We start from the raw sequence: 142899 nt of genomic DNA, 5'->3' as shown, positions 1-142899 counted from the left end.
GTGTTCTCCGATCTTGTTCTCCCTCCTCCTTGCCTCTCCCATTCTCTCCTGCCCTCACTCTGTTGTCCTCCCTCCCTTGTCTCTGCCTCTTTCTTCTCTCCTCTTCTCATCTATCCTGTTTATCCCACCCAAGTCCCTTCTCCCTGCTCCCTAAAGCCTCCTTTCCCCTTCTACCCTTCTTCCTCTTCCCCTCCATCTTTTTCTTGAATCTTCTTATTCTCTTCTCATTTGCCTCCACTAGCGAGCTGGACTGCAGAGCTCCCCACGCCCCCACACTTCCAGGAGGATAAGTTAACTCAGCAAGTCTTAATTAATGATCCAGGCTGGCAAGGCCCGCCACTACCCCAGTGTTTGCTCTGTGGATTTGGGATGGGAGGAATTGGAAAGAAGGAAGCATTTCATTTGGGAAAGGGCAGACTGGGAATCACTGTTGACTTTGTACCCTGGCTATCTGCAGTCACACTGGGCTCTGGAGCAAGAGCCCAGGGGGGTCATCCTTAATTCCGTCATTGTGTAATTCATTCACTCCTCATCTACTATCTGTCCTACAGGCAACTGAAAGGCAGAGCCTGGAGGCCCAGCTCTGGAATTGTAATTCTCAGCCCCAAGCCATGGACAAACCCTAAACTCTTCCAAGGGTACTGCTTTCTTCCCATGGTAACAATAACATGGCCAGCCTCACTGGGCACCTTCACCTTTAACTAGAATGATGTGCTTAAGCAAAGACAGACGTCAAAAGAGGCCATTGCTGGTTTCCAATTAACTAAAAAGAATCCTGGAAAGAAACTGAAAAGATCAGGAACAATGTACACCATATAGGAGAACCCTTGAGACTAAGGGTGTGGTTCAGTGGTCAGCATCTTCAAGGTTCCAGGTTCTCTCCTGAGCACCTCAAATGAAGAAGAAGAAAAAAAAAAAAAAGATTAGTCTGAGCAATCTCAGAACATGGAGGTTGAGGAAGGATTGTGCATTGATAACCAGCCTGAGTTCCAGGCCTGCCTGGGCTACAAAATAATACCCTGTCTCAAGTTGAGAGAGATGGTTCCTCCTCTTCTACATGACTTCAGTTTCTTTCCCAGCATCCATGTGTGTCTGTAATTACAGATCCAGGGGGATCTGATGCCCTTTTCTGACCCCTGTAGACATCTGCATATGTATGTGCATATGCACACGCACACACACACAAATAAAAATAAGATAAAAAACAAAAGGAAGAGAGGGAGGGGAAATTAGAATCTTTGACAAGTAAAACAAAAAGAAATTAATGAATCTGTCAATCAGTGTTGGGTTAATAATGGTGGGTGGACAGCAGGGGAGCTGTAGACAAGTGGGAGCAGATGCTACTATGAAGGAAAAGTAAAAACAGGAGGTGCAAAGCCATCATGGCCTGAATTTGATCCCTAGGACCCACATGAAGAAAGGGGAGAACCAACTTTCTCAAATGTCCTCCAGCCCCACGTGCATACTGTGGCCTACATATGCACATGCCTGTGCCACGTAGATACATAAATACAGAGAGGGAGAGTGGATAAAACAAATTCCTAACTGACGAAGCCCACAGTGGTCCTTGGTAAAGGTAAGGGAAGATGGTCATTGGAAAAGATGGACGTTGTCTAGAGCAGGCACCAGTGTCAAAACATGAATAAAGTTTTGGCCCAAAAGGGCCAGAGGAAAACACAAGGTTCTTCCTTCTTTCCTGGAATAGGAAAGGTCTTTTTAACCAAAGCTTAAAAGCCAGAACACACACAGAAATACACACACACACATACATTCAAATAAATAAAAGCTATAGTAACTCACACTTGCTGTCCTAGTACTTGGGAAGTAGATGCAAGAGAATCAGGAGTTCAGGGTGGTCCTCAGATACATAACCAATTGAAGTCCAGCCTGGGCTGTGTGTGGTTATCTCAATGCAAACTACATACATACCAGTCTGGTCTACAGGGTCAGGGTGAATTCCAGGACATAGAGAAACCCTGTCTAAACAACAACAAAGCAAGACAGTAATAACAAAAACCATACACACACACACACACACACACACACACACACACACACACGGCACAGGGGGATCCTAAGAAAAGTAGTACCACCCCTTACAAAATAAAGAAAGACAGCCATGAAACTACCACACAAATCAGAAAGAATGTGCAACTAGTCAGTTCCAGTAGCGCTCTCTCTCTCTCTCTCTCTCTCTCTCTCTCTCTCTCTCTCTCTGTGTGTGTGTGTGTGTGTGTGTTTGTATTCCTTCCATATGAGCATGTATGAGTAGAGCAGAGAACCTCAGATGCTTTCCACCTTGTGTTTTTAGCAAGGCTCTCTAGCTGGCCTGGAGCTCAACAACTAGGCTAGTCTGGCTGCCATTCAGCCCCAAGGGTCCCACTGTCTCCATTCCCTGCATCCCCAGCTCTGGGATGACAAACACTTGGCTTCATATTTATATTTTTTTTGTTATTATTTATTTATTTATTTTTGAGACAGTGTTTCTCTGTACTTTGGAGCCTGTCTTGGAACTCACTCTGTAGACCAGGCTGGCCTCGAACTCACAAAGATCCACCTGCCTCTGCCTCCCGAGTGCTGGGACTAAAGACATGTGCCACTGCGCCATCTGGGCTTACTTTTTAAATGTGAATTCAGGGGTTCAAATCAGGGCCTCCTGCTACCACAACAAGCACTTTACCAGTTAAGCAATTTCCCCTTCCGTCCTCTTTTGTGTTTATTTGAGAGGGTCTCATGTAGCACAAACTGGCTTCTATTCACGATATAGCAGAGGATAACTCTGAATTCCTGTTTCTCAAGCCTCCACTTCCCAAATGCAGAGATTATAGGTGTGGGCCCCCAGGCCAGGTTTATTTGACCCATAAAGACATGAAAAGATTCCAGAAGAGGAAATCTAATCCCCTGAAGCTGGAATTACAGGAACTTGTGAGCTGCCTGACCTGGATGCTGGGAACTGAACTTGGTCCTTTTGAAAGTAGCCAGTGCTCTTAACCGCTGAGCCAGCTCTCCAGCCTCTGCTTTTGTTTGTTTTGTTGGTTGGTAGGTTGGTTAGTAGCTCTGGCCGTCCTGGATTTCACTCTATAGACCAGGCTGGCCTGGAACTCAGAGCTTCATCTGCCTCTGCTTTCCAAGTACTGAGTACTGGGACTAAAGGTCTGTGTTGCTATGTCCAGCCAGTGTTATTTTCAAACCATGTGAATATATTATTTATTCATATGAAATTGTTACCAAAGAGCATGATGGAGCATGGTAGTGCATGGTCTTTAATCCCAACCTGGAGGAGAGTTGTAGACCAGCCAGGGCTGCATAGTGAGTTCCAGGCTAGCCAGCCTTACCTAGTAAAACCCTGCCTCAAAAACAAAAGGAAGAAAGTATTAATTATTACCAAAAAAATTACTTGACCTTGCATCTCCCAGATCTACATTCCAGGCACCATGCTGACAATCACCTGAGTGGGGAAATCAGAATTAATTCCCTTGGGACCATCAACTGTTCTTTCTGCTCCTTGCTGAGGGCGCCCTCTACTGGACTGAACATGTAAAAGGGTTGGTTTGCCATGGAACCTTGATTCTGTCATCTGCTAAACTGTGCTGTAATTGACATCATTTGGGCTCCGTAGAATATCACAATACAGAAAGTAATCTGACTGGGTGTGGTGGCCTGTACCTGTAATCACAGAAGCCCAGAGGAAGAGGCAGGAGAAATGGCACAAGTTCAGATCAGCTGAATCTATAGAGTAAGTTTCAGGACAGCCAGGGCTACAGAGTAAGAAGATCTCGTGACAAAATAAAAAAATGAGCCATTGATGTGGCTCAGTGAGTAAAGGTGCTTGCTACCAAATCTGACTACTACCTGAGTTAAAATCTGGGATACACATGCAGGAGAGAATGGACTCCTGAATAGACTCCCAACACACACATACACACACACCTAAAAGCCATTTTAGGGACTGGAAAGATGACTCCACAGTTAAGAGCACTTGCTGTTTTTCTGTAGGACTGAGGTTCAATTACCAGCACCCACATCCTGGCTAACAATAGTCTATAACTCCAGGTCCATGGTATCTGACACCCTCTTCTCATCTCTGTGGGCACCAGGCACACATGTGGTGTACATGAAGACAAAACACTCATATAAAATAAAAAAAGTAAAAAAAATAAGCAACCACATAAAACAATTTATAGGATCAGGCTGTGAGCCAGGTGTGGTGATGTATGTCTTTAATCCCAGTACTCAGGAGATGGAGGCAGGGAAAACCAGTAATAATAAAATGAATAAATAAATAAATAATAATAAGAGTTGACTGTATGCAGTAGACAGATTTCTCCCAGTTCTCATGAGGTGTATGGTGTAAAGGTGACAAGTGCTTATCTCAGTGTGGATACTTAGAAAACTCAACTCTAATTGGGTGAACAACAAACAGAAGGGAAGTCAAAACCTAATGGCTAGAGTCCAGATGAAGGTGGGTTTCAGGCATGGCTTCATCAAGGCTTTGGCTTAAGCATTCTGTGTCTCTCTGTTTGGCCTCCTTAGTGCTCACTCTGCTCCTCAGACAAATGCTGTCTTTCTGCCTAGCACACTTTCCCCCCAAGTCAGCACAGCTCATTCTCACTGAGACCTCAAATGTCACCTCAAATGCCACCTGCCTCCATGGCTTTCACTGGCACTCTAGTGTTAAAAAGGTCCTTCTGTAGCACTCTGCCAGTCACAGTCACACAAGCTTCTGTTTCAAAGCACTCATTGATCACTCTCTGAAATCACCTTCCTTCCATCTTATATTTTGTCTGTCCACCCCTAGAAGAATATGAGGTCCACGTGCAGGGATTTATCCATCTAGATCACCATAAATGCCCATCTCTAAGACAGACATATACATCCTGTACCACTGACACACTCACACCTCCAATTTCAAAGGGCTTGCCAGGACCTGTTGCAGAGCCAAGAGATAGACAGTGGCTACAGCCTGGAGACAGCTCTCTGTGACCTCCTTCATAGCCTCCTTCCAGGCCCATGCCCACCCAGATAAGTAATATATACAATAATATATGAAATGCAATTGAAGTTCCATTTAAGCCAGACCACCACAGTATTCTACAGCATTAATAGTAATGACATCCTATCTGTTAATTATCTAGCACTAACAAGTATAATGTCCTGCCAAGTGGTAGTGGCACTCTGGAGGCAGAGGTAGGCAGATCTCTGTGAGTTCAAGACCAGCCTGGTCTACAAAGCTAGTTCCAGGATAGTCAGAGCTATACAATGAAACCCTGTCTTGAAAACAAAATAATAACAAAAAAAAGTATAGTGTCCCATGATCCTGCACAGAGTGCCAGCCATCATGTTACGTTCTATGAGATTGTTTTCCATCAGCTGATTGGCTTTTCACATAACTTTTCTTAGAGAATGTCATACACGTATACAATGTATTTTGATCATATCCACCCTTTTACATCTTAGATTTTGGGGACAGATCTCATGTAGCCCAAGCTAGCCTCAACTCCTGGTCCTGCTGCCTCCACTCCGAGGTGCTAGGATTACAAGTGTGTTTCACCATGCCTGACTGGGTACAGCAGTTTCTCAGTTAATTCTCAACTCAGCTGAAAGGGACTCTATCCTGTGTCAGCCCAGATGAGGGTTTAAGTCATCCTTTGTTACAGCCTCTCATTATATAGCCCAGGCTGGCCTTGACACTTAAATCCTCCTATTTTAGTTTCCCGAGTACTGGGATTACAGCTGTGCAAGCACTGGGCCCACCCACACCCAGGGTTGAACACAATGAAGGTACCATTCAATTATAGGCCGTCTGACTTCAGAGGTTTTGTTATCTTCATCAGGAAGCAGCGTTTGGAAATCATGAGACTGAGTCAGGCTCCAGGGGTATCCAGGCTTTGAGAGGACTCTGCTGAGTTTTTAAGAATATATTTTTTAACCAGGCGGTGGTATCAGACAGCTTTAATCCCAGCACTTGGAAAGCAGAGGCAAGCGGATCTCTGTGAGTTCAAGGCCGGTCTGGTCAAGAGAGAGTTACAGAACAGCCTGAGCTACACACAGAGAAATCCTGTTTTTAAAAACCAAAAACCAATAAATGAATACCTTATTTATTCAGATAGAAAGGAAACTCCAGCATCCGAGAAGCGGAGATGGAGGATTAGGAATTCAAGGTCATCCTTAGCTACACAGCCAGTTTGAGCCCAGCCTGAACTACATAAGGCCCTGTATCAAAAACAAAAACAAAAACCGAGGACTGGACAGATGGCTCAATAGTTGAAAGCACTTGTTGCTCTTTCAAAGGATCCATGTTCAGTTCCCAGGGCCCACATATGCCACACAACCATCTGTAGCTCCAGTTCTAAGGGATCTGACACCCTCTGGCCTTCACGGATATCTGTACACACATAATACTTATGAATTCATATGTTTGAGCACATGTGCACGCACGCGTGTACGCGCACGCGCACGCGCACACACACACACACTTTTTTTTTTTAAAAAATATCTTTAAAAATAGCAACATCCATAATATTCAAATGCTGTATTTTTATTCTTGCAGAACCCTGACAAACTCTTTGAGGTCAGGGCAGTAGTTTCCACATTTTCCTTGGGGCTAAAAATTGAAGGGAAAAAGTTCTTCCTCAGCTGAACTGCCAGGTGGAATAGCACACGCCCGACTCTTGCTTCCTCAGCAAGTGGCTGCACCTTGAAACAGGTGCCTCCCTGGGAAGGGATATTTATAGACAGGGTTATTTATGGAATGAGCTGATCTCACCAATTGTCAACGCTTTAAAAAGAGGTTCTCAAGGATGTTGGAAAGATTAAGCTGCCAAAGTGGAGGCTGAAGGTGCAGTCTCGGGCTCCTGGTTGCTGGTTCCTCAGACAATGTGACCTGGGTTTCTATTGCTTGAGAGCCCAGAGGTTGCACAGAGGTCGAGGTCTCTTTTGATAATGTCTGAGCAGGCACTACCCCCAAGACTGCATGCTACAGTGTGCAGATACAGAGGTCAGAGGACAACTTGTGTCAGTTCTCCTCTTCCACCTTGTCGGTCCCAGGAATCAAACTCAGGTCCTCCGGCTGGCAGCAAGTACCTTCACTGACTGAACCATCTGGCAGGTCCTACAGTAAGCCCCTACTCCCATGCACACATAGATAAATAAATGTAATTTTTTGAGAGCGAAGCATATGTCAATTTAAGGACATCATCAACTGTGAACAAGACAGGTGGGGTTTTTTGTTTTGTTTGTTGGTTTGTTTTGCTTGTGAAGTGAGGTTGGTTTCGGTCACCATAACAGGTGCCCACACATCTTCACTTTGAAGATGCAGTATTTCACATTGCAGGCAGGGACCATATCCCTTTCTCACTCCAATTTTTGTGCAGCTGCTGGAAGTCTTCCCAGCATTTGCTTTGACTCCTGTCTTCAGGGTACCCTTCACTGCCTTTGCATAGATCTACTAGAATCTGAATCCGTTTGTCTCCAGTATATCACTGTATTATCTAGAGAGGGGCGTGTTGGGCCAATCCCTAGGAAACTGTAATATTGAAGGTTCACTTGTCCGAAAGATGGTCAGGCTTGAGCAGTAAACTTCTTTCTTTCTTCCTGTCTTCCTTTCTTCCTTTCCTTTCTTACTTTTTAAAAAGGCATTTCCTTTTTTTGGTTGTTTTTGTTTGTTTGTTTTTTGTTTTTCGAAACAGGGTTTCTCTGTGTAACAGCCTTGGCTGTCCTGGAACTCGTTCTGTAGTTCAGGCTGACATCGAACTCACAGAGATCCACCTGCATCTGCCTACCATCTATTTTCTTAAATAATGGGGGTTATTGGGATAACGGGGGCTGATTTAGAGCACTGGCTACTCTTCCAGAGGTCCTGAGTTCAATTGCCTGCGTTTATGTGGTGACTCACAACCATCTATATCTGTAGTCCCCATGGGAATCCAATGCCTTCTTCTGGTATGCAATACATATATAGGCAAACACCCATATACATAAAGTACATAAATAAATAAATGTTTGAAAATACTAGGAAAGCCAAGTGGTGGTGACATACACCTTTAATCCCAGCACTTGGGAGGCAGAGGCAGGCAGATCACTGTGAGTTCCAGGCCAGTCTGGCCTACAGAGTGAGTTCCACGACAGGCTCCAAAGCTACACAGAGAAATTCTGTCATGGGGGAAAAAAAAATCTAGGAACTTTGAAAACAACATGAACATTTGGCTGTACCAAGAACAAAATGTGAGTAAAATAATATTAGAAAATGTGCTTCATTTTAGAGGGACATGGTTTTAAACATCAAGTTTTAGAGGGCTGGAGAGACAGCCCAGCGTTTCAGAGCCCTGGATGCTCTTCCAGAGGACCTGGTTCAATTCCCAGGACCCACATGGCAGCTCACAACCACCTGTCACTTCAGTTCTAGGAGATCCAACACCCTCACACAGACATACATGCTGGCGAAACATCAATGCATATGAAATTCAAAACAAAACAAAAATAAACATCAAATTTTACTCTCTGTTAAATAAGACAAGTAAAGCTGTTCCACAGAAGTGGGATTTGTCTTCTGCCTAATTGTGTTTTGCTCTGACTATCATAACTTTTTAATTTAAAAATAACTAAGGGCTGGAGTGGTAGCTTAATGATTAAGAGCGTATACTGCTCTTCCAGAGAACCTGAGTTCAGTTCCCACCCCAAAGCTGAACAGTTCGTAACAGCTTGACACTAACTCCAGCTCGCAGGGATCCAGTGCCTTCTCCTGGCTTCTAGGGCCACACACAATTAAAATTAAAACAAATCTTACTAATACAACAACAAAAAGTAAAAAGTTTTAAGATAAACTAGAGGAAAGTTTATCTTAAACTTTCAATTCATATGTAAAATAATAAGCTAAAAAGTCAGTGCTGGCAAACAGCTGCTAATCTGAAGGTGAGTCTTTCTATAAACAAACACAGAGCCTGACAGCACATGTATTGGACAGGTAGCCAAAAAAAAAAAGCCCATGTCACAGGTTTCTCTTACTAAGTACAAGGAAATTAAAAAAAAAAAAAAAAACAAGCTGTGGTCAAATCCTCCTGTGTATACATCAGCATCATCGAAAAGCCAAGGACAGGTTTGTCCAGGGGCTGTGTTCCATGTGCACATAGCCAATTTATGTGCGCTGATCTCTTTCTCTCCCTTCCTAAGTGCCAGTCTACACCAAAATTCCCTAAGGGGGTGACCCTATAGGAAGTCACAGACTGAGAGCCTTGGGGGCAAGACCCTTCTCTTGGCCCCGTCCCCCATTCAGAATAGGTAAACCAAGGTGGAGGTACAGATCTACCAGCTTCTGGAATAGGATTCTCACCCACCCAAAACCGGGGAAGAACTTCTGCCATACTATTCCAGCTCATGTTGACTGTGGATGCTGCTCAGCAACAGGCCCACTGCCACGCTGCACTTGTGTGAGCTTTCCCCAGGCTGGTATCAGTGCATGCAGCAGGTGGTAAAGTACCATTCAGTCACAGTGAAATATCCCACTTTCTCCAATAATCATAATAACTTTGTCTCTTTTTTCTTTACAGACAAGGTTTTCCTGTGTAGCTCTGACCATGAACTTGCTCTGTAGACCAGGCTGGCCATAAACTCAGACATCTACCTGTCTCTCCCTTCTGAGTGCTGGGATTAGGGGGTGCACCACCATGCCCAAATACTGTAAATTTTAAGCCAGAAATGGGGACTAAAACCTGTAACTCCAGAATTTAAGAGCCAGAGGCAGGAGGATACTTATGAGTTTAAGGTCAGCATGAGCTACAGAATGAGAATTTTTTTTTCTAAATCAATCTCTTTCTCTCAGACCCGTGGCGCCGGCAAGATGGGCAAGTGTCGTGGTCTCCCTACTGCCAGGAAGCTCCGCAGCTACCGATGGGACCAGAAGTGGCAAGATAAACAATACAAGAAAGCCCGCTCGTGCACAGCCCTGAGGGCCAATCCTTTTGGAGGTGCCTCTCATACAAAAGGAATTGTGCTGGAAAAAGTAGGGGTTGAAGCCAAACAGCTAAATTCTGCTGTCCAGAAGTGTGTCAGGGTGCAGCTCGTCAAGATCGGCAAGAAGATCACAGCTTCCGTGCCCAATGATGGCTGCTTGAACTTTACTGAGGAAAACGATGAAGTTCTGGTTGCTGGGATTGGTCGTAAAGGCCATGCTGTAGGTGATACTCCTGAAGTCCGCTTTAAGGTTGCTAAAGTAGCCAATGTGTCCCTTTTGGCCCTGTACAAAGGCAAGAAGGAGAGACCACGATCCTAAATTTTGACAGTGGAAACACAGTAATACATTTTCATATTCTGAAAAAAAAAAATTAAAAAACTAAGCTGGATGGAGGTGGTACATGCCTTTAATCCCAGTACTAGGGAGGCATAGTCAGGTGGATTTCTGTGAGTTGCAGGACAGCCTGGTCTACAAAGCCAGTTGCAGGACAGCCAGATATGTTACACAGAGAAAACCCTGACTTAAAAAATCAAAAGTGGGGGGGAAAAACTAGATAAATAAAAATTAAATCTCCAGTGCAATGTTTAGATGTGAGTATATCACTTTTAGTCCTATTATAAAGAGCACTTACATTTGGGAGATTTTGTGGAGGTGATACTCCTCACCTGCCAGATAAGCACTAGACCATTGAGCGACATCTCCAGCTCTTTGGTTTTCATTTTGAAGCAAATCCCATTAAGTGGCATTGAATTTGCAATCCTCCTGCCTCAGCCTCCTCACCCCCTACCCCCAGTAGCTAAAATGACAGGTCTGCTGCAGCAGCCTCAGCATCAGTGTGTGCTTTCATCGATCCAGCTGACAGAGCGGACTCCACAGGCAGAATCATCCAGAGAGTCACAGCTTCCCTCCACCTGGTTCCCTGTGCTTTCCCTCAGTCATTTGCCTCTTCTGGCCTCTGAGTTCCATCTGTCTTCCCAGAGATGCGTGCTGGCTTTTCCCCTTCTGCTTCAACATTTATGTATCATTTAATTAGGTAATGAGTGACAGTCATAAGCACAGCTGCCACCACAGGCCTGGTGGCCAACACTGACTCTGCTTCTACATATTATACAGCTGATGTCAGGAGGAGGGGGAGGAAGGTTTGGTACCTCCATGGCAGCTGCTAGACTCTCACAGGAGGGGACACATCCGTGGGGATCGGCGATGAGAAATGAGTGAGGAGCATCCTGACAAGTAAGTATTTTGGGGGTCGAGAGATGGCTCAGTGGTTAAGGGTGTGTAAGTCCCACAGATGCAAGGAGAAGGATCGACGACCCTAATCATGGCCACATTAGTTAACACAGCATTTTTTTTTATTCATGTACAAGGTTGTCTCTCCCTAAAGGTGGGGTCTGGCAAAGAGGGACTTCCACTGTAGTGCAGCCTCAGTCTTTCCAAGGAAAGGGGTCCCCATAGGAGAGGAGCAACAGGAATGGAGGCCTCAGATCCCCAGGACACAGCCTTTGTTCCCTGCCAGTGTCCAGCCATGGATGCAGGGTGTTTTAAAGGGCTGAGGCCACCTAGGCTGTGGGGCAGGAGGCCATTTGTTCTAACCAAATGTTCCAGATGTGTGGCTGGAACCCAGGATCTGCTAGGGCTTCGACAGCATCTACTAGCAGGGACTGCAAATTATGGGAAGTGATCCTGCCTGGAAACTTCACAGTGGAGACATTTGTTTGCTTGTTTGTTTGTTTGTTTAGAGACGGAGTCTCACCATCGTTCAGTAATAGCTCCAGATCATGAGGAATTGAGTCAGGTTTTACTGGGCAATAGCCACCTAGTCATAAAGAATCGCTTAGCCCCAGCCTGACCATTCCTGTGCCACCTGTAGAAACAATAAACAACCCACCATGTTCCCCGTGCATTCAACCTTCATCCCGGGGAAAGATTGAAGGCCCTCACTGTTCTCAAAAAGCAGACTTGACCTATTGAGCACTAGTTTGCTTCTTTGGTTTTTCGAGACAGAGTTTCTCTGTGTAGCCCTGGCTGTCCTGGAACTAAGCTCTTGTAGATCAGGCTGGCCTTGGACTCAGAGAGATCCCTCTATCTCTTCCTCCTGAGTACTGGAATTAAAGGTGTGTGCTACTACCGCCTGTCCGATAGCCCCCTCTTTTACTGGTCATTTCAAGACAGCCCAGCTTTGAACTTGCTATGTAACCCAGGCAGGTCTCATAACTTCCATCCTCCTGCCCTCGACTGGTTAAATAGCTAGATAACAGGCCCTTACCACCACACCTGGCTTCCAAAAACCTTTAAGGCTGATAAGAAATGTATGGGGGTGGGGAGTGACAAAGAGTGGGGAGACATGGGCTTTGCCTCCACAAAATGCATGGTTAACTTATGAAACTCAAACGCACGCTGTGCCTGAGCCCCAGCTCAGTGCTGTCCTTTTGCAGTCACCCTATTGCTTCCTGCAGGCATTCCACATGCCAGTCAACCTGTGCTCCACCTGGACTGACAAGGCCATTCCCGCCTCCCTTTGAGGTCCGCTCTCCCCTGTGGTCCCCCTCTTGGTCCCCCATTCACCCTTGCATGCATAGCTCAAACACCTCTCCCGGTGTTCACACACAGTGTGAGCAAATATGCTTTCCTCCCAGGGGCCCTGGGAGAGTTTATCATTCAATGTTACCTTTTCTTATTTACTATGAGGGGTATGTGCTGCAGCACAAATATGGAGGTCAGAAGACAACTTGCTGGAGTTGGTTCTCTCCTTCTACCTTTCCGTGGGTTCGGGGAATCAAACTCATGTTGGCAAAATCGCACAGCAAGTACCTTTTCCCAGTGAGTTGCATTCATAGGTCGAGTGTACCATTAAAATTAAAAAAAAAAAAAGTTCTGCTGGGCAATGGTGGTGAGCACCTTTAATGCCAGCACTCGGGAGGCAGAAGCTATAAAGTTCCAGTACAGTCAGGACTGTTAGAAAGAAAAACCCTGTCTCAAAAAAAAAAAAAGTTCATTCCATTCCCATAGAGTGAAAGAGAAAAACACCTTACATGCAGAAATCAGTGATCAGTGGGTATTCTTATGTGTGGATGTGTAAATGTAAATGCACCTATGTATGTGTGCACATGCTTGTGCATGTATGTGTGACAGAAACCGTGATCCTGTACCTAGCATACAGCTACAGTACCCCAGCCATCATGCTAAATCATCTCTATGCAATAACTCACTTCCAGTCCTTCCCCAAACCTAGAGTACAGTAACCCTCATTTCAGAGAGGCCACAAAAGTATCTGTGTAGGACAAAGGCTGTAGCTCAGTTGGTAGAATACTTGCCTAACATACATGAAGCTCAGAGTTTCATAACCACTACCAAAAAAAAAAAAAAAAAGAAAGAAAGAAAGAAAAGAAAGAAAGAAAGAAAGGAAGAAAGAAAGAAAATAGATGTAGTGAATGCCCAGAACTAAGGTGGTGGAAACAGGAGGATCAGAAGTTCCAGGCTGTCAGCCAAGCCTTGGTAGCACGCGCCTTTAGTCCTAACACTCAGGAGGCAGAGGCAGGAGAATCTCTGGGAGTTCGAGGCCAGCCAAGTCTACAGAGCTAGTTCCAGGACAAGTTCTAAAACAATACACACACACACACACAAAAAAAAAAAAAAAAAAAAAAAAAAAAAAAGTAGTTCAAGGCTGTCTTCATCTAAATAGCAAGGTAGGGTCAGCCTGAGCCTCATTTTTTTTTTTTTTTCAGTATATCAGTTGCTAAGTAGTGGAAGCAAGAGTTAAGTAAAGCTAGCCAGTCTTTATACCATGGGTCACTAAGGCCTGTTGTACTGAATAAGTGATTGAATGAATACAACCAACAAAACCAGATGATGAGTCATTCTAGGCCTTGTGGGAAAGAGGATCTAGGACTGGCATTTCAAGGGTTAGGCTGCAGATGTTGAGCATAATGACTGGGGACCGGCACCTCCTTGTGCAAGAGGCATACTCCCCAGGACCCTGTGTTCCTGCCTCCCTTGGTTTGCAGAGGCAGGGCCAGTCTCTGTCCTCCCTTATCTCACCCTATGTCAACTGTGCTCAGCATCTGTCTCCCCCTACTTCAGATACAAGGCTGGCTTCGCTCATTCAGATACAAGGCTGGCTTCGCTCAGCCCATTTTGGCAAATACTGATTTCCCAGTTGACACACGCACAGCCCATTCTTTCCTGAATAAAAGAGAAGATCACCATAGACTCCATAACACCTGAAGAGTGTCAGACCAGCCAGAGTCTACACCCAGCGGGCAAGCTAGGCACCAGTGACTGGCCGCCCCTGCAGAGTAGCAACACAGATGACAAGGTGCTGGCCGCATAATTGCTTCTTCTAAAGAGAGACAAGAGACAAAGCCTCAACTCTGCAGTCAGGAACCAAGGGATCTTAGCATCCAGTACTGTGCAGGTCAGGAAGTTTGGGGGTGGGGGTGGGGGAACAGAGATGAAGTGAATCCCATTGCTACCTCAGAGCAGGGAGAAAGTGTGAGGCAATCAACTAGCAATGTCTGCTACGGAGTCAGAATAGAAAGTGGAGACCTGTGTGTTACATACTTACTGTCCTGAGTGGCAGAAGGATGGGAAATTACTAGCAATAATAGCAGCTCAGCTAAGCAGAGTAGCAAATGTTCTAATCTCAGCACTTGAGAAGCTGAGGCAGAGGGACTGAGAGGCTGGCTTGGGCCTGCAGTGAGCCTTTGTCTCAAAATAATAATAGCAGGTAACATTGTCATGTCAACTGTGCTGGCATGTTCATTTCCTCTATTTCTGTCCTCAAATTAACCCACAGAGATGGCGTCATTGTACTTCCTCTAAAAGGTCTGCCCCATGGGCTTACCTTTGTGTCATTTGATGATGTACCCTGGGCTCCTAAATTACTTCCTGGCCATGCAGGCATTCAGTTGTATGTTTGCTGAAGAACAGGTGAATTTCCATTTTGCAGACAAGGAAACCAAGGGCTTGAGCAGTAAGTAGCTTGCTCTGGGTAGGCAGCTGCTAAGTGCTACTTTTGGGCATCATACACTATAGAACTTTCTGAAAGATGGACATGTTCTGTTATCTGTCCTACATGATAGCTACTAACCACATGTGGCTACTGAAGACTTAAAATGTGGCTAGTGGGTGAAAATCTGAATTTATACTTTTATATAAATCTTGACTAATTGAAGATGACACTTGGGAAGCAGAGGCAGGTGGATCTCTGTTAGTTCGGGGCCAGCCTTGTCTACATATTGCATTCCAGGACAGCCAAAGAAACCTGTCTCAAAACACACACACACACACACACACACACCCCTGCGATTGGTCTGGAGCAGACTACAAAAGCAAGGAAAGGCTTTGTCCTGTTTTGTGCCACAGATTCATGCTGCATCTCTGAAGTGACAGTGTGGAGCATCTGTCAAGAGTATCCACTAAGATCTTCCTTTTGGGAAGGTACACAAGAAAGGGCAAGTAGTATTCACCTCCATGTCATTTATAACAGGGATGTTAGCTGCATATCCACCATGGAGGATGCCCAGTGCAAAATCTGCACTGCAGAACCAGACACTTCCATTAGGATCAGGCTACAGGAGAGACTCTACTGACATGAGAAGAACTCATGTTAGCAAAAAAGAGGAAAAGCCACCAAAAAGCCCAAGTCACGTGATCTTATTTGCATAGATGCACAGGGAATACACAATGGGAAAGACTTTGGAAAGTGTTGTTTTTGGTTTTTTGTTTTGGTTTGGTTTTTTGTTTGTTTGTTTGTTTGTTTGTTTTCAGACAGGGACTCTTTGTAGCCCTGGCTGTCCTAGAACTCACCGTGTAGAGCAGGCTGGCCTCAAACTTATAGCAATGACCCTACCTCTCCCTCCCAAAAAGCTAGGATTTAAAGGGGGCACCTTCACACCTGGTGGGCCATGTGTGCTTAAATGCTTAAAGCCATTGTTCTTGGTGGCTGATGCTTTCTCCTTTCTTGCTCTTGTCTGTTTTCCGAGCTCTCTGTGGGGAGGATGTGTCACTATGAGGCACTGTGCTAGCAGGGGTCAGGCTAGGCTGCCTGCTCTGGAGAATGACAGACTACCAGGCATCAGAGCTCTGTTTCTGAAAGGTGGGTGACCTCAGGTAAGGGACTTTCCTTCTCCAGGCCTCACCTTCCTGTAAACAGAAAGGGAAGGAGGCCTTCCTGCCAGGGTCAAGGAGACCAAATGATTTCCTGTGCATGCAGAGTTTAGAGCAATGTCTAGGGCTTAGTAAACTGCAGGTGCTGGCATTATTATTGTGTAGAAATCATGTAATCCCAGCACTTAGGAGGCTGAGGCAGAAGGACCAGGAGTTCTAGCCAACCCTGGCCACATAACAAGGTCCTACCTCAAGTTTGTGATGATCCTCGCGCCTCTGCTTCCTGAGTGCTAGGATTACAAGTGTGATCCACCATGGTCAGCTGGCATTCACTATTTTTGTAATTGAGGCAGAATGCTTTTAAAAGGCAGAAAATGGAAATCTGTTCACTCCATGCTTCTAGGGAGATAGGATGAGGCCAGGAAAGCTTTCCTGGTCCAGGTCATCTGTGTATTTCCAGGTCTGTCCAAGGCCTAACTACGGTCCCTCACCTCATGGCTTTGCATCTTCTACTTTGGCTTTCCAAACCCAGCACCTCAGGTATGGATGTGAAGTTACAGGTTATTAAAATAGTCTTAGTTAGGTTGTCTATAACAGCAAGCTAAAGAGGCAGTAGAGTGGAGTTCAAAGTGAGCTGGATAGACCTTTAAGAAAATCTCTAACTAAATCTTTTTTTTATTAATTTATTTTTTTACATTCCAATCCCAGTTCCCCCCCCCCCCACTCTCCTCCTATTCTAGCTAAATCTTGATAGAGAATAGGTGGACTTAAATTTATACTCACACAGGTACAAAACTAATAATATTCTCATTTAAAAAACTATTTTATCATCCCCAAAAAAGCCCCTAATTTTCCTTTGTTAGCTGTCCCAACTACCCCACCCTTGGCATCCTCCACTGTACTTCCTGACTTTCCCCTTTTCCTGTTTGAACATTTTACTTATGTCTTTTGTTCTCAAGCAGTTTGCTCTTTTGAGACAAGGCCTCCCTATGTAGTCCTTGAACTCTTTTATCTTCCTGCTTTAGTCTCCAAGAATGACAGCTGTGTGTTCCACCAAATGCAGCTGGGAGTGTCGTTTTGTGACTAGCTTCTTTCACGTATTGAAACCTCTTCAAGATTCTTCCAGACTATACCTGGAGTGAAGTTTGATAATTGATAAAAGAATTAATGATGATCTCAGCTCAACAAATATTTACTGAGAGGCCATGTACCTACCTGCCAGGGGAGTCCAGAAGCCGGAGGGCTTCAAGTGGAAAAGAAACAGAAAGATAAAGGAGGAAGGAAGGGAAGAAAAGGAAGGAAAGAATTATGTAAAATATGATGAGCTGCCAGGTGTTTGTGGAGCATGCCTTTAATCCCCACACTCAGGAGGCAGAGGCAGTCAGATCTTTGTGAGTTCGAGGCCAGTCTGATCTACAGAGCTAGTTCCAAGACAGGCTCCAAAGCAACACAGAGAAACTCTGTCTGGAAAAACAAAAGACAACAACAAAAATATGATGAGCCAAGTGGGGCAATGTCGAGGGCCATGATGGTTGAGGTCTTGGGACTCAAAAAAGAAAGAGAAAACAAACAGAAAATAGTAAAAGAAAGAAAAGAACTGTAGGAGAAAGGTTTTTCTGCCCACCACTGGTCTTGTCCCGCCGCTACACCAGCCCCAAATAACACACAGAGAAACTCTGTATTTGATATAATGCTGTTGGCCAGGTACTAGTTTCTTATCGGCTAGCTCTGTCTTAATTATTATCCCATTTCTACTAATCTCCACGTGGTCTTATCTTACAGGAGAGAGAGGCCGCAGGCATTCTGCTCTCTCCGTCTTCCATCTTGACTCCTCCCTACTACTTCCTCTTTCCTCCTTGTCTCCTAGTCCCTCCTCTCTTGCTTTCCTATTGGCCAACAGTGCTTTATTCATTAACCAGTATGAGAAACATATTTACAGAATGACATCTCCCATCATCTCCTCTTTTCTGTCTAAAATAAAAAGAAGGGTTCTAACCTTAACAAAGCAAAATATATAACACAGCAGTTATCAAATAAGAATCACAGTTAACAATATTTAGTCCATTAACATTTAATCTACCATCTATCCTATCTTTGTGAGTCTAAAGTCTTATAAGTAACTTATCTGAAATCCTAACTAAGGAAAACTATAACCATAACTATTTGTCTTCAACTCCTTCAAAGATCACAGAAGGATAATATATAAACTCTAGAAATGACAGAGACAACTTGCCTTGTCAGTCACCCAAAGTTCTTCTGTAATCTTCCATCTTCAGCCCATAGGCCATAGTGTGTCTAGCACACTCCTCAGCAAAGGAGGAAACTAAACTGTCCACCTGTATTGGCAGTTTGCCAGTCACTTTTCTCTGTGTCCTGCAGAATGTCTGGCAGGCTCTTCCATGAAGCAGGAACCCTATAGTAATGCCCATCTTGTATCAGCAGTCACTTTTCTGTGGGTCCTGCATGCCCAGTTTATACCTCATAAAGTCAAATAGTCCTGAAAAGAACAGTATCTTGTCCAAATGACTAGTCTTGCCATATTGAAAGCAAACTCCATAATGCGTTTTTTTGTTTTTTTGTTTGTTTGTTTGTTTGTTTGTTTGTTTTTTTTTTTTTGATGTCCATCTTCCTTTCTGACGCAGTGGTGTTGCCAGGAGCAGTTATGACTCATTGTCAAGAAAAACCCTAAACCATTTTAAATGCCATATTCTGTAGGTCTTTGAAAAGTTTGAAGAATGCCTATCTATCTCAAATACATATCTGCATATCTAGAAAACCTAACTCACCTAGCTATAAGTTTTGACTATTATAGATAACTATCTAAAATCTGTATTAAATTATACATTATATTTTTAAATGAGCTATATAAACACAATACTTAAACAAGAGGAGAAATATACTTATCACAAACTTGACCTTAAATTTGTATCAATAAATGAAAATCCATTCTAACACAAAGATATGGTATTCATATCTATACCATAATTCCCTTTTTACCTTTAAAAAGAGATTGGTTGTGGTCATTAACCATTTATAACCAACCCCATTTAAATGAAAACAAACATTTATAAACAATATTTGGGAATTTGGGCGTCGTTTCTTTCCAAACTGCTTCCTGCTGGTAGGAGGCACTGTCATGGGGGATTCTAAGAAGATGAAAGCCTGAAAGGCTGCCTTGTTCAAGCTGTTTTGAATATTGGATCACCAGGAACTCTGTTTCAGGGGGTCTGGCTTGATCAAACCACATTACTCTGTTAGGAATCTACAGCTTTTTATTTTTTGTGGAAACAAAAATAGAAACCTTTTCTCCAGTAATAGTAATAGATTAGGATAAAAAATAAGAAGAAGCAGAAAGCAGAACCCTGAATGCAGGGAGTGTAGCTACTAGGAGAGGTCAATAGCCCAGTGGTGGCACCACACATTTAACCCCAGCACTGGGAAGGCAGAGGCAGGTGGATATCTGTGAGTTCTAGACCAACTTGATCTACAAGAACTAGTTCCAGGACAGCCTCCAAAGCCACAGAGAAACCCTTTCTTGAAATACCACAAAAAAAGAAAAAGAGAGGAGTTCAACAAAGGTCTCTTTTCAGAGTAGGCAAGGTACAGCTATCCCTGAGCTCCCTGACCCGCCCTTAGGTCTGTCCCACACCACCTCGTGTTCGGGTGCCCAAGATGTGGTAGCCAGAACGTTTCTGCGGAACATGCCTGGCCAGCCTGGGGGACAGCTGAGCAAAATCAATAGTAAGAAACCTTGGGTGCCTCTTCCAGACCCTTGCTGGCTCAGCACCTTCCCGCCCACAGGTCCCGCCCCGAATACTGCGGTCCGCCCTCCTCAGGCCCCGCCCCCAAACTACGCTCCGCCCTCCCGCCTGTTAGCTTCCAGCAGACCCGTCCCTAAGACGTCGCTCCGCCCTCCACCCTGCAGACCCCGCCTTCCTGCTCCGCCCCTCGGCCGCCATTGACTGTACGGGCTCGCACTTCCTTGCAGAGGGATGGCTGTGTTTCGGGCTGGCCCTGTATCCCTGCAGCTCATGCTGCTCTGGTAGCGGTTTGCAAGCGGGTGCGATTCGGGCCGCGGGTGCCCAAGTGCGACCCACGCCTCCCTCAGCGCTTCAGCGCCTGCCGGGCGGGATCCGGGACGGTGAGTGCTGGATCCCGGGGACCCCGGGCGGGGGCTCTGCATCTTTACCTCACCTGCTTGCTCGGAGCCCAGGACGCGTCTAGGAGCCACAGACACGGCCCCAGAGACTAAGACAAGCCCGGCACTGGCACGCTCTCTCTGGATCCCTTGGCCTAGAAAAGAACGCTCCCAGACTGTGAGGTTCCAGAGACCTGGCTGGCCGCCTTAAGTAGATAGGCAGAGAGGATATTTATGTTTTCCTCTCTGTGACCTTGGGCGAGCCCCTCAGATACCTGCCCAGCCACGGTGTGGTTTTCTCACTGTGGGAACAATGGTGCCCAGTCTCAGCCGGCCAAGGTGAAGCGAGGGAGTCAGGGGTATGCAGTTAAGTAGATGCCGTTTGATGGCTGGACTGCTCCCTTTCTCTCTGGGCCTCCAGCAACCAGGGGGCAGTCAGAGAGTTTCTGTATGGGTACAGCTTAGACACGAACTTATTAGTTTTCTCCAAAAGATCCACTTGTCTCTTCTTTCCCAGAGAGAGTCGAACAGAATTTCTTCCTCCTTGGGAACACTAGAGTCTCCTCTCTCCCCTTTTATCTCATTAACCATGACTTCTTATCACATTGTTCTGTTTAGCAAGGACTCTTTGTTCAATAGGTAACAAAATGATTCTTGTGGACTCAGCAGAACTGGGGAAAACTTCTTCTTGGAACCCCAATCCCAGTATATGTGTTATGCCCAAGTTGGTTTTGTAAGGAAAATGAGGTAAAGTAGTGAGACTGGCAAAGACAGACTCATCTTTACAGGCTATTAATTAGACCATCAAGCAGCTGCACCTTCCCAGCCTTCCCAAAGGATGGATGGAAGTTGGGTTCTCTGTGGGTGCCTTTGGGGTAAGCTTATTTCATAGGGGTTGAGGGTAGGGAAGTTGCAGGTGTTAATTCTGCGCAGTTTGTAATGGTCCCTTTGTCAGTATATCCCCTTGCCTCTCCCTGATTACCCTCTGCCCCTGCCCCCAACAAATAGGGGCGGGGAGTTGCAGTAGACTCCAAGTATGCAGAATGTTCCTGACCACAGTTGGGGAAGCAAGCTGAGCTGAACTTCTGAGTCAAATTATGTTCAACCCAACAGGTTTATTCCTAACTGTGTGTCCCCTGCCAGTGCCCTCCTAGTCTTCCAAGTCCCCCAAAGCCTGGTTCCCAGGTATTCACAAGTTGCTTGGCATTTTAATGCAGGTAGAAACATCATGTGTGACATCTGTAGATTTGATCTGAAAGGTCAGCACAGCAGGACTGCTCATGTTTGTGAATTCTTCCCCATATTACAACTCAACAGTACAGCTTTGGAGCACAGAGTGACAGAGAGACCTCTTGGGTCTTCATGCCAGCCCTGCCACATCCTCCTAACTGTGGGATGCTGTGTGGTTTATTTCTTACCTCTATGGTTACCTCTTTTTTAAAATCAAGGACAGTCTAGGGATGGTCTCATGGGGTTATACGGAAGATTAATAAAGACGCACAGAAACCCTGAGGACAGTTCCCAAAGCAGAGTTTGTGCCTATTAGTCACAACTGCCTTTCACCCTTCACTCTTGAGAATTTGAAAGTGTGACCCTGGTCAAGTCTGAGCCTTGTTTCCTATACTAAGGTGGAGGGCCCAGGTTTGGTGGTCAGACATTAACTAGCATTATGACAGTTTTAAATGTCTTCATCTGTAAAATGGGACATTAGCTGGACTAATGTATGGCAGGAGTTAAATGAAGTAGCAAGTGGAAGTCCCTTAGCTTGGGTCCATGATATAGTCTATGCCTTTAATCCCAGCACTCCAAATCAGTACAGAGAAACCCTGTCTCCAAAAACCGAAAGAAAAGAAAGAAAATTCTGCCATAACCAAAAGGTAGAGTTTAGATTAAACATCAAAAAATGGGTGTTGAACCGTTGAGATGGCCCAGTGTAAAGGTGTTTGCCACCAAGCCTGACAACCTGAGTTCAGTCCCTAGGTCCCATATGATGAAAAAAAGAATTTAACTCTCCCAGTCTTTCATGAAATAAATACATTTTAAAAAGTTAAGGGGAAAAAGTATGAGCTTGGGACACAGACTAAATGCTATGAGGTGCCAGACTTTAGACGCTAAAGGGACGTGAATTAAATGTAAGTAAAGGAAGTTGCCCCCTTGCTTCCAGCCAAAACCATAAAATGGACTCAGAGTTTGAGGAACTCTGATACCCACACAGATACCCAAGGTCCTGAAAAGAGCAACTGGCCTATTTCCTTCCTAACAGGTCCCAAATAAAACAACTTATTTTAAAAAACAGCACCTCGACTTTACACTGTGTGCCATCCTATGCACCAGGACTTGAGACACCCTTCAGAGTAATGTAGTCTGCTCTTGACATTGAGGGCTCTGTTTCCATTCCTTCAATTCCCTCTGTAAACTCAGTTCTTACACTAAGCAGTTACGCCATCCTGACTTTCCACACAGTATCTTGTTCTCTCTTACTCTCCTTCATGGTATGATTTCTTCATTTGCTGACAATGGTGTCTGCCAGCAGGGCCTGCAGCTAATAACCAACCTGGAGTTAATGCTGCATGCTCAGGAATGCTGTTCTCATTGTAGGTCTGAAATCACAATGGAGGCAGGCAAGCAGATGCGAGTGTCTCGGCCCTACAAAATCAGCGAATCTTCAAAGGTACATGAGTAATCCCTCCCCACCCATGGTATCGATTCTGACTGCTTCTGGCATCTGTTCACATGTGGGTTTGCAGAGGAGCTCCTGCATAACCCCCTCTACTCTACATATCACCATGAGGAATGGAACGAAAGAACCATGGGACTTCTACCTTCATTGGTTTACCAACTCTAATATGAGTCTCATGGAGAGCCCAGCCTCTGACCTTAAAGTAGGACTCATTCTCCTGATATTAAGACCCCAGGGACCTCTTCCCTATTTGTGTCCAACTCCCTGGGACCCCAAGAATGAACAAGTATGGACTCCCTAGATTCTGGCCACCAGCTCATACCAGGTTGGTTTCATTAGAAAGAGTTCAGGGAGACTGGCCATTGCCCAGATGGGCAGGGTGTACATCTGTAATCTCAGCACTTGAAGGCTAAGGCAAGAAGACAACCATGAGTTTAGGGCCAGCCCTGCCTATATAACAAGTACCAGTCTGGCCTGTACAAAATCCTCTCTCAGAAAACAACCTGTGTGTGTGTGTGAGAGAGAGGGGGGGGGAGGGGTGACACACACTTTTACCTCCAGCAGAGATAGGTGAATGTCTGAGTTTGAAGCCAGCCTGGTGTATAGAGTGAGTTCTAGGACAGCCAGGGATATGGAGAGACCCTGTCTTAGGAAAAAACAAAAAACAACAAAAACAAAATAAGGCTGGTGAGATGGCTCAGCAGGTAAAGGCATTTGCAACCAAACCTGACAAACTGAGTTCAAATCCCGGGATTCATGTGTGAAAGGAGGGAGCCACCTCATGCAAGTTATCCTCGGACCTTTACAATGTAAACAGTGGCATACACGTACTACCCCCCCCCCCAAGAGAAACTAAATAAATAAATTAATAACAATACCATTTTTAAAAGCAAGAAAAAAAGAAAGAAATGCAAGGGTTGGTGATGGAGCTCAGTTGGAAGAATGCTTGACTGGCCTGGAATGCATGAAATCCTGGGTTCAGTCCCCACATTGTACATACAGGGCATAGTGAGACACCTGTAATCCTAGCACTCAGGAAGTGAGGCAAACGGATCAGAAATTAAAGATCACCCTCAGCTACATCACAAGAGGGGGGAAGGGCTGGGCGTCATAGCTGTCCACAAGACAGGAAGAGGAGAAGGGGAGAAAGGGAGGAGGACAGGAAGAAAACACAAGGAAGATAGACTAAAAACACTAAAAACAAATAGCTGGCCCATTCAAGGAACACCAACTAAGAATGGCTGGCCTGAGAAGGGCAGCATTTCTACAGTTGTGTCCCAGGGTTCTCAGCCCAGAATCTAAGAATGAAAATGTGCATCAGATAGGCTGTGAGCTCCTGAAACTGAGCAGAGGACATGGGGTGGGGAGAGTTTAGTTCTCAGAGCCTTAAGTACAGTAGGCTACATTTCTCAAGTGTCTGCTGGGCTGTCCCATTGATTGCCTACATCTAAATGATAAACATGCTCATCTTGTCAGATGAGGAAGTAGGTCCATGGCTAACCTGAGACCACACAGCCAGCAGGATGCAGAACTAGAGTTCTAACTTTGGTCCATCTGATTTTAAGTGTGTGTGTGGGGCAGCACCACTTTCCTGATGGGAAGACATTTATAAACATTTATAAAGGAGGAAGACAAAAAGCACACAGTTTCTTTTGTTGTTTTTGCTTTTGCTTTTTCAAGACAGGAGTTTTCTATGTAGCCCTGACTGTTCTGAACTAACTCTGTAGAGCAGGCTGGCCTCAAACTCACAGAGATCTGCCAAGCAGACAATTTCTAGGAATTATACATAGTGGGGCTGGCTAGATGACTCAACATGTAAAGTCACTTGCTGCTCAAGTCGACAGACAACTTGATCTCCCTGCGCAGAACGTACGAGATGGAAGAAAAACTGTCCTCTCACACTCACACTGTGGTACATGTACACGTGCTAATAAATATTTTATTCTGTTTTTATTCTATTGAAGACAATGTCTTTGTGTGGAATCCTGGCTGGCCTGGAACTTTCTAGGAAGACCAGGACTGGCCTTGACCTCACAGAGGTCCTCCTGCCTCTGCCTCTAAGTGCTAAGATTATAGACAGGTGTCACCACACCCACCCAAATTTTTAAAACATTTCAGGAGGGAGGGCAAGAAGGAAGAGAACACATGCTCTCAGAAGCACCTGTGATGTTCTGGGGTTTACTTCCATGGCTCTTATTCCATCTTATAACAATCGCTGTTACCTCTGGGCTGACTGTGGTCCCTGCAGGCCATGGACAGCAGTCCTGTGCTTTCTCTCCTGATGCGCCTTCTTGTGCAGGTGTACCACTGGGCTGACCATTCCACCACAGTGCTGCAACGGCTGAATGAGCAACGGCTGCAAGGTCTCTTCTGTGATGTGGTCCTAGTGGTGGAAGAACAGCAAGTGCCTGCCCACCGCAACCTTCTGGCTGTGTGCAGCGACTACTTCAACTCCATGTTCACGCTGGGCATGCGTGAGGCCTTCCAGAAGGAGGTAGAGCTGGTGGGTGCCTCCTATGTTGGGCTCAAGGCTGTGGTGGACTTCCTCTACAGCAGTGAGCTGGAACTAGATGGCAACAACATTGACTACATCCTGGAAACAGCGCATCTGCTGCAGATCTGGACAGTGGTGGACTTCTGCTGCGAGTACCTGGAGCAGGAGGTGAGTGAGGACAACTACCTATACCTGCAGGAGCTGGCCTCCATCTATAGCCTCAAGCGGCTAGACACCTTCATTGACAGCTTTGTGCTGAGCCATTTCAGCACACTGTCCTTCACGCCTGACTTCCTGCAGACCATCTCTGTGCAGAAGCTGTGCGTCTACCTGAGCAGTGGCCAGATCCAACACCAGTGGGAGTATGACCTGCTGCAGGCAGCTCTGCAGTGGCTCACTCAGCAGCCAGAACGTGAGGTACACACCTGCCGTGTACTAGAAAATATCCGCTTCCCCCTCTTCCCTGAGGACATCCTGCTCCAGCGTGTGAAACTGGCCATGTGCTCACTGTTGCCCAGTGAGGCCAACTGCGAGGGCTTCTTAGAAGAAGCCTTGCACTACCACAACAGCCTGGTGGCACAGCCTGTCCTGCAGACGAAGCGAACGGTGCTGCGCTCTGATGAGTGCTTGCTCTTCGTGGGTGGCGAGGTCTCTGAGCGGTGTCTGGAGTTGAGTGATGACACCTGCTACCTAGACGCTAAGAATGAACAGTGGGTGAAGGAGACATCCCTGCCAGCCCGCCGGAGCCACCACTGCGTTGCTGTGCTGGGGGGCTTCATCTTCATTGCTGGTGGCAGCTTCTCAAGAGACAACGGAGGGGATGCGGCCTCCAACCTTCTTTATAGGTATGACCCCCGCCGTAAACAGTGGATCAAGGTGAGATTAAAGCAAATTAATTCATTACTCTTGAGGCCTCCCTCTTTGCCGCTCCCTAACCTCACCTCCTGTTTGGGGGCCTTGATGACCGCCCTGCTTCTGAGAGAGTTGTGACTATAAAGTGATGGGCCATATCATTGATGCCCTCCCCATACTTAGACCAGGGTAGGGATGAAGGAAGGCCAAGCAACCACCATCTGAAGGACTGGCTGTTGCCCAAAGCAGCATTGTTTGATGGAACTTTCTGCCCTGTTGGGAGCATTCTGTGTCTGTCCTGTGTCCAGCACAGTGGCCACTGGCCCTATGTGGCCATTGAGAGCTTGAAATGCAGCCAGTGCACATTTTCAATCTTATCTAATTGTAACAAACAGATATTAAGTGTCAGTGTCCATGACAGGGCTCAGTCAAGGCCCCATGCCTTAGAGCCTCTGCTGGGCTTCTCTTGTGGAGAGGTTTGGGGAGTAATGTTCAGGAAGCCACAAAATCCCATGTGACCTAGGCCAGTGTGGAGCCCGCACCTCAGCCCTTTTAGTGCACCCTAGCAGAGTGTATTAGTTACTGTCCTGTTGCCAGGAAGAGACCAAGGCAACTCTTAGAAAAGAAAGCATTTAGGGCTAGAGAAATGGCTTGGTAGGTTAAGAGCACTTGTTGCTCTTGCAGAGGACCAGAGTTCAGTTCCCAGTACTTAGAAGTTGCTCATGAACATCCTCAACTCCAGTACCAGGGGATCTGAGGTCTTCTGACCTCCATGAGCAAAAGGCATACACATGCATACATGCAGGCAAATTACCCATACATGTGATATAAAATAGATAAATTTTAAAGAAAGCATTTGATTGGAGGCTTACTTACAGTTTCAGAGGGTTAGTTCATTATCATCTTGGCCAAATGGAGATGGGCATAGTGCTAGAGCAGTAGCTGAGAGCTTTACATTTTGATCCACAGACAGCAGGTAGAGAGACTGGGCCTGGCATGGACTTTTGGGACCCCAAAGCTCACTCCTCCAAAAAAGGCCACACCTCCTAATCTTCCCCAAGCAGTTCTCCAGCTGGGAACTTTGTGAGCCTGTGGGGGCCATTCTCAAACTCCTAGCAAATGCTCAGGAGTTTCAAGCTGGCTCTTGTCCTCTCCAAGCTTCACATTCCACTCTGGATATGCTTGTGGCATTGTAAGCCTAAGAGGAAGTTAGCCTGAGCTGATTGGCATATGTATGGCTGAAATGAACTGTCCCCTTCTACGGTCACCTCTCCAGACTGCCACCCACTGAAATCCATCTTTATGTTCACACCTCCGTGTGACCGATTGCCTCAGGGTTTGCTGAATTTAACATCACCCAAGCTTGGTGGCTCACACCTGTAATCCCAGGATTTAGGAGGCTGAAGCAGGAGGATTGCCACAAGTCTGAAGACAGTTTGTGCTACATGGTGATTCCAGGTCAGCCTGGGCCATAGGTGAAGACCTTGTTGCAAAAATAAGTCCAAATGGATTCCAGATGGCCTTTCAATTCTATGGTTAAAACTCTAACATGGCCAGGTGGTAGTGGTACACTCCTTAAATCCTAGCACTTTGGAGGCAGAAGCAGACAGATCTCTGTGAATTTGAGACCAGCCTGGCCTGCAGATTGAGTTCTAGGACAGCCAAGACTACATAGAGAAACCCTGTCTTGAAAAATCAAAATAAAATGAAATAAAATAACCTAAAAATAACCTCTAACCTGAGCCAGCAAGATGGCTTAGAAGAGAATCAACTCCACAAAGTTGCCCTCTGACCTCTACACATGTCATCACATGCATGCCCCCCACATACACATATACACAATAATAACACATTTTAAATTTTTTAATTTACTTTTTACTTCAGTCCAATTTCAAAAGTCTCTGTAGTCTATAACAGTCCCAAACTTGTTTCAAAGTCCAAAGTCTCTTCTGAGTCTCATGGCACTCTCTTACCTGTAATCCCCTATAAAAATTAAAATAAAAAACTAGAGCACATATTTCCAATACATAATGGCACAGAATATATATTACTATTCCAAAATGTAGGGGGAGGAAATACTAGACTAAAGCAAGACTGAAAACCAGCTGGACAAACTCCAAAATCTTCATCTCCATGTCTGATGTCAAAGAGCTCTTCAGATCTCCAACTCCATTCAGCTTTGTTGACTGCAACACGCTTCTCTCTCTCTCAGTGCCACTCCCTGTTAGCAGCTCCCCTCAGCAGGTATCCATGACTCTAGCATCTCCAACACCTCTAAGGCAATCCAGTGTTGCTGAAGTTACTTGGCCTATCGGTCCCACCACCGCTTCAACCCCAAATAAGCACACAAGATGCTATATTAATTATATAACTGTTGGTAGATTGTTAGGGCTTCTTATTGGCTAGCTCTGTCTTTCCCAGAACTCTAATCTCCTAGTCCCGCCTTCTTCCTGCCTCTATTGGCCAGACAGTGTTTTATTCATCAACCAATAAGAGAAACATGTATACAGAAGGACATCCTCCATCAGTCCAGGCTTCAGCTTAACAACTTCACACAATGGCCTCTCTAGGCCTCCATTCAGACAGACTCCTGACACATGTCTGGCCTCAGCAGCTTTGTTCTATAACCCCTTCTATCCTTAACTCTAAAGATAGAACCATGTGACTGAAGCTGCCAATGTGTGCTGCTTGCTGGGGCTGGAACATGCCCATCTTGTTCAATTACATCTTCACCAGCTTTCTGTTTTTCATTGCCTAAGCTTGGCTATCCAGAAACTTATTCTGTAGACAAGGCTGGCCTCAAACATTCTTAGCTCCTTGAATATAGGATTTAGCTCCATTCCACTGTCTAGTGCTCTTTTTCTCTTCAAAATTTACATTTTGTAATTTACCCTGTTCAGCTTGCTCCTTTTCATTATAAATCTTCATTAGAGTTACCACTAATAACCACACAGCAGAGTCTACACTAGACTTTTAAGATTTCCTCTGCCAACTGAATCAATCTAAAGCTCTTTTTAAAACATTTTATGTGCATTAGTGTGGCGGTATCAAGATCCTTTGGAACTGGAGTTCCAGACAGTTGTGATCCACGTGGGTGCTGGGAATTGAATCCAGGTCCTTTGGAAGAACAGCTAGTGCTCTTAACAGCTGAGCCATCTCTCCAGCCCCAATTTAAAAGTCTTACTTTTGCCTTAGGCAGACTTGTCAGACAAGGGCAAAAAGCAGCCACTTTCTTCACCAGACTATCACAAGAACAATCTCTAGGCAATGTACTAAAATTCTTCTCTGAAACCTCTTAAATGAGGCCCCAACAGTTATCAAATAACACTCAGCACCACTGTCTTTGACTCTCCTACTAGTATGGCCTATTAAGCAGCAGTAAAACATGCTTTTCTAATCCACAGTCCCTGGTATCAGCTTTTTAGCTAGAATTTCTATTGCTGTGAAGAAACACCATGGCCATTGCAACTCTTATAAAGAAATTATTTCAGAGGTTCAGTCCATTATCATCATGGTGGGACATGGCAGCATGCAGGCAGACATGGTGCTGGAGTAGTAGCTAAGAATCCTACATCTTGCAGGAAAGAGACCATGACACTGAATGAAGTTGGTTGGGTTTTTTGTTTGTTTGGTTTGACTTTTTGAGACAGGATGTCTCTGTATTGCTTTGGAGACAGCTCTGTAGACCAGGCTGGCCTCAAACTCACAGATATCCACCTGTCTCTGCCTCCCAAGAACAGGGATTAAAGGCGTGCGCACCAATACCAGGCAACACTGAGCTAAGAGTAAGCAAAAAAACCTTCAAAGCCGCCCTCTACAGAGACACACTTCCTCCAACTAGTCCACACCCACTCCAACAAGGCCACACCTCCCAGCTGTGCCACCCCCTTGGGGGCCATTTTCTTTCAAACCACCACAGACACTTTCTGTTCTGATAACATGGATGGTGACCAGTGGATCAGCATTGATTTAAAAAAAAAAAATTCAGCCGGATTGTGCTTCAGTGGTAGTGTATTGCTCAGCACACTGAAATCCCTGATGAGGAAGAAGGGAAAACTAGTTTTGTTTAAAATTTTAAATTTTATGTAGATTTATTTATTTGATACTATGTATATGAGTGTTATGCTCGAATGTACATGTGAGCACCATATGCATGCCTGGTGTCTGAGGAAGTCAGAAGAGCAGAGACTGGTTTTTTTTTGGTGGGGGGATTCTAATTTTAGAAAGTCATTAATTTCTTGCATAATGCCAGTCCACAAAATTGACCATGTGGCCAAACCAGTTTCAGGAGATGTGCCCCATCACCTCTTGAGGATTTGATTGACTGATGGAAGCATCAGGGTTCTCAGAATTCCCACCAGTAGTGCCCCATTTTTCTTAAGTCCAGGCCCCTCTCCCTAGCTCATTTGGCCACTGTCTGGCCCTCCTGGGCCATTGACTCTGTGGACACAGTTGAGGAACACGGTGCGGTGCTAGGGCTTGGGAAGGGAAGCTTCAGGTGTCTTACCCCCACAGGTGGCGTCCATGAACCAGCGCCGTGTGGATTTCTACCTGGCCTCCATTGAAGACATGCTGGTGGCTGTTGGTGGCCGGAATGAGAATGGAGCCCTATCTTCTGTAGAGACCTACAGCCCCAAGACCAACTCCTGGACTTATGTGGCTGGCTTGCCAAGGTGATGAGGGCTTGAGGCCGACTGCTGGAAGGTGATATTGTCACAGGATAAAGTTTAGTCTTGCTTTCTGTTTTCATTATGCCTTGGTTTTTCTATAATGGGGTAGGCCGTGAGGGGCTGAGGGTGGTTACAGCTTAAGAGAAGCATCCTCCATTTTACAAGTGGACTGGACCTCTGTGCTTCAGAGAGTGAGTGTTGAGTTGGTATGGTAAGTCCCCTACCAGAAGGCCAGGCTGGGTGTAGGCAGGAAGTCAAAGGGGCACTGACCTCACCCCACCTGTGTTTTAGTTACTCACCACACAGCCTGGGGAGTCAGACAGCATCTCTGTGACATTCTCGTGTGGCCTTCAGCTAGCAGAAAGTGCCCCAGACCCCAGACATGCAGTTGGGTGTGGGGTCACTGACTGTGGGTTGTGTTGTGGGTCTGCCAAACCTGTACACATCTGTCTACCACTACTATGCTACACCTAAACCCAGACTCTGAACCATCCTGGCTATGGGAGAGTATCTTGGGGATGTGGTCCCCCACAGTTAGCAGGGAATGTGGGGTTGAAGTGAATCTGTGTTTTAAAGTCACAGTTGAGCCTGGCATAGGGGCTCACACCTATAATCCCCGCACCCAGGAAGCTGAGGCAGGGGATTGAATTTGAGGCCTTGCTAGGCTATATAGTGAGACTTTGTCTCAAATAAATAAATATGGATTCCAGAAACCAGGGGGCAATTCCTGGACACTGTTGGTGAGCAGGTGACACTCTGTATCACTTTGACTAGATCCTAGGTATCCATAGCAACCTGGTGAGTGGAGAGGTAGCAAGAGAGTAACAGTGAGTAGGTGGATAATGTTGTAAATGATTGCCTCTTGATGGGCTCCCTGAGAAAGCACCATATCTCCATTTATCAGGCAATATGAAGCTGGTAGTCATGCTAAGAGCAGGTGCCACCACCATCACTGTCTTGGGATGATGATGTGGGAGTGGGGTTATTGCTAAGGAGAACTTCTGTGCCTTCAGTTGGTGTGAACACAATCCATGATGTCATCATCGGCAGTGTGTGCACAACCCACATGCATGAGTTTCCTATCCAGCCTTCCCCAGTTATCGCCTCATTGGCACAGTACACCTGCACAAACCCCACCTGAGCCATCTCTTCCGCCTGCCCTGGGCTCTTCCTGTGACCTCCAGCCTCTCTAGGCCTGATTGCCATCTAAACCACAAGACAGAAGGTTTCATGTCTTTGCTCCTAGACTTTGTTTTTGCGTTTTGTGAGTTTTTTATTTTTTCCATTCACTTTGTGTGTGTGTGTGTGTGTGTGCTCGCGCGTGCACATACGTGCGTACATGCATGTACTCATGCAGGTCCCACAGCACACACAGGGTGAACAGAAGACAATTTACAGGAGTTGACCTTCTTTTTCCACCCTATTGGTCCTAGGGATCAAACTCAGGTTGTCAGGCTTGACAGCAATCACCTTTGTCCACTGAGCCTTCTTGCCCGCCCTCTCTGACATTGTTTTAGACCCTTATTTAGAGGAGTCAAACTTAGAGAAAACTGCATAGAAAGTAGAGTGCTCCCACGCACCCTCCCTGCTGCAGGGGCCACTTGTTCACCTGCATTCTGTGCCTTTGTCCATCGACAGACCAGATCTGTAAGGTGTCCATGTTTTGCCTGCTGTTTTCTCCTTCAGCCCTCATGACCTGAGAAGCTGTACCCCATTAGCAGAGAGCCCAAGTCCCCTCCTCACAAGGATAAGGCCGGGCTCTGCCCTGAGCTCTTTTGTTCTCTGGCCTCTCTGCAGGTTCACCTATGGCCACGCAGGCACCATCTACAAAGACTTCGTGTACATCTCAGGGGGCCATGACTACCAGATTGGCCCGTACCGCAAGAACCTGCTGTGCTATGACCACCGGACAGACGTGTGGGAGGAGAGGCGGCCCATGACAACGGCACGAGGCTGGCACAGCATGTGCAGCCTGGGTGACAGCATCTATTCCATTGGGGGCAGTGATGACCACATGGAGTCCATGGAGCGCTTTGACGTGCTGGGCGTGGAGGCTTACAGCCCACAGTGCAACCAGTGGACTCGTGTGGCGCCACTGCTGCAGGCCAACAGTGAGTCAGGCGTGGCTGTGTGGCAGGGCCGCATCTACATCCTGGGTGGCTACAGCTGGGAGAGCACAGCCTTCTCCAGGGCTGTGCAGGTGTATGACCATGAGGCCGACAAATGGAGCAGGGGTCCTGACCTCCCCAACGCCATTGCAGGCGTGTCAGCCTGTGTGTGTGCTCTCAATCCGAGGCTGGAAGAGAAGAAGAAGAGGAGCAAGGACAAGCGCCAGGACCGAGGTCAGTGACACCGAGGCTCTGGCAGAGTGGCCACAAGCATAGCACTTACTCCCCAGCGGCTTTTTGTACTTTTTTGATTCCTGGTATTTCTATGATATCACAGTAAAAAAAATTAAATGTTCTTTACAACTTTACATATTATCTTGTTTGAATACTTACACTTGGGCCCTCATGTCTGCACAGGCCTTCTTCCCCTGGCCACACACCCCTGAAAGTCCCCATGACTGTTCCCACCAACAGTAGCTGGCTCATAGGTTATGTGGAAATTTTTGTAGTGAAGTTACCACCCCCAAACGTAGCTGAAGCTTTTGCACAGACACCCAAGCCATGCTGAAGGGCTGAGGAGGCCTGTCCAGAGACTTGAGTTCTGTGAGTCAGCTGCATTCTGCATTCGGTTGTCTCAGGCAAGAGCATGCATCTCTGTTCTGCATTTAAAGACATGGGGACCCCAAGCTCCCTGACGGGCAGGCGAGACCCAGGAACTCTTAATTTTCTTGCTGAAGATTCCATGCTGCCGATTCTTTTCCTGAATAGTGTCGTCTTCCCTGGCTGGTAATCTTTGTGAGTTCTATATATGTCATTAAGAAAGAAAGGTGGGAAAAGTAGTACAAAAGTGTTTCAGCTCTACTCTGTAGTGTGAGCTGCCCACCTCTTGTCACTCTTGCAGTGAACTCCTCAAGTCAACCATTTGTTTCCTCAGAAATGAAAACGCAGTCCTGTAGCACTTCCAGATGTTTCTCTGGGCTGGTGCAGCCATCGGGAGCACTACACAAATGAGTGCACTGGTCCCCAAGAAGGTGGCTGAGCTCCTTCCCCAGCTCTAGTGACTGTCCTGGTCTCACTGATTTGCCAAGTGGTTTTGCCATGCTGAGAAGATTTTCTTTCTCAATTCTTTTCCCTCTGTCTTTGAAACAGGGTCACACACTGTAGCCCAAGCGATCATCAAACTCACGGTGATCTTCCTGCCTCAGCCTCCTGAATGCTGGGATCACAGGCACAGCCATCATACCCAGTTAGACTCTTTGGTGCTTTCATCTGTCCACACCTCATGTTTTACTGGACAGTGTCAGGGGAATGCCTCTCCAGACCCACAGGGGATGGTTTCTTCTCTCGGTCTTGGTGACACATCAAAGTCTGCTGCCCTGTGATGATTTCCAAGAAATGCCATTCCTGGGAGCACTCTGAAGCCCAGGCAGGCATTAGTGATCTGTACCGCTGGTTAGAAAGCTCAAGACATTGTTCACACTGTGTCAGAAGCAAAACCTCAGCTCACTTGTTTGTTTGTTTTGTTTTGTTTTGTTTTTTGAGACAGGGTTTCTTGTAGCCTAGGCTGGAATTAAACACTTGATCCTCCTGCCTTTACCTCCCAAATGCTGTAATATTAAGGATTTGCTACTGTGATTGTTAGAAATAAATTGGCCCCCAAAGGAAGTGGCATTATTAGGAGATGTGGCCTTGTTGAAGAGGATATGTTCTTGCTGGAGGAAGTGTGTCATTGTACAGGCGGGCTTTGAAGGTTCATATATCCTCTAGATATGGTCCAATGTCTCAGATCACTTCCTGTTGCCTGTGCAAGATGTAGAACTCTCAGCTACCTCTGCAGCACCATGTCTTCCTGTATGCTGCCATGTCCCACTATGATGATAATGGGCGGGCAGAACCTCTGCACTGTAAGCCATCAACTCAATTAAACATTTTCCTGTGTAAGAGTTGTCATAGTCATGGTGTCTCTTCACAGCAATGGAAACCCTAACTAAGACAGCTATCATGCCCAGATTATCAGTTCACTTTTTCTCTTCTGCACTTCTTTCCCTCCAAACCTGGGGTTCTGGTCAGTCTGCTTCTGCAGTAATCTGGGAGAGGGGAGACTGGCCTGAGGACTGAAGGCTTCAGAGTCACTGGCCTCCATTGCTGTCCTATAAGCAGTCTGCATATCTAGTCAGTTACTGTGTGCACAAGTCCCTAGGGACTCAGACAGTTGAAAGCTTCTGCAAGGTGTGCAGACAAATGACCAGGGAGCTTTGTGCTCTTCTGTGTATTAAAGGCTCTGAGAAGTCTCGAACTAACTGTTCACTTCCATCATTTCCAAACTTTGACTTTGAAACTCCACCTCATCGCCCCTCCCCAGTACTGAACTCCAGGATAGTGTATCCATCCCCCTTGCAAGAAAACTTTATTATTTGAAAACCTTTCAGAAGGCACAGAAGTGTGGCCTCCTCACAGATTTTGAACACACAGGAATTGGGCAGCCTTGGGAAAGCATCCATGAATGGCTTACAGAGCAGGACTGCTCTGACCCTGGAAAGAGGAAAGCCACTGATCTGAGCCTATGGGCAGCTCTGCCATTACTCATTGCTGGTGTTTGCCCCATGACAGGACATGGCCTCCATTCCATTTGGTACCTTGTGGGTTAGCCACAATGTCCCTCCAGCAAAATCAGTGGGGTTAGTAACTTAGGTTTGGAATCTGCTACTGTGGCCACTGAGAGCTTTCCCTTAAAAGGATGGCTGGACTGTAAGTTTCACTGTGGACTGCTTTTTCTCATAGTTTCTCATTGCCTTCTGCTGAGAAAGGGTTTTTGGCTTGGTGGGATCAGTAGAAAGACTCAGAGCCCAGCAGCAGTCCCTGGACCAGGTTTTTGTTACCTGAGGCTTTAATTGAAAATTTTATGCAAGAATAAAAGGAAACAGGTTCCCACTAGGACAGAAAGCTTCCAGCTGACCCCAAGCAGGTAGCTGTTGGAATAATTCTGGCAGGCTTTGAATTGGACTTTGCATCTTTTCCTTTATAAAGAATTACAGTTTTACCTTGTATTTATTGTAAGTTTTTTTTTTTTGGGGGGGGAACCTGTTTGAGTAAGGCAGAAACACAATAAGAGATAGAAGGGGGAGCAGGAAGCTCAGGGGCCTTTGTTTGTCTTGTCCTCTTAGTGTTTGGCATCTGCATAGAGCAGCCAACTGCTAAGGCACGTCCCTACCATCCAGACACCAGAAAGGTTAAGATCAGAGGAACTCCTAAGCCAGGGAGACCCAGGCCAGCTTGGGCAACACAGTGAGACCCTATGATGCCCCCATTCCCAAATATACATGAATGCCTGGCACAGTTTATTCTATTTCATATACAATAGACACCTGGTTAGGTAGGGCTTCCTATTCTGGGCTATGTGAATGTTCCTTCCTGTCCCTAAATGTAAGGTGGCCTGGACAATCTTAAATAAGGCACCAACAGTTAATTCAAGTGGTGTTTTAGGCCTCCAGCTAAACAGAATCTCTACTCTAACAAATGTCCTGTGTGCAAATTTGGATGTACTGACTTGTGCCTTAAGTATGTAAGCTCAGAGAAACCTTCTAGTGCTGGAAGTAAAAGGTGCCTGTCACCCTTTCCACCCTTTTAGAGAGTCACCAATTGTCCTTCCTTACCCTGGTCCCCATGGGGTGGTGTTGGGCTGTACCTTAGTCTGGGGTGTCCATCCTTCAGGGGCAGCTACTGCTGCCCTCTATAAAGGCACCTAGCCCCTAAGATAAAACTACATACTTCGGAGCAGCTTCATAGGAGACCCTGACTTGCACCTGACAAGCTGACTTTTTAGTCTTTTTAAAACTGTTTTGATACCTTTTCATACAATTTGCTAATCACCATTTTGTAGAATGCCTGCCTGTCAGGGTTCCCCAGCTCTTCCCTTATCTCAGCGTGTTGGTTTGTTTAGATGCCCTGTTGTCATTGTGTGCCTTGCTTTGTGTGGCTTTGTCTTCCATCTCACCCTTCTGTGTGGTCAATCCAACACAACCTGAGCTTTGTGAGTTCAGGTGGGTAGGACCAGAGGCCTCTGATTGAACCAGAAGTCACTGATGTACCAAGAGGGCAGTTTGTGCCCTTCAGAGGATCTGTATTTCTGCTGGAGCTCCTGCTCAGTGGAGTACAGAATAGGAGAGTTACTTGAACCACATGTACTCTGTTTCAGACTAGTCATTTCTCTAACACATGTATGCTGGGGTCTTGGTCTCTTCCTGTCTACCCCAATCAGTAAAGAACACCTAATTGGACCTCTGCAGCCATTAATAAAGCAAGCCATCCTTGCACTTTATAGTCTCTGGCCCCTGACTTTCAGGTGGATGGAGTGTGTGTGTGTGTGTGTGTGTGTGTGTGTGTGTGTGTGTGTGTGATGTGAATAGAAGTTGTGGCTTCTAAGGGGATCTGAGTGCCTTAACAAGCTGTGTCTCAGTTAATGGATGAATGGATGAGGCTAGGACTCTGGCTTAGTTGGTAAAGTGCTTGCCTAGCATGCAGGAAGCCCATGGCTTCCACCCCAAGCAGCACATAAACTGAGCATGGTGGCCCAGGCCTGTAATCTCAGCACTTTGGAGGTGGACACAGGAGGATCAGAAGTTCAAGGTCACCCTTGACTACACAGCAAGTTTGAGGCCAGCCTTGGCTACAGGAGACCCTGTCTCAAATTAATTAATGACATAGTAATAAATTAATAGTAAAAATAAAAGCATTGAATGAACATTAAAATGTGAACCTGTGTTGACCCAAGAAGAAAGGTCTTTAGGTTTGATGTTAAAGAGCACCAGTTGAAATCAGTTAAGTTTTGTGATGATGGTTCCTAATGTCACACAGATCTTTAAGTATATATGCTTTTTTAATTCACAGCTTTTGTTGTCTGTAATTTTATGCCCTTCAAAGTTTTCCTGTCTTGCCTCCTTAGTTACCTTTCTGCAGGTTGCATTTGTTTTGAATTCCATACAGAGCTCTCAGTTCCTGAAATACATTAAAACAACTTACCTGCCAGGGTGTGCTTTGTGGTTATTACATGGCTGTGTCCCTGTCTCCTCTGCTGTGTGAGGATGAGCCCCCTGCATGTGGAGTATGTATAATTTGGAAATGAACCAGGCTTCCTTTGAACATTGTAAGAGACTGGGGCACTTTAGTGCCCCTTTAGCTGTGCCACTAATGACTGCATTTACCCAGGAGTATTGTTCAGATCCTTGATTGCCACACTGAATCCCTGACCCAAGATGTGTATCATTTGGGGTAATTTGGTTAACAAAGGAAAAAACTAGAAATGGAGAAGCCTAGGCTAGAACATTCGATGGGTCTCCTTGATCAGAAAGACTGTGTCTGGGGGTATAGCTCAGAGCTACAGCCCTTGCATGAAACTCTGAGATCCATCCATCACATGTTTTACAAAACAAAAATAAAAACAGTGCTCCAGAGCCTAAGACCTAGGCTTGCCACGAGTTCCAGACCACCCTGGGTTGCAGAGTGAGACCCTGTCTCAAAGAAATCGAAGAGGAAAGACCAGAAGCTGTTGGTGAAGACAGAGGTTCCTCTCTCCTGGGGACCTGTGGGGCTGAGGTTAGCTCCCTGCCTGCAAGTTTTAACAAGGGAGGCCATCTGTGGACAAGCCAGTCATCACTGGGTGTCTTCAAGTAAACCAAATTCAGAGAGTGTAGGGTCTCACACCTGGAAGCTGCCTATCACAAATTCCTCCCCTCAGTATTTCCAGGTCATCAGTTCAGAGCCCAACTTAGTGACCCTGCTGAATACAACTACCTTGCCACCCGACAGCCAGTGGTCAGTTGTCTGGGTTTGTGAGTTTTCAGGGTGATGAGATGAGAAGAAGGGGGCTTAGTGTTTTGTGGATTGACAGCTAAGTAGGGTGACCATCATGTGTGACATGGAGGGATGGGAGCATCAGCTCAGCAAAGCTGCTCTTACCTGAAGCTCTCACAGTCATGGAGTCCCCCATTCCATGTGGTGGGGATCCCAAAAGTTAGTTAGTGTGGGGGTTGCTTTGACCTCCATGGCCAGCAGAATATCAATCTGTGGGAGGCAAGAAGGCAGTTCACTAGCTGGTGTTGGTTCAAACTTCAGGAGTCTGACCCTGAGTAGTTTGTTTTAGTCATATTTAAGCACAGCACAATTTGGTAAAGACTTTGCTGATGATAATTAACTCAATCCTGGGTGTATAATAAAGTACACGTAAATCTCCTTGAGGAACAAAAGAGACTAAATAAAGATCAGACACGAATACATAGAAACTCTTTGTAAAGTACATGTGACACCTTCCAAAAAGATGGGTTCTATAGATGACTAAGTAAAGCATGCTTATGATAAGCATCTGGGGGGAGGGTTCAGTGTAGTCTCTGACCGCACAGATAGCAAAAAGGTCACCAGGTTATTAAACACGTCCACTTCCAGTCTTCTGGGCAGATAACAGGTCACTTGAAGGAACAACACTGTGTGTTTAACATTCCAGGTGCTTCTCTGTCCCCCTACACACTCTTTTCCTCGTGCTTCCTCTTTTCTTTGGTACCCTGATGTGTACATCTAACATGGAAACCAGAGCTCCGCTTCTCTTTGTAGCCCTGGCTATCCTGGAACTCAAACTGTAGAGCCGGCTGGCCTTGAACTCACAGTTATCCACCTGTCTGCCTCCCGAGTGCTGGGATTAAGGAGTGTGCCACAACTGCCTGGCAGATTTCATGACTTTTGATCCCAGCCTGAGACTCATGCATTGTCACTGTTGTGTACCACTCCTGGGGGCGATCACAGTTCTTCCTGCTGAAAGGGAGGTCAGTGACATGGTTAACCTGTCCTTGAGTCCTGAGGTTACTGTCCAAGGCAGCAGAGAGCAGAGGATGCCACACACACCTTTACACTTCAGCAGAGACTACCCCAGAAATAATTCTGCCTTTGTCTCTTCATGCAGGAACCTGCACCCAGGCTCTGAGAGGCCAGGTGGCAGAAAGAAGTCATGTGTGGGTTGGTGACATAGCTCAGTGGTAGATCCCTTGCCCAGTAAAGCACAGGGTTCCAGCACCTACACCACTGGGGGTAAAAGTAGTACTATTTGCCATCACTTACAAGGTAGATTCAAGAGTAACAGCTGCATAGTGAGTTCAAAGCCAGCCTTTGCTACATGAGATCCTGACCCCATAAAAAACTGTCACCTAAGCCGGACATTGGTGGCACACACCTTTAGTACCAGCATTCAGGAGGCAGAGGCAGGTGGATCTCTGTGAGTTTGAGGCCAGCCTGGTCTACAGAGCTAGCTCCAGGACAGGCTCCAAAGCAATACAGAGAAACCCTGTCTCAAAAAAAAAAAAAAAAAAAAAAAAAGGTTACCACCTAAGCTCAAATGAGAAGGCCCTAGAGCCCATAACAAGACTCCAAAACGCATGGTAGCACATGCTTTGAATTCCAGAACTCTTTCAGGAGACAGGAGGCAGAGTGTGTGAATCAGGAGACAGGTAGGCAGAGTCTGTGAATTCAAGATCAGCCTGATCTATATAGTAAGGTCCAGGACGGCCAGAGCTACATAGAGAAGCTCTGTCTCAAAACAACCATATAAAAATGAAGCACTCAGAGGAAAAGGGAGTCAGCAATGAGAGATGGGAAGGATGGAAGAGCATGTGGAATAGAGGAGGCCTATGCCCAACCCAGGTCACCACAGGAAAGAAAGAATTGGACGCTGGTGGGTATACAAAGGGCTTGGGTCAGGCAGGTGGATCATGCCTGTGATCCCAGCACTCAGGAAGCTGAGGCAGGAGGATGGCAAGTTCCAGGCCAGCCTAGGCTGTGAGCAGATCCATGGAGACAGGAAGCACCTTGGTGACTGCCTGGAGGGGGGATGCTGAGAGGGAAAAAGGAACAGCTGAGGGCACAGCTGTGCATCCCCACGGCTGTATGAAAAATCATTGGATTGCACACTTAGTGATGCTCTTGCAGAAGATCCAAGATGGGTTCTCTGCACCCATATCAAGTGACTCAACTGCCTCTGACTCTAGCTCTGGGGGATCAGCTATGTCCTCTTCTGCCCTCTGTGGACACTGCACTAATGGCCACACACACACACACATCCACATAACTAAAAAGAAATAAATCTTTTAAAATTTTTATGCATTTGCCGGACCACATGGTGGTGCATGCCTTTAATCCCAACACTCAAGAGACAGAGGCAGGTGGATCTCTGTGAGTTCAAGGCCAGCCTGGTCTACAGAGTGAGTTCCAGGACAGGCTCCAAAGCTACAGAAAAACCCTGTCTTGAAAAAGTAAAACAAACAAACAAATAAAAATTGTGTGCATTTAAAGAGTGCATTAGATAGTATGTGAATTATATTTCAATAAAGCCATTTACAGAATTAAGCTAACTAAAGCAAAGTTGCACCTCATTCTTCTTGTCCTGTTGGCTCCAAAGAACTACAGATTGCAAGCTAGGACTTTATTTATTTATTTGTTTATTTAGGGTTTTGTTGTTGTTGTTTTTGGGACAAGGTTTCTCTGTGTAGCCCTGGCTGTCCTGAAACTTGCTTTGTAGACCAAGCTGACCTTGAACTCACAGAAGCCTACCTGCATCTGCCTCTCAAGTGCTGGAATTAAAGGTATGCCATCAACGCCCAGTTAAAGATTTATTTCTAACATGGTGTTAAAATGATAGGTTGGAGGTCAAGAAGATGGCTCAAGGTAAGGGCTCTTGTTGCCAAACCTAACGACCTAAATTAGATCCCCAGAACCTTCATGAAGGACAGAGAACTGACTCACTGAAGTTGTCCTGGTAACTCTACAGGCACCTGGTGGCTTGTGCCCCTTCCTTCACAATAAATAAAAAATTAAATGGAAGCTTGTGTGGTTGCCTCATGGTGCATTCCAGATGGCAGTGGGGAGCAGCACTCCTCAGTTCTGGACCAGCTTGTGCTGGTGATACTTAGGCCCTTAAGGACAGAGCCATCAGCCATTCCTGAGACAGATCCGATAGATGTGCCTCTGCTAGCACAGCTCCCTGAAAACCTTCTGTACTCCTAGATCTCTAGTCAACAGCCAAAAGCTGTGCCTGGTTTATTCTAGTCAAGACCCCGGCTTTTGGCCTTCTCCTCCTAAGTACAGGCTGCTGTATTAGTCTGTGAGACCAGGCTTAAGGCTGGAGAGACCTCAGCAGGAGCTCACACCTGCTGCCCCACAAGGAGGATGACTCTCACTGAGGCCCTTCCTGTTGACGCAGCAGGAAGCCCTGGGGTCTGGCTGGGGCCCTTTGAGCTGACCTCCAACATCCTGGCTGAGTTCCATAGATGGGTTTACCAGGCTGGCTCTGACAGTGATTCATTCCCCCAGGGCCTTTGGATAAGCTATTCAGTCATCCAAAGGGGCTAAAAATACAGTTCTGACTCTTGAGCCTTTTGTGCTCCCTGCTAACAGTCAGGAGACCTGATCCCAGCCTTTGTTCATCACTCCTGCTCCCAGCTCACTGGCACCTCCTGTTTTACAGTGAGGATGGGCCCAGGACTCTGAATTACTCTCTGCAGCAATTGGGGTTAATTCCGCAGATTTGAGGAGAAAGACCACCCACCCAAATCGTGATTCAATTAATTAAAGCAAACAATTATTTAAAGCAAGCTTTTTAAAAATTTGTGTATATAGTCTGTCTCTCCCTACAGGAGGGGTTCAAGAGATCAGCATTGAACATGGGGAAGATAAGGTCTTTATAGATCAGGAGTAGGGGCTTTCCAAATGGGGGGTTCGGCAGTCAAATAGGCAGGGTTACAGAAGTAGTACTTAAGCATAGCAAGTTGGTGGTAACTACCCAAAACAAAGACATGATTGCCAGGTGGTCATAATAACCTTTTGAAACTAAGAGGTGGTTCCTCTTTCCTGAAATGGGCAGTACAGAACCCATTTGTACTTAAGGTTACAGATGGGACATGGAATCCTCCAAGGTTCCCCTTTTGCATTATCCTAACACATCACACCCAGCTTTAAAAAAAAAAAAAAAAAGCTCATTCAAGCCAAGATAGAGGCAGGCAGATCTCTCTGTGTTTGAGGACAGCTTGGTTGTTACACAGAGAAACCCTGTCCTGCAAAATCAAATAAACTCATTCAAATCTCTCTGTCTGTGTCTTCCTCTCTCTCTTTCTTTCTCCTAGTTTGTTAGTTTGTTTTTCTGGGCAAGGTTTCTCTATGTATCCCTGGCTCTTCTGGAACTTACTTTGTACATCAAGCTGACCTTGAATCTCCTTGTTTATATGTAACCAGGTTGGCCTGGAAAGTCACTGTTGTTCAGGCTGGACTCAGACTCATGACACTTCTGCCTCAGCGTCCCAAGTGCTGAAATTACATGTGTGAGCTACCACACCTGGATTGTTTTGTTGTTGTTGTTGTTAGTTTTTTAAGACAGGGTATTGCTGTGGAGCCTGTCCTGGAGCTAGCTCTGTAGACCAGGCTGGCCTCGAACTCACAGAGATCCACCTGCCTCTGCCTCCCGAGTGCTGGGACTAGAGGCCTGCACCACCACCACCTGGCTGACATTTTGTTGTTGTTGTTTTTAAGATTTATTTTTATTTTATGTGTTTCTGTGTGTGTGCATTTGTGCAGTGCCTGTAGAGGTCAGAAAGGGGCATCAGATTCCACTGGAATAGGTGCTGAGACCCTGGGAATTTAAGTCTTTTAGAAGAGCAACAAGTGTTGTTAACAACCGAACAATCTCTCCAGTCCCATGCCTAGTTTTTATTGGGATTCCCCATACTCTTTTGGTCCTGGCTCTCACCACAACCCCCTCTTTCCATTTGTTAGTACCAAGCAATAATATTCCACACCACCAGGAAGATGGGGCATCAGGAAACTCAGGCCTCTTCAGTTCTGCAGAAGACCCAAGTTGGTTCCCAACACCTATATCAGGCGATTCAAGTGCCTCTAACTCTAGCTCTAGGGGATCATCTGATATCTTCTTCAGGCCTCTGTGGGCATTAAACTCATGGTACATAGGTACATACAGTCATAGACCTTCATAACTGCCTAGAAAGTGTGTGTGTCCACAGAGAGACTGCAGAGAGTGGTCAGCTGACTGTTCAGAATCAATCCCTGAAACACAGTAGCTTGACTGTCACAGTCTCAAGGTCAAGCTTTTGACTTTGCAGACTTAGCTTCCTGGTCCACCCACTTGATTCATCTGTGGTAGTTAATTTTATGGGTTCACTTGGCAGGGCCACAGCCCCAAACTCACACTCATCTTTGCAAATTTCAAGTAACTTTTATTATAGTTTATTTTATAATTGTTTTACTTTACTATTAGTGTCTTAGGTCTTTCTATTGCTGTGAAGAGACACCATGACCATGGCAACTCTTGCAAAGAAAACATTTAATTGGTGCGGCTCACTTAAAGTTTCAGAGGTTCAGTCCATTACCATCATGGTGGGGAGCATGGTATCGTGCAGACAGACATGGTGCTGGCTACATCTTGGCTTGCAGGCAACAGGAAGCTGACGGACTCACTGGGTGGTATCCTGAGCATAGGAAACCTCAAAGCCTACCACCACAGTGACACACTTCCTCCAACAAGGCTATACCCACTCTAACAAAGCCACACCTCCTAATAGTGCTACTCCCAGTGAGATTGTAGGAGCCAGTCACATTCAAACTACCTCAATTAGTTATTGTTGTTGACCTTTTTCCATGACTAATTTATCAATTAGACCTTTTCATAGGTCTCTAGTGTGGGCAAAAATCAAAGCATATGTAGAGTTTGGTCTCTGGAGGTTTTAGCTGCTCACTGGAGTCTTAGGTCATGCCCTCACAGGTGATGGGTATGATTTGTGTGACTTCAGGCATGCATACCTACCCATAGATTCAAATGGCTTGACTGGCTGGTTAGACCTAGAGGAAGTTAAACTGAGTCTCAGAAGGAAAAGAGATGAGACCTGGGATTGGCTTCTGTCTGTGGGCAGGGAGTAATGTCCCTGTGTCTCATGGTGACTTGTGTTTGAACTGGGTATCTGGTATACAGAAATGCTTTGTTCACAGATGCCAGCTAGCCTCTGTCATCAGTGCTCCAGCAGCGACTCAGCAGGCACATAAACAGAGTGGCTATGTAGCAGGAAAGGAGGTGGCATGGGGCTCAGCAGCACGGGTACCTTCACCATACTCCATTCCCACCCCACTGCTGCCACTGTCATCAACACAGAGCAATGCCCATATGGCTCCACCAGACCCTGGAGGAGGCCTGGGGCAGGAAGATGTTCCTTAGTCTCCATGAGCACCCAGCAGTGAATAAGCCCTGTTTATTGGTGGCTGAAATCCCAGCACTCAAAGGCCCAGTGCCCTTCCTTGACCCTCATCCAGCTGATCAAAGTCATGATGATGATGATGAAGGCAGCTAGTGACGGGTGCCTGGTGCCCTCTCTCCTAGGAGGGAAAAACCTGCCTGGAATCTTAGTGTCTCGTATAACCAAAGCATCAACAGCACTACAGAGGCATTACCTCTCATGCGAATTGTCTTTATTTAATCTCAGATCAGGCACAGCACAGTAATTACTCATCAAGTGGTAATTATGCTTTTATTATTTTTTAAACTTCCATTAAGGAAAACATCTTAAATTGGGATGAAACAATCCATGTCACAAACCATTCAGTTTAAAGATGTTTGTCTGTTCGGAGGCCCCAGAAAGATTGTCACGACCCTCGTCTGATTAACCACTCAGCATGCACCAGGCACCAGCAAAGCTCAGAAAGAGCCATGCATCTGATGTCAGGATAGGTGTTCTCCTTACCATGCCAGACTGTCTTCTTGGAACCACAGGACTGCAGATGAGGTATACAGCAGAGCCTGTGGCAGAGGAGCCATGGTCCCAGCTATTCTGGAGGCCACGGCAGGAAGATCATGAGTTGAAGACCAGCCTAGGCCAGAGAGTGAGTTTGAGGTAAGCATGGACAGCTTAATGAGAACCTATCTCAAAATAAAAAGCCTTGAAAAAAAAGAAAAAAGAAAAGCCTAATGAGCCCAGTGGTAAAACACTTGTCAATCATGCATGAGGTCCTGAGCATGCATAAGGAACCTAGGTTCAATTACCATTGTGAGAAAACAGCATTATTAAGAAGAAAGAGAAAAATTAAAAGGGCTGGGCATGGTGTAGAGGTGCCTTTAAAAAAAAGAATTATGAAGAATTATTGTTATTACTTTGTATATAATTTATATACATTATATCTATACGTAGCTATGTGCACATGAGTACCAATGCCTGCAAAAAGCAGAGATGTCAGATCTTCTGGAGCTGGGATTACAGACAATTGTAATCTGCCCTAGGTGGATGCTAGGAATCAAACCAAGTTTCCATGAAAAAGCAGAATATACTCCAGCCTCATGCCTCTAATCTTAGCACGCCACTCTGGAGTCAGAGGCAGTCTGATCTCTGTGAATTTGAGGACTGTTTCAGGACAGCCAGGACTGTATAAAAAGAACCTGTCTAAAAAAAAAAAAAAAAAAAAAAAAAAAAGGACTAAACTGAGCGTTGGTGGTGAACACCTTTAGTCCCAGTACTCAGGGACTGGAGAGATGGCTCTGTGGTTGAATCCTTGTTCTGCCACCTAGAGCATTTGGATCTCAGCACCCACATGCCAAGCCAGGTATCTCATGCACACCTATAATCCTAGCTCTGAGATAGGCAGACATAGGTAAAGCTTTGGGTTGTGCAGATTCCAGCCTAGCTGAGAGAATGCAAATTCCAGATTCAGGGAGAGACCCTGCCTCAAAGGAATAGTCGGGGGTGCTAGAGGTTATAGGAGTGTGATGCCCCCTTCCAGTCTCCCACATGCTCTCAGGCATGTGCACCCACCCACTCACATACACAGAATTATTAATTTTACAAAAGAAAAATCACATGGTAGGAGCATTTAACAGAAAGCCAGGGCATCTGCCACCAGACACTGTACATCTGCCTTCCCTGACTCTTGGCTTAAAGGGTATGGAAATGAGACAGGGGAAGGGGCAAGGCTACTTCCTATATTGTGCCTGGAGGCATGCCCTTGGTTGGAATAGCTTCACATCCCCTTTCCATCCCCAGACAGTCTGAGGGCTCAGGGAAATGAGGCTGGGGAGGGGTTGAGTAGCTTCTCTTCTAGTGGGACATCACCCTACTCTCCTAAGCCAGTGGGTCAGAAATGTACCTTGGGGATCACATTCCTGTCTGCCACCTTGGTAGGTCATAGGACCTCTGTGTCCTCCTGTTCGCTCCAGTTCCAGCGAACTGCAGCATCTACTTGAGATGGTTCCCTTGGGAAGTCTATATCTTCCCACCTTGAGGTATAGCAGGGTCTTACTGGAATCTGGGGTTAACTGCTTAACTAGAGTTACTGTGAAAACCCCAGAAACTTTTAGGAATTGACAGGGCTTTATACACTCTTTGGATCAAAACTGAGGGAGAGAAAAATTCTCAGCCTCTTACTGCCTTGCCTATGGTAGTCTTAAGGTTAATGGATGCTGGGTGTAATGACATGCCTGTCACCCAGCACTTTGGAGGCAGAAGGATCAGAAATTCAAGTTCAGCTACATAGAGTTTGAGTTCAACCTGGGTTACAAGAGATTTTGCCCCAAACAAGAACCAACATTCTAGCACTGAGGACACAAAGTAGAGACTCCCTACAGCTGGTACTTCAAAGTCCTACCTTTGCCTCAGCAAAATCAAACTTTAAAAATCCTGTTAAACTGGGCGATGATGGTGCACGCCTTTGGTCCCAGCACATGGGAGGCAGATGCAGGCAGATCTCTGTGAGTTCAAGACCAGCCTGGTCTGCAGAGTGAGTTCCAGGACAGGCTCAAAAGCAACACAGAGAAACCCTGTCTCTAAAAAAAAAAAATCCTGTTAAGATGGGATGGTGGAGTGTGCCTTGGCTGGCCCTAGCACTCAGAAGGCAGAGGCAGAAGAAATTGTGAATTGAAGGCCAGCCTGGTCTACATAACAAGTTCCAGGACTAACAATTAGGACTACACAGAGAAACCCTGTTTCAAAAAAAAAAACCTGTTAAAAAGTCCTTCACTCAGAAGTAAAGCCTGGTGTGCTGATGATATACTCCTATAATCCCAGCATTCTGGAAGCTGAGGCAGGAGGATGCTAATACCTGTCTATGCAATTTAGCAAGTCCTGTCTCGAATAAAAGGTAAAGAGACAGCCAGGACTGTTTCACAAAGGAAACCCTGTCTCGAAAAACAAAAAACAAACTATATATATATATATATATATATATATAGAGAGAGAGAGAGAGAGAGAGAGTTAGAGATTTATTTAGCTTCCAGGTGGAAGCTTGAACTCCTGCTTCCAGCATCACGTGTTCACACACAATTAACTAGGAAAAGATGCTTGCCTACCTTCCTTCCTTCCCTCCCTAACTCCCTCCTTCCTCTCTTCCTTCCTCCCTCCCTCCTTTCTCCCTTCCTTCCTTCCTCCCTTTCTCCCTCCCTTCCTTCCTACTATCCTTTGGTTTTCTTTCTGAGGGGAATGGAGAGATGTTCAGTTCCTCTTTGTTTTGTTTACTCTCAGGCTTGGGAGGTCCAGGCAGAAGGATAGAATTGATGGCCAGCCTGTGTTTCATAACAAGATCCTGTCTGAGAAAAAGAAAAAAGAAACAGGTTGTGCCTGAGTCATTGGTTGTTGTTTTTCTTCAAAATTCATAGTTTTCCTATGTAAAACTATGTAAAACCTTGCCTTTGTAAAAGAAAGATATTTCTATTTTCATTGGCTAGAGAAAATTTTTGAAGAGTGTTGGTCACCCCCCCACCCCGAGGCTGTTTGGCAGGAAAGAAAATCTTATGTTAGATTAAAATTGATGAAAAGTAAAACATTTTTGGTTTTGTTTTGTTTTTCAAGACAGGGTTTCTCTGTGTATCCCTGGCTGTCTTGGAACTCACTACGTAGACCAAGCTGGACTTGAACTCAGATCTTTCTGCCTCTGCCTCGGGAGTTCTAGGATTGAAGGTGTGCATGTACCACCACCATCTGGCTTCAACATGTACTTTTATGCTTTTATGCTCTGGGTGAACCATTAGGAGGAAAAGCCTTATTTACCTTTTGTTGTTTTTGTTTTTTGAGGCAAGGTTTCTCTGTGCAACTTTGGAGCCTGTTCTGGAACTCACTATATAGACAAGGCTAGCTTTGAACCCTCAGAGATCCATGTGTCTCTGCCTCCTAATGCTGGGATTAGAGGTGTGAGTCATCATCGCCTGGCTCCTATTTACCATCTTATGCTCATGCATAATTGGGCATCACAGGCAGGAACCTGCCCAGTAAGAAAAAGTTTATATAATCCAAGCTTGTCAATCTAAACAGAACTGCCCTTCAAAACCCCTTTGTACCAATTCCTCCCTCTGAACCCCATAAAAGGAAGTCCCCAGTAAGGAACCAAGACCCCCACCCATAATGACAACTTCAAGAGGCTCCATGCAACAAAATTGAGACAGTCGATGTTACCATCTTGCAGTGTTGGATGCCAACCCAAACAAATGGCAGTGCATTGACTGAGTGCTGAGAGCAAGTTTTGTTGATTATTTGCTTTTGATTCTTTTTAGATTTGCTTATTTAATATGTTTGAGTGTCTTGCCTACATGTATGTTCATGCACCTCATGCATGCAGGGCCAATAGAAGCCAGAAGAAGGCATCAGATCGCCTGGAACAGGAGTAGCAGGTGGTTGTGAACCACCACCAGGGTGTGGGGGAAACCAAACCTGGACCCTTTGCAAGAGCACCTAGTACTCTTAACCCTTGAGCCATCTCTTGATCCTCCTCAAAAATGGCTTTTATGGCTCTGAGTGCAAGTCCCCTCCTCCTTTTCTTCTTTAGCTGAGTAATCAGGGATGCAATCTTCGTGCCATCACCACTTAAGTATGTCTATTTCTCAGCAAAGCTCCAGTGTGGTTCATCTCTGTCTTTTAACCCTGTGGATTTTGAAGCTTCCCAGGCTCATGACCTTGTCGTGTCTGCATTAGGCAAGCCTGACTGTTATTAATTTTCCACTCTAAACTTCTAGTCTGGATGGGGTAGCCTGGCATGTACAAGCAGGGCCTCGTGCTTCCTGTCTACCTGAGCTGGGCCTCAGCTGACTTAAACCACTTCTGTTTTGGAAATGCACCATTATATGCTTCTTGGGGAGGGGGAGCTGGAGAGATAGCTCAGTTAAGAGCACTGAGAGCTCCTGCAGAGGAGCTGGGTTCAATTCCCAGTACCCACATAGTGGTTCACAGTCATTTGTAACTCCAGGTACAGGGATTTGATGCCCTGTCCTGTCCTACATGGGCACATACATGGTACACATACATACATGTAGGCACAATATCCATATACATAAAATAAAGAAATAAAATTCAAAACAAAGTGTTTTTCTTTCTTTACACTTCCTCATGCATTCCAAAAAGGAAGCCCTGAGGGTTGGCAAGATGACTCAGCAGATAGAGATATTTGCTGCCAAGCCTAATGACCTGACTTCAGGCACATGTCAGAAAGTGAGAATGTACTCCTATAAGCTGTTCTTTGATACTCATGTGCGCTCTCTCTCTCCCTCCCTCTCTCTCTCTTTCTCTCTCTCTCTCACACACACCCCAATAATTTACTGTGGCTTTCTAGAAGTATTTTTTGTGTAAAGTGTTTTGCCTGCATGTGTGTCTGTGAGTCACATGCATACCTGCTGCCTGCAGAGTCAGAAAGGGTATCAGATCCCCTGAAACTGGAATTATGGACAGTTGTGTGATGGGAGATGTCATTCTGTAAATATGTTTCTCATACTGGTTAATGAATCAAGTACTGTTGGCCAATAGGAAAGCTAGATAGGTGGGACTAGGAGACGAGGAGGAAAGAGGAAAGAGTAAGCAGGAGTCAAGATGGAAGAAGGAGAGGGTGGAACACTGGTGGCCTCTCTCTCCGATAAGATAGGACCGCGTGAAGATTAATTGAAATGGGTTAATACTTAAGACAGAGCTAGCCGATAAGAAACAAGTAACTGGCCAACAGAATTATGTCAAATACAGAGTCTCAGTGTGTTAATTGGGGCAGGCGTGGTGGTGGGCCAAGACCAGGCGGTGGAAGAAAAAAACCTTACTCCTTACAGTTGTGAGCTACTATGTGGGTGCTGGGATTTGGTTCCTCTGTAAGGACAAGTGCTCTTAACCCATCAGCCGTTTCTCTAGCCCCTCCATACTCCCCTTTTTAATTTTTTTTAGAAGTATAATGAGCTGGGTGGTGGTGGTGGTGGTGTACACCAGGTCAGATTCCCAAACTACATAGAGGAACCCTGTCTCGAAAAGCCAAAACAAAAACAAAAGTATTAATGGCATTAAAATGTTTAGAGCAAACTCCAAGCAATGACCAAAGCCCTGGAGTACCCTTCCTCTAGGGTCCTGCTGCTTGCTCTCTTGCTACAGGCCTTTGCCTTTGAATAAAGTTTTCTTGACAGTATGCAATCTGTGGGCTTCTTCCATCTTTTTCCTAAGATGCCAAAAAACATTCCATCAAGACACTAGCCACATCAGTCTCCTTCATGCCTCTTGGGTCAGATTACTGAGCTGACCTCAACATCCGTTTTTAAAGGCAGGAGGATCAAGTGACCCTGTCTCAGTAATGCGCAACAAAAGCTAGCACACATTTCAAATGGTGGCAGCCTGAGACTCCACTCAGCTCTGGAGAGAAAATGCTGTGTTCCTTTCATTGACACAGACTCAGAGCCACACCGGAAAAAGTCCTGGGACATCAGGCGCAGAGGTTGGGTGACAATATCAAAGGATGAGGAACACCAAGGCCTGCCTTCAACCCAGGAAGGGTTGCCCGTGAACTTGGAAACTGAAAGAAAGGTGAGGGATGCACCTTTCTGAATGTGACTCCTTTTCTTGGGATGAAAATCAGTCCCAACTCCTCTGCTGAGGGTATTTGGAGGTGAGTCTGGGAGCTTTATAGGAAGAGGAACAGAGGAGACCCAAGCTTTCCCTTCGTGCTGCTGCCAAGAGGCCTCAGGAGACACAGAGGTGCTGATTCCTGGAGCTCAACCTCTAGACCTGTGTGTGCTACAGGAACAGGACTTATTATGTACAGATTGCCTGTCTCAGGTATGTTTAAAAATACCAGAGAGTGGACAGGATATCCTTCAAAGCCTCCAGAGGGAGCACAGTCCTAGATTTTGCACTTTCTGTCTCCAAACCTATGACAGATTGAATTCTCCTTGCATACTACTGTGAGAAGCAGGTTGCTGCAGTCCATTCTTAGTATGAGATGCATTTAGAGTTCACCAGAGTTACAGATAAGCAAGAGATGCTAGGCTCCTCTCTCCTAGTGCCTGCTTGTTTCAGAATGCTGAGAGCTGGAATATTAAAATGATGGGAGATGTCATTCTGTATATGTTTCTCATACTGGTTAATAATAAAGCACTGTTGGCCAATAGGAAAGGAAGATAGGAGGGACTAGGAGACAAGGAGGAAATAGGAAGTAGTAAGGAGGAGTCAAGATGGAGAGTCTGAAGAAAGCAGTATGCTGCCGGCTCCCCGGTAAGAGAAATACATAGATCAGCAGAAATGGGTTAATAATTAAAGGCAGAGCTAGCCGATAAGTAACAAGTAACCGGGCCAACAGTATTGTATCGAATACAGAGTCTCTGTGCATTATTTGGGCCTGGCAGCGTGGTGGCAGGAAAAGACCGGGAGGCGGCAGGCAGAAAAACCCATACACGTTACAGATGGCGCCCAACGTGGCTAGTAAGAACTTACTTACACTTAAAATTTAATAAAAGCTTAAAAAAGGGTTTTAGAAACAAAAGAACAGAGACAAGCAAGGTTTCTTGGTAGCAGCATTTTTCTCAGTTGAACTCTGCTTTGCTAGAGACAAGCAGGTATTTGCGCGGCTCCTTTTAGGGAAGATTCCTGACTCAGCATAAGCAGGAAAAAAACCGCACAGCTTTTAAATAATTCTGCTAACAATTTATTGGTGTGTATGAGAGATGGCAATGGCAGTGACCACATCTCCAAGCCGGCAGCATGCTTTCTGGGTGGCAACGCAGACCAAGGTGGTGAGCACAGCTCTCAGTGCTGGCGGTAAAAGTACCCGCCACCATCTTTGGTAAACCGCGGCAGAAACAAAGACTTTCATTTTAGCAATGTTGTTGTTTACCAGATAAAAGACTTGTGGCCAGACGAAGATAAAGATTTACAGTAAAGATAGATTCATATTAAGAAGAACCTCTAAAGGTTTACAGTGTGTTTTAAAATATACGTAGACATGAAAAAAAATGGTTTTAAAGAGACAAAGAGGAACTGGGTGTTGTAGCACACGCCTTTAATCCCAGCACTCAGGAGACAGAGGCAAGCAGATCTCTGTGATTTGCAAAGTAAACCTGGTATGCAGGGTAAATTCCAGGACAGATAAGAGTTACTCAGTGAAACCCTATGTCAAAAAATAAAAAAAAATAAAAGTAAAATAAACAGAGTAATAAAGGCACGTAAAGATGAAAAGCTCAGAGAGAATCTGGTTACTGTATGCTATTGTGTTGTCTCTACATTGTTTGACTGCTGAGAAAATAACAACTGATAAAGGAAATGCTGCTGGATTAATTAAATTTATATATTTTAAAAATGCTTTGACTCAAAAATGTAAGTTCAAGGACAAGTTACTGGGGAAAAGGATTTCTATTTTTGTTTCCACAGAAAATAAAAAGCTATGGATTCCTTCCAGACTAATGTGGTTTGAGCAAGCCAGGCCCCCTGAAACAGAGTTGTTGGTTATCCAACATTCAAAACAGCTGAACAAAACAGCCTTGCAGACTACAGCCAAGATTTCTGCGTCTTCTCATGATCCCCCATGACAGCGCCCCCTGTCAGCAGGAAGTAGTTTGGAAAGAACGACGCCCAAATTCCCAAACATTGTTTATAAATGTTTGTTTTCATTTAAATGGACTTGGTTATAAATGGTTAATGATCACAGCCAGTTCTTTTTAAAGGTAAAAAGGGAATTATGGTATAGATATGAATACTTCATTTTGGAATGGATTTTCATTTACTTCATTTTGGAATGGATTTTCATTTATTGATACAGTTTAAGGTCAATTTTGTGATATCTATATTTCTTTTGTTTAGGTATTGTGTTTATATAGCTCATTTAGAAATGTAATGTATAATGTAGTACAGATAATAGATAATTATCTATGATAGTCAAAGTTTAGAGTTAAGTTAGTTAGGTTTTTCAAGATATACAGACATATATTTGAGATAGATAGGCATTCTTCAAACCTTTCAAAGACCTACAGAATATGGCATTTAAAATGGTTTAGGGTTTTCGTGACAGTGAGACATAATTGCTCTTGGCAATACCACCTGCAACACAAAGGAAGATGGACATTGAAGAAACTCATTATGGAGTTTGCTTTCAATATGGCAAGACTAGCCATTTGGACAAGATACTGCTCTTGTCTGGACTGTTTGACTTTATGCTGTATAAAGTGGACATGCAGGACCCACAGAAAAGTGACTGCTGATTCAAGATGGACATTGCTACAGAGTTCCTGCTTCATGGAAGAGTCTGCGAGACAGTCTGCAGGACACAGAGAAAAGTGACTGATAAACTGCCAATACAAGAAGACAGTTTAAAGTTTCCTGTGTTGCTAAAGAGTCTGCCAGACACACTATGGCCTATGGGCTGAAGATGGAAGATTACAAAAGAACTTCGGGTGACCAGGCAGTGAGTTGTCTCTGTCATTTCTAGAGTTTATATATTATCCTTCTGTGGTCTTTGAAGGAGTTGAAGACAGATAGTTATGGTTATAGTTTTCCTTAGTTAGGTTTACAGATAAGTTACAAATAGGACTTTGGACTCACAAATATAGGATAGATGATAGAATAGTTTCTTCTAATCTTGATAAATGTTAATGGACTAAATATTGTTAACTGTGATTCTTATTTGATAACTGTTGTGTTATATATTTTGCTATGTTAAGGTTAAAACCCTTCTTTTTATTTAGACAGAAAAGAGGAGATGATGGGAGATGTCATTCTGTATATGTTTCTCATACTGGTTAATAATAAAGCACTGTTGGCCAATAGGAAAGGAAGATAGGAGGGACTAGGAGACAAGGAGGAAATAGGAAGTAGTAAGGAGGAGTCAAGATGGAGAGTCTGAAGAAAGCAGTATGCTGCCGGCTCCCCGGTAAGAGAAATACATAGATCAGCAGAAATGGGTTAATAATTAAAGGCAGAGCTAGCCGATAAGTAACAAGTAACCGGGCCAACAGTATTGTATCAAGTACAGAGTCTCTGTGTGTTATTTGGGGCTGGTGGCGTGGTAGCAGGACAAGACCGGGCAGCAGGCGGAAAAACCGTACACCTTACATTAAAAGTTTTCACTATGTGACTGAGCCAGTAAGAAAAAGAGTCAGTCTTAAGGCCCAAACTGTTCATAAACCAATGAGACGAAGAAACTCCAAAGGGAACAAGTGCTCACCTGTGGGAGAAGAGGACAAGAATGTATCATGTTCAGTGAACTTTTCTATTTTTTAAATTATTTTATTTTATGTGTATGGGTGTTTTGCCTGTATGTCTATGCACCATGAGCATGTAGTGCCCATAGTGCGCTGAAGAGGGCATCAGGTCTCCTGGAATCACCATCTGGGTGCTAGAAACTGAATTCAGGTCCTCTATAAGAGCAGCCAGTGATTCCAGCTCTGATCAGAGGAACATGCAGGTCATTTTTGCCTTTTCTTTATGCTGATGTCTCTGCTGAACCATATGCTGAAACTAGCTTTTCATCAGTCTCTTGAATTGGTTATTATCTTATTTCCAATGTCCCTGGCTAGCTGGCCTACAGGATCCCAGGGGCTTCTCCTGTCTTGCCATAAAAGGGCTAGCACTACAGACTTGAGCTACTGTATCAGACTTGACATGAGCTCTGAGGATCACTAGGCTTGGTCAGCAAGCCTTTTCACACACTGAACTATCTCCCCAGTCCTGCAAATGGTTTTCTTTTTTCTTTTTTTAGTTTTTCCAGACAGGGTTTCTTTATAGCTTTGGAGGCTGTCCTGGAAGGAGCTCTTGTAGACCAGGCTGATCTCGAACTCACAGTGCAAATGGTTTTCAAGATCAGAATCTGAAAAGCATGCCCTCATGTGGGGAAAAAGTAGCACTGACTTCACTGGGTTTTGTGAGAGCTCAGTAAGGTCATTCCTTCATTCAACAAATGTTCACTGAGAAGCTGCCAAGTGCCTAGAGCTGGTCTAGGCACTGGGGACATGTGGGACACCAGATTATGTAGCTGGGGCTGGAGAAATGGCTCAGAGGCTAAGAGCACTGGCTGCTCTTCCAAAGTTCTTGAGTTCAATTCCCAGCAACCACATGGTGGCTCATAACCATCTATAATGAGATCTGGTGCCCTTTTCTGTTGTGCAGGCATACATGCAGGCAGAACACTGTATACATAATAAATAAATAGATCTTTTTTTTTTAATGGTACATTTTGGAGAAAACCACGAGTCAAGAAGTGTGTGCTAGATCCTAGGGAATTGAGAACAAATGAATAGTCCTTTAACAAGAGAAGAAGAAGAAGAAGAAGAAGAAGAAGAAGAAGAAGAAGAAGAAGAAGAAGAAGAAGAAGAAGAAGAAGAAGAAAGACATGTAGCTGGCTTCTGGTAGCCTAACTCCAGTGCAGGAGCAGAAGGAAATTTACCTGTAAAATGTTCACAGACCAGAGTGCCAGCTCAGGACAAAAGTGACCCAGGAAGATCCAGTAGAATTACAGGAAGGGCCACAAAGGGGCAACTGGGGAGTGGCTTTGGGAGTAATATCCTACCTGAGTAGGATAAATGCTGAGCCCCTGGGAAAAACACAGCCCCAGGCCACCATGGGAGTATGGCCTAGGGCCTGGAGCTCACAGAGATCTCTTTGCCTCTGCTTTTGGGATGTTGAGAACTAGCATGGAGGGACTAGCTGTGCAGCTGACAGCAGAGAGCTTGCCTGGCACTGTGGGAAGCCTTGACCTTAAATCTTAACTCCAGCGCTACCAAACCATGCAGGGACAGACATGTTTGTTTGCCAACTCCAAAATACTCTGGATTTGTGAGTTATATTCATTTCTGTCTTCTGCACTAAAAATGAAAACAGGGCTGGGTGGAGGTTGTGTACAACTTTTAAGTCCCAGCACTTGGGAGGCAGAAGCAGGTGGCTCTTGTGAGTTCCAGGACTGCCAAGACTACACAGAGAAACCCTGCCTTGAAAAACCAAAATTAAATAAATAAATAAATATGAAATCAGTTAGGAGGGCTGGAAAGTTGGCACCAGCAGGTAAGAGCACTTGCTGCTCTTTCAGAGGACCCGGAGTTTAGTTTCCAGAACCCACATAAGAGGCTTATAACCCTGGGTAACTCCAGGTCCCCAGAATCGAATACTCTCTCACCTTCTTGTGGACTCTGAGGGTGGACACACACACACACACACACACACACACACACACACACACACACACTGAGTGAACACAAATAAAATGTCATATTTATTTATTTGTCTTTTTTTTTAATCTAAAACAATTTCTCTGTGTATCCCTGGTTGTCCTGGAACTCCCTATGTAACCAGGCTGGTCTCGAACTCAGAGATCTGCCTGCCTCTGCCTCCAAAGTGCTTGGATTAAAGGCATGGGCCACCATCACCTGGCTTGTGATAATTGTTTATTTTGAAGGCTTTTTGTCTTTGTTTGTTTGTAGCCAAGGCTTTATATTATTTATTTGTTATTTATGTTTTGAGACAAGACCTCACTATGTAACTCTTGGCTGGCCTTGAACTCACAGACTTTTGCCTGCCTCCCTAATGCTGAGATTAAACGCCTGTGCCACTGTGCCCACATTATGTGCATGCTTTTAAATTTTTAAAAATTATTTATTGAGTGTTATGTACTGGTGCTGTGGCATGAGTTTGAAGGCAGAAGACAACTTGTCACTTGTCTTCTTCCACTATAAGGGTTCCCGAGCTTGAACTCTGGTCACCAGTCTTGGTAGCAAAGCACCTCTGCCTGATGAGTCCTCTCAGAGGCCCAGGCTTGTGATTTTATAACACCCTTTCTTCTTCACTTAGAGCACACTGACGCAATGGATTATGTGGTGCCTCCCAAATGGTCAGTTTCCCCATTGTTCATCATGTTCTCATTTTGTCACATCTGTTTCTATTGCCATGTCACCAGAAAGTCATCAATGACTGGGAAGCTGTCCAGTCCACCTGGTAGACACCTATTTCCCATAATTTCAATTTTTGTTTGAAAGCTTGAATTTTTTCATTGACAGTAAATGCCAAAGGCATCAAGTTCTTCCTGGGAAAATGTTACCTTCCTGTCTGAGGACTCTGGGCACAATGAGGATAATTTCCAGCATGTAGCAAGCTCCTAGTGTTTGCAGGCTAAGCCATTCTCATCATATGCTGTCTTGTTATTCCTTTAATACATTTTTTGGGGGCAGTGGCAGAGCACACCTTTAATCCCGGCCCTCAGGAGGCAGAGGCAGGCAGATCTCTAAGTTCAAGTCCAACCTAGCCTACAGTAGTGTGAGTTCCAGGACAGCCAGGGCTACACAGAGAAACCCTGTTTCAAAACAAACAAAACGGAAAAAAATAGGGCTGGCTGGGGGGCATTGATGGTGCACAATCCCAGCACTTGGGAGGCAGAGGCAAGCGAATCTATGTAGGCTGGCCTGGTTTACAGAGCTAGTTCCAGGACAGGCTCCAAAGCAATACAGAGAAACCCTGACTAGAAAAAAAAAAAAAAAAAAAAGCAAAAGCAAAAACAAAACAAAACTGCTGGAGAGATGTTCAGTGGTTAAGAGCACTGGCTGTTCCTCCAGAGGTCCTGAGTTCAATCCCCAGCAACTATATTGACTCAAAAGAGGGTTTTGTTTTGTTGTTGTTATTGTTTTTTTCCAGGCTGGCCTCAAACTCACAGAGATCCTCCTGCCTCTGTCTCCTGAGTGCTAGCATCAAAGGCGTGAGCCACCACCGCCCCTCAAGTTTTATTTATTTTTTTTTTAATTTCATTTAATGAAAAATTTGCCTACATGTATGTTTGCACTGTGAGATTGCCTAGTGACCTTGGAAGTCAGAGGAGGGCATCAGGCTCTCTGGAACTTGAGTCACAGATGATTGTGAAGCCCCTGTGGGTGCTAGGACTCAAACTTAAATCCTCTGCAAAAGTAGTCACTGCTTTTGGGGGGGGGTTGAGAAGGGTTTCTCTGTGACTTTGGAGCCTGTCCCGGAACTAGCGATGTAGGCCAGACTGATCTGGAACTCACAGAGATCTGCCTGCCTCTGCCTCCCGAGTGCTGGGACTAAAGCTGCCCAGCTGCTTTATTTTTTCCCTTTTTTGTTTTGTGTTGTTTTTTGTTTTGTTTTTGTTGTTTGTTTGAGATAGGGTTTCTCTTTGTAGCTTGGAGCTCACTCTGTAGACCAGTGCCAGAGTATACTCAGTGCTTTTAGCCACTGAGCCATCTCTCCAGATATTGTTGTTCACCTTTACTATAGCCCTGGGACATACTATTGTTCCCATTCTACAGATGGAGGAAACTGAAGGCCAGGGAGCCCAGAAAGCCACCTAAGGTCACACCACCATGGTTCATCTGTATGTGATCAGATTCCAAAAATGATTTCCTCAGATATATTAGGCCTGGAGGAATGCTCTGTCCCTTGGGTGTTGAATTAATGAGCCCATGCTAGGCTATCTGATTCTGTCTAAATGGAAAGCATGGTTTCTTTCAGCCCTTTGGAAAACATCTGCTTAAAGGGATTCTAGAAAGCCTGATGCATGAAAAGCCCTTGGTCATCATATTGAATGGCAGGAGGGGGTGGGGTTAAAAAGCACCAGAGGTCATACTGCACTGTAAACTTCATTATCACCTAGGTTGCTTTGAGTTAGTTTATCTCAGCTGTAGTGGATTGTAGTTAATTGACTCCTTTTAGAGCTCTTCAAATTAAAAGGCAGAGAGGGCTCAACTCAAGGTATAGGCAGGGCTGTGCTTAACTGGCTTCTAGAGGCCAGTTGCATGCCTCAGCCTCTGACCTTTATCCATGTTTCTGAGACAGGGCTTCATGTAGCCCAGGCTGGCCTCTATTCAATATATGGTTAAGTATAACTTGTATCCTGATCCTCCTGCCTCAATCTCTGGAGTGTTGGGATGACTCGATGGGCACCACAATGCCGAGTGCTTTATATACCCTGGGCAAATGATCTACCAATGGAACTCCAGCCTCATTCTCTCTCCTTCCCCATCCCTCTGTTTTCACACCCCCTTGTCTGATGTCTCTCTTGTCCTCTACAGGGACCCTTGTGACACCACCATGGGACCAACTTGGATGACCCCCAGTTTACATTCTGGTCTTGATGTCTTCAATAGAATTCCATCTGCAAAGATTTTGTTTGTTTTTGTTTTTCGAGAGACAGGGTTTCTTTGTATAACAGCCCTGGCTAACTTGGAACTCACTCAGTAGACTAGGCTGGCCTTGAACTCACAGAGATCTGCCTGTGACACCATCGCCCAGCCCACCTGTAAAGGTTTTATTGGTTAAATCATATCTCCATCTATGCAGGAACTAGGCTATGCTGCTGTCTTGGGATCTTTAGGAGGGGTAGCAGCATCTGATATGAGAGACTCACAGGAAGGTCAAGAAACCTCTCCACACAAACACAAGGATGGGTTTAAAACTCTAGTGGGCTGCTAAGCATTGCGGGTCCACTGTGGGCTCCTAGTGAGTCAGGATGAAAGTGAAGTTTAAGGTGACTGGAAAGGGATGAAGTTCAACACCCAGGGATCTCATTTATACTTCCTGTTCTGAGAGTCATGAATCTGGGACTGATAAAGCCAAGGTTACCTACAGAGATAAAGCTGGCTTTCAGAACATCACAAATCAATGTTTAATTCAATGAGCCAATCCTACTTTGAGCCAGGAAGTTTGTAGCCCTGAGTCTAACCCTATTAGCATTCCCTACCACCTCCCCATCTCTCCCTTCCTCTCTGTTGCTTTGGCTTTTTCCAGGCAGGGTTTCTCTCTGTAGCCCCTGGCTGTCTTAGAACTCAGGCTGGCCTGCTTCTGCCTCCTGAGTGCTGGGATTAAAGTCATGAGCCACCAAGCCTGGCCCAACATCTCAATCTAAACAAACAATTTTATAAAACCACCTGATTTGGTTTCATTTACAAAAGAAAACTGTCAGCTGGGTGTTGGTGGCACATACCTTTAATCCCAGAGGAAGGTGGGTCTCTGAGTTCAAGGCCAGCTTGATCTACAGAGTTCCGGGACAGCTGTGTGTTGGTGGCATACGACTTTAGTCCCAGCACTCGGGAGGCAGAGGCAGGTAGATCTTTGTGAGTTCGAGGCCAGCCTGGTCTACAAGAGCTAGTTCTAGGACAGCCTCCTAAACCACAGAGAAACCCTGTCTTGAAAACAAAACAAAAACAGAATTCCAGGACAGATTCCAAACCCATACAGAGAAACTCTGTAAAATGAAAAAACAAAACAAACCAAAAAAAAACTCTGTCTGTTTTTTTGAGACAAAGTCTGTCTTTGTAGGCCATTCTGGCTTGGCATCCACAAGAGATCTGCCTGCCTCTGCTTCCCCTAGTGCTGGGATTAAAGGGGTGCACAGCCAAACAGGGCCAAAAGAAAATTCTTAGGAGGAACCACCATCAAACCAACTCCTATAGTTTTGCTTTGTTTCATTTTGGTATGCCAGAAATAGTGGTTAGAACTGTACTTCACCATTTGGGAGGCAGAGGCAAGCAAATCCCTGTGAGTTTGAGGCCAGTCTGGTCTACAATGTGAGTTTCAGGACAGCCAGGGCTACACAGACAAACCCTTTCTCAAAAAAAAAAAAAAAAAAAAAAAACAAAAACAACAACAACAAACAAACAAAAAAAACCCTGTAGCCTTGTTCTAGGGAAACCAAGGCAGGAGGACAAGGAGCTAAAGCTCATCTTCGACTTTATAGAGAGTTTGAGGCCAAGAAAAGAGCTTGTGCCAAAGCAAAGGAAAACAAAACCCAAGATACCTAAGCAAAACTCACTGGAACAGCTGTGTCCATACCTATACACCATTTTTCCCTCCTTCTCTCTCTAAATCCTAAACTCAGTCTGACCTGTGTACTATCCCACTCCTCTGCTTAATAAATTTGCCAACTTTGCCTCACACTTAAAGTTCTTTCCTGAAGTTCAGTGTAATCTTCTTGGGAGGTTTTACCCAACTGGAGCAGGTTAGAGCAGACTCCTCAGGCTACTATGACAAAGATGGGGCATGATTTCTGTCTTTCTCAAAAAAATTTTTATGCTGGGTGGTGGTGCACACCTTTAGTTCTAGCACTTGGGAGGCAGAAGCAGTCTCAAAAACAAAACAAAACATCCCCAAAACGAAATAAAACAAAAAGCCCATAACAAAAAAGAAAAAAGAAAGAAAGAAATTGCTTTACATGTATTGGTGTTTTGCCTTATTGTATGTGTACCATGTGTGCTCAGTGTCTGCTGAGAGAGAGTATTAGATTCCCTGGGATCTTCCAACAATGGAGTCACAGAGATATGAGCTATCATGAACATGCTAGAAACTAAACCCACTTCTCTGGAAGAACAGAGCCATCGCTTCAGCTCCCACACAATTTTTTTAAATATTTATCTATTTGTTTTGAAGTTTTGTGTTAACATCTCTGAGAATTATTTGAAAATTAAATCTGTCTGGGCAGTGGTGGCTCAAACCTTTAATCCCAGCAAAGGGAGGTGGGTCTCTGTGAGTTTGAGGCCAGCCTGGTCTATAGAGGTTGTTCTAAGACAGCCAGAGCTACACAGAGAAATGCTGCTCGCCCCCCCCCAAAAAAAAGAAAATTAAATCTAGCCAGGTGTGGTATCTCCCTCATGTCCTTTTGAGAAATTAATATGATTTTTTCATGTTTGTGTTTTGCCTGCATGTATGTCTATGCACTTCTGTACCTGATGCCCACAGAGGTCAGAAGGTGACATTAGATTCCTGGAACTGGAATTACAGACAGTTATAAGATGACATAGAGGTGCTGGGAATCCAACCTAGGTCCTCTGGAAGAGCAGCCAGTACTTTTAGCCACTGAACTATATCTCCAGCTTCCCTGGCTCACACCTTTGATTCTAGCAAAAACACTCAGGCAGAGGCAGAAGGATCTCTGTGAGACTTGGTCTACATAACATAGTGAGTTCTAGGATAGCCAAGGTTATGTAGACAGACCATGTTTAAGGAAGAAAGAAAGAAAGGAAGGAAAGAAGGAAGATTACATTTGGATGTTGCTTACTATCATTTTCATTTTGTATTCATGCAATGTTGATTCAAAATCAAACAGATGCTACTGTGTGAATTGGCAGTGCGGGTTTTTTTTGTTTTTTTGTTTTTTGAGACAGGGTTCCTCTGTGGCTTTGGAGGCTGTCCTGGAACTAGCTCTTGTAGACCTGGCTGGTCTTGAACTCACAGAGATCCTCCTGCCTCTGCCTCCTGAATGCTGGGACTAAAGGTGCCGGCCACCACTGCCTGGCTTTGTTTTTTTTTTTTTTTTTTTTTTTTTTTTTTTTAAAGACTATTTTACTTATGTGTATGTATGTCTGTGAAAGAACCTGCATGTGAGTGCATGTTCACTCAAAGGCAAGAAGAGGGTGTCAGATCCCCTGAAATTGGAATTACATATGGTTGTGAACCACCATGTGAGTTCTGGGAACAGAACCACTAAGATGTGTCTCCAGTAGCTGACTCTAGGTTTTCCTGTGTATTTAAATATCTACCCAGGTATGGACCTAGTTTTGCTGTCATCATAATAGCATAGATACAATGACACACAATAACAATGTCATAGCCATAGTAACATAATGGTTGTTGTTGTTGGTGTTACAAAATGTTTTGGACAGAAAATTTGAAATATAGTACCACTTAGATCCCATAATTGTTAACATTTTGTTACATTTTAATTCCCTGTTTGCTTGTGACTAGTTTTTACTTTTTCACTTTTTTAAAAGATATCTATTTATTGTGTATACAGTGGTCTGCCTGAATGTTTATCTGAATGCCAGAAGAGGGAACCAGGTCTCATCATACATGGTTGTAAGCCACCATGTGGTTGCTGGGAATTGAACTCAGGACCTCTGGAAGAGCAGCCAGTGCTCTTAACCTCTGAGCCATCTCTCCAGCCCCTAGTTTTTACTTTTTGCTGAACCACTGAAAACTCTTGACAGACTCTGGTAAGTTACTCTGAAAATTTTCAGAATGTATCTTCCAACAACAGAGTAATGAGCACAATCTTCTCTGTACATTTATTCATTTTGAGACAGGTTCTCACCATGCTCCATAAAGCACTGGCTGGCCTGGAATTTCCATAGTAAACTCAGGCTGGCCTCAAACTCACAGAACTCTGCCTGCCTCTGTCTCTGGTGTGCTGAGAAAAAGATGTACACTACCACATCTCCTGCTTTTTCTCCTTCCCCTCCTCCTTCTCCTCTTCCTTCTTGGATCTGGCTCTGTGGTTCAGGGTGCCCTTTAACTCATGATCTTCGTGCCTCAATCTCAGGAGTTCTGGGCTGACCACACAGTACCAGTTCTGCATCCTAAAATTAGCAAGACACCAACCATCTATAGGGACCTGTACCTGAATGTTTCCAGTTGTCAGAAAAGAAACAGTAAAGTAAACTGGGTCAGACGTGCAGGCGGTCAGATGTGCAGGCTTATAATTCTAGCATTATATAGGTAGGGTAATCACTTCAACTTTGGAGTTTGATAGCATCCTGGACAGCACAGCAGGATCACTTCTGAGAAAAAGAAGGAAAGCTAACTCAAAACACACCACCACCCTGTCGAGGTTGATGTATTCTATTGATTGTTATGTGTTTTACTTTTGAATTTTATTGTTTTATTTTCAATTATGTGTATATCTGTATTGGTGTGTGAATGTGAGTATAGGTGCCCAAGGAGACCAGAAGATTGCTAGGTCAGCTGAAACTAGAGTTACAGGAGCTGCCCATGGGGGTTCTGGGAACTGAATCTGGGTCCTCACCAAGAGTAGTAGTACATTTTGTTACTTGCTGAGCCATCTGTCCAGGTCCTGTGTGTGTGTGTGTGTGTGTGTGTGTGTGTGTGTGTGTGTGTGATATTGGTTTTTTTTTAGCTCATTTATTTATTTTAAAAATGTTTATTTTGGGGGTAAAAGATGGCCCAGTATTTAAGAGCACTCATTGTTCTTCCATGGGACCCTGGTTCAGTCACATGGTAGTTCACAACTGTCTATAATTACAGTTCCAGAGGATCTGATGTCTTCTGGATTCTTCAGACACTGAATACATATACTGCAAACAAAACACCTATACACATAACATATGATAAATAAAACATGTTTATTTTATATTGTGCCTGTGTGGGTATGGAAGTCAGAGGACAACTTTTGTGAAGTATGTTCTCTCCTGTCATGAAGGTCCCAGGAATGGAAGTCAGGTTGTCAGGCTTGCAACAAGTGAGGCAACCTGATGAGTCATATCCATGACATTATGATTTGTTTGTTTTTGAGACAGGGTCTTAGGTAGCCTAGGATGTCCTCAAACTTGCTATGTTGCTGAGGGAGATCTTCCTGCCTCTACCTCTTCAGTTCTGGGACTGCAAAGTGTGCCAATACATCCTGGCCATTTGTTGCTTGGGATGGGACCCTAGGCAAGTAGTCTGTCCCCTGAGCTACATTCCCAACCTCAAAGGGTCTTATCTTTACCCTAGGCTGGGATGAGACATATTATTCTGTACTCCTCCTGCCTCAGCTTCTTCAGTCTTGAGTACTAGGACTATAGGAAAGCACAAACTTGTTCAGCAAATATAATTTTTTTTTATTAATGTGTGTGGGCATCAGAATCTAGCACTCCTACTGAACTATGCCTCCAACCCCTCTTGAGAACACCCTATGGGAACACACTGTCAAGACAACTCTAGGGAAAAACCAGGTGCTGTGATGATTTTTAATAATTGTCATGGCTGATTTCACTTGTCCAACAAGTATAGTATAGAGAGCCTACTATTGTCAGGCACTGTGTTAAGCAGGGCAAAATTAGTAGTCAGACATGTTCCCACAGTTCATAAAACAGTGAGCCTGGTTTTTCAGAAATGAGATGCCATAGTCTATGGACGAACATTCTTAATCTTTGAAGTTGAGTGGGAGAAATGAGATCCCATGAAACACATTAAGTACAGTAGAAGAGTGGCTTGAGCTGGACAAAATAAGATATAAGACCTTGAGTTATGTTTTTTCATTCAGTCACAGATGGGGAAACTGAGGAGAAGGGCAGTAACTTGACTGAAGCCACACAGAATGGGGACAGTAGATCCATGAGCTGGGAGTGTGCAGTTAAGTAAGGGGCTCAGTAAGGGTTTCATGAGTACATGGTGAGTCAACAGCCGTCCTGTGTATATGCAGCCACATGTCTGTGCTACAGGTAACATCTACTGCAGACTGCAGAGTGTTGCTAAGACCTCAACAGGATTTTTTTTTTTTTTTTTTTTTTTTTTTTTTTTGAGACAGAGTCACCTTACATAGCTTAGTGTGGCCTGGAACTTGGTGTGTAGACTGGTCTGCAATTCATGGATGATCTGCTTTTGTCGCCTATGTACTGATATCACAGGAGAACAATCCCGGATCAACGAGATCGCTTTTAAGTGAATTAACTACTCTATTTTTTGTGAGCCCCAGTCTATGAGAAAGGACAACTCTACGGAGTTCGTTTTCCCTTTCTGCCATGTGGATCCCAAGGATGGAACGCTGTCGTCAAGGGTAAAGGAGGCAGGCTCCATTACCCGCTGAGTCATCTCAGTGTCTCCTTTAACGTTTATTCCTATGCTTTACAAACAAAAACACTTTTTTCCCCCCAATGTCAGACAAAGCTAGTGGAAGGAATGAAGAGTGAAGAAACCAATGAATGAACGTCAGAAGAGCGCGCTCCATAAGGGTAAAGGATCCGTGGGGATCTCCAGTGGAGATTCTCAGGGCCGACCTTAGGCAGCCGCTGCGTAGCTGACGCCGGGACTCCACGTTGCAGCCTGGGGGTGCGTGGCCACCTCTATCAGCACGCCCTCACCGGGAGCGGCCGCCTTCCACGCGCCACGGGCGGGAGGGTCGCCGGCCGGGGCGCACGCCCACCTGTCGCGCGCAGGCGCATAAATACGCCCGCGCTCCCGCGGCAGGGTCAGTGCGCAGGCGCGGCGGCCGATGCGAGTGTGTCTGTGCGGCTAGAAGATGGCGGCGACGGGAGACGCGGCGTGAGGAGCCGGGGCAGTGCCGAGCCTCATTGAGACGGGCCGCCATGGCCCGCCACAATCCGCAGGTAGCGCGGGCTGCGTCCAGGGCGGGAGGTCTGGGCCTCGGGAGGCCTCGGGGCGGCGAGCGCGAGTGCGCGGCGGGCCGGCAGTGGGGGAGGCGCCGGCACGCTGCCGGCCTAGGCCCGCGCCGCGCCCCTTATCGCCGCGCGCCCCGGCGTCCGAGGCCGCCCGAACTGCCCCGAGAGCGCCCGAGCAGCCTCGAGAGCGCCGAGGCCGCGGGGAAAGCCTCCGCGTGCTTCGCCGGCAGCCGACGAGTCCCGGGCGACTCTCTGGCCCAGCGGCTCAGGTGGCTGGTGCTCTGTGCTCTACGGCGCCGCAGGGACCCGGCCCTCGCCTCCAGGATAGTGTTGTAAAGGAAACTGGAACCACTGGGGTGGCACGCTCTGTCTCGTCCAAACTGACACCTTTTGCACGGAGCCCGGCCCCCGGGGCCGGGCTGCTGCGCCTTGCTGTGTCTGCGGGAGCTGCTCCCTCAGACCCCCGGATAAGACGCACTTGGGAGAGATGAGAAGTCAGCACGTGGTGCCGCTTCTCAGGGCTGCTTTGGGCCTGGCGTTTGTTGAGGTCTCAGACCTAGACTAGACATTGTCTCCTTTTAATACTCACCTGAGTGATTTTTCTGCCAGACTCTTGGGGAAATGTTGGGGAGGGATAAAACTTCAACCTTTGCAAGGTTAGTGGATGGGTCGATCTGGTTACACCACTTTTGGAAAACGATTTTCTTTTGGGGGGCAGGGTTCTCTCTGTAGTCCAGACTGGTCTCTTGAGATTTTTCAGCCTCATTCTGGTGGGGTTGGGTTGCAGACACTAGCCACCACGTGCTTTTGGAAGGTTATTTTAATAATAGCTTCAACGAAGGTATGATGTGGTAGTTAAACCTCGAACAACCCCCACCCCCCACCCCGCTTCTCCCCAAGAAAGGGTTTCTCTGTAGCTTTGAAGCCTATCTTGAAACTCTGTAGGCCAGACTGGCCTTGAACTCACGAGATCAGCCTGCCTCTGCACCCAAGTGCTGGGATTAAAAGGTGTGCACCACCACCGCCCGGTTAGCAACCTTTTTCAATGAAAGTTTACATCTTAGGAGGAACTGCCTATTAAATATGTGGTGTTTTTAGATCAAATCAGAATTTTGCCTGTTTGACTTTTCTCTCCTTTTGTAAATTTGCCTTTGTATTTGGTGTAGTTCTTTGAATAGGAAGGGAGTTCACAATAATTGATGAATAATATTTTTGACAAATATGTCATTTAGAATTTTTATGAGTTTTTAAGTTGTAAACAGATCCTCACTAAACAGCTTGTAATTCATTGCCTGTCTCTGCTTCCAAGGTGCTGGGGGTTTGGGGCATTCACAGTCAACACCTGCTTGTATTCCGACACTCCCCGTTTTTTTTTTTTTTTTTTTTTCTTCTGTGAATGAATGCTTTGCTTGCATATGTGTCTTCCTGGTGCCTACTGTAGTGAGAAGAGGGCTTTGGATCCCTTGGAACTGGAATAAGAATGGTTGTTAACCTCTGCGTGCTGGGAATAAAACCTGAGTTCATGGCTACAGCAACTGCTTTGAATCCTAGAGTCATTTGTCCAGCCCCTCTGTAGAGGTTTTAGGAGATTGCAGCCTTGTACTCAACTCAAATATGCCTTTAGTCTCAGCACTTAGGAGGCAGAGTCAAGCAGAGCTCTGTGAGTTCAGCCTGGTCTATATGGTGAACACCAGGGTGCCAGAGCTCAAAACAAACAGAACAAAATACTAGTTGTCTTATAGGGTTTATTCTGAACTGAGCTGTAGTGTAATGGTTGTGATTTTGAGATGAACAAAGCATGCTTAAACATAACTCACTTTCTCAATCATCAGTGTCAGTGTCAAGTTGATGGAAGTGCTAGTGATGCTTTGTAAGCTTGCAACTTGACTTAGCTTCGTTGTCCTGGCCTTTATTTTGCAGCACAACAGTGTATGCCCATCTTCAGGACTCAGACTGGCAGGGAGATCTAGCTAAACATAAATGTTAGCAGTACCTTAGGTTGTCTAGTGGCAGAAAGAAAAAAAAGGTAATAGTTTGTCCTGTTTTAGTTTTGAAATAATAGTGGAATAGTTGTGTAAGGTTGAGCATATCTGTAACCCCAGGATGGGAGAGGTGGAGGCAGGAGGATCAGGAGTCCAAGGTCAACTTCAGGTTACACAGCAAGTTTCAGGCCAGCTGGGCTATGAGTCCTTGTCAAAAAAAAAAAAAAAAAAAAAAAAAAAAAAAAAGAGAGAGAGAGAGAGAGAGAGAAACAATTTCACTATTGGATCTGTTTTGTTCTGAGTATTAACAATTAAATAGTTCATTCATGAAATACTGGCATTTTATCATGTGCTGGCCTCCATGATATGCAAGCTGTGTTTTTTGGTTAGATGTTTTTAGGGACAGGGTTACTGTAGTCAAGGTTAGCTTTAGACTTTTCCTGCTTCAGTCTCTCAAGGACTGGGATTTTAGCAGGGAGCCTCCATATTCTAATACTCTAGTTTTTTGTTGAAGTAGCTTCCATAGGTTCAGTTAAAGGTCAGTTTTCAGTGGACTTGTTGAGGTTATAGGCTAACTTTCATATAGATTGTAGCTGCTTCCATTTTTTGAACTGTGTTCCAACCTTGTCCTGTGGATTGAAGGACAACAGTGAAGAACTTGGAAACATTGTGTGTAGGGGTGGGTTCCTGTCCACCAGCTGAACCAGTTCAGAGGAGGAACTTGAACCTGAGGTTGGAAGTGAGTCTGGCATGTGTGCTGTCAGAACTGGCTTAGTGAGCTGAGGTGGTTTACTTTGAAGCTACCAACATTCCTTGTACTTAAGAAAAAAAGTTAATGTTGAGTCCACGAGCTGTTCCTTTCTGTTCTTTGCACAGACCTTCAATTCTTTTCATGCTGGAATTTCTTGGATGTAGATAGCACATGTCAGTGTTAAACTGTCCTGGAAGTGCTTTTGTAACTCATAGCTGGATTAGGTTAAATCTTTTTTATTTTTCGAGACAGGGTTCCTCTGGTTTTGGAGGCTGTCCTGGAACTAGCTTGATACCAGGCTGATCTCACAGCCTGCCGAGTGCTGGGATGAAAGGCATGCACCACCACCTCCCGGCTTTTTTTTTTTTTTTTTTTTTTTTTTTTAAAGACAGGATTTCTCTCTAGCTTTGTAAACTGCCCTGGAACTCCCTTTCAAGACCTGGCTGGACTTGAACTCCTGTCTCTGTCTCTGCCTCACGAGTGCTGGGATTAAAGGGGTATATCACTACTGCCCTGTTAGGATAATTCTTAAAAGGATATTTTTTTCTTTCCTTTTCTTCGAGACAGGGTTTCTCTCTATTGTTTTGGAGCCTGTCCTGGAACTCACTGTAGACCAGGCTGGCCTCACTAAGAGATACACCTTCTTCTACCTCCAGAGTGCTGGGATTAAAAGCCTGTGGTGAATTTTTTCTTTTTTGATACAGTGTTTCATTATGTAGCCTATAATCCTGTGGAACTCATTATGCAGCAGTGGTAGTTTCCGACTTGACTTGTTGAACAAACTCCTCCTTCAATCTCCTGAGCTACCTCTACTATGAGATTAGAATCCCAATCCTACAGGGCTATGCAACTGGAATAAATAACAGTTTTGAAGTGGTCTTGATATTTGGAGATTTTTTTTTTTTTTGGCATTAACAATAACATTTCAGTCAATCTTGAGACTGATGCTATGAGAAGTCCAGGAGCTGGTAGTGTTCTGAAAGCATATTGCTATGTTTTGAGCCACACTCTCTTGTCCTTTCAGTTCACCTTGTTGGGAACTCAGTATAGAAAGTCAGTGGACAGACTGGATTCTGGATTCTTCTCTGGGGCTAACATTAAAATGAGATATTTCAGTTGATGTTATTTGGGAGTAGAATGTTTTGGACAGTGGTGCACACAGGAAAAAATTGAAAGGAGAAAGGTAGGCCATAATTTGACTGCCTCATTCATGCAGGCAAGATTGTCAAGAATGGCAAACAGCTGTCTTTTCTACTTAGGATGAGGTACATCCCAGTCATATTTAGTTTTGCAGATTACAGCTGTGTTGTAAGTACTTCTGAGCAATGTGTCAAGTTTTCAACGTACACTAGATATAGCTGGGGCACACGTCTCACTGATAATTGACCAAAGTACAGAGAGCTTGCTTTTGAATTTGTAATTAGGCTAGTGCATTGCAATCAACTGGTACACAAGAAGAGTCACTGTTGTAGCTACACATGCGTCTGCATTGGAATTTGCTGGCCATGGGATGTTGGATTAGTGTCATTTGTCTCTTAGTGCCACTTCAGCAAGGCACTATTCATTTCTAAGACTTGCATGTGCTTGGACTGCAGTTTTTCTGTCTGTGGAGTGATCTCCTAAAATGCCTTGTGTGAGTATCCTGTTGGGACAGGCTGGATTAAGAACTAGTGTTGGGGGGTTGGAGAGATGGCTCTGTGTGTATTTCTTGCTGTTGCAGAGGACCTGGGTTTGATCCCATATGGTGGCTCACACAATGTTACCTGTAACTCCCAGTTCCCAGGATATTTGATACCCTTTTCTGGCATTCTCAGGCGCTGAATGCATACAATACCCAGACATACAGGCAAGCAAAACACCCATATTCATTCATAAAATTAAAACAAGTGTTGGATCCAGCTTGGAGGTACACATTACCCCAGCACATGGGAGGCTGAGGCCAGTCTGGGCTACATAGTAAAATCCTGTCTGAAGAAAAATCCAAAATGAACATAAAATTGGAACATAAAGGTAGTAAGATCAGAAAGTGTGTGATTTATAGTAAATCTGAGTATGGCTTTTCAGATTATAAATTTTCATGAGCTGGTTCATAGTATTGAGAAACTCTTTGGCAGTGATCCAGTTTTCTTTGGAAGACCTAGGAAATGAGAGGTTTCCCATTCCTGTTCTGCTCTTCTCAACACCTGTTATCTCAATCACTCTCTCCTGGGGACAGGGCAGGTGGGCTGTTAGGATGGAATAGGGATTTGGGACCTCTTTCTTCCTGGAACTTGACCAGGACACATGGGAATGGGGCTGCTTCTTGTGTGTAGGTGCATGCATGCCCATGTGCACGTGGAGACCAGACAGAACAGCACTTGGGTGTTTCACTCCCTTAGTGCCCTGAGGCAGGGTCTCAAACTGAAACCAAAGCTTTTGCTTCTTCAGTTAGGCTGACTGGTAGCTAGCAGGCTTTGGGATCTGCTTGTCTCCAATGCTGGGGTTGACTTTTTAGGATCCTTAGAGCCCTATTTTAGGTGGTCCTTTTTAAAAATAATTTTAGTTTTTGGTTTTTCAAGACAGGGTTTCTCTGCAATAGTCCTAGCTATCTTGGAACTCACTTTGTAGACCAGACTGGCCTGTCTCCTGAGTGCTGGGATTAAAGAGTAGTTTTAATTTTTTTTACATTTCATAGCTCTGTGTGTGTGTGTGTGTGTGTACACACGATATAATGTGTGTTCAGGTAATTGTGCAGTTTAGAAAAAAAAATTGGGTGATTGTGAGCCATCCATTGGGAATTTGTTCCTTTGCAAGAGTAAAGGGTCACATGGGAATGCACACATACACGTTAGTGTGCATGTCCCAGCTCCTTTAAAATAATTTTTGTATTTCTCTGTGTGTTGATCTACATGTGGAGGTTAGGGGTAATTTTGAGTCATTTCTCTCTTAATGGGTTCTGAGGATGGAATAGAGGTCATTAGGCTTTACCTGCTGAGCCATTTGTCTAGGCTCAAAATGCTTTTTTAAAACTTTGCCAGGAAGTGATTGCAAACACCTTTAATCCCAGCTCTTGGGAGGGAGGCAGCAGGTGGATGGATCTCCTTTATAGTATGAGGCTAGCCTGGTCTACAGAGTGAGTTCCAGGAAGGACAGCCAGGGCTACACAGAAAAACCCTGTCTCAAAAAAATCAAGAATTTTAGTAGACCCTTACTTCTTCCAGCAAAGTGTGTGAGTGTATGTGTGTGTGTGTGTGTGTGTGTGTGTGTGTGTGTGAGAGAGAGAGAGAGAGAGAGAGAGAGAGAGAGAGAGAGAGAGAGAGAGGGAGGGAGGGAACTTTAATAAACATAGCTAATGCTACCTTCTTCAAACTTGACATTTAGCCCCACAGCCAAGAATCACCAAGTTTCTACCTCCCCACTGTTGAGGGTCACAGTAGTATACTACCTATCAGTGCCAGCTTATGTGATGCTGGGGATCCAAAAAAGATTTACTGTGACATCCACTGAAAAAATGCAGATAGATATCAGTTGGCATCTAAGTGCTCCATAAGAACCAGACTCAGAGCTTGACAGCGGCAGTGTATGCCTTTAATCCCAGCACTTGGGAGGCAGAGGCAGGTGGATCTCTGAGGTGGAAGTTAGCTAGCTTGGTCTACAGAGCAAGTTCCAGGAGAAACCCTGTCTTGAAACAACAACAAGCCAAACATCTGAATTCAGTAGAGTACTAAGCTTTCAACAAGGGCCATGCTCTGTAGGTCAGTTTCAGTGGGGTACCCTAACTAGGTTGGAAAGAAGCTGCCTGGTGAAGAGTGTACCTTAAATCTTAATTGGGTATATTTTGGCTGGATAGGGGCATGGTTGATACAGAGACAGAATTTGGAAGATTGAGGTCTTGCTGTGTCACTGCTGGGTAGGAACTTGTAGCAACCATGTCTTAGTCTCTTGAGTGTTGTGATTAGAGGTGTACACTATGCCCTGCAAAATTCATTTTTATTTCTTAAAATACTAAAATACAGAGTAAGGCTTGAAGCAATATGGATTACATTTTGCAAGCTATGGACCTTGTTACCTAGACTGCCGAAGAACATTTAATGTAATCCATTAGAAAACCTGCAATTACCTTTCATAAAAGATCTGAGGCTACACCACTTGGCTGGGGCTCTCGCACAACACACTAGTGCTCTTGCAGGGACAGGCTGTTCACTCCATTCATTGCTTTTATCTAAGTATTGTCTTGACCCGTTAATTAGCTTATGAATTTATTGGTATTCTAGCAGTTGTCAAGAGGTTTTCTAGCATTTCTTTTTGACTTCTGCATTTAGTCTATATCAGAAGTCAAGCCAGGACATCTTTTCTGTGTGTGTGGGTGCATATGTGGAAGCCAGAGGACAACTCGGTAGGTTCAGATCTCTTTCCACTTCTATGTGGGTTCTAGAGATGGAACTCAGTGTGTGGGTTGTAAAGGTGGATTTCAAGTCTTGGCTTATATACCAGCTGCCTTTCCATGATGAGCTATCTTGCTGGCCCAGGGCTTAATACATGCCTCTGCTTTCTTCACCTTCCACTAATTGTAGCCACAAGGCCAAGACATCTTTATCTTTCCCTTACTATGGACCCATCAAAGCTGTGGGGGAATCTTACAATTCTAGGTTCTGTGGTTTCTGTCCATTTTATTTTCTCATGTGTATGAGTGTTTGTCTGCATGTGTTTGAGGACCTCTGGAGGCCAGAAAACTGTATTGATCCCTTGGAACTGAACTAGAGTTGGATGGATATGGCTGTGAACCACCATGTGGGTTCTGGAAACCTGGGTCCTTTGCTAGTGCATGCCTTTAACCATTGAGGCATGCACACCTACCCCTACCCAACATTTTTTTTTTTTTTTTTTTTTTTTTTTTTGCATTTCAGATAGGATTTCTTTGTGTAGCTTTAGAGCCTGTCCTAGGACTCTTATAGACCAGGCTGGCTTCAAACTCAGAGATCTGCCTGAGTGCTGGGATCAAAGATGTCTGCCACTATTGTCAGGCCAGCTTTTTTTTTTTTTTTTTAAATAAGAGTAGTTTTGGAATCACAACAAAATTGAAGATAGACATCTCTCACATACCATTTTTCTGGTATTTTAAGTATTGCTTTTCCTTTAGGTGGCTGCCAAGGCCATCTCTATTTAAGACCCAAATTAGCTTCCTGGTAGGTTGGCAAAAAAGGAGCATACAGTACAACACTGAGCTTTGAAGGGTCATTGCAGTTGCTGGGCACTGTGGTTTGTGTGGTCCTACATGGGTCTGTGTGCCCTGTGTCAGCTGTCACATACTGTTATCACTATTCCACATATACCACAGAAGAGAGGCAGGGCTCTAGTTCAGGAGGCTGATAAGTCAGGAGTTCAGGAGACTAACTTAAAAGCAAGTCTTTGGCCTTGTAGTCTGTTTTCCTACTTTATAGGATTGCTTTTTATGTAGGGCACTAGGCCAGGGCCTGTTGTCCACGGAGGGATGTCACGAAGGAATGGGTGAGATAAAAAGCTGGGTGTTCTTGCTTGCAGTTGTTGCTGTGCTAGTTAAAAGTGTGGGTTACACTTTGATAACATCCTTTGAGATTTTACTTATAAAACAAAGATGCCATTTTATGATCTACTTTTAGCCCCTGCAAAAGATTTGGGAAATTTAAAAGATAAAAGCTTTCTTCACCAAGCCTTCATCTTCAGTTTGTCATCTGTATGTTTTTGCTTAAATCTTATTTTTTTGTTTTGTTTTTGGAGCAGAGTCTCTCTGAGTTGGACAACTCACTGGATTTGGAATGTTCTCTGTGCCCAAGCACTGGGGTCAGGGACTGGAGCTGTCACATTCTATGTTTGTGTGTGTTAAAGGCAGGGTCTCTGCAGTCTGAATCCTCTTACTTCACCTACCCATTCTGGAACAAAAATTTAGAAACTCTTCTGAAAACATTCAGTAAATTTATGTGTTGTGTTGCACATGTGCCTGGTGCCCACAGAGGCAAGAGAGGGCATTGTATCCCTTGGAACTGGAGCTACACATGGTTGCGAACCACCATGTTGTGGGTACTGGAAATTGAAGCTGCATATTCTGAAAAAAGTAGTAGCCAGTGCTCTTAACAGCTGAACCACTTCTCCAGCCCCACATTCCACTCTTAGCTGTAGTCAGTGATACTGTAGTCAGCTTGATACTGTAAAGAGGTGATTCTTGTTGTTCCATTACCTTTAGAGGGACTAAAAGACACATTCTTTTGAGAGAGTGGTAGGTCATCTGTCTGATTGGATAGAAAAGAACCTGCTAATTAACCTGAAAAGTTTCTTTTCCCTTTTCTTAAGCATCTTTCCTTTTTATTTTTTACTCTGTATATATTCGTCTTTTTGCTTGTATGTATATCTGCACCACATGCATATAGTGCTGGTGGAGGCCAGAAGAGGGTGATACCATGGGACTGAGTTACAGGCGGTGGTGAACCAGTGTGTGGGCCCTGGGACTCAACCTCAGTATTCTGGAAGAGCAGCGTTGTCTTAACTGCTGATCCATCTTCCAGCTCCTTAACCTGTCTTCTCCACAGTCATCTTTCTATCAGTGTGTTGCAGTGGCCACATAAAACATTCCTTACCTTTCAACTCCTGATTGCCCCCATCCCAAGACTGGCACATTTACTTCTGATTCTAATAAAATGAAAACTAGATCTGTGTTAGTTTCTGAGAGACTCCATTCCACTCCATATTTCTGGCTGTCCTAGAACTCACTGTGTAGACCAGCCAGGGCCAAACAGACAAACTGGGGTGGGGGGAATAAAACACATTGCCTCATACCTCACAGAGGTGCACCTGCCTCTGCCTCACGTGCTAGGATTAAAGGCTTGTGCCACCATGCTAGTGCCCACTTAACAGTAGGTGGAACTGTGGCCCCAATGAGCCTGCATCCCTGCCAGTCTTCAGAGCAAGAATATCAGTTTTATTTATAAATTATGTAACTATACCCATCAGCAAACTTTTAGCCAACTTTTTGTTTTTTCCCTCTTTTGTTGGGGTTCCTTTGAAATCATAGTTGTTACTCAAAGCCTCCTCTTCTCCCTAGCCTTCCCATTAGCTGCCTTATTTCCTAGTTTCCTTTCTTCCTTTACATCCTTGGGGGTGTGTGGGGGTGTGTGTGTGTCTGTCTGTATAAATAAATATAAAACGCCAAGGATTCAAGGATGAGTGAGAACTGTGACTGAGAGACTAGTTTTATATGATCTCCGGCAGTATCCATTTTCTTGCAAATGACGTAGATTTGTTCTTCCTCATAGCTGTGTGTGTATACTTTTCTCTGTTACTTCTGCTGTTAGACACGTAGGTTGGTTTGTTTATTTTATTTTGAGGCAGGGACTCTTATAGTCCAAGTAGCTTTGAACTGTGTCTGTAATGGCCTTGGGCTTTTGATCTTTTACTTCTATAGTGCTGGGATCATGGGTGTGGGTAGCCATGCCCTAATTAATTTTTTGTTGAGATAGGTCATAGCTCAGACTGGCCTTGAACTCCAGATCTTGTCTCATTTCCCAAATGTGTCACCAACCACATCAGCTATATTTGCCCTTTTTTGGGGGGCGGGGTCTTTGTGTAGTCTTGGCTGTACCAGAACTATGTAGATCTGGCTAGCCTTGAACTCAGAGGTCCCTCCTGTCTCTGCTAGGATTAAAGGCCTGCATCACCAGTGCCTGGTACTCATTGTGTTTTTTGTTGTTGAGACAGTGTTTCTCTGTATTGCTTTGGGGCCTGTCCTAGACCCCACTCGGATCCACTGCCCCTGCTGGGATCAAAGGTATGCACCACCAGTGCCTGATACTCTCTCTTTGTGTTTTTAAGATGCTCTTTCTCTTGTTTAGGCCAGGTGGTGAATGGTGAGCATGTCACACTGCAGTTACTGTGTCATATTCCTCCTGTAGTCCTGACAAGTGCAGTCCTGAGGGCTGAGATAGCACTCCTTTAGTATCAGCAAGTGCATGAGTGCTACTTAGTAGCATGCCAGTTCCTTTGCTGGCATGGCTTGAGCTAGTGCAGTTGTCCCTGAGACCTTAGGACCATGTCTTTTCATCCTTCCCAGTTAGAGCTCAGTTAGTTGCCTACTTGTCTACACCTTTGGTTCCCTCTCTATTTTCTGTCTTTCTGACCACACCCCAAGCAGCTGTGGCCTAGTGTTGTCCCCAGCATTTACAACCTTTGAATACACATAGATTTGATATGGGTGCTTTGTGCTCACTCATTTTCTGCTCTGTAAACCCTGGGTAAAGACTTGCTTGTTCACCACTATGTCCTGGAGTCTATAGCATGGAAAATGCTCAATATGGATAGATTAATGAAGATAATACTGTAGGTTATACTTGAAGCCCAGAGTCATGTATGGGAAAGGTTATATGTATAAATCAGCTATTAAGATCTAAACTGAGGAGTGCTATCCTAAAAGGATGTGGGACAATATTCAGAAAGGGTTTCTGGGAGAATAGTTCACAGATTCTATAGTGTCTAGAGTGACCCAAGCCAGAGGGACCCAAGAGAAGGTCCAGGCTGGAGTGTGGAGAGGATGTGGGGCGGGTGTCTGGGTGTATAGTGAGTCTGGACAGCTCTTAAGGGTACTGATTCACTGACCATCCTGGGGAGAACTTTTCCAGGGGACCTTGTATGTGTACACTGTTGGGAGAAAACAGTGTTGGGCATATATGAAGTTCGAGGCAAGTTCTTACATCGAACCAGTGAAGTACCAAAGGCCCACAATATGGGAAGTGACGGCTCCTCTGCAGAGGAGCTGGTAGTCTTGTAGTAGTGGTTATGCACTGCAGCATCCATATTTTTATTTTCATGGTCTTTTGTTTGGTGTGTGTGTGAAATCTGTAGGTTGGCCAGCCCAGAACTTCCTGTAGCCCAGGCTGGCCTTAACCCTCCACATTGGCCCCCCCTGGCTACTGTCCACCAGGGAGAAAGGGGTTTGCCCAGTCCCTTGCATACCCCCCCCCCACACGCCCCATAGTATTGTCTTCCCTTTCTAAGTTTGTCCATTCTTTCTTAAGCAGTATACCTGCTGCATAATCATTTGTGTCTGCCTTGGGGGGGGGGTCCCACCAACTGCAGTTCCTGGCCCTATTTACATTTCCATCAGAGCAAGGCATGGGGGAGCTGTTTGAGAGGTAAAAGGAGGTGAGGTTTCTGAGATAAGGTTGGGTGGGTAGGTACAGGGATAGCTCATTGCACCAAGCCAATTTCGGTCTACCCCACTATTAGGAGTGGTTATACGCCCTGGTTTACATCTGTCCACTATTAGTGAGCCTTCTTTATGCTTTTGAAACACACCTTTGATAATGAAAGGTCACTCAGATAGTTTAGAGGTGTTAGGGATAGTTGTGAGCCATCTTGTGTAAGCAGTGAGAACTGAACTAGTGTTCTTAAGAGCAGCAAGTTTTAACTATATAGCCCAACCTGGCCTGAAACTTGTCAATCCCCCCACCTTTTTTTTTTTTTAAACATACGAGTAAAGGACATGAGCCAGTATACTGGCTTTAAAAGTGATTTTTTTTTCTTTGTTAATAATCAGTATGGCTCAAAGATTCCATCTGTCAGTCCATCCATCCATCCATTGAATAAGTGGACTCAGGTTGTCAGGCTTGGCAGTAAGCATCCTTAACTGCTGAGCCTAGGGGAGGTTATATATTGACTTCCTTCTTAACAATGGAAGAGATGGCTTACAATCTACCATGTACTTACTCAGCTAGCTGCTCTGTATTTCTTGGGGTGTTTAAATAGAACATGAAGCCAGCAATCTAGGAGATCAGCTATGACCTCTACCTTTCAAGTGAAAGTTTATTGATGTGACTTTCTTTAGTTGAGTCTGTTGGTTTGGTTCAAGCAATTTCATTCAGTGGGGAATCCGATAGAATACAGGATGCCTGCAAGTTTGTGCTTGTGCAGCCCTCTGTAGTTAACACCATGGTTTTGCTTAGCACTCTCCAGTAGTTGGTGAGGTCCTTGGCTGAGGGCCAAGGAGATTTCAAGAAGAGCAGGCCACCACAGTGAACTAGCTAACTAACAGCAATGTATTGAGCTACAGTACTGTACAGTATGCCCACTGTAACTCCATACAGTTACAGAATATTTTATGCTCCCAGAAGTTCTCACCCTTCCAGACAACTGGTGTCTGCTGGTCAATACTCATCATCCCTGTCCCAGGAGAATGACTAATACTGGATTTGTCCTTGTTTATTTGTCTACCTCTTTTTGATTTCCCTCTGCTCTTAAGATTGGCTCCAAGATGAGTGTAGTGGTTAGGAAAATAAATAGTTGGAACTCTTCCCAATTTGTCCATGTTGACTGTGTTATCAGTTCTAGTATAGTGGGTGTGCTTTGTGAGCCACCATTTCTGTTATAGAAAGGACTTGGGAAGCTGCTAATCATGATTTCTAATTTTGACATTATGTATGTAGCCCCTTTAAAGCCTGACAATTGTAGTAGTTGGAATAAAATATGCAAAAAAAAAAAAAAAAAAAAAAAAAAAAAGACACCAAACCAAAGCTGGGAGTTAGTCTATGAAAGTAGCTTTGTAATGCTAATGGCTTTGTTCCCTTCTGCCCAGGACCCTTTTCCCAGGAAGTAAAAGCAGGATTAATGCAGCTCAGTCAGGGGAGAAATAAGTGTTTCCCCTGCTATTTGTAACTCATGAACCTGCAGCTCACTGGCATTGTGACAGCCTGTGAATGTTGTGATATCCTGAGTTCTCAGCATCTGCTCAGATTATCCTCAGTCTCATTCACACAGTTCACCTGGGGTGGGTAGTGCTAAATAAATAGCTATGTCAGTGAAACTCCTGGTTTGCATGGATTGAGCAGTGTGTCACTTTCGGGTGTTCCCCAAGCCATCATAACATTCCTGTGACACCCCCTACCTCCTTTGAAATAGGGTTTCTTTGTGTATCCCTGGCTGCCCTAGCTCTGTAGACCAGGTTGGCCTGTATGTAGTAGGTATTGGTTTGCTTTCCAGGTCCATGCATGTTTCCTGTTTTTCTGTTTTTTGCTTGTTTTGTGTTTGCCATGCTTGGAACACAGGTCAGAGCCTCACAGGCTGCCTCAGTCCTACCTATGGCTTCTTAATCCTGCTCAGGCCCAGGAGCTTTTTAATTGGTAAGAAGTTTGGAACTACCTGACTTGGCAAAACTAAAGTTTTGCCCCCTCGTAGCATCTGTTGCTTTGAAAGACGGCCCAAGCCTACCAGATAGTACAAAGACTGATTGGAAGGAAGCCCTTTCTTTGTTTGGCTGTGGCAGGGCTCGGCCTGTCTTCCTAGTTTTTTTGTACTGTAGTGGGAGAACTTGTGGCTGCCCATCTCCCTTGGGAACTGAGTACTGAACAGCAAAGTGTCAGCTGATTACTTGTCTCGGAGCTGCCTTTCCAATTATTACTAGGAACCTTTTCAAAAGGCAAGGAATATTAATTTGGAGGCAGTGGACATATTATTCATTTGAATTTCTAGAGATAGTCTCAGAACAACGGAGGGGTAGAGAATGCTGTTCTCCAGTGCACCCTAGTGCCATAGTTTGTTTCCCTTGCTGGCAGACAATAGTTTGCTGTGATTCTCATTCATCTATGCAAGTGAATCTGGAACATCTTCTCAACCTTCCCTGGAAAGAGACTATTTTTGTTTCTGAGCACGATGTCTTCTTTCTCTTCTAATTCATGTGTCACTCCCTGGAGCTTGGTCTCTTACTTTTTGCAGTTTTGTCAGCGTATTTTAATTCCCTTTTCCTCCTTCCTATAAACCTTTTTAAAAATTTGTTCTATAAGCACACTCTGTAATAGTGCTTTTCAGAGTGACTCATGTATGTGAATATTTTACCTGCATGTGTCTATGTACCATATGCTCTTCAGAGGTCAAATGATGGAGTAGAATTCTTCAGACCTGGAGTTAAAAAATGTTTGTGAGCCACCTTGTGGGTTCTGGGAATGGAACTCTTGGGATATTTAACTGGTTACCACTCAGTCACTTTGATTAGGCAGATGTATTGTGTATCTGGTACAATTGTAGCCCCCACTCTATTTTTAACACGTCCCATGGCCCAAAGTCTCAGTATCTCCATCTTTCCTACCTTTGATAGTGAGTGGCTTCCCCAAGAATCAAGGGTTTTGTTACACATTTTTACTTTGTCCCATCAGAATGAGTAGTATGAGCAAAGCTGGAAAGGCCATGTGGATATATTCATAATAGGTGGAGATGGGGACCCAGTCTCTTCTGGAGTAGATGCTGTATAACAAAACTGAAACAAGTCTTTATATATATACATATATATATATTAGTGGTGTAATGACTCACAAAAACTCATGAAAATAGACTTCATTATAGCAGGAGGATGTGCTTCCTGTGTCTTGATGGAGTTGTCCATTGATGAACATAAACTAGTGTGAAAGGAGCCAGAATGGAGTGTGTCCTCTGATGGGTGAAGTATTCACTCATGCACAGTTGATGCCTCCTAATTAGTTTCTTGAATAAAACAAAACTATAAAGACACCTTTATTACCCCCCCAACATGTGCAACTGTATACCTCTATAGATCTGTCACTAAGTTAAGTCTTGCAGAGCCTCTGTTTAAAAAAAAAAAAAAAAGTGCCTTTTTATTTCTTGTCACATAGTGGGGGCTTCTTTGTTCAGTCATATATAGAGGGTTCCTTCCTGTTTGTAAAATGCTGTCTTGAACTCAGAGCTGAGAGATGACTGTCTGCCTTTCCATTCAGTGCTGGGATGAAAGGCCCAGATATGCCCAGATATGGATTTGTAAGAAAAACACTAGATACTGGACAAATAATGAACTAAAAGTATCAGGAGAGATTTTCACTGGGCTCTTCTGAGAACCCAGTTCCTCCAGTGAAGGGGCTTGGATTCTGCAGTCAAAACTGGAAGCCATATGATCTTGTCTCCTCTGTCTCTGTCTTAGAAATGCATACATTTCTAAGATTTAGATTTTAGCCCTTTACTGGATTAGCAGTCTCTTATATGAATATCACTCTCAGCATGGCAGGTGAAAAGGAAAGAGCCAACCGGGTGGTGGTGGCACATACCTTTGATCCCAATACTTGGGAGGCAGAGATAGGCTGGTCTACAAAGGTACACAGAGAAACTGTCTCAACAATCAAAAAACAAACAAACCAAACAAAACAAAACCTACAGTTTGGGCTGGAGAGATGGCTCAGTGATTAAGAGCACTGGCTGTTTGTTCTTCTAGAGGTTCACTCTCCAGCAACCACATGGTAGTTCACAACCATCTGTAATGAGATCTGGTGCCCTCTTCTGGCCTGAAGGCATACATGCAGGCAGAACCCTATATATTGATAATAAACATCTTTTTAAAAAGTTTGAAAAAAAATGAACGCATTACGAAGTGTGTTTAGAAGTATAATTGAACATTTTTGGGCTAGAGAGATAGATAGTAGTGATTAGAACCCTTGCTGCCTTCTGGATTCAGCTCCCAGCACCCACATAAAGATCTAACATTTTTTTCTCATCCGTACACATCTTTCCTATGTTGTGGATATGCAGTCTTTCTTATTCCAAAGAGGCTCCAAAAGGGGATGACTTTTTGAGCATTACATTCTGCCATTAAAAACCAGTTGTTTTTGAATTAGTATTTTGAAATTAGTCTGGCTGATTTCACACCCTTCTGTTCTCTGATAGGGTAGTTCCTTTCTTACTGTGACTATTTCCTTTTCTTTTTGTTTTTCGAGACCGGGTTTCTCTGGAGGCTGTCCTGGCACTCACTCTGTAGACCAGGCTGGCCTTGAACTCACCAAGATCCGCCTGACTCTGCCTCCTGAGTGCTGGGATTAAGGCGTGTGCCACCAACACCCAGCTGACTCTTTCCTTTTCATCTGCCACGCTGAGAGTGATATTCATGTAAGCTTTCTCATGTTGTAAGTGATGGGTTAATGTTGCAGTTGGGTAAGAGACCCAAAGCATTTCAATAGATGACTCCTTGTTTTCCCCGTTGCCATCAGTCTCCTTGTAGATTTGGTCAAGGATATGGGAGGAAATGGGTTTATGCACAATAATGAGTATTATTTACTGTAATAATACTCAGTTATAGGACACAGGTTTATAAACTTCCCTGTAAGTCATTTATAGACTTGGAGTTGCAATAGAGCTGAAGACACAGCTTTGCTTGTACTTTGACCCTCAGTCAGTTGTGTGCATGCATGCATGCATGAATGTATGTATGTAATGGAAATCCCATTATACTTGATAGGTTTCTTGAAGCTCCTAGCTGGTGGCCACTTGGCTGACTTATAGCTATACTAGATTACCAGATCCTGTTTGTGAAGGTCCCACCCAGTACACTGAATAGAGGGCCATATATGCCATATATGTAACTCTGAGTCCTGTTCTAGTTCTTCTGTAGAATAAATGGCATATCTTTAGAGATTGTTAATCAGGACCACCAACACTTTCCTATGAATTTCTCTGTCCTATGGCAGGGAAAAATGAAATGAAGGTAGGTAGTGATGTGACTCAGACCAAAGCTAAATGGAGGTGAAAAGGTGAACCAGGAAGTTTTCCCACAGACAGGAGCCTACATGCTCTGTATCCACACTTTACTTTCTTCAAAATAAGCTTTCTCAATCAACCTTGCTTCTTTGACAGTTTACATAAAAGTTTATGTGGCCGTTTTTTGCCTGTCATGGGAAAATAACACCCCTAGGAATGCCCACTTTCAGCTCCAAGCTCTCATTGCTTCCTGGAAAAGGATTTGGGAGCCTAGTCTAAATTTTAAAAATAAAATAATGTGTGTATATTGAATGTAATCAAATATTCTTATTGTTTTCAGTATATTTTTGGTGACTTCAGCCCTGATGAATTCAATCAGTTCTTTGTGACTCCCCGGTCTTCAGTTGAGGTAAGAAAAACTGTTTTCATACACATATGTGTGGAAATGATTGACAATTTTCTTTTACTTTGAAAGTCCTAATGCTTAGATGAATAGAGACTAGGTCAGGAGTGTCCTGCACCTGCTTGTTGGCCATTTTCCCATTTGCTTTAAACAAATGTAAGTATAGTTGCACACATACAGTTGAACCCCCATTTCTTCATCCTGTCTGCCTTTCCCAGAGGTAGTGGCTGCTGCGGTGGGCAGCACACTCTGTCTACAAGAACTTTCTAGTGCTATGTGCTTTATGATCATCCCTTTGTAGTTCACTTTAAGTCAGTGGCTGTATTCTGCACCTTTATGATTATACATTTATGCTTTGTTTTTTGTTTAAGTATTGTTTATGTGTATAAGTGTTTTGCCTATTTGTATATGTACCACTTGTATGCGTGGTGCTCATGGAGATCAGAACAGAGTACCAGATGCCCTGGAACTGGAGTTATGGATGGTTGTGAACCATGTTGATGCTGGGAACAGAATTCAGGTCTTTTTTTGCAAAGAGCAGGAAGTGCAGAGCCACCTCTACCTCTGCAGGATCTGCTTTCTGATTTTAATTAGGTCCATCACACACATTGTGTGTATTTGTTGAATGTTGAGGGGCCACCTGTTTGGGTTAGTGGGTTGTGTGATGGGTGTCTCCTATGGCCTTCTATTCCTCAGACACCCCCCCCCCCCCACAGTCTCACTGTGGCCTGGGACTTATTAAGCAGATCAGGTTGGTCTTGAATTCACAGATCAACTTATGTCTGTCCCCTACTCTTGCAAGTAAAATGGGTATTCCCTGGACTAAGTGATGTAGCTTAGGACCTGGCTCTATTCTCTGTATGTTGTGGGCTGTAAAATTTAGTGTAAAATTTTTCTTCTGTTTCTGAGGTCAAGAACTTAGGGGGAAATGGGAGAGTGTAAAGTGTAAAGCATTACAGCTGAGAGATCATTTGTGCCCATCTTAGGTGCTTGCTTTAAAACTTGTACTGGTAACATAGGGAGAAACAAACAGGTAGTTCTGTGTGTGACCTTAAATATTAAAGTTATTTATAAGGATTGCTGTTATTTCCAGATCTGTGCTCTGGTTTATGAGCAATGACTTGAAAGTGTATCTCCCTAGTGGAGAATAGTCAGGTAATTCAATCAATGTGTTTGAGTCCCAGTCATTATCTTACTCCTGGTGCTTGGAAAATGTTTATTCCAGGAGATACTCAGATCTTATGCACCATAGCTCAGTCTGTAGGCACAGGTGGAAACCCTCCAGCCAAGGCTTTAGATTAAGTTTTAAATTTTGTGTATGTGGCTTGTGCACTTGTATGTACACTACCCATGGAAGCTGTAGGTAGTGAATTTCTTGGAGCTAGTGTTATAGGCTGTTGTGAACTGACTGACATGGATTCTCTGCATGAATAGTATGCACCCTTAGCTGCTGAGACATGTCTACCCACCCACACACTCACCCACCCACCCACCCACCCACCCCACGGTGTCTCAAGGGGCTGGCTTTCAGATTAGGGAGTTTCCCGAGGAAGTTTGAGACTGTTTGAGGAAGCTGGAAACATTACCCAATGCAGGCCCCCAGGCTTACACAGTTCTTACACTGGTCCCTACTCTTTCTCCATCCAGCACACCTAAATTCCAGTTATTAACATTTGTGTGGGGAATTACATTTTGTAATTTTGCTGTATAAGATGCAGAATTTTACTGTAGTCTAGGCTGGTCTGAAACTCATCATGGTGATCCTCCTGCCTCAGACTCATTGACCGCTGGGATTCTAGGTATGAGACACCAAATCAGGCACTTTTTGTACTGTAACTTGCTGTAGAATTGGACAGTTTTGATCCATTTGGATAGTTCTATCCTATTGTGCTTACAACATCTGCTACTACAAGGGAATATCTTAATTTGGTGGTAGTTTATTGGGTGGAAGGTGCCACAGGCCTGGACAGCAAAAGTAATCACATTTTTGCCATGCTGGAACACATCCTAGCTAAATTCATTCCATGGCTTGATTTCCTCAGACCAGTAATCAAAGTTTATGTGTGTGAGAGACAGGGGGTGGGGGAAGAGGGAGGGTTTTTTTTTTTTTTTTCCTTTTAATTTCTTTTTTAGGGGTAGGGGGAATTTTGATAGGGTTTCTTTATGTAGCTTTGGAGCCTGCCCTGGAAACTCACTCTGTAGATCAGACTGGCCTTGAACTCACAGATGCACCTGCCTCTGCCTCCTGAGTGCTGGGATTAAAGGCAAGTGACACCGGTGCCATGCCTACCTATTTTATTTTAACTTTTTATATATGCACGTGTCTCTGGATAGAGAGAACAACTTGTGGGAGTTGGTTTTTTCCTTTTATCATGTGGGTCGTCCCAGGGATAGCATCAATCTGGCCATCCTAAAGGAAATAATACTTTTTTTTTTTTTTTTTTTTTTTTGTGGCTGGATTTGGTCATACCCACTTTTAATCCCAGCGCTCAGGAAACAGGCAGGTGGATCTCTGTGATTGTGCTTGGGGTGTGAGTAGAGTGTGAGTCCATTTGTGGAGGTCAAACAGGACTACTTGTGAGTCAGTTGCAGGGATTAAAACTCAGATTGCTAAACTTGTTAGCAAACATTGTTATATGCTGAGCCCTCTCGCTGGTTTCAAAAGTAAAATATTTTAAATGATAGTAGGACTGGAGTTCATTGTGTAGAGAGAGGTCCTTGCTGCCAAGCTTGATGGACTTAGTTCAATCTCTAGGACATATGAGAGAACTGATACCACCACCCTAACCCCAGTCAGTAAATAATAAATGGAATTTTAAAAAGAAGCTTAAATGAAATTTAAGATTTTGATCAGTTAATTAGTTAGAACAGTTAGCCTGGCTTCTGTTTGTTGTCCCAGAAGCTTCTCTAAGTTCTTTGAGTGTTTGGAATCCCTGATCGGTGTCCTCACTGTTACTGTCCTTCTCAGCCATATTGTACATGGTGCTAATGCCATTAACATGTCTTGCTTCACGCGGGGTGACTGTTGAGAAGAACTAGCTTAGGGTTCTGTCCTGAGGTCTTTGGGTGCAGGAGTTTGGCTTGTGCTGTATGGACCTAGAGATCCTATGTATGTACACGACATTACAGGTGAAGTGGTTGTGTGGACTCCTGGGTGTTCACCCTTTCAGTACATGCACTGTCACTTGTCCCACTGAGTTGTATTTAAAAAGTTTCCAATTGTCACACTGATTTTTGTGTGAATGAGTTGATTCATACATAACACCTTTCAATGCCTCCAATCTTTCTGAGAAGCTTCTTGAGATAGCTGCACCACACAGCTTCTGTGATGACAAGTGGAAGGGTTGCCTGTATATCAGGGTTGCCTCTTGGCACCATCTCCTCTGCAGTTGGGTTACTTTCCAGTCACTGATTTTCTTGATATTTGTCATTGCCATCTGGGGAGAGAACCTAGCACTTCATTACCCAGGGATGGGTAAACTTAACCTCTTAACCACTGTATTGACTAGCCAAGAGTCCATTGGAGACATGAGCCTAGGAGACTGCTAAAACAGCAGACAAGGATAGGCATAAGCACCAGCTAGAGACCCCAGGCTCTAGACTGTTGGACCACATTCTGAATTGTAGTAATGAGACAGAAATGCTGCAGCAGGTGTTCTTTGTTTTGTCTATCTACTCTCAGAAATCCCTAGCTCAAATAAATGTGGAATGGACCAGTTATCACAAAGTAGCATGGACACTGTAAGAAGGGAGCCACAGATTCCAGGCCCTTCCTCTGCCTACATCTGCTGTTTGCCAACCAACAATCAAAAAGAGATTTCTACTAATGGATGGACAGACAGCATAGGGTCTGGGCTCACCACCAACTGTCATCTTGTAGGAGAAGGGAGGGAGAAAGGAAGGAAGGAAGGTACCACTAGAAGTGCATTTTCAGTTTTCCAGCGTCATTTTCAGTATATTTAGTAATGCTAAATAATTGAAAGCATTTATAAACTGTTGGATTCAGATTTTGGGGAAAGTGATGTCATGAGATAGAAGTATTGAGTTAGGCAGTGGCTTATGTTGAGTCTTAATACTGTTAAGATTGGTTTTCTGATTTCTTGTGCAGCTCCCTCCATACAGTGGGACTCTGTGTGGCATACAGACTGAAGATGAACTACCAGATGGTAAGCTGGGTCAAATGTGCTAGGTGTGCATGAAACCTGCAAACATTTCCTCCCTTGGTGGTTCATACCTGTTGTTTGTTTTCATTGTTGGGGTGGGCTGTGATGTGTGGCGAGGCCAACTTCATGGAAACAGGATCCTGGGGATTGGGCAAAGGTACAGGCTTGCTACTTGCTGAGCTGGTTTCTTGGTCTGGTCATGTCCATCAGGCTTAAATTTGTGATCCAGCTTAGCCTTAGAAGCTAGGGAAGAAGGCCTGCAATACCAGACCAGCTTGAGTCAAATTTCTTTAGAGCTTGACGCTTCTGCTGTGAACTGCAGTTCACTCAACTACCAAGTGTGTGCTATGTTCCAGAGCACTGGGTGAAGCAAGTTCTGGTCAGGAGAGACAAACCCTGGTGTCTTGGGTGTGTCACCTGCCTGGCTGTGCTTAGTCCTCCTGTTTCTTCTGGCAGTGAGCCTTTGTGTTGTCAGCTGAGGGCCACATGGAACTGTTGTAGGTTGGTGTTTGTATCCTGTCAGTCCTACATTCCTGGGCATTTAGGTAAAATTCTCATTTCCTGCATGAGCTCTGACTAAGGTAGGTGCAGTAGTGTTTGTTGCTGAGCAGTCATCACAGGCTATAGTTACATGTATAGTCATATAAGGGGTTCTTGGGGGTGCTTTCCACTTGTCTCAGGCACACTCAGTGTTTGTGGCTGGTAGCTACAAGCATCACGGATTGGATGCTACCTGGAAGCATCATCTTGGAAAGATTGCAGCCTCCAGGTATAATAGAAGCCATTGCTCTTTGGTAATACATTTCAACATGAAGAAACTACTCATTGGTCAGCTGCAAACAGATGCAAACTTGCTGTGGTCTTATGCCATCCCAGCTCAGCTGTGAGCATCCTTCTCCTCCTTTATCTAGTTAACATGTCACTGGCTTCTCCCTGAACCTGTTCCCTCCTCCTTTCCCTCCCATGAAAAGGCTTTTCAAATCTTCCAGAATAAAAACATACTTAGAACACAATTTTGGGGCTAATATTCTGTCCTTGAAATGCAGAATTTGAAATTTATTGCTACTTTGTACCAGACTTGAAGGCATGTTTCCTTTTGTCAATTTCGCATGCATGACTATTTCACCAAATATGAAAACAGTGGTTTTCTATGTTACTTATTTGATTCTCAAAGTCTTTCAGAGACATGTATTAAGATATACACTGTCCACCTTGAGTGTGTGGGAGGTATAGGCTGAGGTTAACTGGAAAGAACACATTGGAGCTTGCTTTATAACATTGTTGCATACCTGTAATCCTTGGTCCTGGAACAGCCTGGGCTACACAGTGATTCTTGCTTCAGATTCCCCCAAAATTCAATCCTTCACTACTACTGGGGTCAACCTAGTGTGACTTGAGTTACTAGCTACTGTTGAGGCAAGAGTTACAGCTTCTCATCTTAGCATAAAGTAAGCATGAGTAAGTTTGTTTGCAGGGAGTGACATGATAGTCACTGGGTAGTCCAGCCTGGAATTTGGGACATCTCATGCCTCTCAGTTCTGCCTGCTAGGATTGGGATTGCAGGTGTGAGCTAGCATCCACCCCCCCCCCCCCAATAAAGCAAGATGGGATTAAAGGATGCTGTCTACCACTGAGCTGTTTGTATAAGAAATATTTTTAAGCAGTAACATACTTATTTGTTTAGACAGTGTGGGTTCCACTCCAGTACTGCAAATCACATCCCCACTAATTTTTTAGTTACAAATTTAATTTCTAGCCTCTGTCTTTTGAATGTCTACTTACCCAGATAAACACAGGTAAGGACAGGCATCTATTTTTCAGCTGCCCATTTACTCTTGTTTTATAGATGTCATTTTCAGCAGATTTGATAGACATAAAGCCTATCATAAGCTGTTTCAGAAAAGGTGTCACCTCTCAAAGAGGCTGAATGATTTTGATACTATGTAGCTTATACCCTGTGCTTGGAATGAACATTGACTGATTATTTCTTCTCAGCAGGACAAGAACATCAGAGGATTGAGTTCGGTGTTGAAGAAGTCATCAAACCAAGTGCTAGTTTGCCGAGAACCCCTACGTACAGTATTTCAAGCACCTTGAATCCTCAGGCACCTGAGTTTATTCTTGGTTGTACAACTTCCAAAAAGACCCCTGATGGTGTGGGAAAAGATGAGAACTACAGTTCTATTGACCAGTACCCAGGCACAGCCCTGGCCCTGGAAAACAACTCGAACATAGAGGCAGAAGCTTCGGAGAATGATGGTGGTGCTGGCGGTCTTGGTCAAAGGGAGCGTAAGAAGAAGAAGAAGCGCCCCCCTGGGTACTACAGTTACCTGAAAGATGGTAGTGATGAGGGCGTTTCCCCAGCTGCCCTGGTCAATGGCCATGCCAATTCAGCAGTCACGAACAGCGTGGGTGTGGAGGATGCTGAGTTCATGGTCAATATGCTTCCTTCAGTTACTCCCAGGACTTGTGACAGCCCTCAGAATCCCATGGACTTCATCAGTGACCCTGTGCCTGACAGTCCTTTCCCCAGAACACTAGGTGGTGATGCCAGGACTGCAGGGCTGCTCGAGGGCTGCGGTGGAACTGACTTTGAGCAACCCTGCCTCCCTGCAGACAGCCTTCTAAGGACAGCTGTGACGCAGCCCTATGTTGGCACCGATACTACTGAGAACCTTGCAGTTGCTAATGGAAAAATACTTGAATCCTTGGGCGAGGACACTGCTGCTAATGGGGTAGAGTTGCACACTGAGGAGAGCACAGACTTGGGCCCTGCAAAGCCTGAGAGCCAGTCACCTCCTGCTGACAATGTGCTCTCTGCCTCTGGGGCCATTCCCATTAGCCAGCCTGTAAAGTCTTGGGCTAGCCTCTTTCATGATTCTAAGCCCTCTTCCTCCTCACCTATGGCATATGTGGAAACTAAGTGTTCGCCCCCTGTCTTATCTCCCCTGGCTTCTGAAAAGCAGGTGGAAGTCAAAGAAGGGCTTGTTCCAGTTTCAGAGGATCCCGTAGCCATAAAGATTGCAGGTACAGTTACAGAGTGGAGATGGGATCAGGTCTCAGGGACACACTGTAGTGTATTGGTCATCACAGCGGTGGTAGCTGACCTATATAGTAACCGGAAGTAAAGGACATGTATGCATTATTTATTATCCAGTTGTAAAAGAATATATAGAAAGGTTGAAAGGGTGCCATGCCTTTATGTAAGTGGAAAAACCTCATGGTTTTTTTTTTTTTTTTTTTTTTTTTTTTTTTTTTAAAGCAACATTTCTTTCTTATTGACAAAACTTTCTTTGTGCTTTAGAGTGGGAATGTGTCATGAGTATGATGATCCTCCTCAGTTGGTCCTCAGTTTGTACTCTACACCAGTATAGAAAAATGCATTAAAAAATGATGCAGCCCTCTTTCTTCTCTTCCCTTAGCTCAGGGTAGGAAGTCCAGATATAAGAGCTGGATGCTGAGGAGCAAAAGCATGTCTTGCAGTCCCCAGCTCTGGAGTGCTCAGAGTCCCAGCAGTAAGGTTTATCCTCTTGGTGGTTGGGGGGGGGGTGACACACCTGTAATTCCATCACTCAGGAGGCTGAGGCAGTGGGGATGGCAGCCTTACTTCAGTAGCAAGATCCTGTCTCAAAAAAAGCTAAAACAAAGATGAGAACATCTGTATTGAGTTATAGTATTCTGAGTATTCTTAGTGTTCTGAAGTCTTTTCAAATGGGAAAATTGGTAGAATTTTTTTATTTTTGTTTGGGCTTACTATTACAGCCCAGGCGGGTTTTGAACTTGCTTTTCAGCCCAGGCTGTCTTGTCTTCAAAGTGCCACGTTTGCTTCCACCTCCCGAGCGCTTGGACCACAAGATGTGCTCCTGGATGCCATTGGGATAGTTTATTATTTTTTTATTTTTAATTTTTATGTGTATGGGTGGTGCCTTCGTGTATGTCTAGGCACTACTTGTGTATTTGTACCAGCGGATGCCAGAAATGTGAATGCTGGGAAGTCCAGGTCCTTTGGACAAGTAGCCAGTGCTAAGAGCTGCTGAGCCATCTCTGGTCCTTTGGGATCATAGTTTAAAGAAAAGTGATTTCTTCTTTGCTTTTTATTTTAATTAAAAAGATTTATGAAAGATTTACTCATTTTATTATGTGTGTTTTGCCTGCATGTGCGTCATGCATGGGTGCTGGGAATTGAACCCATATCTTCTACCAAGAACAAGTACACTTAACCTTGCCATCGCTCCAGTTCATTTGTCTTTTCAGTTCTTTGTAACACACAGCTTTCCACAGATTCTAAGGCTTTCTTCGTCTGGGTACTGGGATTCTAGCTGCCCTGCTAGATTTTATTCATATATATGATATGTATCTCCTAGAATGTATTTGCAGGCCTGGGGAGATGCCTCAGTAGGTAAGATCACTTGTTATGGGAACATGAAGATCTTCGTTTGAATCTTCAGCATCCATGGCAAAAAAGCCAGATATTGCCAGTGTATCTGTAACTCTACTATTAGGAGTCAAGAGACAGGTAGATTCTGGGACTTGGTGGCTAGCAATCTAGTGTACCCAGCAGGTGGATCTATTTGACTTCTAGACCAGTCAGGGCAAATCTTTATAGCAAAAGACTGCCAGCTCTAATCAGAGGTCTGAGGGGTAGATTGTCTTGGGGGGGGGGGATTGTTTTTGTTTTTTTCCCCCCAGACAGGGTTTCTATGTATAGCCCTGGTATCCTGAAATATTCTGACAAGACTGGCCTAGAACTCAGATCCTCCTGCCTCTGCCTCCTAAGTGGTGGGATCACCACCAGTACCCAGCCATGTTAGCTATTTTTAGTTGAAGTAACTGAATCAAGAAAGAAAAGGAGTCCTGAAACTGGTGTTTGCTGGCTGGAGGGCAGTGTCTGCACACCACTGTCAGGAGTAAGTAGGACAACAAGCTGACTGCTGTGACTCGCTTGTGAGTACATGCCTCAGGAGACTGTGTGATGCTTTGCTTGTCACTGCACCTGGTCTTTCTGGAGTTTTAGAGGAGCATATTATGAGAGGATTCCAGAGTACAAGGTTGTATTTCATATTTGGTCTTTAAAGCTATGCATCAACTTTCAAGAGAACTTGGTGAGCTGAGGTTTGTCCAGCCATGTGGAGTAGGTACTTTATTTACTTACTCCATTCATGCCATTGTAAGCTGAGGCTACCCAGAGGAATGAATGTAATTGTAGTTTTGGTGGCTTAGAACTGACCTAAGACCTTGTAGTACTGGTAGTTTAGGTTACTTTGCTTTTTTGTACCTGGGTTAGGTAGCCCAAAGTTCTTCCCAAGAGGTAAGAGTGAAGAAAGGAAAGCCTAAAAGTGTGGCTGGCGGTGGCTGGGCATCAATGGTTAGGTTAGATGCTAGAGTATGGTTAAGACACTGGGATGTGGCAGGTTCTGGGTGGCTAGGCAGCTGTTGGTCTTTCAGAACCAGTGCAGGCTCCACTTAAGACTTCTGCCCTCAGATCATGTGAAAACAAACCATGTAGAGAATAAGGCTTGAGTTTCCATGAAAACTCAGTGCTGGTCACTATCTACTTGTAGGTGGTCTGTGACTCGTTTACAGTTATGTATTTCTACAGTTATGTATTTCTTGAGATTTAAAAAGGATATTCAGTGATTTAGTTTGGTGTCAACAGATTACATAAGAAAGCTAGATGGACTCGGCTCAAGTTTTACCAAAGTGGAGACATTGTTTTCAGTTTATTTTTATGAATATTGGCACTAACATGTAACTAAGTTACATCGCGGCCATGTTCCCAAAATTGCCTTGAATGAAAAGTTTCTGGAGAATTTGGTGGTGTTGCAGCCAGTTTCTAAGGGAATATAAAGCTTTAGAAGCTAGCAGTGATGACCTGAGCGCAACTCCCTCTCTCCACAATTACAGGCTTGTGTGTGTGTTCCTCAGTAAAGTAACTGAGCTGACCCCAGGCAGAAGGGCATCAAGGGCCTCAGCTGTTGGTTGTGGCAGTCAATTGAAGGAGCAGGTTCCCCATTCAAGCACAGAATGGTAACAGAGCAGGAACAGTGGGTGTGAGGTTATGATCTTAACCATGGAATCACTTTTACAGCTGCTCAAATGGTGATGAGGGTTACTCTCTATGAGAGTAACAAATGCTCTCCAGCCCCAAGAGAACAATAGAATAGTCTTTAAGGAAAAGTCTAGCTATCTCTTTATAGCTGATTGTAAAGAGCACCTGGGGGCAAAGAAAGTTTGAGCACTGTCCTGGCTGCTCTGCATCTTGCTTTGTATTTGTGTACTTGCAGTTATTGAACAGGCCCCTAGGTGGTGCTAAGAGATAAGCTTACTGTCCTGGAAGGAATATAGAAACTGACCTGCTGCCTCTTCAAGGAAGAGCAGTGTAGAGAAACCAACCTGAGCATGTGGTTTCCCAGTCAATGTCCAAGATGAGACATTATAGTTGGCTTCAGGTTGGATGTGTTCTCTTGTCCACGGAGCTGTACAATCCCCAAGCTTGAAGTCACTGTGGCCCACAGTGCTCTTTCTTGAAAAAGTGAAAGAAACTTGTTCCTAGGTCTTAGTGCCCAGCTTGCCTAGCTTCCTTTTGAAAAGGAATTCTCTTTGTCATAGGTGCTGGGTTGTTTATGACGCAGTGCACTCTGAGCACTGTCTCTAGCCATATGTGCGCACACGCGTACCCACACGCCTACTAAAAGCATCTGGGGGGGGGGTGTCAGGACAATTTTTAATAAGTTGATTCTTACTATCACCTTTTTTTTTTTGTTTTAAAAAGCGAGTCTTGTTTCTGTCACTTCACTTCATTCCGGTTAGGTGTCCCCATGGCTATGGGACAATTTTCATCTCAGCCTGCTTTCTCTCCGTAGGAATGCTAGGGTTTGTTTTGTTTGAGCCAGGGCTTCTCTATTTAACCTTAACTGTAGCTAGCCTGAACTCCCAGATAACCCACCATCCTCTTCTCCAAAGACAAGCATCCCCATATCCATATCATTTCTTTTTAATGTATTTTCTGCTTCACCTCTCTCCCTCTCTCCTTCACTTCCTTAAGATTTCTTTACTATGTAAACACACACCAGAAGAGGGCACCAGACTTCATTATTATAGATGGTTTTGAGCCACCATGTGGTTGTTGGGAATTGAACTCAGGATCTCTGGAAGAGCAGCCAGTACTCCTAACCTAAGCCATCTCTCCAACTCAAACTATTTTTGGGGGTGGGGGTGGAGATGGAGACAAGGTCTGTGAAACAGCTCTGGCTGTCCTGGAACTCACTCTGTAAAACAGGCTGGCCTCAAACTCACAGAGATCCACCTGCATTCATCCCCGAGTGCTGAGATTAAAGGTGCGCACCCCTCTGCTTGGCCTGCTTCACTTTTCTAAAATGTGGATTTGAGGAATCTGAACTCAGGCCATTGGGCTGTGACCTCTTTCCTGTCTCTGCAGCTCATAGTTGAGGCCACTCAGAACAGTGGGCATGAGAGGAAAGGAAGAAGGTTCTTGTGGATCTCTGTGCCTGTCCCTTGTCATCTTTTCCACTTCTTCCAGTGCCTGTGACCAAACAGGTACAAATGTCAAGTTACCCCATCCCTTCTCCCACCTTCAATCTGAGAATACCACCAGGAAAATTCAGAAAGCTGTTTGGCCACATTCTTAGTTCTTCCCATCTAACTTCTTAGCCAAGCATCCCATTGAGCAGTTCACACTGGCTCTCCACTCTTAACCCAAACCTCTGACTCCTTCCTGTTAATTCACTCTGTGTTATTGTGGGAGTATTGGGAATCTGGCACACTGATTCCTGAATGTAAGTCACCATTCACAGTATTAATACCTGCTGAGCCAAAGGCTAGGCTCACAGTCGCATCACTATACAGTGTCATTTCTGTTCCTTATGGGACACCCTTACCTCACTGTTTGTGCTTCCTCAGCCTCTAGCTGCATTCTTAGTGTGTTTGCAGACCTAGATTGGGCTAAGTACACTCCAGACCCCTCCAGCTAAACCTGCAGTATGTGGTGCTGTCAAGCTCAACTGTGAGCTCTACTCATTACTGGTCTATGCAATGGCCTAAGAGTGGTGCCAATTGCAATCTTGTGTGCCACACAGGATGAATTAGCTGTTTATTCATCCAGAGGGCAGCCATGGCAGGAAGGCAAACCTCCTTTCTAATTGTATAAAAGATTGCCATTGATTGCTGCTTTGAAACCTTGTACCATTGTATTATGGTGTAGTTGTTGATAGTGCACAGATTTTAGGTTACTGTGACTATACCTCCCCTATACTGTGGCATATAGTGGGAGGTGTGGGTTTTTGTCATACAGCCTAGGGTCAAGTAGGAATTGATGGGAAGAGGGAAAAAGTGATGTTTACAGTACAGTGAGCATGTTTGTGAAGGTATCATCAGGCCTAGGAGCACGTGCCAGTAACTGCTGGACCATCTAACTAGTCCGCAAACAAACTTTCAGCAGAATTCACCTTACTTAGTGGAGAAGAAAGAACCAGGTAAGTAGATCCACAGTTGCGTCTGCTTAATCCTGTAACTCAATTTTCTCATCTGTAAGATTGGGGTATCAGATGCTTCCTTGGCAAAGTTGCAGTTTATATGAATGTTAATGGGCAACTCCAGGCATTGGTGGGAGCTGTTAGCATGTGCCTTTAAGTACTACCTCTGTCTTTGACTAAGATTGGAACATTTACACACTTGGTATCACTATGTGCATTCTTCTGCTTCTCTGGTGCCTATACTTTTAAATACTTACTGTGCTTCCTGCGCTGGAGGAAAAGAGGAGGAAGACTGCGTGTGTGTGTGTAATTTTCTCGTTTGATTTTTGGACACCAGTCTGGGACCTGCCAGTACAATGTTTTGATTCTTGTTGTCATGTATAGAGATGAATATCACATGTGCCCATTAGTGTTTCATGCCTGTTTAAAAGTAGTTTAAAAGTAAAGGGGGCATCATGGTGTGACCCTGAATTGGAGCCTAGGTTGTGTGTTGATCATAGTCATACTGTTCCTATAGAGAACAGACTGGGTATGAGGGAGTATGTTCACTGTAGCCATTACTATTACAGGATTCATTATGATACCTTACTATGTAGACCAGGCTAGAAGGTAAAGTGAATGCCATGCAAGGCTAGGTTTGTTTTTGTTTGTTGTCTTGGAGATAGTCTGAAGTTTCACACTGGTCAAGAACCTACATACTGTATTAGCTGAGGCTGTCTGTGAAATCCCGATTCCCAAGTGCTACAAAAACAGGGGAGTGCCACTGCTCATGACTTCTTTCTTTCATTTTGAAATGCATTTCTAGTTAGGCCTAATGACATGTACTGTTGCCCAGTGCTGAGGCAGAAGGATTGCTTTGAGTTTGAGATTAGTTTGGGCTGCATATAGTTATCAGGCCAGCCAAAGCTGCGCACCAAGACCGTATCTCAAAATCCAATGGTGGTAAAGATGGTTCCTTGTGGAAACAGACATTTCTTTTTTGACACAGGGTCTCACTGTGTAGCCTTGGCTGGCCTCACACAGAAATTTGTTAGTCTCTAGATGTACACCACCATGTCTGGCTTCATAGTTTTCTTAAAACTGGAAAAAGTGGTTTCCGGGGGGGAATCTGAATAAAGAAAGCCACCTCTGAATGAAGTGAGGAGTCAGTACAGAATGAATAGCTGATTTGACTAGAGTTATCATTTAATGTGTGGCCATCAAGCAGCTACTGTAATATGCCAGGAGACACACATCTGCTCCTGGGTCCCTTTGAAGTGGCTAGGGACCTTGCTGTGTTAGTGAGGTACACTGTCAGCCTTCATGTGGAAGCCAGTGTCTTCCACATCTGCGCTCTGCTGCTAATGATTGTGAGTTTCTGTCGATTGTGCTTCCTTGTATATACTCACAGGAAGAGGAGTAAATGTTGATCTTTGGAGTAAAATAATTTTTGAACAATTCCTCATTCAGTAACAGGCTTTAATATTAAGGGCTTTCTGAGGATACATGTTCTCCTAAAGAGATCTTTTGCATGCATTCTGAATCTGCTGGCTGGAATGCTGTTAATGTCTTCATTTGCTTCTTCACTCTTGCAGAGTTACTGGAGACTGTAACCCTAATACATAAGCCAGTGTCACTGCAACCCCGCGGGCTGATCAATAAAGGAAACTGGTGCTACATTAATGCCGTATCCTTCCTGGATGCCATCCTCAGGCCTGGCCACCATGGTGCTCTTCTCTTTGGGTGCATTTGACTTAGTGAAACTTATACAGGGCAGCTGGCCTGGATCCTGAACACAGAGACTGGGTCATCACTTAGTCTGCTTATGCCTACCATAGTCGGACAGAATCAGGCATGTTCTGTTCTCATTGGAGTGGTTGTAGGTAGTAGGATAGAATGACCACTCAGAAAGAACTGGAAGCTTTGCTCTAGCTATTGGGAGCATCTTGCTCAGCTAGGTTTTTGAATGTCACCCTGGCCCACAGTAGATCCTTTACATGGCCATTACAAGGCAGCAACATCTTATTTGGTTTATTCCTTTTGTGTTTACATATCCGAAGTAGTTGAGTGTCCTTTGCTTATCTCGTTTTTATATGACTTTAGAAAGTTTGCTGTGTCTGTTTCATTTCCTTTACACTTCCTTACTGCGATATTTAGACCCTGCAGGCATTGGTAGCTTGCCCTCCGATGTATCACCTGATGAAGTTCATTCCTCTGTACTCAAAAGTGCAAAGGCCTTGCACATCAACGCCCATGATAGATAGCTTGTAAGTAAAGTGCTCACACATGTGACAGTGGTTGGGGGGCTCTCCCTGTGGTGGTGGGAACTTGAACAGTTTGAACTGAGTCCAGCTCTGTAGTCTAGATTTTCTAGAGATAAGTGCTGCACCCTTTTAATTTGAGTATGAGTGTTTTACCTGTATGTGTAAGTGTACCACATGTGTGTAATGCCGGTGGAGGTGACTTTGGATCCCCTGGAATAGACAGTTGTGAGCTGCCGTGTGGGTGTTGAGAACTGAACCTGGGATCCCTGAAAGAGCAGCAAGTGCTCTGGACCGCCTAGCTACCTCTCCAGTCTCTGGAATTCTCTTTTAACAGATACTGATGGGATTTTATATGGAAGTTAACCCTCATTGTAATTGAGCATTGTGTTTCTTCAGATTCAGTAGAAAACCTTGTATTGTTTATCAGATCTAAATACCATTTAAAAATGCTCTCAAAATATGTATAGATTCCATGTAAGAATGCACTGGGTACTGTCACATTAGTTGACATGGACTGCAGAGCTGCTGGTTAATGTGCTGTTGTGCCAAGGCCTTCTAATGTGCTCTGCTTTACTTCCCCTTTTCTGTCTCTATTTAGTGTTCGGCTAATGAATGAGTTTACTAATATGCCAGTACCTCCCAAATCCCGCCAAGGTGAGTAAGTACTAGTATACCTTGTCATTGGGAACATGGAGCTTGGGAACAAACATGATAAATGTGTTCTTGTAGGAAAGAATATGTCCTTTTAAATCTAGGTGTTTGCCCTGTACTGATCTCAGCTTCCTGCCTGGGTGGTGGGAGTTTGGATGGCTTTGCTTTCTGTCCTTTAAGTTACCAGAATGTCTGTTTCTTTCTCTGTTACAGCTCTCGGGGATAAAATGGTGAGAGATATCCGCCCAGGAGCCGCCTTTGAACCCACATATATTTACAGACTCCTGACAGTTATCAAGTCGAGCCTGTCTGAAAAGGTCTGGGGTGCTCTCTGGTAGCTGGGAGGGGGCACATTCCTGTTGTGGAGGCAGAGGCAAAAAAGAGAACCTTTGAATTCAAGTCCAGCCTGTGCTACACTGTCAGTGTTGTTGGTCCTGTTTGTGTGTATCACATGTCCTGTGCTGTAACTTAATGAGTGTGCCAGTCATCCCATTTAGTGGCCAGGCACAAGGACTGAGTCTCATTAGCTCTGCCAATCCTGGTATTAGGCGGACTCTGTCCCTTATTGCTGCACTGTACTTGAGTAGAGTGGAGATTCTTAGTCCTGGAGTGCCCAGCCTCTATCTTATTCATGCTCAGACTATAGCAGCTATTTCATCAACTTGCCTTTTCCATATTGTGCATATTGTGCATATTGAAAGTGAGGAAAGGAGCCATAAAGCCCTGAGAGCTGTTGAGAGTGGCTGAGGCATTTGTCTAAGCAGTCAGCTGGTCTTTTCAGTTCCAAGTCTGTAATGTATACACTGGTATGAACAGTTTAAATGCTGTTAAAGGAAACTTACTCAGACAGAAAAAAAAATTTAATGAAGTTTTATGGAAGCTACATTGCTTTAAATAGAGTGAGTTTTCAGCTGTACAGGAGATCCCAGCTACACAGCTTTTTTTGTGGACTTGGACTTTTACTTGGGATTCAGGTGTTAGCGATTCCCTACCAAGGGTGGGGATTAGAAACAGTCTAGGCAACAGAAAGGGAAGTGTGAGAATGACAACATGCAGATGCTGTAGCCCCCTAGAGGAGGCCCAGGTGCCAGGGAGCAGAGGCAGAAGGAGGCTCAGGGTTGGCTTCCTAAAGCTGAGCCTCTCTAATCTGTATTCCAAAGCAATGCTTATGGAGTTAGGTACATTGAAATCAAATGGAGCTATTACTGTAAGACCAACCTCAAGCTTGATTTCCTAGCAGAAGCTGGGGCAGCTAGTATGGACATAGTATTGCAGCACACAGAAAAACCTCAGATGCTCCCATTTGTGCCACCCCAGTCAGTACCCAGCCATCATGTATTGAATGGTGGCCCATGTGGTTGTTAGACTCTGAAGAAGCTCCCCAAGAACTATCAGGCTTAGAAAATTCCAAATGCCTACCAGGAAATAAGCACCTTGGGTACAAAACTGCTTAGTTAGACACTGTCCCTTATCTATTCTTGCAGTGATGGAACTTTCTGAAGTCCAGGTTCTCAGATACCAGCCAAGGGCCAGCTCAGTGCAACCCCACAACCTCTATGTAATCTGGTGTGCGCGCGTGCGCTCTGGCTATGCTGGGAAATGAGTCCAAGCAATAGCCACTGATCTCCACTCTTCTATTCTAGTGGCAGTCTCTGAGTTGCATAGGCTGGCCTTGAATACATGCCCTCCTATACATGATGGGTTATATATACCTTTTGCTGCATGTATGCATAGTGTAACACAACACTGCTGCCATGTCCATGCATCCATTTGGAGAGTGTAGAAATCCTAGGTGCATGGTGGAGGTGTGTGGCTGGTGACTGGAGTGTCTCTGATCTGTCCTCTCAGTGCTAGTCACTGCTCGTGAGTGTGACTTAGGGCTTGTATTGTGAAGTGTACCTTAGTGAGTGTCTTTTTCTTGGACTGGGGAATTGTTGTTTTTCAAGACAGGGTTTCTCTGTGTAGCCCTGGCTGACCTGGAACTTTACTCTGTAGACCAGGCTGACCTCAACTCTAGAGATCTACTTTCTTCTGCCTCCTGAATGCTGGGATTCACCACCAAGCCTGGCAGTTTTTTCTTAATTAACATTATAAAGTAATATGTCTAGAAATTTAGTTACAAAAACCAAACAGAATCACAGAAGAGAAGACCTCACAGCATCTCTTGGGATTTGCATGCACCAGTCTGGAAGGTCTCATCAAAAGTAGCTCCATCCAGGTGCTGTGAGTCCTGTACAATTCACTGCAGTCAGTGAGAATTAACACGACCTTCTCTGACCTCAGGGCCGACAGGAAGATGCTGAGGAGTACCTAGGCTTCATTCTGAATGGACTTCATGAGGAAATGCTGAGCCTGAAGAAGCTCCTCTCCCCAACTCACGAAAGTAGGTTCCTGTGTGTGTGAGACTACCTAAGAGTTAGTTGTTCCTTATAAAGGAAGGTTGCATGTCTGTCTACAAACACACACACCCAGAACTCACATGTCTGTCAACAGTGCTTATTTCTTACTACCTTAAGTATAGAGATGAGAAAGTTAGGTTTGGATAATCGGAATTTATCCTGTTCCATGTTTTAACTTTTACTCCAACAAGATTGAGGCCTTAGTTAATGTTCTTTTGCTAGGTTAAAACATGGATCCAGAGCAGTGGGACTAAAAGGGTTTACTTTGGCTTCCAGTTATATAGAGATAGAGTTCATCACAGCATAATGGCACACACACAGAACAAGGCTATAGACTCTCACAGCCTAGCCCCCATGATGTACTTCTAGTAAGGCTCTACTGCCAAAAGGTTCCAAATCCTTCCAAACAGTGTCACCAGTCAAGCTTACAGTTCCTCACATGATATCTGAAATACAGAGAAGCAGAACAAGTAGGTAGAGGATCTGTAGGTGTGGGCTCACACTCTACGTGTATGCCTTTCTCCTTAATGATGCAAAGCCACAGCCACACACTCTGCACTACATAGCCAAACCTTCTGTAATTTTTTCAGTTGTTCAAAGAATGCCTCTGGTTCCTTGTTTTGTTCTAATTGAGGACCAGTCTGTCCTCAATCAAATTCATAGAAATTTGTTTTCTTATCTCCTGAGTACCCCACAACTGCCAGTTTTAAAAATCATATTGTGTGTATACGGAGTGGTGGTTGTGGGTTTGTGCACGTGCAGTTGTATATTCACAGTTGGATTCCATGGCAAAGTGGAGGTCGGGTAATTTATAGGAGTTGGTTGTCTTGAAGTGGTACCAGGAATCAATCTCATGATGTCAATCCTAGGGCATGTGATTTCACCTGATGAGCCTCTGACAGATCTTTACACCCTTTTCACAGCGATGGCTTAAGACCATCAGAAAACAGATCTTTACATTATAATCCATAACAGTAGCTGTTATGAAGTAGCAATGAAAATTGTTTTATGGTTGGAGGGTCCCACAACATGAGGAACTATATTAAAGGGTGGCAGCATAAGGATGGTTGAGAACCACTGTTCTTGCAGAATCTGTTTACTTGGTTTTTTTTTTTTTTTTTTGTTCTTGAAAATCGTAGCCTAAGCAGATCCTTTCCTTTTCAGAACTTACTGTTTCCAATGGACCCAGAAGCCACTTGATTGAAGACAAAGAGCAGGAAGGCACAGGCGAAGGGAGTGAAGACGAGTGGGAGCAAGTGGGTCCCAGGAATAAGACGTCTGTCACCCGGCAGGCTGATTTTGTCCAAACACCTATCACGGGCATTTTTGGTGGACACATCAGGTGATTTTTTCCATGTTGCCATAAGGGGGTTGTGAGGTGTTTGGAAGCGTCCTGCCATCTGCTTTGTCAGTTGCTCTTCCTAATGCTCTGCTACCCGTGCCCCTGTGCCCCAGTGTTCATGTGGGCTCTTCCATCCCTCACTGTTTACAGTCTGGTTCAGTTGTGATTAAAGTCTATAGCATGATGTTGGTTCAATGGCTGCCACAGAGAACTGGTCAGCACATCTGCCTTCCTGGTTCACTCCCTGTTTTAGACAACAAGACAAACGGTTGGACCTATACTTATTTGCTCCTAGACCTGTATACCCTATAGGTCTGATTGATGCATTTTGTCCTCTGACTTCTCTTCCAGTTTTCTTCCACCACTTTGCCATGGTGATGGGTTGGGTTTTTGTGATTGTTTGGCCTCTTTTTTCTTTTTCTTTCTTTCTTTTTTTTTTTTTTTTTTTTATAACTTATTTTATATAACCAAGTCCATTTATAGACAATATTTGGGAATTTGGACGTCGTTCTTTCCAAACTACTTCCTGCTGGTAATGGGCACTTTGAACTCCCTTTTTTATATCTATAGCAGTGTGAGCACATACGGTTTTCCTTTTGTGATCAGCTCAGTTCATTTCTAAAACCATCCATGTTCTAGCAAATGTCCCATCTCCTTTCCCATTACTCTTTGAGTGAGTGTAGCCACCGTGGTAGTTTTATCCATTTGCTTTTGGATGGGCACAGGTAGTTCATCCAGGAAAGAACTATTAATGGACTAGACACATGCAGATACCAGAATCTCAGAAGCTAGAAAGTGAAGTGAATCAAGTGAGGCTTTTCACACAGAAAGACATATACAACCCGAATCTGTACCAGTCCTTCAGTCAGCGTGTGACATCTCCTGGGTGCTGTATTTGAAAGATACTCTCTTCTCCTCCTCAGGCATCCAGAGCCAGCTCTTGTATGCTCAGCAACAGATTGAGCAGCTTTAAGCAGGAAGTCTGCACTCCCTGCCTCAGAAGCTTGTTTCTGCTTCTGTGTTTCCATTGGGGAGGACTAAGGAGCCAGTTGAGCTGCCCTGTAACATTGCATAGGTCCCCTTTTCCTCTAGGGTTCTGGAGTCTTTGTGGAGTGCCATGGCATGGCCATTGTCACTGTGACTTGTCTCGGCAGACATGTCCCCACCCCGAGATGAGCCATGGTGGCAGTGGTAGCAAAAGGCTCGATTGATGAGCAACAGCAAAAAAATACTGGGACAGCCTGGAGTTAGGACTGTGAAGATGCCTCAGGGTGATGAGGGGACAGTGAGAGGACAGGCAGTAGCACATCTTTTGCACTAGGGGCAATATGAGCTGCTGGGCCACAGCCAGCCAGCCAGATCCCAGATGTGCCTGAGAGTAGTGGCAGTGAGGAAAATCAGGTTCCCCTGAAAGAGACTACTGTTAGGCCGCTCTCCTCAGCTTCTGTGGGGTCCCTGGCCTCAGTGGGTGGGAGGAGGAAGTCTTATGTTGAAGATCACCTTTTCTTTAAAAATAAGGAATTATTGTTACTAATTATTACTTTAGTCAGGGTCTTATTTATTGCTCCCTGGTCGTAAACTCACAATATAGATAGGTGTAGCCATGGCCAAGGATGACTTGACTTTACAATTCTTGCTATTCACCTCTCAAGTGCTGGGATTACAGGGTTGTGCAGTCTAACCTGGCTTATGAGGCGCAGAAGATAAAACGCAGGGCATCTTGTATACCAGCAAGGTCTCTCCATTTCTTGCCACATCCTAGACCTAGACAACGAACTCTTCTGTTTTGTTCATTATCCTCTGTAGGTGCCCATGTTGGCCTAAAATTCATGGCAGTCCTCCTGCTTCAGCCTTAACAGTGCCCTTGGCTGGTGAGGATTTCTGATGACTTGGGAACTGACTGAGAGACCCTTCTGTTCATTCTTGGGGGACTTTTGGTTTCCCTAGAGAAAACATTTGTTTATTGGGGTCCTTTTCTGATAAATGCAGGACTCTGGAGTCAAGTGGGTCTTTCTTTTTTGCACTTAATTTTGGTTTTTTCCAAGGCAGGGTTTCTCTTTGTAGTTCTGGCTGTCCTGGAACTCTGTAGACCACGCTGGCCTCCAACTCATATTCTCCTGCCTGTGCCTCCCAAGTCCTGGGATTAAAGGTGTGTACACCACTACCCGCTTTACTTTCATTAAAAATTTTCAACTTCCTTTTGGGAACACAAGGAGCACCAGTCATCATTGCCTTCACACACAGGAGGAAGGTTGGGGCATTCGGCATGGACAGAAACACTTTGTGCTAGTTCTCATGGTGTTTGGCCCATGAAGTCCAGGTGTCCGCCCACCAATTTTACTCTGCTCATAAACTAGGACACCAGGCTGCACAAACAAGATCCTTTGAATCTTAGAATGAATGTTCCTGGATGAGGTTAAATAAATGAGAGATGAGATGAGCTTACAGTTATTACTCTGAAGAACGTTTAAAAACAAAACAAAACCCTAAGATAACATGTTTAGTTGGCGTCCTACTCAGAAGGCTGGTCTCCTTTCTTCCTGGATTGTTAACAGGATTTTTATTGTTCTCAGCTTGCTCCCCTCCCTCCTCATGTTTTTATGGAACAAAAGCAGCATTAAAAGTCCTGTTTCCCTGGGAATTTCCTCTATTTCATTAAAACAGGTGGTGGCGCTTTTAAAAACCCTTTGGGTGGTCACATTTGTAACTGGTGCCACACTGTGCTCATGTGTGCAAGATAAGAATTTGGAAATAGAACATCCGAGTGGAGCGGGGAACATGTACTTATCAGTTGCTAATAACCGAAGGTAGTAATGATCAGAGTTATTTTTAAAATTCAGTGTGATTTTTACTTTTCCGCTGTCTCTGGTGTTCTGAGAGTGATATTGAATATACTTACTTTTTCCCCCCATCCCCCTTCGAGACAGGGTTTCTCTGTGGCTTTGGAGGCTGTCCTGGAACTAGCTTTTATAGACCAGGCTGGTCTCCAACTCACAGAGATCCTCTTGCCTCTGCCTTCCAAATGCTGGGGCTAAAGGCGTGTGTCACCAATGCCTGCCTGAATATACTTACTTTGAATGTTTAATCATTCCTTCTCTGTTGTCTCTTAATCTAAAGAGAAAGGGACAAAGTGTGATCTCTTACATCTTTGTTTTCAATTCCATTTCTTAGGTCTGTGGTTTACCAGCAGAGTTCCAAAGAATCCGCCACTTTGCAGCCGTTTTTCACACTGCAGTTGGATATTCAGTCTGACAAGATACGCACAGTCCAGGATGCATTGGAAAGCTTGGTGGCAAGAGAATCTGTCCAAGGTTACACCACCAAAACCAAACAGGAGGTGTGTTCACTGCTGGCAGGGTATCTGTGTGTAGGCCTTCTAGATGCATGAACAGAACAGAATTTGGGTTGTAGGAAGCTGAGTGGAACCCATTTCTCAACACCAGTTAGTAACTTCATTGAGAAATCTGAGAATTTGAGGATGGCATTGGGGGAATCATGACCCCACTGTCATTTGCTTTTATTTTTGTGGCCTGCATGTCATTATCATCTTGATATCCTGAAAGTCAGCTGGCCTCCAACAGAGGCTGAATTGGGGCATAAAGTGGGTTCTGGGTACAGCTATTCATCTTATCATAGGCCAGGAAGGACACTGACAGTCAGATAAAATGTCCAGATGCATGCTGTTCTTTGATGTGATTAGACAAGGATCAGGTCTCAAGTCTTTCTATCCCCTACAGTGATGAGTTGGGGTTGTACCTTGGGCAGGAAAGACTGTTATCTAGCTCTTGATGTACTTGTTCTTTTGGTCTGCACTGGAGCCGATCTTCCCTCTGTCATGTATTTTATAGTCTGAGGCATTGAAGTCCCAAGGCTGTTTGGCTAGTTAGGATGGTACATTTCTGAAGAACTCTTGGGATTGGAAAGCTGTAAGCACCTGGTAGACTGTAGTGGTTACATGGTTAAGTGGTCCCAGTGCAAACCTGTCTTCTTCGTGTGGTCCTGCAGAAATGTCCTTGTATGACTTGTGCACTGAGAGGAGTGAAGAAAACCCCTCAGCTTCAGCTGCCTCTCAGGCCGCCTGCCACAACCTGGGGATCTGGAGAAGAAAGATCTAAGGGCGCCACCATATTGTCTGACTTGTTTCTGGTGGATGGCTTTGTTTAAAAATGTTAGAAACAAGAACCTCGCTAGCCTGAGTGAGAAGTGCCTGGTTGAGGACCTTTGTGCAGGTTATGGCAGCAGAGACATGTTGTGTCTGGCTGTGAGTGAGTGAGTGAGTGAGTGCCCGCTTTGTTCAGCCTATAGAGGCTGTGGCTCTGCTAAGATGTATTACCGCCCCAGGCTGCTTGGTCTTCTGCCTATGTTCTTCTGTTGGGCGGTTTCCCAGCCTTCCCTAGGTCAACCAGAAAAGACCCCTCTGGCTTTTTATTACTTTCTCATTTCCCAGTGTTAGGTAGGCAGAGGCTGGCAGGTCTCTGAGTTTGAGGCCAGCCTGGTCTACCGACTGAGTTGCAGGATAGCCAAGGCTATGCAGTGAAACCCAGTCTCAAAAGCAAAACAAATAACCTTATTATACCTTAGGTGACAATGTGGACTATGATAACTTTTAGCTCATTTCTGTTGTATAAATAGAAATTGCACCTCATCTCTTGCAGACCGAGGCAGCAGTTATGGAGCCTTTCTTTGTGTGTTGTGGTTGTTGGTTTAGTATTTGGGGTTGGGGGTTCCTCACTGTAGTTGGAATTTTCTCTGGGGTGCCAGCCAGCTCCCAAATACATAAAGACACATAGACTTATTAATTATGAATGCTTGGCCTTAGCTTAGGCCTGTCCCACTAGCTCTTTTAACATAACCTGTTTCTATTTATCGACCTTTTGCCATGGGACTTGCCTTCCTTTCATTCTGTCTGGCATGTGTTCCCACTTCTTCTACATCTGGCTAGGTGGCCCCTGGCTTTTTTTCTTCCCACCTCCCCAGCTTAAGTCCTCCTCCTATTTACTCTCCCTGCCCAGGACTGGCCTTAAACTCAGAGATCTGCCTGCCCCTGCCTCCTGATGCTGGGATTAAAGGTGTGCCCCACCACCACCTGGCCAATGGGTTGGAAGTTAAAAGGTGAAAAGCATGAAATGAATCTGAAATTTATTTTTGCACCCCTCTCAGCTTTCTACACCTTTTTTTTTTTTTTTTAAGCTCACAGGTGGGTGTGAGGTGTTCACTAGGTTTCTCACCTGCGGGGGGGGGAGGGGGGTAGACATCTGGGAGGCCCAGCTCCTTTCCCCCAGGTCCTGCCAGATCACCCCTGGTGGGCTGCTGGCCTTGCTGTCTTTCAGATTATTATTAATCACATTCTGTCTGTCTTCAAGTAACTAGTGAAACTTCAAGGATAGGAATCACCAGCTGATGGATTTAATGGAGGAAAACAAAATAAAAGCCCAACACCAGGCAGAGGCTAGGAAAGTACCGGGTGGGCAGAACAGTGCTGCATCCTTCTGGGTACATTTTTTTTTTGGACAGCAGGGCATGCCATGCTCACCTGGGAACACACAATGCATTAAGTCTTAATAAAGCATTCAGGAGAGACCTATGAAAGCACTAAAAGGGCATGATGACAGAACCAGCCAGTTAGTAACAGGGACTTCTTTAGGACTTCTTTGTGCTTGTCTGAAGAAAGACAGTAGATATATTTGTGAATGAGAAAGAGGCTAGTGCTTGCCAGTTCCAGCCTGTCTTCGGTTTGTTATTGGACTTCACTTGGAGCCCACAGATGGGTTTCCAGCCTCCTTTGCAGATGTATCTGTAGGGGTGTGGGTATGGCTAGGGCTGGGACGCAGCTGTGCAACCCCACAGAGGGTGCTGCTGCAGCCAGGCAGGCCTGTGAGCCCTGGCACACTGTGTCACAGGTTGAAGTCAGCCGCAGAGTGACTCTGGAGAAGCTCCCTCCTGTCCTCGTGTTGCACCTGAAGCGCTTTGTCTATGAGAAGACGGGCGGGTGTCAGAAGCTGGTCAAGAACATTGACTATCCTGTGGACTTGGAGATCAGCAGAGGTAATGCTCAGCCCTGTGCTTGCTGCAGTGCCCCCTGCAGGCCCAGGAGTCTGTCGCTACTCACTCTAGTGACATTAAGGCAGAATTATTTTTGCTTCTAGTTTATTTACATTTGTGGATTTTTATACAAAAATTCTCATTAGGGTGGTTTTCTTTTAATTTGACTTGTATTTTGCTTACATGTATTATTGTATACCATGTGCATGCCTGGTGCAGGTAGAGGCCAGAAGAGGGTATTGGATCTCCTGGGGTTGGAGTCACAGATGGCCATCAGCTGCCATGCCACGTTTCTGCAAGAACAGTCAGTAGTCTTACCCACTGAGCTTTCTCTCCATTTCCTATCTTTCTGTAAAAAAGATTTATTTAGGTGTTCTGACTGCATGTATGCCCTCAAGCCAGAAGAGAGGGCATCAGATCTCATTACAGATGGTTGTGAGCCACCATGTGGTTGCTGGGAATTGAACTCAGGAAGAGCAGCCCATGCTCTTAACCTCTGAGCCATCTCTCCAGTCCCTGTTTTTCTTTTTGAAGGGTCTCACTATATAGTGCTGGCTGTCTTAGAGCTCACTATGTACTAGGCTGGCTATGAATTCTTACAAAGATCTGCCTGTCTCAGTTCCCAACCGCTGGAATTTCCCACACCTGGCTTAGAAAGAGACAGACAAAACGTAAACAAAACATTTTAACTAGATCAGAAAAGAGTGGCTGTGGGGAACACCTGGTGCTGGCAGTGTGTACCCTCTGCCCCTCGACAGTGTCAAGGTTCCTGTGCAGCGACGTGCTGGCCATCTCTTTTTCCTAAACCTCTGACACTTGATGTTATAGAATTTATTTTTATTTAAGTGTTTTATCTGTATGTATTCACACCGCATACCCCCACAGATCAGAAGAGCTTGTCAGTTCATCCAGAAGTGGAGTTACAGATGGTTGTGAGCAACCAAGTGGGTGCTGGAAAGTATGTCCCTTGCCTCCCCACTCTCATCCCCACACCAGGTTTGAAGCGCTCTAACCGCTGAGCCATCTCTGTCTAGCTCTGACAGCATGTTTTAAAGGGCCGCAGAAAAAAGGAAGGGAACCTTTTGTTTTTGTTAGTTTGATTTTTAAAGACAGGGTTTCTCTGTATTGCTTTGGAGCCTGTCCTGGATCTAGCTCTGTAGACCAGGCTGGCCTTTTTTTTAACTCAAGAGTTCCAACTGCCTCTGTTCTGAGATTAAAAAGGCGTACACCACCAATGTCAGGCTTGAAACCTTTTGTTTTTTTAAAAGGTTACTGTATGTGTGGGTGGACATGCATGCCAGAGTGCACATATATAGGTCAGAGGACAGGCTCAGGAAGCCAGACCCTCACCATTTGAGATCCTGCAGTAGAACTCAGGTCGCTCGCCTTGCATAGCAAATACTTACCCTGGCATTCATGTGGAAGTCCGAAGCACCTTGTAGGAGTCAGTTCTCTCCATCTACTGTAAGGGTTCTAGGACTCTGGCGGGCAACTTTCCACACTGCACGTCCTTTCCATGCCAGCACAGAAACTGCCCCTGAAAACTTTATAGTTGTGACAAACATCTTCGTGCCAGAGCCTGACTGGAAATGTTGCAAGCCCAGGTGGTCCACAGAATGAATACATGGGTCTGGGAGCAGTGGTGTCCTCCCCCTAATCTTAGACAGAAGTCCTCAAGTTGAGTCCTCTGTCTCCGGGACTTCATACCTGGATTCCTGGGTGCAGTTACCCCCTGCCCCATGGCTGTCATGGCACCTTCAGGTTAAGTCCTGACACCACTCTTGGCTGGGACCTGTCCATCCCTGCTCTGACCTCGACGTGGGGGTGGGTGTTGTTAGGCAGAGTGTCACCAATCAGTGTTTCTGCTGTGGAAAGATTTTGTTGAAGTGCTAATGTTTTGTTTTTCAGAACTTCTTTCTCCTGGAGTCAAAAATAAGAATTTTAAATGCCACAGAACTTACAGGCTGTTCGCAGGTGAGTATGCTTGCCCACACTGCTGGCTCACACACAAGCAGAAAGCCTATATGGTAACTAGACAAAATTGTTCTGGAGTACACACAGACTAGACCCTGGGAGAGCTTGGGGTGTGCCGTGAGGGAGGGTTCTCAGGGTGTATGAGTGTCCCCTGAGTCAGCAGCCTGTGGGCTCTAGTGGATACATCCACATTTGGAGGGATTAGGTGGGGATCTGTGGCAGTAGGAGTGAGGGACTCTTCTCACGGGTTGCCTGCCTTGTATTGTCTTCCAGTGGTCTACCATCATGGTAACAGCGCCACGGGCGGCCACTATACTACGGATGTCTTCCAGATAGGGCTTAATGGCTGGCTGCGAATCGATGACCAAACAGTCAAGGTTATTAACCAGTACCAGGTGGTGAAGCCAACTGCTGACCGCACAGCCTACCTCCTGTATTACCGTCGTGTGGACCTGCTGTAGCCATGTCCATGTGCCTGTGTGTGTGCACCCCTGACGCTGCTTCCTACAATTCCCAACTCACTAACTTCCCACCACTCTAGTGGCTCTTTTAGAGAGAAACTCTCCCTCTGTGACAGTGGGCTTGAATGAAAGATGTCTTGGGGGGGGGGGGTCTGCACAGCTCAGCTCATGCTGACTCAAACTTCAGAGACCGTCGCTTGGTTGAGGAAATAACACAAGACACGGCGCTTCTGAAGAACTGCTGGCTCCTTACTAGAGGAGGTGGCTTGCACTGTGTCCCAGTCTGATTGCATAGTGGAATGAGTCCCGCACCAGCAGCTCTTGTAAATTTGTGAAAATGAATTTTATCTTTCCTTAAAAAATAATTTTTTTAATTCATCACACTTTCCTCCCTTACCCTTTAGTTTTTGATAAACGATAAAAATGAGCCAGTTATCAGAGATGAGAAAGTTCTTACTTTAAAAGGAGATAAATACACAAAACATGTCGCTGGTTCCTAGAAGGAAACACATTTTAACAATTGTGAGATGAGAACTGCTGACTTAAACACTGCAGTCAGACATTTGGGGTGCAGACCTCAGGCTATGGAGGTGGGTGATTGTAACTTTATTACCATGAAAAGATTTCAAATCGCATTCATGCTCTGTGTACACATGAAGTGGGCAAAATGATGATTGACATTTCCCAATGTCTGCTGTGTAAACTCCTGTCTGCGCCCTTTTGATGCTGTGTCCCTAACTGTACACAGTGTAGTGATTCCTAGGAGTATAAAGTTGTCACCCGTCAATAAAGATCACAAAGTTGGTTTAAAGCTACGTGTCATGTCCTTCCCAGGCACCTTCCTGCTCTTCTGCCTCCCTCCACACTCCAGGGCTCCACTGCTGCTTTGGATAAAAAACCTCCATGGTGTTTGTTCCTTTAAATAGGCCTGAGGCTTGTGAGCTTAGGCCAGTCCTGCCCTAAGGTTATTGAAAGTAGCGTTTGCTTGAGACTTGGCCCTAGCCTGCCTGTGAGCCTGTGCCAGCCATTCCTGCAGGGTTGAGAGCATGCACTCACACCCTTTTAGACCTTAGCCTGTTTTGAGAGCCTCTGTCACCGACAATGCCATGCCTCAAATTGTGTTGTGTTCTGAAGCTGCTGGGTGTAGGAGAGAAATGAAGGCATGGGCTCTAATTCACAGAGCTGCAACAGTATATATAACATGGCTGACAAGGATGGGTGTACTGCTTGGTTTCATCCAAACAGTCAGAAACATCACCTCACTCCCCCCCCCAACCCCCATATAAACACAACCCCTCCTGTGGTATCCCTGTGAGCATAATAGGTCCTTGACACTCAAGCCTTCATGCTCTAGAGACTGCGCAGTCCTGTAGGACAGGGTCCTGTGATGGTAGTGTCACTTCCCAGGAAGAGCCAGTTCACCACCACACAAACACTAGGTGAGGCTGGAGGCCCATCTCAGCACCCAAGGTACATTGGTGCCCAAGGAAGGGACACTCAGCAGCTGCCTCAAGGTCTCAAGTGGCATGTGGATGGTGAGTGTGCTGTTCCCATGGGCCCTGCTAATGTGCAGCAAGTTTGCACAGAAAGCTGGTCAGCAGGCCCTTGTGCATGTTAAGTGTACCTGGGCTTGCTGAGCCTGGCAATTGGGTTTTTTGTTTTGTTTTAAAAAGTCTGTCTGGATTTTAAAGTTGTGACACTTTTCCTTGGTATGATCTCTAACCTCCCCTCCTTTGTTGGTATTATCCTGCCAGTTATGGATGCTTCCCTGAAGCCTGTATAGTTTGGCTGCACTTCAAAGGCCAGGGAGATAGACCTCAGCCATTGGTGCATTTGTGCATGCTTAGGGTGGTACCCACATGCTAGGCTTGAGCCCGACCATTGTGGTACATTCTCAGCTGCTACTAAGAAAGTGTGAGGGACCATGTGCTTGGCAGCCCAGGGTGGTTACTGCTGTGCAGTAGCCCCTTAGGGAGGTATTGAACCTTTACCCTTCCAGCCTTTGGATACCTGGACATGAGCTAGCTGCACGGTTGTTTGTATTTTTTTTTTCTAATTACCTTTTCTATATAGCTATATCATGAACTTTCTAGAGGTTTCTGGGGTATAGAAATAACCCAGGCAGTCTGTGTCTAAGATGAGACTCAGCAGCAGAGAGAATGCTTCTGTTTGTGTTGCAGAAGACCTCACATTTCTGAACACACAGGAATATGCTTCTGTTCTTCATGGAGGCCAAGGAGGTGGGCAGAAGGAGGGAGCCAGGGGTGGGGTGTGGGGGATAAGAAAAGTAGGTAGCAAAGTTAGTGAGAAGGAAGGTAGGAAAGTGCCAAGAAGTGGAGTGGGAAGCAAGGTTGTGATGAGTACCTTCTTTCTGGCCCAATATTGATGCTGCAGGTATCCATAGCCAAGGCCGCTAGGCCATCAGTGGTCATCATTGGTCAGTGAAGTCCACCTCACTAGCTCTCCCCTTCTGACCTCTATGGACCATACCATTCACCACTTCTGGAGTTTATAGTTTGGTTGTCAGTTGGTGTCCTGGTGTCAAGAGTAGCCCAAGCCTGTTGGAGGCCTACATTTGGTAGTGCTATCTTTTTATCTTTGGCATTGCTGGTAAGTGTAGCCCCAGACCTTGGAGGATATATTGCAAACTACTCCTCTTCTGACCTCTCTTCTGCAACTAGACCCACCTCAGACCTTTGTTTTGAGTTGTAGGTTGGCCTTGAACTCATGATCCTCAGCCCCAGCCTCCAGGGACTTACTACCATATCTGATTCTAATGCCAATGATCTATAATGCCAGCCAAGGAGGAAACTGGCCCTATTGGAAATCACAAAATCAGTGGATAGGTACTTGTACCTACTAGGGCAGAAAGCTGAACTTGCTCTCCATGGTCTTTCCAGGGCCTCACATCACCAGTTTTGCCTTGAGCTACACAGTAGCTGAAAACAAGCATAAGGCATAGTCAGGGCTTTTAGGGACTGGCCTACTGCCCACCAAGCAGATGACCTGTGTGGTCTTTGAGCATTAAGCAGTTGTTGAGAAGCCATTGGCTAAGGCCAGGGGCTGGCATCTGTTGTATGGGAAGGTTTACTCTGGAAGGTTTGTCACCAGGGTGATGGTGTGTAAATGCTGGCTGCAAGGCAGTGGTTTGGAAAATACAATGAAGAAGATCAAAACAGCAACCCTGACTCTGCATGTTCATCTTCTCATTTGCCTTGGAATACCAGAGTCTGAATCTCCATTTCATATAGAAAATGCACTAGTTTGCCTCAGAGTTCCAGCCATACTTAACAGGCTGCAGGATCCTGATGCCTTGACCAAGTCCAGACCTGGCTGCCTGACCTCTGGCTCTCAGTCTAATCTTTAAGAGCTTTCCTGTATATGTTAGCATCTATGGCCTGGAACTACCACAGCATCCCTTACAACTCTCAGGGTAACCATGAAAAATGTTTCCAAACATTGCCAGATATCCCCAGGCCTTTTCCCCAGTTTAGCCACAGAGGGGTTTGGATTTGAGCTTCAGCAGCACCCTCAGTCTGCACAGCCATCATTCCTTACAGTGTTCCTTTTTAATGTCTTCACACTTCTGTGTTTCCAGTGTGATAAACTTGCTACCAGTGAGAGCTGCTCGGCTGATTGATGTTCTTGAGTTCTTATGGTACACACAGCATTTTTTCAGGCATGCTCAGGTGTAGACCCACAGCACTTGGGGCTTGCAGCCTCAGCAGGAGTTGGCACTGCTTGCTTACCTCTTCTAGCTTACATCTGTGACGGGAAACTGTCTGTGTTCAGGGTAAGGCAAACCACACACCGTCAGTCCTCCAGCTGCTGCACACAAAGAGGTCTCAAGTTTGCCAGTTTGGTGGCACAGAATTGTGTTGTCCCTTTCTAGCTGCCACTCAGTGACAGTCACCTAGGACTTCGGTGCCAGGCTGAGCAGCTAAGCCTGTACAGTAGAGGAGCAGGCATCATACACAGCAAAGGTAGAGTCAAAGTCACTGTCCCTTGCCAACCTTAGTACGTCCTCTACTGCTCCCTGATTTGCCTCTAGTGAGCTCCCGCCACTTCTGCAAGAAGAGCTGAGACCTCAGGTGTGTTTGTGGGGAGGTTTCTGTGATCAGAGGTGCACTTGGCATGTGGGTGATGATTCCTGCAGGGCCTCCCCTCTGGCTTGACTACCTAGCCCCTCTCTGTGTGCCATGTAAGCTTTACCAGGAGGACCAGTAGGTGACATACCTGAGACCCACTTTTCCTTTCAGCTTCATGCCCTGCACCTCCAGAGACACTTGTCGGGGTGCAGGGGAGGAAAGTGTGCTATGTGAAGATGGGTTGCTGTTTCACCTTGCCTACCTAAGGCATCTGATGGGTCTAACAAAAAGCTGAATGGCCAAGGTAGGACTTGGAGGCAGAGAGAGTAGGAAGGAGGAGAGGCATTTAGGCTGGGGGTGGTGGGGAATGGAGAAAGAAAAAGAGCCAGGGACACAGCAGGGACCAGTCAGCCAGACTGGACACAGATGAAGCAAGAAAGCAGGGCAAACAGAGTGAAAGAAAAGAAAAAGCCCCAAAGCAAAACAAAGTTGAATAGAGACAGATTAAGTTAAAAGATCTAGTGGGACAAGCCTAAGCTAATGCCGCGCGCGTTCATAATTAATAAGTCTGTGTCTTTATTTGGGAGGTGATTGTTGGCCCAAAGGAAAATCCAACTACAAGAACAGAGTACCAATATGAGCCAAGCCAGGGTGTCTGTGTTTCACTTTGTTAACAAATATCCGTGGTGGGCATTTGTCCCTCATTTCTTTTTTTGGTGTTGTTTGTTTGTTTGTATTTTGAGACAGGGTTGCAGGTAACCAAGGCTGGTTTTAAGCTTGGATAAAGCTAAGGGTGACCTTGGCTTTCTCTGATTTCCAAGTTTCTGACATGTGCCAACACCAACCATTTTTCACTTTTTCCTCTGCAAACTTTGTCTCCTTTTTCTCTATGCCCAGGGGAGCTTGTATGTCTTCCTGCTCATCCTTCTCCAAGGCCTGAGCTTTCACTGTGCCTCCAACCCAGGAGACGTAACTGGGGAGCGTGCTGGCCAAGTCTGTGCCCTCTGGAAAGGGAAGTAGTAAGTTCAGGTTTGAAAGTTAGCGTGGCAGCCTTGTGTTCCTAAGATATAAGGGTCGAATTCCATGTGTAAAGCACAGGGCACTGAGAATTTTTGGGTGCCGAGTGCCATTCCATTCAAGTGACCTAAGCACAAACAGATCCTAACCCTGAGGATTAAGTTCCCCCTTAAATACTTGTGGGTTTGAACTTCACGGGGAGGTTTGCCTGGGAATGCTGTCTTGGGATTTCATCAAACACTTGGAAAACAATCTGAAAACATATTTCTAAAGCTTCCGTGGTCCCAGCCTGAGTCCTAGTTGGTTTTTTTTTTTTTTTTTAAATAACCATAGCTATGAGGCTTCATCATGCTATTATTATGACTGACTGAGGAGAAGGCTTTCCTGTGAGTTCAAGGAGGTATGAGTTGACTTGGGGACTCCTGTAGGCTGGCTAGCAGGCTCCAGCATACACACTTAAGCTTTCAGAAATCTGATGATAGAATCAGGTGGTGACTCATTTTCAAATGTGCATGCTTATTCAGTCATCAAACATGGACTGAGTTCCCCTCTGTACCTTGCTTGTAGTTGCAATGAAATTTAGGAGGTGAGAATTCTGACTACACTGTTCTTCTACTCTTCCTCCTTCTCCTCCCCTTTCTTCTCCTCTTCCTTTTTGCCCGCAGCACTGAAGATTGAACCCAGGATCTCAGTAAGTGAGGCAAGTGCTCTATTGCTGAGCTACATCTCCAGACCTTTTCCTATTTTTTCCCCTTAGATGCAGTCTCATTAGGTTGCCCAGGAATGCCTTGAACTCACTCACCCTGTAGCCTGTGGTGGCCTTGAAATTGATCCTCCTGCCTCAGCCTCCCAAATAGCTGGGACGATGACCTGAGCCACTATGTCCCACTACTATTTTGAATAGCTCATGGGTGTAGGGGGAAAGGCACAGGACAGCAGCAGCAAGGCCCAGGGACCTAGGACTGTGAGGAATGTCACCTTACGTTTTTTTCAAGCTCCCACCAGAAAGACCTGTTGAGCTCTAGGGTTTCTAAGTAGCATTCTAGGGTTTTCTGGCACATAGCCGCAAGCTCTTGCTCACTCCTCCAAGGCCTTGGAGATACCTGGTCAGGTCTATCACAACAATGAGCCCACCTCTTGGTGCCAGTTTCCAACTTAGTTACTTATCTGGTTGTTGGGACCAAAGTGACAGAAGCAGTTTAAGGAAGAAAGGGCTCCTTTTGGCACACAGTTTAAAGATGCCATTCATCACTGCCAGGAAGGCATGGTGGCAGAAACATGAGGCAGCCTGTCACATGGCTTCCCCAGTCAGGATGTAGAGGGATGACTGCTGGTGCTCAGCTCATTGTCTCCTTTTCATTTAGTCTGGTACTCCAGCCCATAGTGCTACTCACATTCAGGGTGGATCACACACGCCCCTCCTGAGTTAACCCAGGCCAGACACTTCTCACAGACCTGCCATAGGTGCTCCCATTGTGATCCTGCATCCCGCCATGATGACAGTCAAGGTGAACCATCAACAGTGCTGTGCTCAGTGGCTGTCAGTGGCTCCTTTGTTTATTTTTGTATCGTGTGTATGGATGTTTTAAAAGATTTCATTTTATTTAGTTTGTGTGTGTGTTCTAGGGTTTTCTGTTGTGGTGATAAACACCATGACAAAAAGCATCATAGAGAGGAAAGGGTTTATTTGCCTTACACTTCCAGGAACCATCCATCATTGAGGGAAGCCAAGGGAGGAACTCAAACAGGGCAGGGACCTGGAGTCAGGAGCTGACGCAGAGGCCATGGAAGGGTGCTGCTTGCTGGCTTGCTCATCATGGTTTGCTCAGCCTGCTTTCTTATAGAACCCAGGACTACCAGCCCAAGGGTGGCCCCACTCACAATGGTCTGGGTCCTCCCCTATCAATCACTAAGAAAACGTCCTACAGGCTTGTCTATAGCCCGATGTTATGGAGGCATTTACTTAATTGAGGCTCCTTTCTCTCAGATGACTCAGCTTGTGTCAAGTTGATGCAAAATTATCCTGCAGAGTGTGGGCATGCAATGCCCAAGGAGGCCAGCAGAGGGCAGATGATTCCCTGGAACTAGAATTAAAGAAGGTTGTGAGAGGCCATGTGGCTCTGGGAATGCAAGCTTGGCCCTCTACAAGAGCAGCCAGTGTCTAAACTGCTGAGCTGTCTCTAGCCAGGTTCCTTTTCTTCTGTCCTTCCCTGGTTAGGTCTCCTGATGACATGGGGACTGGGGACTGTGAGAGTCATCTTTTCCAGACCTTCTGACATGGTATTGAACTTTTCCCAGAGTATGTTGCTGATTGGGGGGTTTTCATATGTCCTTTGCCAGATCTGAGCAGTGTTCTCTTATTCTCTCTGCTTTTCCAGAGTTTGTTTGTTTGTTTGTTTTTCTTGTTTTGAGACAGTCTCACTCTAGCCCAGGCTGGCCTGGAATTCATTGCCTGTTTCCGAAAGCTAGGTTTACAGTTATGGACTGCTATACTTGGCCACTATTTACTTTTTCATAGCAATACTATGCAAAGGGTCCAGTGGCCCTCCTTACAGCAGCCACAGGTTGCACCCCATGCATCGGCTTTTCCAGTGCCCATGTTCTTATCCTGCACTTTGCTTGCTGAGTGAATTCTGTCTTCTTCCTTGATGGGAATATGAAGATTGGGAGCTATCATAGCCAATCATATACCAGATTGTTAACCAACTTTCTGCTACTATGCAAAATGCCAGAGATAAACACATTATAAGGAGGGAAGGTTTATCTGGGCCAGATGAGGCCTGCTCACCCCTGGATGGCTTGGAAGCAGCAGGGAGGACAGGATGGTACCAGGGTCCCGGTCCCCCTTCCAAGAGCATCACGGGCTGGGACCAAGTCTTCAGCAAGTCTTCTTTGTGTCCCCTGCCTCTCTGTGTGCTGGGGCCAGTCATACAAGCTACAGCACACAGAGAGGCAGGGGACACAAAGCAGATGTGTGACTTTGTGGCCTCTGCCGTTTGATCCTGAGCAGTGGTAAGCAGAGCCCCAGCCAGCCCACAGTGATGGAGGGAGGGTGACTTGGACCAGCAGGTCGAGTTCTTCAGTGACAGGGTCCTGAGAGAACCAGGGCATCAGAAGATAAAGCAGAAGACAGAAGATAAGAAAGTCTTGGATGGGGGTCCTTCACATGCTGTATTTTTTTTAATACAATTTATTTTTATTTCACTTGCCTTGGCGGCATTTTGCCTGCTGTCAGGAGCAGTCTTTGTGGGGCTGTACTCGGAGCCAGCCGAGCAGCCCTAAGTCTGTACTTGAGTGGGGGAGTGTGGATGAGGGAAAGGCTAGCTATAGACTATAAAGAAAAGACAGAGACAGAATAAAGGTCAGGAGGGCAGATCAGTCAGCACTCTTATATACCTTATCCAAAAAGGGGAACACAGTATCATGCAAAAGGAACAGACTTTTCTTCCTTTCTTAAGGGTTTAGTAACATCACCTTAGCTCCAACATCTTGTTCCCTGGCCTTGAGGTCAGGAGTAGCCACACCTTAGCTCCAACTTCTTGTTCCCTAGCCTTGAGAGTCAGGACTAGCCACACCTCAGATTCAGGTCTGTTGTTATTTAGACTAAGATAACCAAAACATCCTTCTGTAGCCACACCTTTGACCTTTAGGTCTTAGGACTTGCTGTGGACAGCTTTGAACTCTCTGTCCTTGTGCCAAGATGGAGTGCAGCCATCTTTATGGGCACCCAAAGCCTGCATGTTTGTGTGTTAGGGTGTCAGATCTTGGAGTTCTAGACAGGTGTGAGTTTCCATGTAGTTGCTGGGAATTGAACCCCAGTCCTCTGGAAGAACAGCCAGTACTCTTAACTGCTTCCCACCCAAATGCATGTCCACCGCACCACCACCCCCTCCCATCAAGTCCAGTTTGTGCCATCCATGTATTCTTGGATGTGTGGCCATCCACTGCAGTGTGGGTTGACTTAAGTGGCCTTTCCCCTCCCAGCAGCTACCAGTTGCCAGTAGCTCTTTTGCTTAGGGTAGTATGCAGTGACCTGAGCTTGTCTTGTGCACGCTGTCACAACTGCTGTGAGTTCATATGTACAGCTGCCCTGCTGTGTCCGGAAGAACCTGTGGCTCTTTCTGCCCCCTTTCCCAGAGGTCCCTGGGGCTTGGGGGTGAGGGGGGGTGGGAGGGAGGGTCTATGATACAAATGTCCCTGTTATAGCTGAGAGCTACACGGTATCTTGTTCTCTACACCTTGACCAGTTAATCTGTGTTAATCACCATTTCCTGCAAATAGAATCTTCTGTTAGGGTTGAGAGATGCAACTGGGAGCCTGTATTTTCAGTGATTGTAAGCTGCCACGGTTGAACAAGGGCCCAGCACTTCATATACATCTCTCCGCAGCAGCACAGAGGCCAGGGAATTTACTACTCTCACTTACAGGGCAGGGAAGGAGGCCAAGAAAAGGGGAAGACAGCAGTGTGCCCAGCAGGGATTCAGACCCAGGCCAGCTTCAGTGGTGGCAGCAAACACTGAGCCCAGGACCGCCTGGGAGCCACGGAACCACGGGGTCTCAGTGACATGGCTTTTGCTGGTGGGAAATGCTAGTGAAGAATGGTTTCCCTCAGAATTCACAAGGCTGGAGCCTCAAGTTTTGGTTATGAGTTCTGGGAAGCCCGAGTTCCTTTGAACTGCAGTCCCTGCTCCAAGAGTTCTGGCCCCTCCTGCCTGTGGGAACCTGGTGACTACAGCATGCAGCAAGCAGGCCTGACTCAGCCTTCCCCAGCCCCGGCAGGAGGTGTGAGTTCCAGCTGCAGCATCAGGACCCCTCCCTGCAGGGGCCTTCCTTGTGATGTCAGCCCCCGAGGTCACTGCTGACTCCTCCTAGGCAGGTGACATTGCTCCTCCCCATGCCATGTGCCACGCATTCCTAAAGAGCACACAGCAGGCTGCCACAGTGTGGACAGTCTGCCCTGGACCACAGTCGCCTTGCTGTCTGTCATATAGCCAGCCAGTCCTGCCAGGGCGAAGGAAAGCTGCTGGCACTTAGCCGCTGCCCACCCCACCTCACCCCCACTTCAGGACTCCACCATCTCCTTCTGATGCCCCCTCCCTCCTGTTTCCCACTCTCCCCTCTTGTTCTGTCCCTCATCCCTCTCCATAGTCACAAGCGCTCATGCAGACATTTCCTGTTGTGACAGAACAGGGGAAAAACAGCCCCTCCTCCCCTCCTTTACCTGGTGTGTTTGTTTTCAGCCCTTGAGCACTCATTCCTTTTCTTCCTGTATTCAGTACCATACCTGTGATTTAGTGCTGTTCTCCCCTGGCTTTGCTTAATCTGCTTAATAATTCTCTCTTGGGCCCTGGAGAGAGCTGTGGGTGTGGTGTGGCCCTTAGGACTCTAGGGTGCACCTATGATCCCTCACAACCCAGCAAGAGTTACTGTTGTTGAATGAGCATTGGGGTCAAGCAGGTGCCTCGCAACACTGTGTCAGCCGGCCCTGACAGTACTGCTCTGAATTGCATACTGTTCCACTTAAGGTAGAACCCCACCCCAGTGTGTCTTGGGTGAGCTGGGACCTTACAGCTGATTCTAAGAGGACTCTCTTCCCTTTGTTTTCTTGAGAGTTTGTTTGGAGTTTCTATAGGGCAGTGCCTCTACTCACACAGCCTTGGCCAAAGTCCTCTCTTCTGGGAAGGCCCTCCCTCCCCCAGTTCCCAAGTGTTGGGAATAAAGGCATTCTCCAGCATGCTGGGCCTTTTAAATGTAGTCTCCCGTTTTACAATCAGGTCTACATTTTTGTTTCTTTGGTATATGTGTGGGATTTGTGCATGAGTGAATACATGTCATACATTTGTAGTCTAGCCAGCCAGCTGCCACAAAGGATTTCCTGTCTCTTCTCTGGGAACGGAGGTCACAGGTCACCCGCAGACCTTTTTGGCTTTTATGTGGCTTCTAGGGATCCAGACTATGGTCAAAGGCTTTACCTGCTGAGCTGTACATCTCCAACCCCTGAGGCTTTGTGTGTACATGCGTGTGTCTCCCATGTCGTTCCTCAAGCACTTCCACTGGTTTTGAAACAAGATCTCTCTGGTGGGAGTTTCTGCTCTGGTTGAGGGACCTGTGAACCCCAGAGTCTGCCTGTCTCCACCAAGACCAGCTCTGTGCAGCTTTCAGGGATTGAACTCAGGCCCTTCTGTTTGGGTGGCAAGTGCTTTACAGACTAAGTTGTCTCCCTACCTATCCTTCTCTCTGGGTTTGTTTTTAGGACAGAGTCTCACTAGTAGCCAGGGCAGACCTTAGGGCCAAGAGTCTGATGTATCATGCTGTTCATCACCATGCCTGCTGAGGTCTCCCCTTCATCTGATCCCCCCCCCCCCCCAAGACAGGGTTTCTCTGTGTAGCTCTGGCTGTCCTGGAACTCACTCTGTAGACAGGGCTGGCCTTGAACACAGAGATCTGTCAGCCTCTACCTCCTGAACAGTGGGATTAAAGGCATGTGCTATTGCTACCATCACCACCTGGCTCCTTTGACTGTTTTTCTTTTTTCTTTTTTCCCTCAAGACAGGGTTTTTCTCTGTATTCTTGACTGTCCTGGAACTCTCTAAGTAGACCAAGCTGGCCTTGAACACAGTGACCCATCTGCCTCTGCCTCCCCAGTGCTGGAACTAAAGGCATGCACTATCACACTCTCTAGAATTTTTAAATTTAGGGCTGGTTTTGGGGGACGGAACCCTACATTTACCCTAACCCTAATGCCTAACTGTAACTGTAATCCTAACACTAACCTTAACCAGAAGAAGAAAGTTGATTTGGGGGCTAGGGAGACAGCCCAGGGGTCAGGAGCACTGGCTCCTCTTTCAGAGCTTCGTGAGACCAGAAAACAGCATTGGAAGGCCCCATCCCACCATTTCCCACCCCCTATTACCCTCCCCCCTCTCCCTGCAGCTGGACATGTTTTATGAGCACCTGGCATGGGGGCTGGGAACCAAAATGGCCATTCCACCTCTCCAGTCCCAGGTTTTGATGCAAACTGACAGCGTCTATATTTTGAGTGTTTTAAAACATTGGCATTGTCTACAGCCATACCACCCTGAATGAAGCCAATCTCTTCTCATAAAATATTGACATCTACTATAAATGTCAATAATTGGATTAAAGCAGTACCATTGTAGTGTTTTTGTGATTAACCAACCCTTCCTGGTCTGTTTTTACTGCCTTTCTTTTCACCTTTTGAATTGGCTGTCACAGGTTTGATCCAACCATGTTATTTTCTTGCAACTATTTATTTGTTTCTGATAATTTTGGTTGGCAGGGTCTTATAGTGTGGCCGGGATGGCTTTGAACTTACTCTGCAGCTCAGGCTGGCCTTGAACCCACCATAGAGCACTATTCAACTTTTTTCTTCCTTCCTTCCTTCCTTCTTTCATTCCTTCCTTTCTTTTTTTCTTTTTTCTCTCTTTTGGAGACAGGTATTTTTTTCTCTGTGTAGCCCTGGCTGTCCTGGAACTCCTTTTGTAGACCAGGCTGGCCTCAAACTCACAGAGATCTGCCTAACTCTACCTCCCAAATACTGGTTTTAAAGGCATGTGCCACCACTACCCAGAAACTGTCTAGGTTCTTAAAGGCTGAAGTTTCACTACAGAGACTTGGAAAAGAGGCTTCTTCTAAAGTCCTGAGCCCAGTGTCAGACAACTGACCATTTGGCCACCTTTTTTTTTTTTTTTTCTCAGTGAACCTGGTGCTATATCAATCATGTAGTGAATATCTGGATTAACCTGTGGGCATTGCAAAGAAGCAGACTGGCAGCTGGGCTGATGCAAATGCCTTCCTGTTCTGAGTCATGAGGAGCCAGGCTGTGAGTCCTGGGTCACAGGGCCCAGCCTTCCCTCTCTGGAGCAACCATCTCTGGCTTAGTTTATGGGGGCTTTCTCTAGCAAGCAGTTTCCAGGTCTGCTGCTGGGGGCTGAGTCCATACTTTCGTGGCCTGTGTGGTCCACCCAATATGCTGTTCAGAGTGGGAGCTGACCCTGTGGGCTGCACGATGCCTCTTCTTTTCCCAACAGGTGCCACATAGACCAGCCCTTGTCAGCCCCTTCTGTGGCTCATGATAGCTCAGTGTCCTGAAGGCTATTGCTAGGATTCCAACACTGAGTGTCTACCAGGCCCACCAGTCTGGGACCCCCCCCCCCCAGGGAGGCCTCTCATTATCAGACTTTTTGGAATTTATCTCGTGGGAAATAAGACTCACTGGGACACAGTATAGTTGAATGATGTTTATTTGGGGGAGAAATCACTTACACCTGAAACAGATGACGCCCCGGGCTCCCACCCGGATGCTCTCCACAACAGACCAGGAAGAGAGTGAGACCCAGACCCCCCCCATATCCGCACTGTACCCATGTCCCCAATGGCCATGGTCAATGCCACAGGTGGGGGCAGTGTGCATATCTCACTACAGGAATTGGTGTGACCTTGCCCACAGATCTCAGGAGAGAGCCAGTCTTTTAGCAGTAAGTGAAGGGATCTGCATGACGAAGCAGGTTCCACTGACAACAGCTCCCCAGCTCAGTCCGTGAGGGCTGCTCTGGCCTGCAGGGTGGAGAGGCAGAGGCTGTGGTAAGAGAGCAGGAGCAGGTGCAGGGAGGCTGAGGAGGGAGGTGAACCCGAGAGACCTGTGGAGTGACACTGAGGTCTTTGACAGGCTGTACTGATGGATGGTGTCGTAACTAAGGGTTATTATTGCTGCTATGAAACACTGCAACCAAAGCAGCTTGGGGAGGGAAGGGTTTATTTCACTCACATTTCCTGTTCATCACTGAGGTCAGGACAGGAACTCAAACAGGGCAGGAATCTGGAAGCAGGAGCTGATACAGAGGCCATGGTGGATGCTGCCTACTGACTTGCTTGGCCTGCTTTCTTATACAACCCAGGACCACCAGCCCAGGGATGGTATTATTCACAGTGGGCTGGGCCCTCCCCCATCAATCACTAATTAAGAAAATGCCCTGCAGGCTTCCCTAAAGCCATATCTCTAGAGACATTTTCCTAATTAAGGTTCCCTCCTCTCAGATGACTTCAGCTGTGTCAAGCTGACATAACATTATCCAGCACAATTGACCCCTTGTCAACTTGACACACAAACACATTAAGCCACACCTTCCTTTCTCATTCATCCCCAAGACCTCACATTATAAACACAAATAATCCCAAAGGAAGCACATTCATACCACAAGGGCATTTGCTCAACTATGTTCATAGAAACTATCTGTAATAGCCAGAGCTTGAAAACAATCTAGATGCCCCTCAACTGAAGAATGGATAAAGGAAATGTGGTACATTTACACAATGGAATACTACTCAGTGACAAGAAACAACAACATCCTAAAATTTGCAGGCAAATGGACAGAACAAGGAAAAAAACAACCCCAACGAGGTAACCCAGAACCAGAAAGACAAATATAGTATGTACTCACTCATAAGTGGATGCCAGACATAAAGCAAAAGATACCCAGCCTACAATCCACAACCTCAGAGAAACTAGAACCCTTTTCCAGAAACAGATGGAAGCAGATGCAGAAATCCACCATCAACCAATGGGGCAAGCTCCTGGAGTACAATGGAAGAGAGGGAGGAGCGATAATATGAACAAAGTAGCTAAGACCATGATGGGGAAACCACAGAATCAGCTGACCTGAGCTAGTGAGAGATCACTGACTGTGGGGAACCTGCAAAAGACTGGACTAGACTTACTTAATATAGGTGACAATGATGTGAATGGGACAATATATGAGGCCACTGGTAGGGGGTCCAAGATGTAACTCTAATGCTCAACTACTTAGTGGAGTCCATTCTATATGGAGAGATACCTTGCCCAGCCTAGACACAGGGGCATGGGGGTGCCTCAATGGGATGATGGGACAGACTTAGTAGACTTCCTGGGGGGGGGCTTACCCTCTCTGAGGAGCAGATGGGAGGTGGAGGAGGATGGGAGGAGACGAGGGAGGGGAAACTGGGATTGGAATGTAAAAAAATGAATTAATTAAAAAATACACATAAAAACAAATAACTTTAAAAGTCCTACAGTTATTCCAAATTCAAACACATTAAAACCCTAGCCTCTCTTTAAAATATCCAATCTCTTTAAAAATCCAAAATCTGGTTTAAAAGTTCTTTCAGTTGTGTGCTCTGTAAAAATCAAAATTAAGTTAAATACTTTTTTCAAGAGAGAATTAGTGACATCTCAGTGAAGCAAAACCAAATTCCAGCAGCATAAATAACTCAATGTCCAGTATCTGGGGCTCGCTCACAGTCTTCTGGGCTCCTCCAAAGGGCTTGGGCCACTCCTCCAGCTCTGCCCTCTGCAGCAGCTCACACAGCTGTCTTCTAGGCTCAGGCTGGCTCCACCCCACTGTTGTTGGTGTTCTTGGTGGTCTTCCCATGGTACTGACATCTCCAAAACACTGGGGTCTCTGCTGCAACTGGGCTGCACTTTCACCAGTAGCTTCTCCCAGGCTCTCTTCATGTGATGCCAAGCTTCTCTGCATGACCCCTTCAGTGCTCAGGCTGCCCCTGAGGCTGTACCTTCACCAGTGGCCTCTCCTGGCCTTTCACAGTGCTAAGCCTCAGCTGCTCTCCATGACTTCTTCATGCCTTCAGAGCCAGCACCACCTGGGAGACTCTTATACTACCAAGTTCAGCTGCTAGCACCAACTATAGCCTTGGCCACCTCTGGAACACAGCTTTTACGTGTTGGCTCTCAGAAGATGTCACCTCAGCGATGCTGGTCTCTTTTCCAATTTCTCAGCTCCAGAGACCAGCATTGAGTATCCCAGCAAAGATTTCACTTTAGAAGTTCTGGTATTTTGTTAATCACAGCTGGTTCTTCAGTCTCTGCTAGCCAGAGCAACAGAGACTTAATTCAAAATAACAAATGGCTTCAATAGTCTTTAAACTACCCTCTGAAACGTCATAAGACAGGCCTCCATTTTTTGTATTGCCTTCAATATTCTTATCTTCCAAACTCCTACACAACAGCCCACTGAAATCTCCACACACAATGGCTCTTCTAGTTCAAAGTTGCAAAGCCCTTCCATGCTCAAGTCTGTCACAGCAATACCCCATAATCCTCCTCCCAACTTGCCTTAGTTGTGGTTTCTGTTGCCGCAATGAAACACCATGACCAAAAAACAAGTTGAGGAGGAAAGAGTTTATTTGGCTTACACTTCCACATCACTGATCGTCTTCAATCACTAATTAAGAAAATGTCCTACAGCCGGATCTTATGGAGGCATTTTCTCATCGGAGTGCTCTCCTTTCAGATAACTCTAGTTTGTATCAAATTGACATAAATCTAGTCAGGACACTGAATAAGCCATGAGGAGCAAGCTAGTAAGCAGCACTCCTCCATGGCCTCTGCATCAGCTCCTGCCTCAGGTTTCTGCCTTGTTTTGAGTTCCTGTCCTGACTTCCTTTGATGCACCTCCATGGGTATGTGCGCGCGTGTGCGCGCGCGCGCACACACACACACACACACACACACACGCGCGCGCGCGCGCGCACGCGCGCACGCAGAAACACCGTGGCTGTGATTAGTGGTTAGGCACTTGTGTAGCATGAGTGAGCCCTAGGTCACATCTCTGGTACTTTGTAGTCTAGTGGCCTCAGACAAGATGTCAAAGTAAGCCTTGATTATTTTAGAGTTTAAATGAATGTCCTTCCTGGAGGACATCAAAGGACTTAAAAGGGAAAGCTTCAGTGGCCTTAGGTGCCTATTGTCTGTGGCCTAAGCCACTCTTCAGGTATCTCTTCATCCCCAGGTCTCCTGTGTAGGCTGCCCCTACCTGGCAGCCTGAGACTGTCCACCAGTCAGTTTATACATCTGGGATGTGTTAATTGATGGCTAGAAAAGTAAGTAGGGTAACCATGGGGGCATTTCTGGTAAAGAGGCTTGACTAGGTACCCTTTTGGAGCCAGATGACTGGGGCCACACCTAGTGGTGTGTGGTCTGGGAGCCTCTGGCTACCTTGCCCTTGCTCGACTCTGCCCAGAAACTGCTGGCAGTGCTGTGGGCTGATTTACGGTGGTTTCCTGTGGAGCCTGTGGCCCCAGTCTGCGGCCTCTCTGCCACCCTTTCACAGACACAGCTAGTTGTGGGTCCGTATGAGTTCCCTGTGGTTGCTATAACAAATGACTACAAGCTAAGTTGATTTAAACAATATAAACTTACTGCCTTAGTTCCAGAGTCAGAAGTCTCAGGTCTGTCTTAGTGGGGAAGGTCTAGGTGTGGTAAGGCTGGCTCCTGGAAGATCAGGAGATGGTTCTTTATCTCCCTTTTTCAGCTTCTTCCCCCAAGTCCCTGCTCCTGGCATCACATCTTTCTCCCAACTTTCCCCTCACACTCCCTCTTAGAGGTGATTTGTATGACTTCATCTGGCCCACCATTTCCTTCAGGACACTAACCTTATGATCCTTAGCAGAATTGTGTCTGTAAAGACCTGTCCATGGTGCACTGAATGGTGTTTCCAGACACTTGCATCTATCTAGCTTAAGCTCTACACATGTGAGGTAGGTGCCTTTGTGTCTCAAGTTTTTCTTTTTTAGTCTCTCTCTTTCTCTCTCTCTCCCTCTCTCAGTGTGTGTGTGTGTGTGTGTGTGTGTGTGTGTGTGTGTGTGTGTGTATGTACACAAGTGGTCTGAGTCAGAGCCCTGGAACTGGAGTTAGAGATAGTTGTGAGCTGCCATGTGGATGCTGGGAGTTGAACCTGGCCCTCTGGAAAGCAACTAGTGCTCTTAACCACTGAGCCATCTCTCTAGCCCCTTTGAAACAAGTTTTTATATGGGGCAGCAGGCTGGCTTAGCAGGTAGGACACTTGCCATTCATCCCTGGGCCCATAGAAAGGTAGAAGGGGAGAATGGGCTCCACAGAGTTATTGTCCTTTATGGCACAACCCCCTTCCACTGCTCATACACCAATAGTAAATAAAATTAGAGACTAAAACAATAAAACAATTCTTTGGTATATGTGTATCACACACACATATACATACATACATACATACATACAATAATGTTTTACCCTTAGAGGCTGAAGTAAACTTATATACTTATGAGATGGATGTGTTTGTTTTGGTAAAGCATTAAATCTTGGCTGAATACACAACACTGCAGCACAGGCATCTGTAACCTTCTCCAGATTAACCCACATTTGACCTTTGCATAATCCATAGGACACAGTGCATTTAGGGCCATTTCAGAAACTTGAGAAGTCTGTCCTAAACCCCAATGCAGATTCCTTTAACATTAAATAAACTCAAACCCTCAATTCAAACGGTGATTTTAAAAACTGAACTCTTTAAAATAATATAATTGAAAAAGGTAGGAACTTGACATATATGTCCTGAGGAACGAAGGCAAAAAAAAAAAAAAAAAAAATTAACTGGAAGTCTTTGCTGTCGGTAATGAAACCTTCATACTTCTGTGAGAGTAGAAGAGTCTCCTCGCAGTCAGAGCCCTGCAGGGCAGGGCAGGGCAGAGCAGGGCAGGACAGGGCAGGGGACAGTGGCTTATTTATACCTGAGCCAAGCTGCACCAAGTGCTACAGGCCAGTGCTGTGATCACATCAGAGTGTGAACAAGTGTGTCCAGACCCAAGGCTGCAGCAGTCACACGACAATGGTCACATGACACAACTTCTACCATTGCTAAATCTTTCACTGACCCACAGTTTAAGAAGCTTATACTGTGGCCTCATTTGGAGCCAGGGTCCTTGCTCAAGTTAAGGCCATACTCACTCCCAAAAGGTCCCATAGCAGTGACTGGGAGAGAGGTGTGGGCACAGACACACAAAAACTGCTGTGTGACAGTGGTGGGGTTTGGATGTGGTCACAAGCCAAGGAATGCTCAGGACAATGGCCACCACTGGAGGCCGAGAGGAGGCATGGCGGGTGTGCTGGACCTGAGGAAACAAAACAATTCTATGACTGTCTGATTAAAGCAAGCTGCATTCAGAACTGGCCAGATGGCTACCTCTCCCAAATTCAGGATTTCAGAGCAGCCCCTCACTGGCTTTTGAGGTCCCTTGTATGGGGAAGGGTTAGGGTTGATAGAAAACAGCTGTCAGGATAATTGGCTGTTAGCATCTAGACAGAAGAGTGGGGGCCTCAAGGCCGCCTGTGGGGTAGATAAGTGCAAGAATACATCATGTGGAAGCCGGTAATGAAGGTATCTGGAAAGACACATTTTCATAGGGCAAAAGGGCAGCTGTATATCACAGGTTCAGGAGTTTAGCAAAGCAAAGGGGTGGGCATACATCACGGGGTCACAAGTTCAGCTTAGGTTGAAAAATTCAGTTTGCAAGATACACTAGGCTTAGAAAAGAGAAATTTATTCTTGTAAGGTATGGGAATTTATTAGCAATGTGTGACGATGTGGCCCCTTAGCAACAATGTGGCTTCTGTTTTGGTTTCACAGTTGGTTCTTGCCTGATGTCTAGGACCTTCAGGACCAGGAGAGAAGCCAGTCATTCCAGTGGCCCCTGGAGTCCAGTGCATCACAGGTGATGACTGTAGGTTCCAGGGACAGTGCAAGGCATACTTGGCTTCAGTTGTTCAGCAGGGGCCCTGGGCATGGAGGAGGAAGCAGGTCATCTTGGGGGGGTTGCCCACCTCAATCATGTTGACACAGTCCCATGGGGACAGTGTCTGATAAGTGGTAAGCTCTCTGGACACCTGGAGAAGAAAGAGGCTTTGTGAACATGGCTTCATCAGTGGATGTTGCATGACAAGGTGGCCTCTGCCTTGGGCTTATTCATTTGGACTCCTGCCTCACCATTTCTCCGCTGTGTGGCAGGACAGGCCCTCAGGGGCCTGGCTGTCACAGGCAGGGGATGAATAGTCTCTGTTCCAGAACCTGCTGTTTGGGCTGGGAAGCCCCACAGAGATCCTGGCCTCTGGGGCATGCTGGCAATGAGCGAGCATCTACAGCATCCGACAGTCTCAAGCCAACTCCTGCTCCTACTCTTGTGGGCAATCAGCTGCTCCAAGAAAGCCTTAGCACCTAGACAGAGCCATGGCAGGGACAGTCTAGCTGGGAGCAGGGAGAGTTATACTGGGGCCAGCTCCCTGTCCTCATCAGGTTCAGAACGACACCAGCCTCCATTCAAAGGGGCAGTGCAGGAAGGCTGCCTCCACCACAGAGTAGGGCCTCAGACTGGGCCCCTTGGAGGCTGACCCTCCTGTCTTGGCTTGGTTTCCTGACACTGTGCTAAATACCCGAGGAAAGCAACTCAAGGGTGAAAGGGTAATTCCGGCTCTGCCCATCACAGACCGGAAGTCTAGGTGGCAGGAAGGGACTTGAGGCAGCTGATCTCAAGGACTGGCAGTCACAAGCAGTGAGTGCAAATTAATGCTCTGTTCTCCTGTGGTTATTCAACTGGAGGTGACTTGGCCTTTACCCACCCACAATTAATATGGGTTTTCCCGTGTGAATTAACGTAATCAAGTCACACACACCCCAGACATAGCCAGAGGGTCTAGATTCTGTCCATTTGACAGCACGATCTCACCCTTCTCAGTTCTGAGGAGCAGAAGTCTGAGGCAGGTTACTGTGAAGACACCAATCTGGGCTTTCTGGTGACCTGTCCTTGCTGTGTCTCTATCCCTGGCCCTTGACCCCCTTATAAGACACTGGTCAATTCAACCCAGGAGCCCACATGTGACTTCTGACCTGACCTTGTGCCTGTCTGTGAAAACAACCGTATCCTGGGCTCCAGGGGGTGAACAGGAAATTTGAGAACTTAAAGTCAGCCATAACAGAAGTATAGAATATTCTCCAGGATGCTCAGAAAAAAACATCCTGGAGAATATTCTATACATATATATGCGTGTGTAATGTGGTGTAAATGTGTATATCTATATGTGTGTGTCTGTGTGTATGTATGTCTGTGTGTATCTCTCTGTGTGTGTGTGTGAGAGAGAGAGAGAAAGAGAGAGACAGTGTGCACATGTGGATGTGAAGGTATATTCATGTGTGTTCGTATATGTGTAGAGGTCTGAGGTTGACACCGGGTGCCTTCTCCATCATTCTTTACGTTATTTAGTGAGGCTGGAATCCTCAGTGGCACTGGTCTAACATGCTCTGCCTCTCCAGTGCTGGGATCACGAGCAAGGTCGCAGCTGTCCAGCCTGGCCTTTATGGGTTCTGGGACTCCGAGCTCAGTCCTCATGTTTGAACAGCATGTCTTTACCCACTGAGCCATCTCCTTAGACCTCCCTCAGAGTTTTAAAGTTCAGAACTGGCTGTGTTGGAAGGGACATGTAGCTTCCAGAGCATCCTGTCCTCAGTGTGGTTTGTGGTGACATGTTATGGTCTCAGAGCCCAATCTGCAGATACTGAAACCTCAACAAGTTCTCATGTTCTGAGGCTGGCACCCTAGTGGTTCCTCTGCTGGTCTCATCAGGGCTCCTTCATGCTGCTGCTAGTTAGCTTGACAACTCAGCTGGGGTGGCTTGTTGCATGCTGGAGTTGGTTCTGGCTGTCAGTTTAGGCTCCATGTTGGCTAAATGGTCCCAGAGGTCCCTTGAGAGCTAAAGCCAAGCCTCAAGTCTCCTGCTTCAAGCTGGGAACTGACGCACAGTTAGCCCTGTTGCATTCCATAGGCCAAAGTCACACGGCCTTTGTGGGCACAGGGAGGGGGGTGTCACACAGCAAAGGATCAAGGGAGCAAAGGCAGAATCACCCAGGGCTAGCTCTGCGATGGACCGTGTGATCACTACTCTCTGGGAGAGCCATCGTCAGCCGCAGTGAGCACAGACCCAGGGCTACATGACTGATGGTGACAGTTTGTAGTAAACACACAGGATGTTGTCATCCTATATCCAGGGCCAGGCCTGTGGCCTCTTGTCATTTACTCACTCTGCCTTCCCAAAGCCACACCATCTTGGTTTGTCTTGGCTTAGGCAGGAGAGTCTATGGAATATGGAGCTTGTGTGGAGGTCAGGGCAACCTATGGAAATTGCTTCTTTCCTTCCACTATGTGGTTCTAGAGCAGTGGTTCTCAACCTGTGTGTCAAGACCCCTTTGGGCTGGAATGACCCTTTCACAGGGATCACATATCATCTATTTATATTACAATTCATATCAGCAAAATCACAGTTATGAAGAAGCATATAATTTTATGGTTGGGGTTGCCCCAATGTGAGGCACTGTGTTAAAGGGTCGCAGCATTGGGAAGGTTGAGAAGCAATGCTCTGGGAGATTGAACTCAGGTCATCAGGCTTGGCAGCAGGCATTCTCAGCCCTATGAGCCATCTTGCTGGTCCTGAACACACTTCTTCCAAAAGGAAATGAATATTGGCCCTTCCAAGTCTGGCTTATTTCTCTTAAGGCAGGATTTTTCTAGAATAAGAGTTCGTTGTGTACATGTTCACATTTTCTTTGTCCAGTCACCTGTAGACAGCCCTCTGCGCTGGTTCCATTTCCCAGCTACTGTATACACAGCAGTGGTGAACATGCAGAGTGCAAAGGGTGCCTGTGTGGCATGTGGGTCCTTTGGGTACATACCTGCATTGGTAGCTGGGCCAAGGTGCTTCTATTTTTAATTGTATTTTCTTTTGGAATCCCCACACTGATTTCTGTAGTGGCTGTACCAGTGTACATCCTGGGGGTATTTTTTTAAATTTAATTTAACAAACTATAGAAATGATCCCTGAAAGTATAGTCTTACAATTTAAAATTATCATTTTATATTATATATACAGGTGCTTTACCTGCATGTATGTCTGTGTGTTCCATGTGTGCAGTGCTCACAGAGGCCTGAAGAGGACATTGAATCTCCTGGAACTGGGGTTACAGAGAGTTGTGAGCCACCATGTGGGTGCTGGGAATAGAACCCTGGTCTTCTGCAAGAGCAGACAGTTCTCTAGACCTCTGATCCATCGCCCCCAACCCCTCTGGTCATTTTAAAAACTAGAACAAAGGCTTTCATAGGCGAGCTAGCTAAACAGTCTCGATATTCCCCCCACAATGGAAGGAGGCCAAGGAAGGTGTGGGCCTCATGTCTGTTTCTGCAGTGGGAGTGCCCTCCCCATTGTCCTGCCCAGCCCTGAGCTCCATCCTGTCCTGGTGGGACCCCTGCAGGGTCAGCCTTTTGGCCTCTGTGCTGGCAGAAGCTGCCGGCAGGTGTGGGTGCAGGTGTTCTGTCCCCCTGTCCAGGCAGCACAGCCCTGTGATTCAGTTCTTGACCCACTATGAAATTCCAAGCCAGGGGAACATGAAGGCCACCCACTTTCTATTCCAGACGTTGAAGGTCTGTGACAGTTAACCTTGCTGACACCCTATTCACAACAGCTCCCCTCTGCCAGCCTTGGCACAGGTTAACTAGTGCTAGGCAGTACCCCCCCAACCCTATAACCATGTCCTGCAGGCACCCTGTTCAGAATGTGGCCTTGTTCAGAAACCTTCTTCACAGATGGAGAGGGTTGAGGTAAATGCATTCACGCTGAGGTAGGGTTAAGGTTGGTGGAGGAGGAGAGATGACTGATGTCCTTGCAAAGTGACAGGAGAAACAAGACCTTCACTCTGTGTAATAACACATTTAAGAGACCTCAAGTTGTGAAACTGAGAGTTTTATATTTGGTTCTGCAGAAGCTGGTGTCAGCCTGGACAACAGGCAAAAAAAAAAAAAAAAAGCTGGGGAACCGTGTATCACAAACCTAATTACATGTCCCCACCTCCTGCCTTCCTTTAGTTCGGGAGGTACAATCTTCCCTGTGAGTGGTTATCGCCTAAGTGTAAACCATGTTTCTGGGAAGCGCATACTATTACTCTGTCCATTTTCTAGATGAGGGTGGGGTGAGAGGGGGCACAAGGCTTAGTCATTGTCTTGAGTCTGGAAGTGACCAAACTGTCTCCAAGGACCTGGGAACTGATTCTTTGCAGGCAGCTTGAGGGAGGCATTTCCTTTCCACCCTAAGCCTGGGTGGGAAGTGCTCCTGCTGATCAGTTAGTAGACCTGGCTCATACACTAGGGTTGAAGATGGGACCCAAGGCAGAGCTGCAGGATTACAGGTTCAGGTCTATAACCTAGAATTCATTGTGCAACCCAGGCCCCCCTCTTTCCCAGCAATGCCTCCTCCTAGTCCCAGGCAGGGCAGCAACCACCATGCTGGCTGGCCAGAGAGGCCCACCCTGGAGCACCTTCCAGTGGACTCTGCCTAAACGGGACACCGGACAGGTGTTGAGGCTCAAAAGCCGGAATGGGGAGCTTGTGGGGATGTGAATCCAAGTGCATCTGTTGTGGGAATTGAAGTTGTGCCAGGTGAATGGCCAGAGGCAGCATGAGGTAGGAGCCTGGGATTTCCCAAGCTACCACCCTTCTCTGTGGAGATACAATCAGATTTCCGTTTAGTGATTTTCCCCTGAGGACAGAAACAGGGACTGAGGAGTCAAAGAGAAAACACAGAAACAGGAAAAGAAAAACACTGTTCAAACACAAGACAATTTTTAAAAAAGGATTTATAAGTTGCAGATGGTAGTGGCACATGCCTTTAATCCCAGCATTCAGAAGACAGAAGTGGGTGGCTCTATGTAAGTTCCAGGACAGCCAGGGCTACACATAGAAACCCTCAAAAACCCAATACACACACACACACACACACACACACACACACACACACACACACAGAGAGAGTTTTTGCTTACGCATACACGCACATACGTGTGTGTGTGTGTGTGTGTGTGTGTGTGTGTGTGTGTAGGTAAGGTGTGTGGATGCCACAGAAGCCAGAAAAGGGTATCAAACCCACTGAACTTGGGGTTATAGGTGATGCAAGCTGCCACATTGGTGCTAGGAACAAACCTGGGTCCTCTGCAAGAGTAACAAGTGCTCTTAACAACTGAACCATCTCTCTAGCCCCAATTACCACTTTTTTTGAAGACAGGATCTCACTTTGCAGCCCAGGCTGTCCTTGAACTCAAGGACTCCAAGCTGGCTTCAAAGTCATGGAGATCCACCTGCTTCAGCCTCTCAGGTGCTGAGATTACAGGGGTTTGGCAGCACAAATGGTCTACTTGGTGCTGAAGATCAAACCCAATTTCACGTACACTTGACACTTTCCAGACTGAGCCACACCCCAGCTCACTCTCTCTTTTAAAAGTATATCAGGATTAGTCACATTGGGTAAGAAAATCTCCCCTTCCTTTCCACAGAACTAGGGGTAAACATTTACTCTCCTTTGTTTGACCACAACACTCTACATGCTATAAGCACAAAAGAAGAAGAAGAAGAAGAAGAAGAAGAAGAAGAAGAAGAAGAAGAAGAAGAAGAAGAAGAAGAAGAAGAAGAAGAAGAAGAAGAAGAAGAAGAAGAAGTCAGGGATTTATGACCCCTCTTTATGACTTCTAGTTTCCTAGCACCTCATGGACCAGTGTGGCTGCTCTGCTTCAGCCCTCACATATGTATTACAGGTATTTGGGAAGCAATGAAGGCCATGTCACCTCCTCTTTTTTGAGGCAAAATCCCAGGGCTAATGAGATGGCTCAGAGGTTAAGGGGGCTTGCCACCAAGCTGATGACTTGAGGTCAGTCCTTGGGAACCCACACGGTCCTCCAATCTCCACATGGGTTGTCCTCTACTGTTTGTGCTGCTAAAATAAAAACAGCAGAGACTAGACACTTAAAAATATTAAAGTTATTATTAATGTATGTGTCTGTGTCTTCTCGTGCTTGTGTGCAGGTACCCACTGAGACCAGAAGAGGGCATCAGATGCCCCTGGAACTAGAATTACAGGTATTTTTGAGAGCCACACAATGATGTGGGTGCTGGGAACAGAACTCAGGTCTTCTACAAGAGCAGCAAATACTCTTAATCTCTGAACTATCTCTCCAGGCCCCAGAAGTTTATTTTTATTTTTAATTACAACTTTTTATGGTGCTAAGAATTGAACCAAGGACCTCAGGCATGCTAGGCAAGTGCTCTACCACTGAACTCCATCCACTCCTGGCCCGCAGACAGCCACATACATTTCACTCGCAGTTCTAAGGTAGAGCAAGGATAAGGGCAAGGCTGTTTGCCGGGGGCTGCATGCTGCTTCTGAGATGCCTTGTTGTTCTGTCCTCGCTCCTAATGGCAAATGGAGTGAGCCTTCTTTCTCCTTGGTCCATTTTGGAAGGCCTCTGTTCTAACCCCTGATGACTCTGCCTCTTAATTCTCTCCCCTCCCTGATTTAAATTTCTGAATCTGAAAGGATTTCAGAGCTTCTGGGACCTGTCTGGGACCACCTCGGAGTGCCTCGGTGGGCTGGGGCTCCTTGTGACTCTCTGTCCTCCCTGTAGCCCCATTGTGAAGCTTACGTGAAGGGTTCTGGCATTTGAAACGGATTTCACAGGATCTTGGCCCCAGTGTCCTCAGAGTTCCTGTCCCAGAGTGAGAGCTGTGGAGCCCACATGTACCCTCCTCTCCACCCAGCCAAGGCGCGTCTCATGCAGAGGAAGGGGGACCGTGACACAGAGGGTCACCGTCTCACCACCTTGGATGCTCTTCCTGAGCTGTGCCCATCACAAAGTGGTACCCCGTGTCTCTTTAACGCTGATCATTAGTGGTCTTTGACGCAGTTGCGGCCTGGTGACGTTCTTCAGCTGCTCGCTGGTGCACAGAAACCAGGGAGCAGTGGCGTTCCCTGGCCTTGGTGCTCTGTGTCCAGCTCACAAACTGATAAAAATAGCAGTGAACAAGAACTCCAAGTGGGATGTGAGCCAGCAGCCAGAGACCGACACAGGGTCAGGAGAGCCTGCGTCTTCACACTGAAGGATCAGGTCATTGGACCACTGGCCACTTTCATCTTGCCGCCTGTGTGGCCCCTCATCATCCCACTTGGTTCTCGGGAAGGGAGAATGGGCTCAGGGTGGCCCCACATACCCCTTTAATCCTGAGCAGATCTTTCTAGGTACCACTTCCTCAGGCCTGGAAGGACTTTCCCGTTTGTCTCAACCTCCCCAGAACCCAGCCCTCTCCCAAGTCACAAGGGCACTCCTACTAGGATTTCCCAGGATGTCTCTGGGCCATCCCTCCCCCAGGGACAACTACAAGCATCTTGGCCCTTTCTCTTCTAGAACCTCCCAGGCATCCTTAACGCCTACATTACCATTATTCAAATACAAAAGTTCTAAGTTTTCTTTTTTCCCTTTTAAAGAAATTACTACCGGAGATTGCAAAATGAGGGGAAAGTTGATCAGAGCTGAACTTCTTGTGGCCTTGGCACCTATGTTAGGTGTCATTATGCTCCAGCAGTGATTTCCACATTAACCATTTAATAATTTAAGAACAGGGGTGTGTATCTGCAATGGTCTCTATTGGACAGACGGGGCCTTGAACACAGAAGTTCCAAGCATTCTCGAGGCAACAGATAGGACCTGCTGGGGTTTGAACTCACTGGCTCAGGGTGATGCTAGCCAGCAAGCTAAGGCACCATTTGTCCCATGGGTGTTCCTGTCTGGGAAGCAGCTCAGAGAGGTTGGGTGACTTGAGCAAAGACACACAGCTGGGGCATGTGATGAGGACTGCAGCTTAAGCCTGTGGTTCCTAGGTGATGAGCATGCTCAGCCCTTAGGAATGGCAGCCTGTTTTTAGCTGCCTGGTCTGGTCTGGTGCCTGCATGGTGCCTGGTTATCTGCAGAGGTTTTTCTAAGAACTCTGTAAACTTTTTCATTTCCACTTGTGTAGGGCTGCAGTCTGTGCCTCTCTCCTTGAAGCTGATTAGACTCTGTGGTTTCAGCAACACAGAGAGGCATATCACTGACACCAGGTCATCGAAGGCCTCCCAAGTCACCTGGCTCTCCAGGATACTTGCTTTAGAGGGAGTTGGGCACCTCAGGAAAAGTGTGACCACTGTCCACTGGAAAGGCTGGATAGAGCCACTAGAGCCAGCCACACAGCCGGCCCCCTCCCACTCGACAGCCAGTATTGAATGCTGTTCTCAGTGTCTAGTCTGCAGCTAAGGAGGGGTCCTAAGGAAGGACCCAACTGTATCTTCCCAGGTTCTCCCACCTAGTACAGTATAGGCCATAAAGGGAGGGGCTGTTAAATATGCCGTGTGTGTGCATCATAATTATAATACTGGGTATCAAAACATGTACATATGAATACACACATATATCATTAGCAATAAATAACCATTATGCAACTGGAGCACCCCTAGCCAAGCCACTGTGGTATAGGACAATTTGTTACACAGCAGTACTAACTGTTACATTCCATTTGAGGAATTTGTTTAGCTTCCCTGATATACTGACAAGAAATGAAATAGTTCTGAAGTATCCAATGTGTTCATCTTGTATAAATATAGACTCTCTAATCTTCTCCAGCCACTTAGAGGCCAAAGTCATGGGTTCATTTGGGCTCCTAGGACAAAGTGCCACTGGCTGATGGGGTTGTACACAATGGAGCTTGGGAGGTGAAGCTGCCAAAAAGGGGGACATTTCATTGCATCCCAACTGCGTCCCATATCTTCCCTGGGAAGTTAGGTCTCAATGCAGAAATATTGAGGAGATACACTAAGGCATAGTAGGGGCTCTAGCACAGGGTACCTGGGGTGGGATGCCAGCCCCACAAATGGACAACCCGGTGACCCTGGACAGTATCTTCACCAACCTGTGTCACTTTCCATCGGGCTGTGAGAAGCTGACCAGAAGCTGCCCTGTGCATAGCTCCTGATATACAGAAATGATTTTTGGTGGAGGAAGGAGGAGAAAGGGGGCAGGTTAGGTGAGAAAGCCAGAGGGAAGGCAAAAGCAAAACTGAGTGAGAGCAGAAGGTTCTGGAGCTGGTGCATGGATGGCCAGACCAAGAAAGACTTAGCATGGTAATTTGACCTGAAGATGACAGACTTGTAGGATGCTTTGGTGGGGAGGGGTGTCCTACTAAGAGCTACTCCATGCCATCAAGGAACCTTACAAAGTTACCATGAAGAGCATCAGTAGGAAGGTGTGGTGGGGCCCACCAGAGCCTGGGACTTCTTAATACTGATAAGCCCCTCCTACGCAAATGTTGGGCCTCCAGAAGAACCCTGTCCTTCATCACTTCCAGTTCCTGGCTGGGTATGGAACTAGGACCCAGTTTATCCTGTTCCTCTGCATCCAAGGCTTAGTGGTCATAGGCAATGGCAGCAGAGTGGGCATGATCACAGAAGCCTGTGACTCAGGCATGTGCCCAGGGATCTCTGGGCTGGTCAGTCTCTTCATTTGGGAAAACGGGGGTGTGGCAACAGCACCACTGTCTGAGGGTGTTCAGACTGGGGTCCTCGGCCCCTCAGAGCAGCACAGGAATGCAGCTCTGCTCCCATTGGCCTTCTCCCAGGTCCCACAGAGGGCTGTTCTGAAACCTCTTACTCAGCGCTGACTCCTCTGGTATATTTGGAAGAGAGTCCAGCACATAGCAGCAGGTACTTACCTGCTTACTGAGTACTGGATGAGTGAGTGCAGCTCAGACCATGATCCTTCCAAAACTGAGAGCAGAAAGGAAGGAAATTAAAAAGAAAAAACATGCAGGGTGCTGGTGGCTCTGTCCTTTAATCCCAGGATACTTGCTTTAGAGGCAGAGGCAGGCAGATCTCTGAGTCCGGGGCCAACCTGGTCTACAGCTAGGGCTACACACAGAGAAACCCTGTCTCAAAAACAACACACCACAAAACAAAATAAAAAAAAAGAAAGATATTAGCATATACCTGAATCTTTGCAGAGAGTTGCATCATGTTCAGGTTCCCCAACATGTCTAGGTCCCTGAGAACCCCAGATCTGAGATGCCAGATCTGTACCTGCTCCTGACAGTGTTTGTGGAGGATTTAGTGGGAGGCCTTAACGACTAGGGGGGTAATGCCAGCCTCTTAGTGGACGGGTCGTCTTTTCCAGCTCCACTTATGTGATTGAGAGTAAGTAGTCTTAGCCCTTCTGGCCCATTAAGGGTTTGAGAATCAACTATGCCTAGTTTCCCAGATTCTGACCTCTGAATATTTGCCCCAAGTAGGTGCCAAACGCCCTGAGGCATATGGTACTAAGCTTACTGGAACCTGCCCCAGGGCCTCTGAGGAGGCAGGCACTCTCTC

At 45.6% G+C, this 142899-nt stretch overlaps 3 protein-coding genes and 1 pseudogene across 4 annotated transcripts; 3 read left to right on the top strand and 1 right to left on the bottom strand.

Moving 5' to 3' along the window:
- Nucleotides 1-9749: 9749 nt before the first annotated feature.
- LOC127234591 (40S ribosomal protein S23-like) lies at nucleotides 9750-10312 on the top strand. Its single transcript, XM_051201595.1, has 2 exons — nucleotides 9750-9764; nucleotides 9836-10312. Exons 1-2 carry the CDS (start codon nucleotides 9750-9752, stop codon nucleotides 10265-10267), a joined length of 447 nt encoding a protein of 148 aa, XP_051057552.1. The 3' UTR covers nucleotides 10268-10312.
- Nucleotides 10313-20074: 9762 nt separating this feature from the next.
- Klhl36 (kelch like family member 36) lies at nucleotides 20075-33367 on the top strand. Its single transcript, XM_051201584.1, has 5 exons — nucleotides 20075-20198; nucleotides 22794-22866; nucleotides 25175-26245; nucleotides 30737-30894; nucleotides 32689-33367. The coding sequence occupies exons 2-5, from the start codon at nucleotides 22807-22809 to the stop codon at nucleotides 33239-33241; spliced, it is 1842 nt and encodes a 613-aa protein (XP_051057541.1). The 5' UTR covers nucleotides 20075-20198; nucleotides 22794-22806; the 3' UTR covers nucleotides 33242-33367.
- A 33657-nt stretch (nucleotides 33368-67024) lies between these two features.
- Nucleotides 67025-112853, top strand: Usp10 (ubiquitin specific peptidase 10). 2 transcript variants are annotated; one of them, XM_051201583.1, is made up of 14 exons: nucleotides 67025-67329; nucleotides 84884-84952; nucleotides 89055-89112; nucleotides 91105-92136; nucleotides 99176-99267; nucleotides 99738-99847; nucleotides 100443-100498; nucleotides 100709-100812; nucleotides 102779-102878; nucleotides 104059-104236; nucleotides 107408-107573; nucleotides 110137-110281; nucleotides 112187-112252; nucleotides 112526-112853. In XM_051201583.1, exons 1-14 carry the CDS (start codon nucleotides 67309-67311, stop codon nucleotides 112711-112713), a joined length of 2385 nt encoding a protein of 794 aa, XP_051057540.1. In that variant the 5' UTR covers nucleotides 67025-67308; the 3' UTR covers nucleotides 112714-112853. The 2 variants fall into 2 exon arrangements, with proteins under 2 accessions (XP_051057540.1, XP_051057539.1); XM_051201582.1 differs by having other exon boundaries at nucleotides 67166-67329; nucleotides 91108-92136.
- A 22595-nt stretch (nucleotides 112854-135448) lies between these two features.
- LOC127234770 (uncharacterized) lies at nucleotides 135449-135525 on the bottom strand (annotated as a pseudogene).
- Between the last annotated feature and the right edge of the window lie 7374 nt (nucleotides 135526-142899).

This window comes from Phodopus roborovskii, unplaced genomic scaffold (genome assembly GCF_943737965.1).
Source record: "Phodopus roborovskii unplaced genomic scaffold, PHOROB, whole genome shotgun sequence".
Lineage (NCBI taxonomy): Eukaryota > Metazoa > Chordata > Mammalia > Rodentia > Cricetidae > Phodopus > Phodopus roborovskii.
Note: the sequence above shows the minus strand (reverse complement) of the source record. Positions and strands in the feature narration are given on the sequence as shown.

Bases quoted from the DNA above. Each gene is read 5' to 3' on its own strand.
- Usp10 (XM_051201583.1), top strand. From the start codon at position 67,309: ATGGCCCGCCACAATCCGCAG. The intron at 102,879-104,058 runs GTAGGTTCCTGT...TTTCCTTTTCAG, and splicing joins CCTCTCCCCAACTCACGAAA to AACTTACTGTTTCCAATGGA. The intron at 107,574-110,136 runs GTGTGTTCACTG...ACTGTGTCACAG, and splicing joins CCACCAAAACCAAACAGGAG to GTTGAAGTCAGCCGCAGAGT.
- Klhl36 (XM_051201584.1), top strand. From the start codon at position 22,807: ATGGAGGCAGGCAAGCAGATGCGAGTGTCTCGGCCCTACAAAATCAGC. The intron at 22,867-25,174 runs GTACATGAGTAA...CTTCTTGTGCAG, and splicing joins AAATCAGCGAATCTTCAAAG to GTGTACCACTGGGCTGACCA. The intron at 30,895-32,688 runs GTGATGAGGGCT...GCCTCTCTGCAG, and splicing joins TATGTGGCTGGCTTGCCAAG to GTTCACCTATGGCCACGCAG.